The sequence below is a fragment of the Melanerpes formicivorus genome, unplaced genomic scaffold (genome assembly GCF_026170545.1).
Source record: "Melanerpes formicivorus ecotype bairdi unplaced genomic scaffold, bMelFor1.0.p_v2 SCAF_15, whole genome shotgun sequence".
NCBI classification, from domain to species: domain Eukaryota; kingdom Metazoa; phylum Chordata; class Aves; order Piciformes; family Picidae; genus Melanerpes; species Melanerpes formicivorus.
In genome coordinates this window covers 3500486-3644664 of record NW_027142367.1, presented here as the reverse complement: position 1 = coordinate 3644664, position 144179 = coordinate 3500486, and positions in this window count along the sequence as shown.

Genomic DNA, 144179 nt, shown 5'->3' with positions numbered 1-144179 from the left:
CTTCTCCATTTTTTTTTTTTCCTTTCTATATTTTAACACAATTGTCAAACACTGGGAACTTCAATTCTCTTTTTTTCTGTAGGAAGCTCAGGCTTTCATACTTGCACAGACAAACGTCACCCTGATTTCCCACACTTGACAACACATATTAATGCAAGTTCTGTAGCTCTGTAGTTCTGTGGTGTCTGTTGAACTTCAGCCATCTGGCCTCATGTACTAGCTGTAGGCATCCAAAACCTAGCAATATTTAGCACTTCCCATTCCATACAGAAATTCCTTTGGCATCTTCTGCATTGCTGTTTTGAGCAAATGTCTAGCAGAGTTCTAATAGAATTTCAATTCAGAAGATGCTAAATATCAGGAATAGTGTTGGCCAGCAGGAGCAGCGAAGTCATTCTGCCCCTGTACTCAACATTGGTTAGACCCCACCTTGAGTATTGTGTCCAGTTCTGGGCCTCTCAGTTTAAGAAAGATGATGAGTTGCTCAAACATGTCCAGAGAAGAGCAACAAAGCTGATGAGGGGTCTGGAGCACAAGCCCTACGAGGAGAAGCTGAGGGAGCTGGGGTTGCTTATCCTGGAGAAGCGAGGGCTCAGGGGTGACCTTATTGCTGTCTACATCTACCTCAGGGGAGGTTGTAGCCAGGTGGGGATCGGTCTCTTCTCCTGGGCAACCAGCAGTATGTATGGCAGTTTTAATTTTGTCTTCCACAGTTTCCACAGCATCTCCATTTTTGTGTAGCAAATATGCAGATAGGTACTTTCTTGCTCACTTTCTTGCTCTTATTCTTCTCTCAATATTTGTTTTCAGAAGTATTTTCTCAGGAAAACAAACATAATGATACTTCTAGGATTGTTTTTTTATTACAGGTTAAAAAATTCCTACTCAGTATGAGCCTCTAGTTATCACAGGTGTAGTTAACTGGGTTAGGAACTGGCTGGAGGGTCGAGCCCAAAGAGTGGTGGTGAATGTGCCACATCCAGCTGGCAGCCAGTCACTAATGGTGTGCCCCAGGGATCAGAGCTGGGCCTCATGCACTTTAATATCTTTATCGATGATCAGGATGAGGGGATTGAGTCCATCATCAGTAAGACTGCAGATGACACCAAGTTAGGGGCAGGTGTTGATCTGTTAGAGGGTGGAAGAGCTCTGCAGTGGGACTTTGACAGGCTGAACAGATGGGGAGAGTCCAGTGGCATGAGATTTAACACATCTAAGTGCCAGGTTCTACACACTGGCCACAACAACCCCATGCAGTGCTACAGGCTGGAATCAGAGTGGCTGGAGAGCAGCAAGGCAAAAAGGGACCTGGGGGTACTGGTTGATAGTAGGGTGAACATGAGTCTGCAGTGTGCCAAGGTGGCCAAGAAGGCCAATGGCATCCTGGCCTGTATCAGGAACAGTGTGGCCAGCAGGACCAGGGAGGTCATTCTGCCCCTGTACACTGCACTGGTTAGGCCACACCTTGAGTCCTGTGTCCAGTTCTGGGCCCCTCAGTTTAGGAAAGATGTTGACTTGCTGGAACGTGTCCAGAGAAGTGCAGCAAAGCTGGGGAGGGGTTTGGAGTACAAGCCCTATGAGGAGAGGCTGAGGGAGCTGAGCTTGCTTAATCTGGAGAAGAGGAGGCTCAGGGGTGACCTTATTGCTGTCTACAACTCCCTGAAGGGAGGTTGTAGCCAGGTGGGGGTTGGTCTCTTCTCCCAGGCAACCAACACCAGAACAAGAGGACACAGTCTCGAGCTGTGTCAGGGGAGGTTTAGGTTGGATGTTAGGAAGAAATTCTTCACAGAAAGAATGATTGGCCATTGGAATGGGCTGGCCAGGGAGGTGGTGGAGTCATCATCACTGGAGATGTTTAGGAAGAGACTGGGTAGGGTGCTTGGTGCCATGGTTTAGTTGATTAGGTGGTGTTGGATGATAGGTTGGACTCGATGATCTCAAAGGTGTCTTCCAACCTGGTTAATTCTATTCTATTCTATTCTATTCTATTCTATTCTATTCTATTCTATTCTATTCTATTCTATTCTATTCTATTCTGTTCTGTTCTGTTCTGTTCCGTTCCGTTCCGTTCCGTTCCGTTCCGTTCTGTTCTGTTCTAACATAGAACCAAACAGTGTAAGTTCTTGGGTGACCGTTGTTCAAATATATATATTTTTTTTCCTTCTTCTGAACAATGTGACAGCAGTTCAGAATGAGCACATGAAGACATTTTTGTAGCAGCTGCAAAGCAGTATCATTGGAATATAATTTCCAGCCAGGACAATAAATACAATTAAACCGTTTATAAATCTTCATGAGTATGCATTAAATGAATGCAATTGTAGAGAAATTATTTGTACCAGGTTCTACTTTTCCTTCATTCACTGTTCTCTGCTCCACACTTTCCTACAAGGAAGATATGCCTGTTTCTCTGTAGAGATACTTGGACAATGGGGGTTTTTTTTAGCCTAGTTGAACTGATGTTTGTATATGCTTCTCATGACCTCCAGCAATCTTTCCAAGCATAGTAATGTCACTCAGGCAATTCTGGAGATCAGGCAGAGAATCATGGACATCAGTTTTTGAATGTACTGGTTGCAAAATACATACACAGATAGTATTCATAACACTATTCAACTACTTATTCTATGATTTATCATATAAGGTCCTTTTTTCTCACACAGACTAAGACAGAAATTCATGATCTTTCTACCAAATTAAATGCAAGCATGCATTTAACACTACAGGAAAGACATAGTAAATAAAGAGACACTGTCACATACTATTTCAACAGTCTTGATTAGTGTGCATGTATGGGATTTGGGGACATTGCTTTGGGTTTTTTTGAACAGTGTAGCAAAAACATTAACAGTGCACTTAAAATCACAGAATCATAGAATTGTTAGGGTTGGAAGGGACTTCAAGGATTATCTAGTTCCAAGCTCCCTGACATGGGCAGGGACACTTCACACTGCATCACACACTGCTCAGACCCACATCCAGCCTGGCCTTAAAAGCCTCCAGGGATGAGGCTTCTACCACCACCCTGGGCAACCCGTTTCAGTGTCTCACCACCCTCATGGGGAAGAGCTTCTTCCTAACATCCAATCTGAATCTACCCATTTCTAGGTTTTTTCCATTCCCCTTAGTCCTATCATTACCTGACACCCTAAAAAGTCCTTCCTCAGCTTTCTTGTAGGCCCCCTTCACATACTGGAAGGCCACAACAAGGTCTCCTCAGAGTCTTCTCTTCTCCAGAGTGAACAGCCCCAACTCCCTCAGTCTGTCCTCGCAGGAGAGGTGCTCCAGCCCTCTGAACACCCTTGTGGCCCTTCTCTGGACACGTCCAGCACATCCTGTAATAGGGGCTCCAGAACTGGATGCAGTACTCCAGGTGTGGTCTCACCAGAGTGGAGCAGAGGGGGAGAATCACCTCCCTTGACCTGCTGCCTATGCATCTCTTGATACAGCCCAAGATGTGATTTGCTTCCTGGGCTGCAATAGGTGTTCTTCAGAACACCTATGAATGCAACTATTCCTGTTCAAAACAGAACCTACTTTCCTGGAGACATCACATATTTTAGATTGAGATCTATGATAATGCCAGGAGATGGTGTATATCCTTTCCCCAAAGTTTGTATTTCCCTGGTAGGATCATAATAATGTTCAGGTTTTTTGTAGATTATCATGAGCACAGTCTTCCTTGTATGTTAGGAGCTTCTGAACCTTAATAGCTTTACAAATATAGAATCATTGCTAGTTTCCTTAGTCTCTGCTCTAAACCCCAAGCCTTTCTAATTCCAGTCAAATCACAACAATGATAGCAGGTCCAATCAAAGCAACAAGTGCTCCATATTGCACAATGTTGCTTGCAATCATGTCCTATGCCATGTTCCATGAACATTTTAACTTCCAAAGTTGTATGAAACAATCAGCTTCCTTACAACTGTTTCTCAGACCACATCTGTGTCATCAAAACTTAAAGCATTCAGCTAGGGCAAATCCTTTAGACATGGGAAGAAATAAAAATGAACATGGATGAAACAATATTTAACACCTGTAAAGAGTGAGTAGAGAGTACATGCTGGTTTCTGCTCCAAGACCATGTAAAAGCAGCAACACTCATTCCTCAAAAAGCCATGTTGCAAGTTACAAGTTCATCGTTTTCCAACACTGATCCAAGTGCTGTAAGGGATTGTACACGCGCCTTGAAGCTGTAGGAATGATACATACTGATGTAGAAGGCAGAGGGATTTCTTTTTTATCACCAATTTGTCCTGCCCAATGGAAGTGTGCATCAGTTTCTGGTAATTTAAAGGACTACACAGGAAAAAGATTGCACCAGCCCAGCATGGCCCCAGGGGCAGGATACACCACGAAGCTCCACACGCTCGGGAGTGCCCTTTTTAACCTTCACTTCAGAACAAATAAGCAGTGCCCTCTACTGTCCAGCACTAAGGCTACAGCACACATCTCACTTGGGATTCGTTCACACAAGCGATGACCCTGTGCAATGCCCTAAGTCTTCTTTTCCTTTACCCTCTAGTTGTCCTACTTTGTTTCCTGAGGAATCAGATTTTTCTGTACATCAGCATAGGTGATCTTTTAGCAGATTTGACCCCTATTATCATATCATGTCAAAAACTATCACATTTCTTATGTCACAGCCTCATTTGACCCTCATTTAAGGTTTTCCAACTTTTAAGTGATCTCCATGCATCTGGGTTGGGTTTTATTTTGGGGTTTTTGTGGGGTTTTTTTTGGTTGGTTGGTTGTTATTGTTGTTGTTTTTCCTAAAACAAGGTTAATGGCATATAACACCATTCCAAACCTCCAGGCATGAGGCTTCTACCACCTCCCTGGCAACCTGTTCCAGTGTCTCACCATCCTCATGGGAAAGAATTTCTTCCTAACATCCAATCTGATTCTACCCATTTCTAGTTTTGTTCCATTCCCCCTAGTCCTATCATTACCTGACACCCTAAAAAGTCCCTCACCAGCTTTCTTGTAGGCCCTCTTCAGATACTGGAAGGCCACAATAAGGTTTCCTCAGAGCCTTCTCTTCTCCAGACTGAACTGCCCCAACTCCCTCAGTCTGTCCTCACAGGAGAGGTGCTCCAGCCCTTGTGGTGCTTATCTGGGCATGTTCCAGCATGTCCAGATCCTTCCTGTAACAGGGGCTCCAGAACTGGATGCAGTACTCCAGGTGGCGTCTCACCAGAGCAGAGTGTGGCTGGGGGGAGAATCACCTCCCTCAACCTGCTGGCTGTGCTTCTCTTGATGCAGCCCAGGATGTGATTGGCTTTCTGGGCTGCAAGAGCACGCTGCTGGCTCATGTTGAGCTTCTCATCCACCAGCACCCCCAAGTCCATTCCTTAATTTTACAATAGTTTTGTCATAAAAGATACTCATGAACAACTTAATTTTATGTTTATTGCCATAGTATCTCACATATAAGGCTCCTTTATCTTCTTTTAACACTTCTTTATCCATTTCAGTGGGCACTTATTGCATAGCAGAACAAATAGGTGTTGGTTTGGGTAAATAAATAGCACTAATTAGCCACACATTTCTTTATATTGTCTAGTGCTCAGCTGAAACTTCCCAGATGGATAGAAATGTCTTTATCTTAATCTCTCTGCTTATTCTGCTGTAAATTTCCCCATATATGTTGCTGCTGTTAGGTGAAGACACAGATTTAGGCTGAATGTTAGGAAGAAGTTCTTCATAGAAAGAGTGATTAGCCATTGGAATGTGCTGCCCAGGGAGGTTGTGGAGTCACCATCACTGGAGGTGTTTAGGAAAAGACTGAATGGGGCACTTGGTGCCATGGTTTAGTTGATTAGGTAATGTTAGATGATAGGTTGGACTCAATGAATTCAAAGGTCTCTTCCAACCTGGTTAATTCTTCTCTTCTCTTCTCTTCTCTTCTCTTCTCTTCTCTTCTCTTCTCTTCTCTTCTCTTCTCTTCTCTTCTCTTCTCTTCTCTTCTCTTCTCTTCTCTTCTCTTCTCTTCTCTTCTCTTCTCTTCTCTCCTCTTCTCTCCTCTTCTCTCCTCTTCTCTCCTCTTCTCTCCTCTTCTCTCCTCTTCTCTCCTCTTCTCTCCTCTTCTCTCCTCTTCTCTCCTCTTCTCTCCTCTTCTCTCCTCTTCTCTCCTCTTCTCTCCTCTTCTCTCCTCTTCTCTCCTCTTCTCTCCTCTTCTCTCCTCTTCTCTCCTCTTCTCTCCTCTTCTCTCCTCTTCTCTCCTCTTCTCTCCTCTTCTCTCCTCTTCTCTCCTCTTCTCTCCTCTTCTCTCCTCTTCTCTCCTCTTCTCTCCTCTTCTCTCCTCTTCTCTCCTCTTCTCTCCTCTTCTCTCCTCTTCTCTCCTCTTCTCTCCTCTTCTCTCCTCTTCTCTCCTCTTCTCTCCTCTTCTCTCCTCTTCTCTCCTCTTCTCTCCTCTTCTCTCCTCTTCTCTCCTCTTCTCTCCTCTTCTCTTCTCTTCTCTTCTCTTCTCTTCTCTTCTCTTCTCTTCTCTTCTCTTCTCTTCTCTTCTCTCTCTCTCTTCTCTTCTCTTCATTTGCCTACTTTCAGCCTATCCATTCTACTCTTCCCTAAAATGGCCCCAAGCTGCAGACATTTTCCACTGCCCAAGCCTGAAGACCAAGCTATCATTATCTTCTATAACATTCACATTTTCCAGTGAAATTTCTAGGGAACAGGTGAAGATTAGGTGAAGATTAGAAGAATGAAACTGCTTATCATAATACCTTCAAAAGTACTGTTGAAAACTTGCTGACACCTTTCATGTAACAAAATATTTAGTATCAGTTCTGAATGTTTTCTGGTTGGTAGTATAAGCAAATGAGCATTGCCATGTTGTTATTTACATCTTGCTCTTGTCAATGTGTGTAAGGCTTTCATCTCTTTTTTTTCCTGAAGTGTCTCTCATTGTTGCAGAAGACCTTCCCATGGCACTGTCTTCAAGACTCTGGTTCTCAAAGAGTGGATCCACAAGCCATTTTATTTTGATTTGTGATCAGTAAAGACATAACATGCCTAATTTGTCAAATTATCATAAGTAACCTTGTTTTCACAGTAATGAATTGGCTTAATGCTAAAAAGGAGAAAGACCTGCATTAAGCAAGACTTAGAATTTTAGATGCAACATTTTAGAACACAAGTAACTAAACACACACAAACAAATCCCAAACATTTGTGCTGTGCAAGGCTCTTTTATAGATGGCTCAGTGTATCTTACCTAAAATCCATCCCCCATGCCCTACCTTCAAACACTTTGGGCATTCAACATGCACAGAATTCATCCTTCCTGCAATAAAGTATTGATGGTTTCCTCTTTTTATGTGTTATGGTGTCTAGAGCTAGAAATAGATCTGAATGCAATATTTTTAAAAGTGAGATCACTAGACTTGCACTGCAGTTTCCTGTATTTTATCTTCTGTTTCTAATAATCCTTCACATTCTAGGCATTTATTTGTCAGAAAAAAAAAAAAAATGAATGTTAAACTGATGTTTTTAAAGCACTCTCCACAGTAACTCTGAGATCTCTGTTTTTCAGTGCTAATAATTGCAGGTCACTCACTCCTTAGGTACAGCTAGGCTTTCTGTTCCCTTACATACATTTGTTGATCAATCTTTCTTTTGCCATTTTACCACTGTCATTCAGTATCAAGAGATCACATGAAACTTTGTAACCTTTGTTATTCCTTTTTATAGTATTCCAGTTACTCATTCACCCTTTGAGGTCCTTCTAAAGCTTTTTATTTGTCAATTTCTATTCTTCTGACTAAGGCTGGTATATTTTGTGTGAGCTTCTTCTCACCTAATAATCAGGTTTTAGGGATTCATTTGCTCAAAAATGAATGCTGTACTCATCTTTTGCTGACAGGCACTTTGTAAAAAATTCCTTACAGCCAATGGTGCTTCTCTCAGAACCTGAGCATACCTTACTGACACTGGCAATTTTTTCAACTGCAAGAATCTGCTCTGATTTGTGATGTTTAACACAGAACAAGATCAATTCCCTGTCCTTTGTCAGCTGCCATCCAGTTACCATAATTCTTCCTTCTCTGCTATGCCACAATGTCAGAGCAATGTAAAGCTTTCAAGAGATTCACCCTAAATTGGGTGGACTTCTGGTGCTTGGCAAACCATAATTGCTTTATTTCTAATTATCTTTGAGATATTTACACAAAGAGAACCCAATTTCTGAATTGCATCATTGCAAGACTAATCTCCCACATCAAACCAGTTGTACATTCTTCAGTATATCTCACATGCTGCACCTTTTTAAGAATGTCTTTCTGTACCAGCTGCAGATACCAAGGTTCTTGCACTAGGGGCTGCAGAAGTGATTTCTGTGAGGAGATGCCAGGGGATACTGGGCACATCTGGTTCCAGTGAGTTCTAGTAGGCTCCTGCAGACCCACACAGGACACAGCCAAGCCCCTATGCCAAGCTGGTGGCACCTCTCAGATTGTGTATTTAAGAAAGGACAAAATATGTTGGACATGCAGACCAGGGGGAACAAACAAATTGAGAAGCAGCAGAAGGAAAACCAATGTCAGAAAAGGAGGAAGAGAAGGAAGACATGATCCATGGCATTGGACTTTTCATTGCAGGATGTGGAGGACCTGCTCTGCAGCAGACAGATATTTTTGATGGGTGCTGTGGTCTGTGGACAGCACATGTGAAAGCTGAGGAAAGGCATGAAGAAGAAAAATTGAAAGGAAGAAATGTACTGACTATAAGCCTCATCTTCTATCCCACTTACACAGCTTGGTGGAGGGCTGGGGAGGGTGAAGGAGTCAGGACTAAGTCATGAAGTAGAGTCTAAAATTGCAGTGGGAAATAATGTTTTAATGCTTTCATTTTTGTTTACCACTACCAGAAAATATTTAATTGCAAATACATTATTTTTCCCTGAGTCAAGCCTGGTTTGCCTGTGAGAGTAACTGATAAACAATATCCCTGTCTTTACCCTATGAGCTTTCTTACTCCTGTTATTTTCTCTTTGTCCCATCCCACTGGAGCAGGAATAAGAGAGCAGCTAGATGGGAGTTTGGCTATTAGGCAAGGTTTGTGCATCACAATTGCCCTTAAACTCATGTTATTACGTGGCTCAGACAGAAAACTATTTAGTTTGCCTCCTTACTTAACAGGCTGCTACTACTTCCAAACTACAAATGTATTTAAGCAATCCTACTTTCCTTCTCTCTGGTGACTTTTTGCCTTCACACCCAGCCCTTCCCACAAGCATCAATGACAGAGATGATGGTTATGGGCAATTCAGGTCATGCTTAGTTCTGTGTAGTTAGTCAACCTGATTGATTTCAGGTGACTGTAAACAACAGATTTCCATCAGAGTCCATCTGCTACAAGAACAAAGCATAAACAAAGAGATCTAAGTGAGGGAGGCTGAGTTTCACAGTGTAGCATTATTAGTCTGGTAGTACTGATGGAACACAAAATAAGGTATTTGACAAGTAGAATACAAGACAGTGACAGCAGTACTGCATACAGGGAAAAAAAAAAAAAAGTGGTTTAACTGTAAGTTCCTTCAAAAACAGATTGGTTTTTTGGTTTGTTATTTTGCCTTGGCATATAATTTTGCATACTTTATGAGTAATGAAGAGATTGTTTGGTTTGTTATTTTGCCTTGGCATATAATTTTGCATACTTTATGAGTAATGAAGAGATTGTAACTTAATCAGAAGCTACCAATCTAATGAATCTGTCCAAAGCAAAGCAAACTGGAAATCTAGACTTCACTGGGTATTATTTGCATCTGCTAGGTATATTTTTATGCACTCTCAGTCCTGCAGTGAACTTCTTGATATTAAAAAGTCCACAAAAAAGTAATATTTTTTATGACTCGGCATTGTTACAGAGTTCTGACCTTTCCTAGCAATGCATTCAGTGGATGGGCAGAGTGGATGGGAGGAAATGTTTCAAACCTGCTGAGCTATAAATTGCTCATTTGAGAGGTTAGCTATCATATCTCAAAACAATTGTGGCTAGGTAACCACTTCCATCTAGTAGCCAGCTGTGAGAAGTGTCACAATACCTCAGTACAGGGGCCACTCCTGTTTAATATCTTTATCAAAGATCTTGACAAGCAGATTGAGAGCACCCTCAGTAAGTTTGCAGATGACACTGCCCTCCTGCTGGAGGGCAGAAAGGCTCTTCAGAGGCACCTGGAAAGAATGGACCTATGGGTTGAAACCAATCATATGGGCTTTAAGAAGGCCAAGTGCTGACTCCTATACTTGGATCACAACAACCCCGTGCAATGCTACAGGTTTGGGGCAGAGTGGCTGGAAAGCTTCTGGGCAGGAAGAGACCTGGGGGTGTTGATCGACAGCCAGGTGAACATGAGCCAGTGGTGTTCTCAGGTGGCCAGGAAGGCCAACAGCATTGTGGCCTGCATCAGGAACAGTGTGGCCAGCAGGACTAGAAAAGTGATTGTCCCACTCTACTTGGCACTGGGGAGTCTGCACCTTCAGTACTGTGTTCATTTTGGGGCACTGAAGTGTGAGAGACATCAAGGTTTTGGAGCATGTCCAGGGAAGTGCAACAAAGCTGTTGAAGTGTTTTGAAAATAAGTCATAAGAGGAGCAGTTGAGGGAATTGGGATTGTTTATTCTTTGGAAGAGGAGGCTGAAGGGAGACCTTCTCCTTCTCTTCAACTTCCTAAAAGGAGGTTGTAGAGAGGTGGGTGTTCGTCTCTTCTCACAAGTCACAACTGATAGGACAAGATGAAATGGCAGCAAGTTTCATCAGGTTATCAAAGACTGAAGCAGGCTGCTCAGGGGAGTGGTTGAATTGTGATCGCTGAATATATTTAAAAGACATCTAGATGTGGTGCTCAAAGATACAGTGTAGTAGTGGCCCTGGTAGAGTTAGATAATGACTGGATTTCAGATGTCTTTTCCAAACACCGTGATTCTGTGGAATAAATCCAAACAAAAAACAACAATAGCCATAGAACAAAATCACATGTTCATAGAAGTGGTGTTTGTACACCCAACGCTGTGACAGTCATTAAGGAATTGTGGATAAAGGATAGAGAAGCTACTCAGAAATCTAACAAGAAAGGCATTCAAGTAAAAGGGTAGACTGCCTGGAAAGCTGAAGGTTGCTCTTAAGTAGCTGAGTAACAGCAGAAAGCTCCTTCTGGAGGAATCATAGAATCATAAAACCATAGAATCAATAAGGTTGGAAGAGACCTCAAAGATCATCAAGTCCAACCTGTCACCCAAGACCTCATGACTAAAGATCATAAGTTTTAAAAAGATGGTTGACAAGAAGAGACATGGATAATACATTCCAACAATCACAGCTGGATTTCTGAAGGGTGTGTCTTTTTAAGACTTAGAAAAATGAGTAAGACTAAAATAATAAAATTCTGTTAAAGAATTTCTTTCTAATGACCAGATTTGATTTTCAATTAATAATAATCAAACACCAGTTATTAAACTGAAGAAATTCAGGTACCTGGAGATTTACAGACTTGAGTCACACAGTAAATCTATTTTCATTTAAATTAGATAGCCATTGCCACTTCTATTATTCTACAAACAAATAGCCACTGTGGCTTTCTGAAATACAAATATGTATTCCCTTTCACCTTTTATCATTCTGAAATGGAAAAGGTCCCCTACAATGGATGGAGGTCTTCACTTCTATAGCTTCAGCTGAATAGTTCTGTTCTATGTAGCTCTTGGGCATTTTCTTCATCCAGCTAAAGTCTCAAAGCTTTATAACTAAACTAAACCATTGCACCAAGCACTCCATCAAGTCTCCTCCTAAACACCTCCAGTGATGGTGACTCCACCACCTCCCTGGGCAGCCCATTTAAATGGCCATTCACTCTCTGTATGAAGAATTTCATCCTAACATCCAACCTAAACCTCTCCTGGCACAGCTTGAGACTGTGTCCTCTTGTTCTGGTGTTGGTTGCCTGGGAGAAGAGACCAGCCCCCACCTGGCTACAACCTCCCTTCAGGGAGTTGTAGACAGCAATAAGGTCTGCCCTGAGCTTCCTCTTCTCCAGGCTAAGCAACCCCAGCTCCCTCAGCCTCTACTCATAGGGCTTGTGCTCCAAACCCCCCCACCAACTTTGTTGCCCTTCTCTGGACACACTCCAGCAAGTCAACATCTTTCCTAAACTGAGGGGCCCAGAACTGGACACAGGACTCAAGGTGTGTCTAACCAGTGCGGTGTACAGGGGCAAAATGACCTCCCTGCTCCTGCTGGCCACACTGTTCCTGATACAGGCCAGGATGCCATTGGCCTTCTTGGCCATCTGGACACACTGCTGGCTCATGTTCAGCCTACTGTCAACCAGTACTCCCAGGTCCCTCTCTGCCTGGCTGCTCTTCAGCCACTCTGACGTAAATATTAAAGGCTGATGTCTGAAATCTTTGCAGGAAAGCAACATCAAAAGAGCTGGCGTTGTGACCACAACATTGTTAATCTTCATACCCATCTCTTTTCTTGTAGCAATTGTTTTCACATTAACTTTAGTTTCTTTTAAAAAAACCACAGTTGAACAATGTTATTTTGAGCATTTAAGTACAGCTTGAAAAAGGAATTAGGGATATAAGATATCAATGCCCTGTAAATACTTTAATATTATTGGAAAAAAAAACCAAACCAACACCCAACCTTAAATTTTCATAATGTAATAATATTCCTATTAAATAGAATAGAATGGAATAAACCAGGTTGGAAGAGACCTTCAAGATCATTGTGTCCAACCTGTCATCCAACACCACCTAATCAACTAAACTATGCAACCAAGCACCCTATCAAGTCTCCTCCTGAACACCTCCAGTGGTGGTTACTCCACCACCTCCCCGGGCAGCCCATTCCAATGGGCAATCACTCTCTCTGTGTAAAACTTCCTCCTAACCTCCAGCCTAAACCTCCCCTGAGTAATTGTGTTATAAAACCATACTGATGACCAACTAAATTAACATAGATGGTGTATATTTTCATGAGACAAGATTTTTCTCTTTTTTTCCCCATTTGAAGTGATAAATTTTGCCAGCATGATTTCATGAATTTGGAAAGTTGTTCTTTCAGCTGTACATACATGTACTATATATTACAGGAATTGAAAGCAGGCATTTAAAATTGGTTCTTTCCTCTGAACCAACTATAAATGTTTCTGAAGTGTATATTTCAACAAATAAGAATATCAACTCACCAGAATAACGTAAATGTTGCCTACGAGCATAGTCCTACAGAAAGTAGCTAATATAATGGAGCTCCTCATCATAAAAGATGGTTATAACAGTTCTATAAATGTACCCAGATTATTCTGGTGTTTCTTTTTACTGCATTCACATTCTTTTCTGGTTTGCTTCATCTATGTACCTCAATCTTTTGAGCTCTTCACATAAGAAGAGTTTAAAATTATTTAAGATTCCACCCTCAACCATACAGTAAATTTTCACAGGTTCTTATCCTAGAAATGAAATGTTAGCTGTCTCTTGTCACTTAGTCTTTGATGTTTTACACACATACACAGAATAATAAAGATGTATTGATTGTCTTCTGTTGAGGTTAACCTTAAGATTTGTTACACTGAGCAGTGAGCACTGACTTATTGAAGACAATATAGAAGAATCAATCTCTTATTTTCATCAAAATATCAACATATTTCTCAAAAGGCATAGAATTTTGTTATAGATGTATTTGCAACTTAGTTCTGTAATGAATAGAAAACCAAGAGGTGGAAATATAACACATTTTTCTAACAGCTTAAAGAAAGAAGAATGTCTGTGTACCCCCGAATGTCTTGCCAAGAAATAACTCTGTTTCAGGGAAACCAAGCATTTGTGTATGATGATTGTGGGACCCAAAAATATAGTTTTATGGCCTTTCAAAGTGAGGATCATGCAACTTATCACAATAGAGTTTGAATATGCTCCCAAGTTCTCTACTGAGATGTGAGGTTCTGCAGAAATGAACAAAGAGAAAATATCTACATTAAATAAGAGCAGGATTACTCCTTTAATTTTGAAATTCTCATTTAAAAAAAAATAATAAATAATAATGTAGCTGAATAAGAGAAACCACTTTCTTGAAGTCATTTAAGGTCTAATAACTACAAAAAATCAAACTGCAGATTTGGCTTCTCTCCATCTTTTCATTCACTATTTACTTTGGTCAGTTTGTTCAAGGTATAAAGTCAATTTTCTTTGTGAAATTCAGTGGAGTTGGGAGAAATGTAAAAGAAATTCTGCTTATCTTTAGAACTCTTCAAGTTCCTTACTATGCATATGAAAAAGAATAAATAACTTGTAGAGTTCTAACAAAAATAAAAATCATCAGCAAAATCATTTATTAGTAATAATTGTGCCAATACATATCTGTACTTGTTAGACACCTAGGTTAGCTTCCTAGGCTAACATCTCTCAGCTCAGAGCAGGCAGCCAACTACATCTCCCACCCACTTGATGAGCATGCATAGTCACTAAACAAGGGCTTTATCCTTTTTTGTCATATGGATAACTAACTCACTTCACATGATTTCTTTGAATTTAAGTTTCCCAGCTTATAACTGTTTCCAGAAGAGAAGACTGTCTTATGTCATTTTGGAAGAAAAGGCTCACAAGCTGACTGTCACAAAGGATTACCAAGCCATCGGCCCCCTATTAAAGGATCCCTCCCATACACACATGTAAATAGTCAGATGAAGCAACTCAAGTGTTTCATTAGCACATCTGTCCTCAATGTCTTTGCCTACCAGGAGTTGATTCTGTGCATGTGTTTGGATTACCCTGCTGCACTGTGACTGATGCCAAGATGGATTACATTTCAGGTTACATAAAAAAGGAGCGTTTATGAGTTTAGGTCTTCTTATGTCTAATTCTTTTTACCCCTGACTCATCTGAAAACAGAATGTGTATCCCTGTTTGTTGATCAACAGATGGAAGGAAACTTAGGCCTGGCAGCAGCACACTTTTCTGATAGTCACAGTTGCTTGCTCTGCACACACTTTTTGTGAATGGATTTCTCTTACTGTCCTGTTGAATACAGTATGCTGTGAAAAACAAATCAGGAATTGTCAGGGGTATCTAGATCAAAATAGATGGTAACCAGTAACTACAAAAAACAGAGCAAGCACAGGGAAAAATAAATAAATATAAAATTCATTAATTCTAAAAAGGTAATTCTACAATGTCTCAGTTTCCTGAGACAGGAGTAAATGATGGTATAAGGAGAACAAACACATTGTTTGTTGAAACCATGTGCATTTAGAATTGGTAGATTTTAAACTGCAGATATAGTGTGTATGAAGCTACAGCTGTTTGTCCTAAGGACTGCAACTACTACTTTGGTACAGGTGTATGTGTCCTGAAAAAAACATTAGGGAAATGGATAGAGAGATAAGTGAATGGTACATCACCTTCAAATACAAAATTTGCAGTTGAGGAATACAGTGATCCAGAAATACTTAGATCCCTCTGAACACAACTCTTTTCTGAATTATCCTTACATCAGGGAATTTCCCTTGGTTTCACTGTACTAGACACCTATCCCAGCTACCAAGCACCATGTAGCAAGGATCATAGAATCATAGAAGATAGGGGTTGAAAGGGACCTCTTGAGTCCAACACCCCTGCCAAAAGCAAGATTACTTAAGGCAGGTCAAACAGGAATGCATCCAGATGGGTCTTCAAAGTCTCTAGAAAAGGAGCCTCCACAACCTCTCAGGACAGCCTGTTGCAGTGATCTGTCACCCTTAAAGAATTTTTTCTCATGTTGAAGTGGAATTTCCTGTGTTCTAGTATGGACTACAGAGATTGGAGTCAATACAGCTGACCAATAAGACCGAGTATTGTTCCTTTATTGTTCCAGTATTGTAGGACTATAGCGAGAGTATAGCACAGTAAAGTAAAGCAAAGAACAAGGGAAAGGAAAGGCAGAAGTGCGTAGCAAGGGAACTTCTACAACTTATATGAACTCGGAAAGCCTTGTTGGCATAGCTTCATTGGTTCCCTATGAGTGACCACACATCACACTATTATAGATTATTGGTCCAACTACTAACGACACACGAGGTTGTTGATGCAGGCGCATGTCCTGTTGTTCCAAGATAACTTTCTGTGTTCATAGCTAACAGTGTCCTGTTTTAGTTATATGCTGCAGGCACAGCACTGTTTTGCTCCACTGCTAGCTGGCTCTGCACTTATGCTGAGCATGGCCTACCACCATGTCAGGCTCTAGGCCTCCACTGCCAGATTGCTCACACTGCTCATCGCTGGCATTGCCACATTCTAGTTTGTATCCACTGCTGAGAGAATCCTCTCTTGAACATGTATATCACCTGGTGATGTGAGGATTACATTAAGAACTGAGGAGTGTCTCAACAAAGGTAAGATTATCCCAAGTGACATGCCTGAAGTGTCATCTCTGCCCACTGAGACAGCAGTTGCTCAAGGGATGTGGTGGACAATGGACAGCAAGGAGGGGTGGAGGCCACTTGGCACTGACCCCTGCAGACACACATGAGACCTCACTGGAAATCTACTTATGCATTGTTGATGTGAGCCAGGCGGAGCTACAATGAATGAACTAGGAACATAATAAAAGCCTTGGGCAGTGTCAGCTTACTGGAGGAAACATCACCAAGGGCATACCAGGCTGGAAGCAGCAGCCCAGGAATGTCCCCTGGACCATGGGGTGGTAACTCTTTCTCCTGCTCTCTCTTTGTCCATTCTCTTTCTCCCTCTCTCTCCCTTTTCTTTCTTTTTCTGTTTTGTTTGCTGTATTATCTCTTCCTTTAATAAATAGTCTGGTCTTGATGTATGACCTCATTTGTGTCTTAATTTCACTCACAGGAATGTTCAAAAAGCAGCATGTCTCCTTCCCAACTTCTGTACCAAGACAATTGCCCCTTGTCCTATCACAAGACACTACTGAAAATGGACTAGCACCTTCTTCATTACATCCACCCTTCAGATATTTGTAAACATTAATAAAATCTCCTCTCTTTTCCAGATTCAATGACCCCAGGTCTCCCAGCTTTTCCTCATAAGACAGATGTTCCAGTCCTTTAATCATCTTCACAGCTTCCCATTAACACTCTCTAGTATATAAAAGATGCATTTTCGTGTCCTCCCTACCTAGAAAACACTGTAAAATTTGAGTGGTTGGAACTTCTTTCTGTGTGCAAGGCCTCTGTATATTCACCACAACTTGCAGGTCCTTCTTCTGTACCTTCTTCTCATTTTTTAATATATCAGAATTAAGGGAAACATACATCCTTCTGAGACATAAACTTTGGATGTCACTGAGGCTTGACTATTTCTAAACATAGTTGTGCTTCAGCCCTGTAGCAGAGAGACACCAAAGCACATATTGGATTATGAAAATCCTTCTAACAATTTTTGGAGAATGCAGGCAAGTTGTTTTGTTAGCCACAGAGTTAATAATATTTTACATACCTATCTATATATTTTTCCCCTCCATTTCCCACTACTGCTGAAGAACAGTCCAAAAGATTAAGGAGGACAAAATTGTAAACTAAAAACCTGAAGGTCCTTGCTTTTTGCTTTTATTCCCCATTTACTAAAACAAACAAACAAAAAGTAGGGTATTGGAACTTCCCTTCCTTCTTCCCTCCATTACATTGTTAACAGAGGCTCTGCTAGGAATTTCATCTCAGAATGCCCTGGTTTAGTCAAGACTTTGTCAGGAATTTATTACTTCTCCTTTTGGACTACAGTTATGGATTTTCTTTTTTGGGACACTGAGCTGACTTTGTACTTAGGGGGGCAACCAGAATAAAAATTTCTCTATCCTCTGAGAAATTCTGAGATTTAAAAGTTTCATTTTGAATCAATGTGTAAATGTTTAATCATTTCTAATAGTGAAGTAATGCAAATTTCTTAACTGCAGTAATTGTGGGGGGGAAAAAAAACACAAAACCATTTTTTTGCATTTTCATTTTGAACATGAGTATTTTTGATACACTCTAAAATTAATTCTGTTTAAATTAATGCTTGCAAATAAGTGATGACAGTTTTGACAAAGTAACATTTATACATTGGAGGGGAAAATGACAAAATCATTACAAGAAATCCTGTATTATCTCTTGAGCAAAGATGCAGCATTCTAGCATGGTAGAGTGGTGGTCCTTCTGTTGTCAAAGAAAGACTAAATGAGTAGGTGGCGGTGTGCAGACAGATGCATCTGGCTTGACAGTTTACATTGCTACTCAATAGGTATCTGAAGAATATTGACAAGTTTAGATATAGATATAAATTCAGGAGGTTGTTCTGCACTTCCAATTTATTTTTTTTTTTCATTTATCTTACATTCCCATCCTATTTCAGCTTTTCTTCCTCTCCCTGGATCTAGTTTTTTTCCTCCATCTTCTGTTCTCCTATTCCCAGCTCTGTGTTCATTTGTTCATAGATACGCCAGCTTCTAACACAGTCCATTATGAATCTCATTTTCAAGAACAGAAAACGATCTCAGTACCATGGCAGTGAAAATATTTGTGCAAAAGCTACACAGTGTGTAGTTTTAAACTAACAAACAAACAAACAAAACCAACAAAACCAAACCAAAATAAACAACAACGAAAAGAAACAAAACCAAAACAAAACAAGAGGAAAAAAGCAAACCACAAAACAGAAATCAAAGAACATTTCCAAGAGGCGATCCATTTGAAATCTTATTTCTTGAGGGTCTTACTCACACATTTTAAATGCTTTGAAGTGTCAACATTATTTGCTGTAGTACCATAGCTAGTGGGTGTAAGTATCCTGCTGGGTCCAAAGGAGAAAAGGCAAACCCTTTCAACTTGTGCTTTAAACCTGCCTGTGACTTACATTGTCCTACAGCAAAAAGGGAATGGACAAAGTGATTGCTTTGGAATTGCTTCCTAGTGATGCTGTGGGCATAGAGAAATTGCCTCTTATCACTTACTGTGGCAGACCCTAAACTTTGTCTGGCCTTTCAACACCCTGGAAAACATTAGACACACACATTTTTTTATACACACACACACACACACACACACACACACTCTCTAATTATATGTATGTTTTTTTCCATATATACAGACACACACATTCACAAATTAAAGCATACATAAAATCTTTGTTTAGAGGTACTTATGTGTTTTCCTATTGCTGAAATAGGATAAATATCTCAGTATTATAACAAAAGACCCTTTCAATTACATATGTTAGCAGTGGCTAGCTAGTTATAAACAAGTATGTAAATAATGTGTGCAATACCTCTTAAAGACCTGGTATAATGCCAGAATCATATTCATAGAAATAAACATCAGAAAGAAAAATAAACTACTGTGTCTGCACCCACCATAAAGACAAGAATTGTATCATTTTTCATGGATTTTTGTTAGATCTTGTGAGATCCTCCAGAAGCACTCAGTGTAATGTGCAGTTCCTGAATGCCTCTAAGCTTTCTCTGTCTGTAAGTATGCCACTTACCCCTCTTCTACCTTCCTCTTTCTCCACCCCCTTCCCTTATGTCTTAGGAAAAGTGTACTCCAGCATTCACTGGCTACAAACAGAAAATACTGACATATGGTCAGTAATATATTAGGACCTGCAAGTTGTGGTGAATATTCAGCATTTTTATTATGTTGGGGTTTTTTTGGGGATTTTTAGCTTCAAAGAGAGTTGTGTTTCTTTCTCTCCATGGCTATCTTACTATCATTCATGCAAGGCAAGAAAGACAGGGAAGATCCAAACATCCAGGATTTTCTTCTTTTCTTTGACAGGCAGTAACGTTGTTCCTAAGTGCTGCCACTTTTCACACACAGAAAAGAATCTTTTCTGACTTGCATGACTGTCAAAGATGGACACATATGAATGAACCACGTGTAGGCATAGAACTGTAATATCAAAGCACCATTATTTACACACCCTACCTGAAAACACTGGTCCTAGACACCCCTTGCCCTGTCTCCTGCTTAGTTTAACCCCAGGCCACACAACATGGCTCGCTAATTGCAGAATGCTGCTCTGAATACAGGGTTCAAATACCAAATTTAAACTGCAGATTTAATCTTCCCAGAGCTGTTGAGATGTATGTAATTCTCTTCCACAAAAGCTGAACAAAGAGGTGGTATAACATTATGATTGTGTAAATCTTCTTTCAACATCTCCATTGTACAAAGTGTAGTCTCAGTGATTGAACAGTAACAAACAAAAGTCTCTCTTCAATTATACCTCTGTGACTCACAAACACACAGAAAGCTTCATCTAACACATCTGCTATAATTAGATCCCTCCTTTAAGATAAAGTGCTTTTGTTTTAAAACATGTTTGGAATAATCCCTGAAAAAGACATGATAAAGATCAGGTGTCTATTTTGTGCTGATTCATTCCTTTAAAGAAAACTCAGAATTTTTCTTTGGAGCTGTTTAAATCCAGCTATAGAATTATACATTGGGGGAAAAAAAATAGCATGGAGTTCTGCTCCTATCATATGGCTATCCATCACAATTCAGCACCTATAATCAATTGATATGCAGTAGGCAAAATGACAGTCTGTAAGTTATAAATTATTTCAGCAGTGGTAGCTAGGGGGAAACAATCAGTATGTTGCCGCCCTCAAAAATTGAACAAATTTAGGGGAAGCTTAAAATAACTTTCAGATGAGAAGTAGAAAAAGCATAATAAGGACACCTGTAACATATTTGTTGTGCAGCAACATTCAAAGGCAGTGGGACATCAGTATTCATTGTTCAGTATTAAATATAATAAATACAGTTATTCTGCAATAGGAATGTTAGATTTTTGTGTAAAAAAAAAGCCAAACAGATAGCATGAGATTTTAAACCTGAGGCTTTAATATGCCACATTTTTTAGCATGCAGACACACAAGTCCTCTGTGCACAAGCACTGAAGAACTTCTTCAATTTTAAGAGATGCGCTGCTAAAATTGAACAGGTATGCTAGAGGTTTTTAAGGCCAGGCTGGATGTGCCTCTGGGCAACCTGATGTAGTGTGAGGTGTCCCTGCCCATGGCAGGGTGGTTGGAACTGGCTGATCCTTGCAGTCCCTTCCAACCCTAACAATTCTATGATTCTATGAAGTCATGAGGGAGGCAAAGCAATGTGCTCCCTCTAATCCTGTGTTATACTCCTGAGACTTTTTCTCCATCCATTGCTGCAAGCAGCTCCAAGATACTCAACAGAAGACTGAGGATATGGCCCAAGAGATTTGGATTTCTTTTGTTTATACGGCAATGCTGCAAGATTTGCATCCATGAATTAAAAAGACAGAGGACAAGCTGACCTCAGACGTATACAAAAGGGAAACAATCATTGTAGGTATTTTTGTTACACATATGTGTTAGCAAGGTAGATTGGACCTGTGTAACAAAATTAAGCTAAATGTTAAATGATTACCAACATTTGCCTTTATTTACTGAATGATATGTGTATTTTCTTAGGAATAAAATTGGGCAGATAATGTTTTTTATTTCAATTTGGTGCCTGAACTTGAGAACGTAAGAAGAGTGGAGGTCAAGTATCATTTCACATACAGCAGGGGCAACTCTGACCTCCATAAGACTGGTCGAGAATTCCTTTGTCTCCTAGGAAGTTGAGAAAACAATGACTCAAAGCTCCTCCCAACTTATTCCTTTCCAAGATTCAGAGAGGGGTCCAGCAGGGGTGCAGCATATCATAAAGCATAGTATGAAACAACAGCCCTCCTATTACCATTTATAGCAGAAAAGCTGAGAAGAATCAGATGGATAACTCTTCCCATAGTCATGGGCAAGAAAGCCCTCTTTCTTTTCTTGTTTTGTGCTGGTTTTATTCCAGTGTAGGTTCCGAACTATTTTCAGAGGTGATATAAGTGGCCTGCCTTCACCACTACTGGTGCTACTCAGAGCTCTTGTAGCCTTTCCAATCTTCTCTACAATCCAGTGTGGGATCCCCCTATGACAATTTTTGGTGAAGAGAATAAAATACTTTCTCTCCAAGAGTTATACATTTTGTTCTGCATGGAAGGACTACACAATAAAACCAGTCTTACTTTCAAAGGAGACCACAGAGGTGTCCCTCATTCTTTCTTTACTGTTTTGGTCATACAGTCACTGTCACTATAGGTGGTACAAATGTCTTCACTTTTTGCTAGCTGCTTTTGCAACCTGTCTGCTAGTGTATTCTGCAATATTTAAAGGATGCTATCTTTCTAGAAGCTCTTTTAAAGCCATCTTTCACTGATTTATAGGTCATGTTCTGGTGCACACAACTTCAAATTAAATGGAGTTCAACCAGCAGTACATCAAGGTGTGCTAAAGCTACGTAATAATTAATTTATTATTCAGCTACTTATTTTGTCATTTTTAATATGTGCAAGGGTATGGTAGAATAAAAGTCATAGCAATTGTTGCATCAGTATGTTTCAGGCTATTCTGTCCCTATCCCCCGAATCATTACATAATGTTTATTATTCCCATTCTATTGTTGTCAGTAAAGCCTTTGGCAGACTTATCTGTGTATTTAAAATGGATTAAAATTTTTATTTAAAAAAAAAAAAAAAAACAAAACATTTCCCCCTTTAGTCTGCAAAAGAAAAAGGGAAAAAAAAAAATAAGTCAAGGACCTTCACAGCTATACAAATATTAAAAGACTCATTGAGCTAAAATGCTACAGTTTATTCCAACAAAGGAACATATTCTCTAGAAGAAAATAGAATAGCAATTGGTGCTATTTTATTTACAGAGCCCTGAATTCCAACAACATTATTCCTCTTAGTCCTTGAGGAAGTAATATACTCTCACCCTTAAAATGCTGTAAGTAGTCGATAATCCATTATTACAGTAAGCCGTACACTCTCACAGTAATTATCTAATAACCCCTTATAAAAGACCGTAGCTTCCTAATCTGTTTATAATTATCATTTCAATGATCCTGTGCATTAATGTCTGACCTTCAGCAACTCTGACCTGATCTTAATTAGCTGTAATATCAAATCATCACTATATAAGAAACTAGCCATGACCAAATGAATGAACCCCAGGTACAGTTAATTTCTGGAGCAATTATCTTTTCATGTAGGGAGATTTAAATGATTATCTGCACAATTTCACACAGTTTTATGTAATTCTGCGACATTATAAATTCTGTTTTAAATCATATTTCAAAGGCAGGGCTCTGCAGACTGACTTCCTATAGTACACTAAGCTATCAAGATAGTATATCACACTCCCAGTGTATAAGAGTAGATGATTTTTATGTCATTATTTTCAATTACGCAAAGTGTATTTCGCAAAGTGATAAATTGTAGGTGAAATATATAAATATGTGCCAAGGCAGTCCAGGGGTTAGTGACATCCAGTATAAATTGTATGTCATTTTAAAGAAATGTTACATTATATTAGAACAGTGTAAGTAATCGATAATGCCATATGTGTTAAAGCAAGATTAAAAATTTGGAAAACGGTTATTAGCAATATGCATGCAGTATTTACAATGCATTTGAAGCTGAGTATCATTTATCATGTTTAAAAAGGTACTGTATAAAAAATGAGAATACCACAGAAAACGTTGGAAGCTGTTATTTAGCTCACAGTTATGCAGTACTAAGGGCATAAGGAGAATTTAATGTGTTATTAAAATATCCAGGCTTCTGATTTATAGTTTAATCTGACTGGAACATAGCACAAACCTTCATGATGTCCCTGCTCTTTGCTTCATGCTTTTCTACACACACACAAACATGCACATGCTAGTGGGAAAATTCAGTCTTTCAGATAAAACAAGTAATTTAACATTCAGAAGGCATTTCTCCAACCAATATATGGGTGTGCAACGCTAGTGCATTTTTAATGATATATCTCTTGGAAACTCCAGTAAATATTTGTTCAAAGTTTTCAGGGACACATTTTTTTGCTCAGTTCAGGGGAAAAAAAAAAAAGTATTGAGCAGCCTTTTTATTTTAGGAATTGTAAGTCAATTTCAAGAATTATTTCAACAAGCATATTATTTACCATCCTTTCTTAATACAATTTATCGAAGTTAATCATCAAACCTTCTTTCTCAGAGCTCTTTCAAACACCGGATTTCCTACCTATAAGCCAAAACATTTGTCCTACAGCCCTCAGATGAAGATAGCAGCCTGATGAGGGTGATTGATCTGAAAGGTAATTTGAATGGGAGATATTGTGTACATCCTCCTAGTGATGCCACAATGACAGCTCAGACAACCTTTCCATGATATATCACCCAGGGAAACAGGAAAGAGTAAATTTAACAAGTGGCATTGCCTTCTTATCACATTTTTCTTTTCTTCTAATTTAGTATCTTCATTCTACATTGTGTCTAGTTATTTATAAATATGAAAGACAGTCAACAGATATGTTGTCTTACCATTTAATTAAGTCAAACATCCACTAATTGATGTATAAAACCTGACAACTAGTATCCACAAGATAAATAAACTCAAGAAATGATTCTTAGAAATTATCAGAAAACATTACAAAGAAATTGTAGCCAGCTTTCTGATGAAATGGAACCATCTGTTATTCTCTTTACAGGACCATTTCTTCCCTTTTTACTTCCTTTCCATATACACATCTAGTTAATTCCTTCCATATCCTTCAAATCAACCATGTGCTTTATAGGTCCTGGCAATTTTCTCCTTTACATATTCAGCATATTTCTGTCAAGGAAAAAAAATTTGTCTTTGCCTATTTCAAACTCTAAATTAATTAAAACATTAAGTACATTCCAGGCACTTTAAAAATTGAGGGTTTTAATGAGTACAATGAGTTGTTTTCATAGAAAAAGAAATATTCTTTCTTAAAATACTGGAATATATATATATTTCTGGAATATTATCTTTCTCTGAAATAATTTTCTGTTTTAGATCTTCTGTATTTCATTTTCTTATCTTACAGTTGAGATACACATATAGACACTTCAGGAGGCTTAAAATCAAAATCAAATTGCTCTGTTCTTCAAAAGAAAATACCTGTATTTTAATCAAAGACATTTAAGGAGAATATATATTTCCTTTTTCACCTTCAATAATTTTAGTGTGAAATCCTGCCCTCCTTCCCACATCCCCACCCCCCATATATTTTACTTTTAAAAGTAATTTAATAGCAGCATATATGAAAATTATGACATTCACTCATGTTTTTTAGAAAAGAGAGTGAGAGCAGTGCACCATCTAATTGGCAAGAGCTGGAAGCATTAAATTTGTGTAGGAGACAAAGACATCCAAGTTTTTTATTTTTACCAATATGGATTACATTTACTTTGGAAAAGAAGTAGCTACCTGGAAAATATACTTTTTTTCCCATAAACCCACATACATAAAGACAAATATTTAATCTTCTTTGCCTGGAGAATATCAAGCCAGAGACAGTTAGATTCTGGGTCTAAATAGCAATTACATTATTTCTCATGAGTTGGATATGTCTTGCATAAGGCCCAGTGTCACACATGCTATAAATTTTTCTAGCATATTAACAAAGTCTGTAGTCAGAATGTAAGAATATAAAAAAAAGGGACAATAAAGAAGATTTGTTCAAGGTAACAAATAAACAGAAATTATGGCATACATCTTGTGTAAGACCAAACAAACAGCACTGTTTCTATTTTTTTTCTCTGAGAGGCTGTGTGTTCAAAGTGAATCGTAGAATCAAAGATTCATTTCAGTTAGAAATTTCAGTTCATCTCATTCAAGTGTTGACCTAACACCCCATGGCCATGAAAACATGTTGCAGAGTACCACATGTACCTGTGTTTTGAACACCTCCAGAGACAGTGACTCCACCACCTCCCTGACCAGCCTATTCCAATGCCCACTTTTCAGTAAAGAATTATTTTCCTAATATCCAATCTAGACCTCTCCTGGTGCAATTCCAGGCCATTTCCTCTTTAACTATCACTTGTTACTGGGGAGAAGAGAGCAACATTTACCTCACTAAAACCTCCTTCAGCTATTTTTACTGAGCAGTAAGATTTCCTCTCAGCCTCCTCTTCTCCCAGTTCCCTCAGCCACTCCACATAAGAATTATTCTCCAGGCTTTTCACCAGCTTTGTTACCCTCCTCTGAACACACTCCAGCTACTCAATGTCTTTCTAGTCCCTGCCCAAGGCAGGGAGGTTGGAACTAGATGATCCTTGTGGTCCCTTCCAACCCTGACTGATTCTATGATTCTACTAGTGAGGGGCACAAAACTGAGCACAGTACTTGAGATGCAGCCTCACAAGTGCTGAGTACAAAGGAACGATCTCTTCTAAGTGATATACTTCTAAGTACAAATCTTAGAATTACTTGGCTTGGAAGTTGTTCAAAACAAGAATCATGCATTTGTCACCAAGTTGGGGTTGGTCTCTTCTCCCAGGTAACCAGTGGCAGAACAAGAGGTGTTCAAATTGTGTCAGGGATGGTTTAGGCTGGATGTTAGGAAGAAATTCTTCACAGAAAGAGTGATTGGCCATTGGTCCATGGGTTGGACGCGATGATCTTGAAGGTCTCTTCCAATCTGGTTTGGTTTATTCTAAAATAAATGGTTTATTCTAAAATTGGAATAGGATGCCCAGGGAGGTCGTGGAGTCACCATCACTGGAAGTGCTTAAAAAGAGACTTGATGAGGCACTTAGTGCCATGGTTTAGTTGATTAGGTGGTGTTGGGTGTTATACTTGCTGATCTGAAAGGTCTTTTACAACCTGGTTAATTCTGTATTCTATGTTTACTCCATCCCTGGTAGAAAAGAATGCCAGACTGCAATGATGGGTCACAAAATCTACCAAAACATATAAGCAGCCCATTGATATTAAAAATCAAAAATCTGACCTTAGGTTTCAGCAAAGTCCTAAGGACATAGTAATGTGTGGTTATAGCACATAATTTTTGGAGACTCTCTAAAAAATATTCATAAATAGAACTGAACTTACTTAGCTGCAACAAAAATTTCTCTCATGCAGTTGCATTCTCAGGAGCAAAAGATACATAGACAACATTTGCTGTAGCTCATGCATATCAATGGCAAAGGCATCCAGTTCTGGAGCCCCTATTACAAGAAGATCTGGATGTGCTGGAACGTGTCCAGAGAAGGGCCACAAGGATGATTAGAAGGACAGAATGAGGAGAGTTGGGGCTGTTCAGTCTGGAGAAGAGAAGGCTCAGAGGAGGCCTAATTGTGGCATTCCAGTATCTTAAAGGGGCCTACAAGAAAGCTGGGGAGGGACTTTTTAGGGTGTCAGGTAATGATAGGAATAAGGGGAATGGAAAAAATCTAGAAATGGGTAGATTCCTATTGGGTGTTAGGAAGAAGTTCTTCCCCATGAGGGTAGTGACACACTGGAACAGGTTGCCCAGGGAAGTGGTGGAAGCCTCATCCCTGGAGGTTTTTAAGGCCAGGCTGGATGTGGCTCTGAGCAACTTGGTGTAGTGTGAGGCGCCCCTGCCCATGGCAGGGGGGTTGGAACTAGATGATCCTTGACAACCCTAACAATTCTATGATTCTAATTCTTCCTCAATGGAAGTGTTTCCTTAAATCATGATTAGCCAGACTGTACACAGCACACGTATAGGCCTGGTGCTAGCTCTGAATATGAGTGTGCCTCATAAAGGTTTAACTTTAATGCCAGCTAAGCATGCAATTTAAAGTGCTTCTAGAAGGAAGAACTTCTATAGTTTGTGGGCAAAATGACTGAGTTCATTGCATTACTTTTAGTTCTTAGTCTAGAGACAGGGAAGGATATTACCCTTCTTAGAGGAACTGTTCCAAGACTGAGGGAGGTATGCTGAACCTTTTTGTATCTGCTTCAGGCAGTGCCTCAAACAGTGGGATTTGTTTCCTAACAGAACTTTATTTTTTGGAGTGAAACACTGCAGAAGACGTGCATCTGCTTTTAGGCACAGAAAGGAATCCAACATCTTAGACTTTTACTGATTTTGTAATGTTACTTCTGGTTTTGTTTTTAAAATTACTTAACAAGATCTGCCATACCTAAGAAATTTTGACTCAGGTGAACTCACTTCAAGACTGTATAACACATTTTTTGGAACATCTTAACATTGTTTTTAGGTATTTCCCTGAAGGCTGCAGTCTTCCTTTTGAATTGTGGTTTTATTGAGATGAAAAGAAATTCTCCCTTGTTGATCCCCACAGGAAAGGTATTTGTCTTTGAACTCTATTTTTAGAGATGTTTTAACACATATTTACACTTGGGGGGATATGGATAAATGTAGTTTTGTTTAAAATTAACATGGTTTTTGTTTACTTTATAGGCAGGTAGAGTTTAGGATTTGTACATGAAATCAACTAACACAGACACCTCCTGAGAGTCAATGTTTCCTTTGAAGAATTTCTTTCCTACCTGCATGTTCCGCCCTTCTGGGCTTAGTGTGGTGGATAGGGATGAGACTTTTCCATGAGTTATAATAATAACTCAGAACTGTCATTTAGAATAAGGCTCCTGAAATTACTAAGAGCTTTGCTAAATTCAATCTTTCATTCATTATACATCTGTCAACCAACAATTTTGTAGAATGAACCTCTGACTTGTACAATCAAATAGTGTAAAAGGTTTTGATCATTTTTTATGAATTATCTTCATAGTTTTCAGAGTGTGCAAGTTTTCATGCAATTTTCCTGAAAGTTTATTAGTTGCATACTGTGTGTACTGTTTGGATTAGAAAGGCTACACCATATTGTGACTACTGTTCCATAATGAGCTAATAGAGAAGTAATGAAGCTATACAACTTTCAGCTTTACTTGTTGAACACTAGCACTGACATTTCATACCTGAGACTCATCTGTAAAAGGAAGACAATGTTTAGGATGTCAGGTCTTAATGTGCCAGGTATGCCAGCATAATTTCCTCGACTGAGTCCTTTTATTTGTGATAGGAGGTAGCTCTCTTCGCTTTCATGCCTACCATTAGATTCCTCATAACTTCAGGAGGCATCTACAGGGAAAACTTCTTTTGTAATGTACAACAAGTGTACATTTAAGGCATTCTTTCTAGTTAGCAATTTGCCGTGTCAGCAATGTTAACACACTATGAGATAAAAATAGACAAAGTTACCTTGAGGACAATGAAGATCCACATGGAAACCATCTATTATGTGATTCAGCTTCACATACTTTTTACTGAGTTCTCATAGTATACAGATCTTGTACACCAACAGGTACTTGTTTGAGGCCTTTGCTATTAAGATGATGTACGTAAACTCACATAATCCTGCTGCTGTGTGATAAGAGCCAGAATGTTTAAGTGAATTAAATAACAGTATGTAAATTAATCTAGGATAGTAGCTGCAGCAGATACTGGTTTTCACTAGGAATCATGCCTCTAAGAAATGGAAGGAGCCATGAAAGTACTTAGAGGTCATCGAGCATAGTTCTTTTGTACTGGTTACTCTATGCTAACTAAAATACTTCCTCCTATATCCTAATCTTGTTCATGTCCTAATCCTTTTCATGGCCCTGAAGTTCTGTATCCAAAACTGTATTTAAGATTAAGTAATTAATCATTCTATGATCCTGTGATCTTTTTTACAGTTTATACTCTGCTTTTTCATTCTTCTTCTGGTGCACCTATGACACCAGAGCACTTTATATCCTCTTATCCCTTATTTTGCTAAGACAAGTAACCTCATTCCTTTAACTCATCAGTTTTCTTTTCTTTTCTCCTCATTACTGTAGTAGTCCTCTGCATTTTATTGGTTTAATTTGTCTTCAAAATAGATAATTGGAATCATATATTGCATCCAGAAATAACTTCTCTGATAGATCAAATTATATTATTTGCACAGAAGAAAAAAAAAAACCCACAGTAGTGAAAATTTCAATTGTTAATCCATTTCTCCTGTCCCCTCTCCTGCCTTTGAGGTCATCTGATTCTTCTTAGATGATATAATATCACTTTGTATCATCATTTAATTTCATCAGTATCCTTTTTTTGTGTGCTAAGTCGTTAATATCAATATGAAAATATTCTGTCCTAAGCCGGATCTCTGAGTACCTTACAGCTTCTTTCCAATTTCTAATTCTTCTATTTTTTAAATGTCATTAAAATATTTACTACATAATGTGATATCAATATTTCAGAGGGAAGGAACAAAAAGACTAAGCATGCTTTCTAATGCTTGTCAATATAGAAAGCAAGGAAGTCAATGATGAGACTGCTTGAAGTTAATAGAGTGCTAGTATGTCACATTAAGATCAGATATGTCTGACTGTAGTTAGATGCAAAATATATCCAATATCAATGCTAATGCTTACACTGTCTCATTGCAGGAGGAAATTAATGAAACCCTGAATTGTGAGTTTCTTCCCAACTTCCAGGATGGAAAGAGTAAAGCAAAAGTTGTATAGACATGCTTAAGAAAGTGAGCAGTGAAGCATGTGGGAGCAAAAGACTAAGCCAGCCTTTGGGATTTCACTTGAAGGAGGCAGCTGGTAAGACTGAGATGGGCCATGCAAACCAAGAGCCAGGCAGCTTCTTCAAATATTTGTGTGCCCACCTGCTCTTTTCAGGCTTTCTAGGAGTGCAATCTTGTCTGTTGTGTTTGAAAAAAAAATAAAATAAAAAATCTATGAGTCCATTTTTAATTTCATTTCATTTCATTTGTGGAGTCTTCCATAATTTTAAATATGTGTTTGAGAAGCTGTTGCTAGATTATTTTTTTCCCCACCTTTATTTCTTTACTCTGCTCCTTTTAACAACTGGGCTTACAGGTCTTTTTCCTCCTTCCACCTTCTTGAGTTGCTGCTTCTCTTTACCTTGCAGGCAGCAACTCTCCCATTCTGCTGGAGAGTATCAACTGCCAGAGGGTAGGTTGTAGCTGCATTACCAAGCTGCTCACAGCAGTACCAAAGGGTGCAGAAATTAAAGTACTGGTAGCTCAATATGTAGATATTCTTACCATTCACTAACTATAGAAGTAAAGTTTTTGCAGGAACACCAAGAAATTTTGCTGACACAAGGGTATGATTACAGGACATCCCAGATACTGAATGCAGCCCTTGAATATCATCAGTATGCACTAATGAACTAATCAATTGACCATGCTTTTGTGATGATATATCAAGAAGAAATAATGCATTAATCCTAATTGAAATTAATTGGGAAAAAAGCGGAAACCTGGAACCACTTTTACATCAGGAATATATTAAAAATATGTAAGTACTTGGGAAATTATGCTATCCCATACTTTATAGTTACTGAACTAAGGGGTTCCATTTACTGCTGAATAACTAGAAGAAACTAGTCTTTGGCCTGTAAGCAGAGTTATTTCTAGCATGCAACTGGAAAAGGTCTCCATTCTACATACCAACATTCAAACTATCAACAGTTTTACTGTGTTAGATGGCACCTGGAAAGAACAGTTGTAAATGTCATTGGGAAAGGCTTTTTTAATTGCAACAAACATACCTGGAAACAGAGGAAACTGGAAAAAAAAGTAAGACGTCCACATATACTAATGAATAATTATGCCAAATTAGAATAGGACTTTGAAATACAAATTTGCATGTATTTTGATTGAAATTCATCACTGCTGTAATTATATTTATTTGAATAAATGAAGGACTAGGGAATCAATGTATTTTACAGTTGCTTTACACTGTACATAAAGATGTAGAATATTTAAATGCTCACTTTTTGTTTATCCTATATAATGAAAACCTACCAAAGTCTTAGCATGTTAAAGGATAGGAAAAATAACCTTCACCTTTAAGGTGAATGGGCCATTGTAATCCAAACTATTAGCTGTGCATTTGTAGCACATTTCACCATCACTGGAGGTGTTTAGGAAGAGACTGGATGGGGCCCTTGGTGCCATGGTTTAATTGATTAGATCATGTTGGATGATAGGTTGGACTCAATGATTTCAAAGGTCTTTTCCAATCTGGTTTATCCTATCCTATCCTATCCTATCCTATCCTATCCTATCCTATCCTATCCTATCCTATCCTATCCTATCCTATCCTATCCTACCCTATCCTATTCTATTCGATATTCTAGTGAGGGACAAAAGAAGCAAGCAAGGTCCTGTCAACACTTAGTGTTAACCATGATTCAATAACCCAGTCTAACATTAATTAAAAACAAAATAAGACAAAACAAACCTAGGTTCCTGAAATAGAGGGTACAGTGACAGCTATGGAATGTACTCCTATGGTCTTAGCTAGTTGTATGATACCAAAGTTGGAGCCATTTCTATTGACTCCCTAGAGGATTAAGCATGTTCTTCCCAAGGTTTTCTTAAGATCTAGTTATTAGGTTGCAGCTGATTTCTTTTTTTTTTCCCTCTCTTTTTTAAGGGATAGAAAATCAAATATGGATTTAAAGAAATCCATATTCATACAGATGCCAATCAGTTAACTTCTGTCTCCATAAAGCTGCATGCCAGATTTAAAATTACTCTCCAGGGAACTCCTTTTAAGTTAAATTCCATAGTTTCACATATATGTTTTGCAACAGGCCCAGTCACTTCGTCGTTATAACAAAATGAATACAATATCTACTTCGTGTACACTCTGCGCTGTTTACTTTTATTTTAAAGTCAGATTGAATGTAATATATTAAAAACACTTTAATCATTTAGCTGTAAGAAGTCACTCAATAGATTTTTCCCTCTCTTTTTAATAGGACTTTTCGAACAGAGTTCTTTTGATCTCCTTGACTGCTTTCTATATTGTAAGTCTAATCCCATATTTAAACATTTTCCTACATTTCATCAAACAGTCTGATTTAAATTTTCCTTAATCTAGCTAGTCATATTAACCTACTCCTTCACTTCACATTGTAGAGCATGTCATTCCCTTTTAAAAAAAATAAATAAAATTAAAAATGGTTAATGAAAATGACTGCAACAACATATTTGAAAATACTCCACAATTTAGCATCACAAAAAGTGAACATTTAAGGATTCTGCTTCTAAATGCCACCCTAATTAAAGGAACGCTCCTTTTAAATGTGCTTTTTTCACATGCATAAGAGGCCTTATTCAAATGAAGGGGAAGACCTTTCACATACATGAGGCTATAATAGAGAGCTTAGCATAACTTCTACCTGATTTTCAATGCAAATGGCAGAGGAGAAGTTAGTGTGTTGATGCAGATTATGGTTTATCCTTCTCACACACCACAGAATTCTTCACGCTCTGGAAATATTTTGCTTATCAGTGAGAAGCAATGATCAACACCTCACACCCCCAATCCCAGAGAGACTCAGAAAGTGAGATCATCAATATTCAGATATAGTCAGATTCTCACGGTTCCAGACTATTAATTTGCTCCTAAACTGAAGGTTTACTGTACAATTTGCAATATAAACATTTTACTGCACTATCAAATAGAGTGATTAAAAGACAACTTAACAATGTTATGATAGTGAAAAGCAGCAGGTAATTGGTATTTAAATGCCTTATATGCAGGGAGACTGTTCCTTTTACTTATCATTGAAAAAAAATGTTACTACTTTAATTTTCATCTACACACAAAAAAACCCACAACGTAGGAAGAGACTTCTATGCCTGACATGTCAGATATTCTCTATTTAGCCTTAACAAGTGCAGATATTGCTCACAACTGTTTAGTTAGCTTCTGTATTCACTTTCTACAGAAGCTTGAAGTCACTGCTTGTGTCACACAAAGATTCTCCTTTCACTGAAAATAGACACTACTTATTACATAATAGAGGAAAGAGACATGAAGCAAACCCACAGGAAACATCACAGGCCAGAAGAAAATTAATTGATGCTAACATTAATTTGGACTTGCGTCTCTCTTACTGACGAGGAGCAGTGTTACAGTTTAAGAGAAGTATATGATTTGTGTGCTGTTTTCATGAGGTTTCCTGACAGTCTTCCTGGACTTGGATGTGAAAGAGAGAAAAGGAAAAGGAAAAGGAAAAGGAAAAGGAAAAGGAAAAGGAAAAGGAAAAGGAAAAGGAAAAGGAAAAGGAAAAGGAAAAGGAAAAGGAAAAGGAAAAGGAAAAGGAAAAGGAAAAGGAAAAGGAAAAGGAAAAGGGAAAAAGGAAAAGGAAAAGGAAAAGGAAAAGGAAAGGGAAAAGGAAAAGGAAAAGGAAAAGGAAAAAAAATGAAAAAATAAAAATAAAAATAAACTAAAACAAGGGAGGGGAGGGGAAGGGAAAGGGAAGGGAAGGGAAGGGAAGGGAAGGGAAGGGAAGGGAAGGGAAGGGAAGGGAAGGGAAGGGAAGGGAAGGGAAGGGAAGGGAAGGGGAAGGGAAGGGAAGGGAAGGGAAGGGAAGGGGAAGGGAAGGGAAGGAGGGAAGGGAAGGGAAGGGAAGGGAAGGGAAGGGAAGGGGAGGGAAGGGAAGGGAAGGGAAGGGAAGGGAAGGGAAGGGAAGGGAAGGGAAGGGAAGGGAAGGGAAGGGAAGGGAAGGGAAGGGAAGGGAAGGGAAGGGAAGGGAAGGGACCCTCTTTGTTCACTATTCACACCCAAAAAATTGTCAATATCTGTTGGTGTCAGTCTTCTGCAGAACAATGTAGTGGGATTTGAAGTAGACAGTTGCTTAAGACATCCCAGTGATGGCATTGCCATTCTTAGTACTTATTCAGGTATAATTCCCAAAACAGGCAAGTTTTATAAGAAATCAGTAATGGAAATGTTTCTGCAACAGATTCCTGCCATGTTTTATTCTACTTTTGTATCTAGTGATGGGCTGGCAGAAGGGATAATTGTCAAGTATTAATAAACTTGTTACAAGTGGGTATCTTACTCATATAGCCTGCCACCAGGATCTTTCAGATGGATAGCAAATCCTTCTGAGCTATTTTGCCCCTTTGAAGTTGTCCCAGAAGACAAAGCCAGAACTTGGCAATAACTGGAGTAGAAAGGACACCATTTTCCCAGTTCCTACATAATGTAAGAAGTAGACTGCTGCTCTTCAAGTCTGAGATAATATAATCCAAAAGTTTCAGGATAGTTGTAAAAAAAAAAATGGAATTTGAAATTAATAAAAGCAGAACTCTATGTGCTTCAATCATCATAGGTTGTTTAGAGTTAGAAGGGATCTTTGAAGGTCATTTAGTTCAACTCCCTGCAGTGAGCAGCTACATCTTTAACTAGATCAGGTTACTCAGAACTTTGTCCAGCCTCACCTTGAATGTTCCTGAATGCTCAGCTTGAAAAGCAGGTATTTTGTTTAGTCAGTAATTTAAATTAGGAGAAATTTGTTTATTTAATGATTTTCACAGTGGCTATACTTCTATAATCCAGAGATTGGCTCAAAAGGAATCTGCTCCTGAAGAGCTCTCATTCGTAACCTGCCAAATTCAGTAAAGCTCATGGGGCCAGTGTTTTGTATATCAGAGGTGTAAAGAAGTCAGTTAATATTAATTTTTACATCTCAAGTCAATCAAACACATGTTCTAGAGGACCACAAAATGGTGTTTAAGATAATAGCGATCAGGCATGCTGAGTTTTTTTCCTGCATCTGCCTGACCCTTACATTGTGGTGGTTTCTTTCAATTAGAGACCTTGATGCCATGCTTTGTATTTTTGCCACAGTGAGGCTGAGTTGCTTTGCATCCATACAATACCAAATTTTGGAAGATAGAGCTTGCTCCAGTTCACAGCAATGGCCTTGGTAAGAAAATTATTTTACTGAAATCATGTTATTGCATCCCTGAAGTGCTTGGGTGACTCTGGATTTCCAGACACCATCAAAGTGTTGGTTGCTAAATAAATAAATAAATAAATGAGGTGACATTTTTGTAACTCACTTGCTCCAGTTAAACTGTGCTACCTCTGGAGTTATGGAAAGGAAAATTAGCCCAGTGATGAATTCTTCTGAAAATTCTCCTGTAGGTAACTCAAGATGGCTGCGAAGTGTCAGCACTGGTTAGGCCACACCTTGAGTACTGTGTCCAGTTCTGGGCCCCTCAATTTAAGCAGGACATTGAGACTATTGAACATGTCCAGTGAAGGGCAACAAGGCTGGTGCGAGGCCTCGAGCACAAGCCATATGAGGAGAGGTTGAAGGACCTGGGATTGTTTAGCCTGGAGAAGAGGAGGCTCAGGGGAGACCTTACTGCTCTATACAACTACCTAAAGGGTGGTTGTAGCCAGGAGGGATTTGGTCTCTTCTCCTAGGCAACCAGCACCAGAACAAGGGGACACAGTCTCAAACTGCACCAGCAGAGGTTTAGGGCTTGAGGTGAGGAGGAAGTTCTTCACAGAGAGAGTTGTTGGCCATTGGAATGTGCTGTCCAGGGAGGTGGTGGAGTCACCGTCCCTGGAGGTATTCAAAAAGGGATTGGACATGGCACTTGAAGCTATGGTTTAGTAGTCATGAGGTGTTGAGTGACAGGTTGGACTGAATGATCTTTGAGGTCTTTTCCAACCTTATTAATTCTATGATTCTATGATCTTTTACATGAATTTTTGCTTTGCCTTTCTTGATAAATATCCTCACATGTATTTTATACAAGGTTCTGGAAGCACAAGGGTCTCCCTCAGACCTGAAGCATCTCCCAAAGAGGCTGAAAATTACACTTTGCCCACACAGATGAAGAGCGCAGTTTCTGTGGGAAATGTCTTGGTCATACAGGTTATGTGTATATAATGTTCAGCATTTTCTAATGCTAGTTCTTTTTTTTTTTTTTATCATTGCTCTCTCTCACATGCAAAAACATTTCTGAAGTATCAGATCCATCTTCTACTTTACATCTTATCAATGATAAGTTTAGTATGACTTCGTATCAGATCCATCTTCTACTTTACATCTTATCAATGATAAGTTTAGTATGACTTCACAAATTTCCTAGACCACAGTTGAGATAAGATAGAATGAAAGTAAACTAACTGAAAGTCATTCCTGAAAATATTTTTTGCTTGATTTAAATATCCAGAGAAACAGTTCTGGATGTCAGAGAAGAAATCTCTGGATCAGCTAATTGGATTGGGTTTCTTAAAGTGCACTATGTATATCACAACTGACAAAAGCTCTTAGAAAATTATTATTTATGTCACAGAATCACAGAATCACCAAGGTTGAAAGAGACTTCAAAGATCATCAAGTCCAACCTGTCACCATGGAACTCATGACTAAACCATGGCACCAAGTGCCACATCAAATCTCCTCTTGAACACCTCCAGGGATGGTGACTCCACCACCTCCCTGGGCAGCACATTCCAATGATGAACGACTCTCTCCTTGAAGAACTTTCTCCTCACCTCGAGCCTAAACTTCCCCTGGCACAGCTTGAGACTGTGTCCTCTTGTTCTGGTGCTGGTTGCCTGGGAGAAGAGACCAAATCCCTCCTGGCTACAACCTCCCTTCAGGGAGCTGTAGACAGCAATGAGGTCTCCCTTGAGCCTCCTTTTCTCCAGGCTAGACAATCCCAGCTCCCTCAGCCTCTCCTCATAGGGCTTGTGCTCAAGGCCTCTCCCCAGCCTCCTTGCCCTTCTCTGGACATGTTCAAGAGTCAAAATGTCCTTCTTAAATGGAGGGGCCCAGAACTGGACACAGGACTCAAGGAGTGGCATAAGCAGTGTAGAGTACAGGGGCACAATGACTTCCCTGCCCCTGCTGGCCACACTATTCTTGATGCAGGCCAGGATGCCATTTCCCTTCTTGGTCACCTGAGCACACTGCTGGCTCATGTTCAGCCAGCTATCAATCTCCACCCCCAGGTCCCTTTCTGTTTGGCAGCTCTCCAACCACTCCAACCCCAGTCTGTATCTCTGCATGGGGTTATTGTGGCCAAATAAATCCTTAGAAATGTAATGCAAAATACTGATGCTATGTCAAGCTATAGAGTAACATGGTTAAGATCAAAGTTTCAGCAGAGTTCTCCAATGAGAAGGAATATCAGAACATGCCCTTCTAATTTTGCAACATTCTGCATATGCAGTGGACATTTTTTCTCAAATAAATGCTAACACTGCTTTATGTATGACCAAGCAAGCACTTAAGAGTCAGCTAAGATGATTTTCCGTGAACATTAAAAGTATTGCACAAACTCAAGACTCAAGCAACCATCTTCATTTGTCTTACCTGCAAATGCCATCAGTTCCTTACAAGAGTCTTGTGAACTCTTCAATTGGTGTCCTGGTACATGAGCAATAAAGGAAATTATTTTCTAGTATTCTCTTTTAAAACTTAAAAAATTGTAGTATAACATACCTATAAACAAAAAAAAAAAAAAAATTTCCTTAGTTTTCACATGTCAAAAGGAATTATGAGAGTTTTGAATGACACAGGGCAATAGAGCACAGAAGACCTGAAAATTTAAGGTCTAGCCTCTGAGATAATAATCCTAAACCTAGAGTACAGTACTTAAGCTTCCTACTCAGTGAAAGGCAGATACCTGAGAAAAATGATCCTTAAAACCCAGCCAAACCCAAAACTTAATAGTTGTCTCCCCTCACAACTATAATTTTGCAAATCCTTTAACTAGATTTAACTAATTTAGGATTGCAGGCTTCTCTATTTGTGTATGACCAGAGTCCTGAGTCCTGCCCACAGGGTCATATATATCATGACCATCTGTTGAAATATGCAAGGATAATCCTAGGCAGAAATCTGCAAGACCATTTCCATAGACAAAATAAAAGTTCCTATGTGTGATGTCATCACATATTTTCAAGTACTCCAGGAAATTTTTTTTCAGTGAGGTAGGATTTAGAGTACATCAGATCTTACATTCAGTTTCACTGCTTGCTTTCCACTTCCCCAAAAAGTGGGTGTGAAATGTTGCTATGCTTTATATATGCAATATTATTCTAGACTTCTGAGACATGGTGTTTATTGCACCTTACCTAATAGGAAAATCATAGAGTCATAGAATTGTCAGGGTTGGAAGGGACTTCAAGGTTCACCTAGTTCAAACGCCCCCTCCCATGGCCAGGGACACCTCACACTACATCAGGTTGCTCAGAGCCACATCCAGCCTGGCCTTAAAAACCTCCAGGGATGAGGCTTCTACCACCTCCCTGGGAAACCTGTTCCAGCATCTCACCACCCTCACAGTGAAGAACTTTTTCCTAACATCCAATATGAATCTACCCATTTCTAGTTTTTTTTCCATTCTCACTAGACTTATCACTACCTGACACCCTAAAAAGTCCCTCACCAGATTTCTTGTGGACCCCTTTCAGATACTGGAAGGCCACAATAAGGTCTCCTCGAAGCCTTCTCTTCTCCAGAGTGAACAGCCCCAGCTCCCTCAGTCTGTTCTCATAGGAGAGGTACTCCAGCCCTCTGATCATCCTCACATCTCAAACAGGTACCGATACAATATATTTATAGAATGTTACCTCTCCTGTAAGCTCAGGCTGAGGGAGTTTGGTCTGTTCAGTCCAGAGAAGCGAAGGCTCTGGAGACACTTTATAGTTGTCTTACAGCACCTGAATGGGCTTGTGGTGACAGGACAAGGGGCAGTGGTTTTAAAGGAGAGCAGGAGAGATTTAGATTGGACATTAGGAAGAAGTTCTTTACTATGAGGGTGGTTAGAATGATGAATTAACATTGCCATTGCATTTAGGCAGACTTACCACGGGGCACATAAGGTACCAACTATCAAAATGGTGGTCACAATGATCACATTATTAACACTGTATAAAATTTTAGATCTTCACATGACAGCAAGGTCGTATTTGACACACTCTTTTCAAGGCACAGCTAACCTCAAACAAGACAAAGATTGAAAGAAAACTATTTTAGAAGGTGTCATGAGGGAGCTTGTCCTCTGATAAATGTGATAATTCATAACAAAGATTTGAAATAAAGCTACTTAAGAAGAATTGGAAAATAACAGAGAGATTTTGATTAAAAAAAAAAACAACAAAACAAAACACAACAAATATACAAACAAACAAAAGGCCCAAAACCATTATAAACACACAATAAAACAGGAAAAATTATCAAAATTCTTCTACAGTAGATTAAGCTCTCAGTAGACTGAGCTCTCAGTGTGCACTTGCAGCCCGCAAAGCCAATCAGATCCTGGGCTGCATCAGGAGAAGTGTGGCTAGCAGGTCGAGGGAGGTGAGTCTCCCCCTCTACTCAGCCCTGGTGAGACCCCACCTGGAGTACTGTGTCCAGTTCTGGAGCCCCTATTACAAGAGGGATGTGGAGGTGCTGGAACGTGTCCAGAGAAGGGCCACAAGGATGATCAGAGGGCTGCAGCACCTCTCCTATGAGGACAGACTGAAGGAGTTGGGGCTGTTCAGTCTGGAGAAGAGAAGGCTCCGAGGTGACCTAATTGTGGCCTTCCAGTATCTGAAGGGGGCCTACAGGAAGGCTGGGGAGGGACTTCTCGGGATCTCAGGTAGTGATAGGACTAGGGGGAATGGAATGAAGCTGGAGGTGGGGAGATTCAGGCTAGATGTGAGGAGAAAGTTCTTCACCATGACAGTGGTGAAGTCCTGGAATGGGTTGTCCAGGGAGGTGGTCGAGGCCCCGTCCCTGGAGGTGTTTAAGAGCAGGCTGGATGAGGCTCTGGCCAGCCTGATCTAGTGTGGGGTGTCCCTGCCCATGGCAGGGGGGTTGGAACTAGATGATCCTTGTGGTCCCTTCCAACCCTGACAGATACTATGATACTACGATAAGTCTATACTTTTCCTTCTGAAATATTAAAAAATACATGATTTAAGCATATATACTCAGTTTTAAAGTCTTCAGAAAAAGAAATCATTTACACAAAAGACTTTTCTAGTTGTGCAGGGTTATAACTTTGCGTGTTATAACTGGAGCCACTGTTGGAGCCATAAGAGTTGTTCTGGGGAACTGTGGAAGTAACAGCTACCCTTCTGGTATTGCTACCTCGGGTTCTGCCACTTTGCAATTCCCTCAGTCTCCTGAAAAGATTAGAAGTTGGTTGGCCATCCCAGCGGTTCATGTTCTCACCAAACTGATCACGCAGAGTTATCCAAATAGTTCTACGTGATTGCCTTGGTGGTCTGTTGAATGACCTGTTTTGGAATGTCCTGTTTTGGAATGACCTCCTTGGAGGACGTGTATTCCTCACAGATGAAACTTGTACCCACCTGGAGGAAGAATTGAAATTATCCCTTTGTGCCAATTGGGATATGGAGTTTCTAAATTCATCTTTTAACTCTCTCATGCAGTTCTCAATTTTTCCAGACAGAGTTTCAATGGCTGAAACCAAAGAACCACGTGTCATGCTATCCTCCAATTGTCTCATTTGATCACTGAATTGGCCAACCGTAGGAGAAGCTCCACCATAACTTCTTGACACAATTCTGCTTGCCAGAATGTTTGCATAATTGGAAGGAGCAAGTTTAATGATCTTTTTAGCAAGACCAATACCCACAGGAATGTCATCAGGATTCAGAGTTTCATGTTCACCATAGAGTAGCTCTCTAACAGCAAATTCTCTCAAGCGCTTAATTCCCTCATCTATGGTAGTCCAGGGTTTAGGATTCCAGGGAAGATCATCTCGGGAAGGGTATCTCAGGGCAACCGCTATTAAAAGGCGTATCCACAGATTAACCTTACCGAGAGCTTCGCCTAGATGTCTATCTATTCCATTGTCCCTTGAGAGAGTTCCTAACTGAGCTGCTGACTTGTCTCCAACTGTTAGAGCTGAAGCACCTGTATCATAACACCTACTAAGCCAAGCTAGAACTGGCTCCTTATCTGCCCTGGTGAAATCTTTACGGACATTACGCAATTCCTCCCGTGGTGACGAACAGTCCGTAATATCATCTTGATCTTCATCTCCCTGAATTCTTTGCCCATAAAATCCTGCTGTCATTCTCCTAAGGATCTCTTTAAGCTGAGAACCACCTTTGCCAGCTGCCTTCCTAGCTTCATCTCTATCCTGCTTTGATCTCACTAGGTTAGCTAGATCTTTAAAACAAACCTTCTCTTCCTCCTGAGCAGGATCTTTTAGAGTAGAGGGCCCCTCACCAGGATCAGTCTCCTCCTCTTCTTCTCCATCTTTGCCCTTTCCAGCTCTAGTCTTTAAAGGAGCCACCTTAACTGGAGCTGTGTTTGAATTTACAGCCACCTTAATGGAAGCTGACAGGTCCTGAGATAAATCAGCTGCTGGGGCAGTGACTTCCGGTCCCACTGAGGGAGTGGACGGAAGTGACGTTGCTCCGTTAATGGCCGATGGAGAAGAAGAAGAAGGAGAAGGAGTGGGAGAAGGAGTAGGTGCCATGTTGATACCAGCCGATGCCCTTGGCTGCTTGCTAGAATCAGCAAAGTCATTTAGAGCTGCCTTACCAATTAACTTTTTAGCCTTCTTTTTAACTGACACGGGTTCTCCACAGTCCTTGTCACTAGATGACTCTGGGACTGATCGAGAGCCACGGCGTTTTCTTTTTGATCTAGTTTTAATAACAAAACAAGCTCTGGACACCTTTTTCTCCCGACGCCAGGAATACAGAGAAAACACATTAGTTATCACCAGCAGCAGAATTATACACATCACATAAATCATCTTTGGATCCCAGGCATCACCTAAAGTTACTGTCTCCTCAGGCGGAATCTTAAAACCCTTTATCTCAATTGGGAGAGTGGTGGAGGTAACATTCCTGTATCTCACTGGCCATAACAAATTAATACATTTTCCATACCATAATTTAACTCTATACATAACCCACATATAAATTGTCCGCACCAAATATTTACCCAGGTAATCCAAAATCAAACCCAAACAATACCTGTAAACCAGAGCCCCAAAAATTGAAAAGAATAATCGCTCCACAAACCACAATACCTTCATGTTTGCTAATTCAGCTAGAAAACACTAAATCAATCAAATAACAAATTAAACTAATTATCTGCCCCACGTTGGGCGCCAATAAAAAAAATGTCGTGGGATGGAAGGGGTAAGGCCAAGAAGCCTCCTCCCTTCCCCCTTGTAAAGTAAAAGGGGAAAAAAAAATTGAAGGGAAAGGAAAAAAAAAACCTCACAAGCTGAATTAGCAAAGCAGTGGAGCTATATTTACAAAGCAACGTAGGGAATGCAGGGGATTATTTACAAATTTACAATATCTACAATATATACAAAGATATACAACAGAGTAACACAGAAATGAGAGTAACCCCTCTCGGCAGAGAGGGGGCTCCCCACCTCCTCTTTCCCCTCTTTCTCCCCTTTCCCCAGATTAGGCTAGAAGAGAGAGAGAGAGAAAGAAAGAAGTTAAAAGCAGTTTTGTGTTAATTGGAAAAGAGTTAATATACAGGCCTTATCAGTTTTTTTCTCAAGGCCGGAGCCTTGGCAGAAAGCCCAGCACAGGCAAAGCTGCTGCACGAAGCAAAGACGGAAGCAAGACTGACTGAGAAGTGCTGGAAATGTCCACTTCACTCCCACTTCAGAAGGTGCTTCCTCCCACTCGTCCAATGAAATTAGTTTAGACTATTCCTTCCGTTTACCAACTTCCGTCCACCATGTTCCCTTTCTTAAGGGGGCAACGTCAACCGGCCACACTAGTTAGCAGTAGGGGCAATGGGGAACAGAGAATTATGAACAACAATCATACAACTAAACAAAGGAATGAGGTGATCTAATTTTTAAATAAATGTAGGGGATCCTGGATGCAGATGGGAAACACAGGCATTCTTGAAACCCTGTATTGCATGGAAAGGGAGCCCCTATTGCTGAACAAAATACTGAAGGCACAAATGTACATCCACACTTCAAGCATGAAAAATGTCAGGTCAGAGTATGTCATGAGCATAATGCACCAAGGAGCTGATGAGAGATCAGAAGACTACTGAATGGTGTGGTTTCTAGAAATGAATGGAGATTGTGAAGCTTGTTGAGCCCAGCTATTAAATATTCCTATGCTACAGGACACTGCTTGGGCTTGCCTAACAGTACACTTTACCAGAGGCCCAGTTTAGCTTCAAAGAATCTCCTATTCATTCTGCTATATCTTTCTGGAAGATGGTTGTTACAGCAGCAAGCACTGCCAGAATGGCTGAAAGGTTCCTTTAGCTTGATAGACTTTCAAGAGACTGGTCTTTCTTCTACCAGCCCTCTTCAAATACTGCAGCACTAGCACTGTGTTTCTCCCAGTTTTGCTCCTCTTCTTTTACTTCTTTCAGCTCCCCAACTAGAGCAGCAGCTGGATTCCATAGGACAGATGCATCTATTCACATCATCTCCTGCTACTCTCTTCTTTTCCCCACACCAGCTACCCAAACCAACACGTACAGGAACGGACAGAATTCTTGTTGATGGCTGCAGCCAGTGCTGTGAAAAGTCAAATGGTTGCTTCCTTGAAAGGCTGTGCAGGCACCTGTGATGGGGATAGGGTTGAACAGTATGTTTCCAGATACAGCAGCTGCCAAGACTGGATGATCTTAGTCTAATGCACAAACTGTACTAGGAACCATTTCAGATTTCAGAATTCCTTTCTCTGGGTGCCTCAGCACTAACTGGGGGTAGCAACTTCTTATTGCTTCTCCTTGCCTCACTTTCTCAGGCCAGAATATACTACCAAGAGGTTTCTGGTGTGGATAATTTTGTATCCCTGTACATCAGGAAGGAGCTGGTCAGAAGACAATTTGCCCAGGTTTAACCTCGCTTTAGCATCTTTACCGGAGCCCATGCACTGAACAGATGGAAATAACAGGTCTGAGGTACCTGCTCTAGAAAGGAACAGATGTTCAAAGACATCTTTGAAGTTCTGCACACTCACTCAAGTCATCTCCTAGCACAATCTGTAGGATTTCCTTACTGCCCTTTGAAAGCAGTAAAATTCTCCATTGTTTGGATAGGAAATGTATACATCGACAGTAATAGGAAATGTATACATCAATGCCTACAATTTTCCACTGACACATAAGCTGATGTTCCAGACCAGAGGGAATAATCTCCATTCTCTATATTGGTATGCCATTTCTGTTTTAAAGAATATCAGCAGTATATTGTTCTACCACCCCCTGAAAAGTCAGTAAGGAAAATAATGCTGATGAATATGTGTCATAGAATAGCATAATCTCCTGACAGGATATGATAGGAACACATAAGATTCAAGTCCTGCTTTCCCTGCTTTGAAATATAAACTCACATTTCCATCTTCCATTTTCCACATCATGGGCAAGTATAATAACCACTGCTCTACCAAGTCAGTCTTTGCTGGTTTTTTCCCCCAGCTTCTCTTGTTGATGCTGTTCCACTTCACATAAATAATTAAATATTGCTGTTAAATAATAAATATTAAATAAATGGGCCAGAGAGAGAGAGAGAAATACTAGCACTAAGATCTTTCTCATAACATTTTCACATCTTTAGTTGCATTTGGGGGGAGGGGGGATATGTCTCATTTTGTATCTGAATTTCAATTTTTTTCTAAAAATCGTAATTGTAAAAAATAATCTGATGACATTATTTTTCCTGCTGTCCAAATCAGAGTTGACAAAGCTGAACATGAGTACACATAAACATTGTTCAATTTTCAAATCTCGGGCTCCAAATGCCAGAAACTATCCAAATTGATTGCACTACAGACAAGGATTATAGAGATAGGCCTATTCCAATTCGTAGTCTAGCCTTTTTTGCACAGGTGCCACATTTTATGGGAGGGTTTTCTCTTCTGTGAGCATATGAACATGTATTCAGGCAGCTGTCTAAACAGAAGGTGTACTGAAAGCACTGAAACACAAAGTAATGTTAAACTCCTGTAGCAGCCGTTGAAGTGGGAAGTGTTTGCAAGCTCATCTTCCAACTCTAAGCATTCTTGTGTTTCTCAGTATATTTTTCTCCCTTTCCTTAAAAAAGTTAACAAGCAAATAAATAATATGCTCAGCAACACTGCTTGAATGGGTAAATACCAAGCATGAGGCCAGATTTTTGAGCACCCTATAGAAGAAGGACTTGAAAAGTGAAAAAAGTAAACACAGTAAACACCAGATACCAAGTAATTGTTGTTTGGGGGGAAAAAAAAAAAGTAAAATAAAATCCCAGATATGAATTTATTTTCAGAGATCCTTTATTTTTTTTTCCCCCAGAAGAATAAGCAGCAGACTTGCACATTGTCTGTTTGAAGTGATTATAATGAACCATTTTTTATTGTGCAAATTTCAAAATATTCAGAAGACAAAACTTGGAACTGGGTATTTCAAAAAGTAGTTATTAGTCATCTTTAACAGTATACAAAGTTAGCACTTCAATCCTAGCATCCACATGAAACTTCATGTGCGTTATAGTGTACACTTCTTTAGTCTAAATGGTTTCACTGCTCTAATTTGGGGTTTGTCCTTGGGCATCTTTACTGCAATTTTACATTGCAAAATGTGCTGCTCATTGTAAACTGAGAGTAAGGGGGAGACAAAAGTAGCCTGGGCACTTTTTTCTGCCCTTTTTATAAAAATGAGATCACTTTTCCCTAGCATTTAAGACTCAAGAACTATTTTTAGTAACCTGTAACTGGTGAATTTTACCTCATGAGATGAATGTCCAGCAGTGTTATGTTGCTGAAAGACACATTCTATTTTAAAATTATAAAAGTAGATCTTGGTGCAGCTTTATTGCTACATAAAGCCCTGCAGACCCTTCTCCCATAGAACTTGCAAAGCAAACATTTACCTAGATAAAGGCTGATATGGTGGCTGATCTAGCTGAGCGATACTGTGAAACAACATCTGAAGGTTATTCAAGCCCACATTTTGTGTTACTAACATGCAGCAAGATGTTCTGAAGAAGTCTGCCATTTGGGGCTGACAATGTGCTGAGGCTGTTTTTGAACTGCAATGGGCTTGTGCCCTGCAACCAAGAAACAGACCTGTTCTAGTTTGGACTCCAATCCATTATCTGAGATTATATGATAGATTCAGATTCGAATCCATGTCTCTTCCTCAGAATACAAAGGTGTTAAGATAAGAAGCTTTGCTTTCCATATATCCCTCCATAACACTATTCCTCAGAATTAAAACAACAAACTTGCTCCTCAACACAAAGGTTATGACAGCATGTGTTACTGGCTAAAATAAATACATTTTCCCAACAAGACAAATTATGCACCAATATTCCGTATAACTGCAAAGGTCAGCATAGAACTCATCTGGGAGCAGAACCAATAAATTATTTGTGTGATAAAAGCAATGTGCTACCTAGAACAAAATGCACTGTGTTTTTTAAGTCTGACAATTTATTTTCCTCATAAATAAAACATAATCCATGGTAAAACAATGTAGTGTGCAGTGAACAGAGGTAATCTACAATTTTTAGCATGCACTTTAACAATGGTGTTAGTAACAGTGAAACTACTTCGGCAGTAGATGGAGACTAAGAGCTGGCTCTACAGGTAGGAAGGAAGAACTGTGGTTACAGGGCTTCTAAAAATGCTACAATGCAGTCAGCTCTTGTTGCAAGATGCGCAGTCAGGTGAAGTGAGACTTCATAATCACAAGGAAGTCTGTATACTCTTTCTGCCCAAAGTTTCTGGTGTTTTTATTTGGTTTGGTTTGGTTGTTTTTCCTATCAGTATCATATAGTACCTTGCATACATGTTGAATACTCTGCAAATCTAGGATCAAAATCCTCTAAGTTTTCTGAAAAATTCCCTTAGTTTATAGTGCATATTTATTTTACTGTGGAAAATCAGAAGAAGGTCATTTTAAAAGTGTTGTTTAAAAAATAAAATGAAATATCTGCATTGGAAATCTTTGTGTTTTGAACTGACATGAGACAAGACTTGAGGTCATAACATGCAAGTATATGTTAGCACACCTTGCTCTTCTGCCTTAAACAAAGTCACTGTAGAGCCTTCATTGGCTGAAGCCTGATGGTCTCTTCTATAAGAACTCATATGGAACTGGCAAAATAGCAGCTACAGATTTTATTATGTGTAAACTCTGTCCCATGGCATTCCAGTTCAAACACTTCAATATTTATTTAGAATAAAAACCTTTATTTAGAATAAACCAAACCAGGTTGGAAGAGACCTTCAAGATCATCGCGTTCAACCCATCAACCAATCCAACCCACCTAAACAACTAACCCATGGCAACAAGCACCCCATCAAGTCTCCTCCTAAACACCTCCGATGACGGCGACTCCACCACCTCCTTGGGCAGCCCATTCCAATGGGCAATCACTCTTTCTGTATAGAACTTCTTCCTAACATCCAACCTGAACCTCCCCTGGTGCAGCCTGAGACTGTGTCCTCTTGTTCTGGTACTGGTTGCCTGGGAGAAGAGACCATCATCCGCCTGTCTACAACCTCCCTTCAGGTAGTTGTACAGAGTGATAAGGTCACCCCTGAGTCTCCTCTTCTCCAGGCTGAGCAATCCCAGCTCCCTTAGTCTTTCCTCATAGGGCTTGTGTTCCAAACCCCTCACCAACTTCGTTGCCCTTCTCTGGACTCGTTCCAGCAAGTCAACATCTTTCCTAAACTGAGGGGCCCAAAACTGGACACAGGACTCAAGGTGTGGCCTAACCAGTGCAGTGTACAGGGGCAGAATGACCTCCCTGCTCCTGCTGGCCACACTGCTCTTGATGCAGGCCAGGATGCCATTGGCCCTCTTGGCTGCCTGGGCACACTGCAGGCTGATGTTCAGCCTACCATCAACCAGTCCTCCCAGGTCCCTCTCTGCCTGGCTGCTCTCCAGCCACTCTGACCCCAGCCTGTAGCTCTGCATGGGGTTGTTGTGGCCAATGTGCAGAACCCGGCACTTGGATGTGTTAAATCTCATGCCATTGGATTCTGCCCATCTATAGATTCTGCCCATTTATAGATGATAAGAATGAATTGAGGCACCTTTCCATATGCACCTAGTTACTTGTATCTTGGCTTCGATAGATGACCTTAAAAGCCTGTGTCCTGTCCTGATTCGGATTTCACCACAGTCATCTGTTAGCATGAAAGTTTATTTACTTGGTTTTAGTGAAACAGAGACATTTCCTAAACTTATACTGCCTTTTGAAAATAAAATAAATCATTACAGAAGCAAAGAAAATGTAATGACATTGGTGCACAATTTGCTCATACCATGTAGAATTCACCTGAACTCACCTTAGACTCCTACATCACTTCTAGTCATTAGACTACAGTTACATTGAGAGAGGCAATCATCTTAAATAGTAGCTCATAAAAAAAAACAACCCAAAACTTGTCATTTAGAGAGATATAATTATTATTTATAATGTAGGTGTTGGAACACAGAGGAGCTGAATTAAATAGTTGTGGTCCATAGAACTGGGAGAAGAATGAAATCCTAATTCTGTTCAGTTGATTGGTACCACAGCTGTGTTGATGGGAGCAGACCTTCTTGTCCTAACCTTGAGATTAAAATTATTATCATTGTCAAAACAAATTGTGAAACCAGCCCAAAGCAATCCAGTGTAGTGCCTTCAATGTAAAAAAGATTACTTAAAAACTAACAATTTAAGATAGCCATTCTATTTTTGCCCAAACAAAATCCAAGATCCCATTACAAGAATGTTTTGATTCAGGAAACTTGGCATTAATACTTTAATAAAAATTCTGATGTAATTATGTATAATATGTAACTGTACACATGAAGTTATATATTGAAGTCCTGAATCTAAACAAAAGAAGTAGAAATTACTTTTATTCAGTAGTCTTTGATGAGATGAATTAGGATTTTTATTCATGATGTCTCCAAGTTTTGTCATTTCATTCTGAGTTCAGATTTTTTCTTTCTTTCCTTTTTCTTAAGCATCTCTTCTAAATGCACTATTTATATCTCAACCAGGTCAAATTTTCCTTTCAGTTTAAATATAGTTTCACGTTTGCCATAATCAACATAAAGGCGTGATCTTTCGAAGAGAAGTAACAGGAGTATTGCTCCTTTTTCCTCATCGAGTGTTCCTAATGTGTCACAGTATCACAGTGTCACAGTATCACTAAGGTTGGAAGAGACCTCGAGGATCATCGAGTCCAACCTGTCACCACAGACCTCATGACTAGACCATGGCATCAAGTGCCACGTCCAATCCCCTCTTGAACACCTCCAGGGATGGTGACTCCACCACCACCCTGGGCAGCACATTCCAATGACGAATGATTCTCAGTGAAGAACTTTCTCCTCACCTCGAGCCTAAATTTCCCCTGGCACAGCTTGAGACTGTGTCTCCTTGTTCTGGTGCTGGTTGCCTGGGAGAAGAGACCAACCCCTTCCTGGCTACAACCACCTTTCAGGTAGTTGTAGAGGGCAATGAGGTCACCCCTGAGCCTCCTCTTCTCCAGGCTAAACAATCCCAGCTCCCTCAGCCTCTCCTCATAGGGCTTGTGCTCAAGGCCTCTCACCAGCCTTGTTGCCCTTCTCTGGACACATTCAAGTGTCTCAATGTCCTTCTTAAACTGAGGAGCCCAGAACTGGACACAGGACTCAAGGTGTGGCCTAACCAATGCAGAGTACAGGGGCACAATGACTTCCCTACTCCTGCTGGCCACACTATTCCTAATGGAGGCCAGGATGCCATTGGCCCTCTTGGCCCCTTGGGCACACTGCTGGCTCATGTTTAGGTCCTCCCAGACCTCCAGGATGCCAGTAGTTATTGTACTGCAGTACACAATGTGACTCATGTCCCATAAACTACAACATGATGATAAGATATACATAGATTCCAATAGCCACTCAGTCTGGAAACTAGGAGCTTGATGCTTGGTATGATAGTCAAAGAGCAAGTGTTGAAAGGCAACAGAACTGTCAGTTAATAGCTGCCTAACAAAGCAATTTTTATGGAATTGTCCAGAACAAACATAAACAAGATAGAATTGCATTTGTCCAAAGCAGAAACAGAATATTACTCTGAGTGAGGGGCAAAATATAGCTATTTGTACAGGAGTTTGGCATCCGTGGTCGGGCAGAAGACACAGCTGGTACATCAGCCACGGGACAGTCAAGATGTAAGTGTCTCTGTAACAACCTCCTTTCTTATATCATCCATATGATTTGGAAGAGAAAATATGAAGAAACCTGAGATCACTCATAGGTCTTGCTCTGAGCACTTGAAGAGAATGTGTCAATCATCTGTGCAGCTGGGCTCAGTTATGAGGAGAAAAATGCTTTTACAAGAAAATTCAGAGTACCTAATTTGAAAAATAAGATGAAATCATAGAAAATCAGACATTTATTTCTTCTTTTCTCTTTTCCTACTTTGTTCATTCTCTGAAATTTGCAGAAAAGTAGTGAAATTTTTCATGTATATTACAGGTAGGGTTATGAAAACACTGACTGCAATGAAGAACATCAGTGCACAAAAATGTTTTCATCTTGTATTTTACACTAAATCTGACTAAAGAACCTATCAAGAGACTTAGCAAATCATCATGTCTTACTGTAAAGTAATTTACAGCTGCATTTTCAGGCAGGCATCAGCAGGCTCAAAATCCATTACAGCCAAAGATAACAACATTAACTTAATCCTGACAGGCAAAATACTCCAGTCAATACAGTTGCAGGTATGGTGTGTTGAAATATCCAACTGCAAACAATCCTTGGAAAGGTCAGTGCAGCACAAGTGTTTAACAACACACGTGTTCCAGTCTGGTGTTTTAGACAAAAGGTTATCACCAATGCTCAAATCAGAGAAATTCACACTGAATCTTTGCCATTGAAGTTTTTGTAATACTGAGTTTTCATCACAGCCACAAGCAGCTGCATTCATGTATCACAAAGCCTGTACTTAAAAATGCATCCAACTCAACGAGGTGCTCAGAGAGGTAGTCAATCATTTATTTGCATGTTTAAAATTTGTAACCCTTCTGTCTATGGTATCTGGATTACAAGGAAACTTAAGACACTTATCTGAACATTTCCACTACTTCCAAGCTCACATTCCCTATGGCACTAGCAATTCCTACATCATCCGTTGTTTTCATAAGTTCTTTTGATTTATGTTAATAGCCAAGCTAGGAAATCTGTGACTTGCCAGAGTATACAAACTAAGCATTAAAAGCTTAGCTGAATTCTTCTTTCAGGGGGATAAACAGATGGTTTGGAATCAAGAACTAGGAATAAAATTTAGCTATAAAACTAGTCATCAGTTTCTGATAAACAAAGTTTCAAGAAAGGTAGGGAAAAGAACTCCTGTAATATAATAATACTTTGCTTCCACACAACTTTGTTACAGGTAAATTAAGCCCCTTACTGATTTTGATATATGTAGTAAGTCTCTCATGTTAACATGGAAATAAAGCTACCTTTATATTATCTGTTAACCATATAGGGCTCTTCCTCTGCACTTGCTTAATGCCAGGCTGCTGTGGTCCCAGATTCTCTATAAAATTTTCAGACTAGCTTATGTAAAATATTAAGGCTAGTGTTTTGTAAGGTAAAATTAAGCCAGAAAGTTTGTTCCTACTTTTATTTTAGACTCAGATTTTGCAAAGTAAGGGATAAATGCAAGAAATATAAATTTTAGAAGTCCAGGATTGGATGTCTTCAGTATTTTCCAATAAATTAACATTTAGTATAAGCTAGTAGTGGATTAATGCTTCATGTGAAGAGTAACATGTACAGTTAGCTATAGAAGATTATCAAATTACTCTTTGCTGTGGGGGGACAGTTATTATTACAATAATAACTGGCACATTACTGTGTCATGACTCAATTTCTAGGAGAGAGCTGATGCTTCTCAGGGAGGGACAGTCTAGAAGGTTAAAGCAACCATGCTTCATTAAACAAATGCATACCACTAGATCAAGTGCCAATAATGGCATAACTGACATACAACAGAAGAGGTCTGCACTAGTGTTCTCACCTTGTTTCCACCAGCATGTGTCATTGTGGATGTCTGTACTGAGGCCCAGAATGAGGAACGGGAAGAAAACAAATGATGCCTTCATAGGGAGAGATGGGCACAACATATAAATGTAATTTATCAAAACAAAGGAGAGACTAGAGCTGAACATCTGCATACATGCGTGTCTGATATACTTTAATCTCCAAGGTGTTCCAGAGTATAATCTAGGGAAAGAAATAAGGATGCTTTTTAGAGCACTTGTATTGCGGACATGCTGTGGAACGGTAGAAGGAAATATGCCACACAGGGACAATTGTGGTTAACGGCTGATGTAAAATCTCTGACTACTTGCATCTCCATTTTGAATAGAATAGAATAGAACAAATCAGGCTGAAAGAGATCTTCAAGACCATCGTGTCCAACCCATCATCCAACACCATCTAATCAACTAGACCATGGCACCAAGCACCCCACCCAGTCTCTTCCTAAACACCTCCAGTGATGGTGATTCTACCACCTTCTTGGGCAGCCCATTCCAATGGGCAATCACTCTCTCTATGAAGAATTTCTTCCTAACATCCAGCCTAAACTTCCCCTGGCACAGTTTGAGACTGTGTCCTCTTGTTCTGGTGCTGGTTGCCTGGGAGAAGAGACCAGCCCCCACCTGGCTACAACCTCCCTTCAGGGAGTTGTAGACAGCAATAAGGTCTGCTCTGAGCCTCCTCTTCTCCAGGCTAAGCAACCCCAGCTCCCTCACCCTCTCCTCACAGGGCTTGTAGTCTAAACCCCTCACCAGCTTTGTTGCCCTCCTCTGGACACCTTCCAGCAAGTCAACATCTTTCCTAAACTGAGGGGCCCAGAACTGGACACAGTCCTCAAGGTGTGGCCTAACCAGTGCTGTGTACATGGGGCGAATGACCTCCCTGGTCCTGCTGGCCACACTGTTCCTGATACAGGCCAGGATGCCATTGGCCTTCTTGGCCTCCTGGGCACACTGCTGGCTCATGTTCAGACTACTATCAACCAGTACCCCCAGGTCCCTTTCTGCCTGGCCACTCTTTAGCCACGTTAACCCCAGCCATTTATCTTTGAGTAGGTAAGAGTGAACATGTAACTATTAGTGTGTATTCACATAAACTGAAATCCCTATCTGTTTGCATAAATAGTGTATAATAGGGTATAAAGTTCAAGAATTTATACCATCAATTCATTCTTTCACTAGCAGTGAACTCTAGCAGAGGGACAGGATGGACAATAAACTGAAAATTTAAATTTTTTTTTAGGCATTCCAGCTATATACAGAATACAGAATCAACCAGGTTGGAAAAGACTTTTGAGATCATCAAGTCCAGCACATCATCCAACACCATCTAATCAACTAAACCATGTCATTAAGTGCCTCATCCAGTCTCTTTTTAAACACGTCTAGTAATGGTGACTCCACGACCTCCCTGGTGCAGTGCATTCCAATGCCCAATCACTCTTTCTGTGAAGAATTTCATCCTAATATCCAGCCTATACCTCCCCTGGCACAGCTTGAGACTGTCCCCTCTTGTTCTGTCACAGGTTGCCTGGGAGAAGAGACCGACCCCTACCTGTCTACAACCTCCCTTCAGATATATATCACCAGATAAATTTTAATATCAGAAACACAGTAAGATAGTTTTCTCCATCATGCCTCATCAATTGTATTTTTAAAACGTGTTTGTTTAAGTGCTGTTATCCCTTTGCCATTAAAAAAAATCATGGGAAATACCCTGAAAACTGTAAAACCAAAGAATTGTTGAAGGTGGAAGAGTTATAACAAGCATTGTCCTTTATGCTCCACCTAAGGTATATCATCAGGGCTGGGATAAGAAGAGCAAGACTGTGGTGCTTATGAGAATAACTGGACTTTTACTCTGCATGGTAGAGCTCTGATAAATATATTTACCTGTGTATCACATTACTACGCTATTTCAGTGGATTCTGGCTACCACTGAAATACATATTAGGCAGAAAAGATAGTTTGTGACTCTTTTTTAGAAAGGACCCACTGCCACTATTGAAATATGAGATGAATTTTGTAAAAACCTTGAGTTGCCTGTGAAAGCAACAGTTCTGCACATACATGCTTGAGGCACACATGCACATACACACATGTGTTGTTGGACCTTTGATGTAGTCCAAGCTGAGCTCTCTACAACTACCTGAAGGGAGGCTGTAGACAGGTGGAGGCTGGTCTCTTCTCCCAGGCAATCAGCACCAGAACAAGAGGACACAGTCTCAAGCTGCACCTGGGAAGGTTTAGGCTGGATGTTAGGAAGAAGTTCTTCCCAGAAAGAGTGACTGGCCATTGGAATGGGCTGCCTGGGGAGGTGGTGGAGTTGCCATCACTGGAGGTGTTTAGGAGGAGACTTGATGGGGTGCTTGGTGCCATGGTTTAGTTGGTTAGATAGTGTTGGATGATAGGTTGGACACAATGATCTCGAAGTTCCCCTCTCCCTCTCCCTCTCCCTCTCCCTCTCCCTCTCCCTCTCCCTCTCCCTCTCCCTCTCCCTCTCCCTCTCCCTCTCCCTCTCCCTCTCCCTCTCCCTCTCCCTCTCCCTCTCCCTCTCCCTCTCCCTCTCCCTCTCCCTCTCCCTCTCCTCTCTCCAGAAAGTGACTGCCCCAGGAGCAGTCTGCAGACCATACTGACTGCTAGATGAATGTGGTTGTTCACACCCAGGTGTCAATTAGCCTTCCCACCAGCACACCTAGCAATTAAAATCATGAGACTGTCTGGTTCCTGCCTTGAAAACAAAACTTAGCAGTTTCTTGAGCTCTTCCAATAACTTTGGGTCTATTACTACCATATTATTTAAATTTTAACACTTTGTGTGTATAACTGTGCTATTTTCTGTTTAGCTCCTAAGGATTCAAGCCTGCAAAAAGACCTTTAAAGGGACATATCCTAGTTTGAGCTTCCAGAGCAAATACCCACCAGACAGAAAGTGTATTACCCCCGCTCCACTTCCTTTGTCCCCCACAGGGAAAAGATAGACAGGGGAAGGTAAAAGGAGTAAATAAAAGCACTTGCACAGAATCAGAAATTAACAAAAGTAGTATTAACAAAAGTGCAAGGTAATAAGGGAAGGGGAATATATATACAAAACCTGATGTGCTGGATGGAAGTGGATTAGGCTGCACTGCGTAGCAAAGCAGCTCCAAGCCAGCAAGAATCTCCCCACCAGCTAGCAAAATGAAAGCAAGAGCAAGAGAGCTCTCCAGAAGTTCCTGCCTCTTAGAGAGTATGCAGGAAAGGGAATAGCATGATACATGGTGCCACCCATTGGGTGGGGTTTTCTACCCTAGGGTTCAGCAATTAACCCTCAACATATAATTGCTGGTCATATTTGCTATCCTTAGACATTCAGACCATCTATATACAGTCTTCCTTCTTGATTGTGTAACAAGCCAATCATCACACCTTTAGGGTGATAAATTTCACCACCAGCAAGATTATTTTGTAAGAAGAATTGTAGCGTGGAAATGAAAAGGAACTGAGGCTGGGAGTTTGCTTCTTCTGACCATGCTTGAGTTAAAAGAACAGGGGAGACATGGTACAAGTCACCTTTCTCATGTGTTTGTGTGTACAATACACACATACAATGTATGTGAGTGCACTTTGCTGTTCACTGTCTTGAAAAACTTTTAAAAGGATAAACTGCCCAGCTAGTTCTCCATTATAATGACAGAGAATTGAAACACCTCAAAACTTGAGTCTGGGCATAAAAACAAGCAAGAAATCATGAAGGTTGATAAGGCTTGGAATTTTTTTAAAGTAAACTAGACCGTTGTACACTATCCACTGCAGCAGGACATCTGTGGGCCATGAAAGGTTGATCACTAAAACAGTACATAGCCACTGTGGCAAAGCACTTCAGGGACTTCAAATGTGTTAAATGGCTTGCCCCCACCTTAGTCACTCCTTATCTGTGTGCCCATGTAGTTAAGCACCTATTAGAGTAAAAATTAATAGGTCTGAGGTACTTAAGATGATCTAAAGACTTATACTGATGTAATCTGTTTAAGATGATGTAAAGGTTTAGCATAGATTATGATACTTACGTATCTGAAAGCTTTAGCTCGGTTTATCTGCAAAAACAGTTTGGAGGGAATAGAGGTAAAGAGGAGAAAAGGAAAGACCAGGAATGTTGAAGAATAGTTAAGAAGTGAAGATGCATATTTTGCCTCAAGCTATACACTTGAAAGAATATACAAACGCAAGTCTAGAAACTCCTCAGGCTGCCAGCTGGGAGGCAACTACATCAGCACCGGCTAGCTCCGTACTGTGCCGAGATCTTTAGAAGCGGAAAGAGGGCTCCCGGAGACAGGGAAAGCAAGAGCGAGAGAGAAGGGGAGCGGCGACCAGACCCGACTCGACTCGGAGGCTCTCGCGAGGCTGCCTGAGAGGGCGACGCGGCCGGGGGCGTTCCCGGCAGAGGCTCGCGGTGTGCGAGCTGCCAGGCGGTATCCTTCTCGCTAGTTGCAACCTAGTGAGTGGGGTGCGAGAGGTAGGGGCGTGGTCAGACAGCTGGGAGCGCCAGGCCGTTGGTGCAGGCAGTGCAAATAGTGACTGAGTGTACCCCAGGGGTTCCTTTTCAGTTAACTCAGTAATTGGCACGAGCGGGGTTTGTGAGCAGGACGCCAGATGCTTCAGCCTTGCTGAAGGCATAATGGTGGCTACTTGGAGGAGGAAGACTGTACTCTCTGCACCTACCAAAATGGATATTGGCGTCCAGGCCGCAGGTTGTGAGGAATGCCACAGCCTTTTACAGGCAACAAGGGGCAACACCAACTATAGGTGTGTGAGGTGTGAGCAGGTTTTTGACCTGCTTAGAAGGTTGGCACAGCTCCAGGATGAAGTGATGGAGCTCAGGGAAGAGGTGAGCAAGTTAATCATAGAATCAATAAGGATGGAAAAGACCTCAAAGATCATCAAGTCCAACCTGTCACCCAACACCTCATGACTACTAGACCATGTCAACAAGTGCCACGTCCAAACCCCTCTTGAACACCTCCAGGGATGGTGACTCCACCACCTCCCTGGGCAGCACATTCCAATAGCTAACAACTCTCTCAGTGAAGAATTTCCTCCTCACCTCCAGCCTAAACTTCCCTTGGTGCACCTTGAGACTGTGTGACTGTGTCCTCTCATTCTGGTGCTGGTTGCCTGGGAAAAGAGACCAACCCCCACCTGGTTACAACTTCTCTTCAGGTAGTTGTAGACAGCAATAAGGTCTCCCCTGAGCCTCCTCCTCTCCAGGCTAAACAATCCCAGCTCCCTCAACCTCTCCTCATAGGGATTGTGCTTGAGGCCTCACCCCAGCCTCGTTGCCCTTTCTGGACACGTTCAAGTGTCTCGATGTCCTTCATAAACTGAGGGGCCCAGAACTGGACACAGTACTCAAGGTGTGGCCTAAGCAGTGCAGAGTACAGGGGCACAATGACTTCCCTGCTCCTGCTGGCCACACTATTCTTGATGCAGGCCAGGATGCCATTGGCCTTCTTGGCCACCTGGGCACACTGCTGGCTCATGTTCAGCCAGCTGTCAATCAGCACCCTCAAGATCCCTTTCTGTTTGGCAGCTCTCCAGCCACTCCAACCCCAGCCTGTGCTTCATGGGGTTGTTGTGGCCAAAGTGCAACACCCGGCACTTGGACTTGTTAAATGTCATTTTCTCCATGCCCAGGAGCAAAGTATACCCACAAGGAGGAAAGCAGGAAAGAATGCAAAGAGACCTGCCTGGATGAACAAGGAGCTCCTGGACACACTGGCACAGAAAAAGAGACTCTACAAGGAGTGGAAGAAAGGACAGCTGGAATGGAGGAGTATAAGGAAGCTGCCCAAGTAACAAGAGAGCTGGTTAGAAAAACTAGAGCTCTATTAGAATTAAGTCTAGCCAGGGAGATCAAGGGGAGCAATAAAAATTTCTATAGGTATATTAATGGTAAAAAGAAGACTAGGGAACGTATGGGCCCTCTCAGCAAGGAAACAGGTGAGTTAGTGACAAGTGATATGGAGAAGGCTGAGGTTGTCAATGACAACTTTACCTCAGTCTTCACTGGCAAGGGCTCTAGCCACAGTCCCAGAATAATGGAAGATAATGACAGGGACTGGAAGAAGGAATTGGCTGTTGTGAGTGTGTGTACCCCAATGGGATACACCCACAGGTGCTGAGGGAGCTGGGGAGGAGGTTGCTAAACCCTTCTCCATCATGTTCCAGATGTCATGGCAGTCTGGGGAAGTGCCCACTGACTGGAAAAGGGGAAACATAACTCCATTTTCAAGAAGGGAAAGAGGGATGACCCAGGGAACTATTGGCCAGTCAGTCTTACCTCTGTGCCTGGTAAGATCATGGAGCAGATCCTCCTGGAGGCACTGCTGAAGCAGAAGAATAACAAAGAGATGGTTGGGAACAATCAGCATGGCTTCACCAAGGGCAAATCCTCCTGATGAAAGTGGTGGCCTTCTATGACAAGGTCACAACATTAATAGATGAAGGCCAAGCAACTGACATAATTTACCTGGATTTGAACAAAGCCTTCAACACTGTCCCACACCACATCCTGGTCTCCATGATAGTGCAGTATGGGTTTGGTGGATGGACCATTCAGTGGAAACAGAACTGGCTGACAATGGGTCCATGTCCCAGTGGAGGCCAGTGACAAGTGGAGTCCCTCAGGGATCAATACTGGGACCAGGCTTGTTTAACATCTTTGTTGGTGACATGGACAGTGGCATTGAGTGCACCCTCAGCAAGTTTGCTGACAACACCAAGGTGTGTGGTGCAGCAGACATGCTGGAGGGAAGGGATCCATCCAGAGGGACATTGACAGGCTGGAGAGGTGGGCCCGTGACAACCTCATGAGGTTCAACAAGACCAAATGCAAGGTCCTGCATCTGGTCAGGACAACCCTAAGCACAGTTATAGGCTGGACAGAGACTCGCTTGAGAGCAGCCCTGAAGAAAAGAACTTGGGGGTGCTGGTAGATGAGAAGCTCAACATGAGCTACCAGTGTGCACTTGCAGCCCAGAAAGCCAATCACATCCTGGGCTGCATCAAGAGAAGCACATCCAGCGGGTCGAGGGAAGTGATTCTCCCCCTCTGCTCTGCTCTGGTGAGACCCCACCTGGAGTACTGCGTCCAGTTCTGGAGCTCCTACTACAGGAAGGATCTGGACCTGCTGGAGCGTGTCCAAAGGAGGGCCATGAGGATGGTTAGAGGGCTGGAGCACCTCTCCTATGAGGACAGACTGGGGTAGTTAGGGCTGTTCAGTCTGGAGAAGAGAAGGCTCTGAGGAGACCTAATTGTGGCATTCCAGTTTCTTATGGGGACCTACAAGAAAGCTGGGGAGGGACATTTTAGGGTGTCAGGTAGTGATGGGACAAGGGGGAATGGAACAAAACTAGAAATGGGTAGATTCAGATTGGAAGTTAGGAAGTTCTTCACCATGAGGGGGGTGAGACACTGGAACAGGTTGCCCAGGGAGGTGATAGAAGTCTAATCCTTGGAGGTTTTTAAGGCCAGGCTGGATGTGGCTCTGGGCAATCTGCTATAGTGTGAGGTGTCCCTGCCCATGACAGGGGTGTTGAAACTAGATGATCTTTGAGGTCACTTCCAACCCTAACAATTCTATGACTCTATGATTAGCCTGGAGTTCTAAGAAGACACTAGTCAATCTAGTCTATTAAATATTTCCCAAGTGTGTTCATGGGAAATTACTGCTGTTATTATAAAACAGTTACTAGATTTGCTATTTGGGAATGATTAGAGTCACAGTATCATAGTATCACAGTATCACTAAGGTGATACTCACTAAGAGACCTCAAAGATCATTGAGTCCAACCCATCACCACAGGCCTCATGACTAGACAGACCATGGCACCAAGTGCCACGTCCAATCTCATCTTGAACACCTCCAGGGATGGTGACTCCACCACCTCCAAGTGTCCTTTGACTCTTTAAAGAGGTAGAAATGAAATTTTAATTTCTGAGCTAAATATATAAATTGTGATCAAGTTTATTTAAATAAAAGCATATATCAAAAAAAGAACTCTGAGGAGAGTTGACAGAATTTATCACCTTTCAATTTTCACCCACAGCTGCTGTAGAATACATGTCCCTTGTGATGGTTACAGGGAATTGGTATAGTTACCTAATGATAGGCTATACTGTGATGCACATGTACAAGGAGGGGAAACCTAAGTAAAGCACCCAACATGAATTGTCATACTTCCTCATCTTTAGGAGTTTAACTGAAGAACCCTAAACTTGATTTCCCTTATCCATCCATCTTACACCTCTGAAAAAAAAAAAGCAGGACTTTTACTCTCAATTTGTAAACGTACACAACAATGGCTTCGATGCTTTGCATTTTACAAAAGAAGAAACCATTTAAAGATTTGATTCTTCACTTCCTTCTAAAGCCATGTGAACTTTTCAGTCTATGTGCTAAAGATTGAAGTTCCACAAAGATAAAAATGGACAATGTTTCTTTAGCAGACAATTTGTCACATAGCCTTTAAGTTTTACTAGCCCAGAGAGATATCCGACAACTAAATAGTGAAAGGAAAGTGAATGATTAGCTGACAGACCTTCAGGCTACTGAAAGATAGTTTTAGTAGCCTGTCATGAAAATCTGTGGCCTCAGGCTGAGGGGTTACTTTTTATTTCCAAGCCTCTTATTGATTTTGATATGAAGAAAATCATTTGGTATTTTTGCTTAAGGTGTCACTGAGAAAGGAAAAAACAACCAACCAACCAAAACCAAAACCAAGCCCAAACAACCTGAACCAACCACGTTTCATTCCCTAACAGTTCTTGCTTCAAATTTACCTTTTATTGCAACAGAGATTGAGCTGGTAGATGAAGGGCATTTACTACTTAAGGTACTACCATCTTTATGAAACATGGCACACTAATCGAAAACACAAGTAAACTGAAAATTAAATTTAAAAGCCTATAATTTAGTATCTTCCTTGCCAGGAATGATGACTTTCATTTACGGAGGGAATCCAGAGCTGCTCAGGGTCAGTCTGATGTGTGCCATTTTCAGGCCTATTGCAGAAGCTGATGGAGTTGATTAATTTCTCGGAACTCAGCTTTGTCTTCTCCAGCTCACTGAACAACTTCATTTCAGATGATGAGTTCAAACAGGGGTCAGAGCAATCCTCATTTCTGACAATCCCACAAAATGGGAATTAATTTCATGAGTTAGTACTATTGCATTCAAAACTAAGCAGAAAGCAGTCAGCTAACTTAACCTAAGGAGGGAAAGAAATATTCCATTTACAAAGCCTACTAAGATAGACTGAGCTGTTAAAAAAAAAAAAAAAAGAAAGAAAGAAAAATAAAAAAAAAAAGACCAGGAAAATATTTACATTAGACAGAGAGAATCATTAAACATCCCACAGAATTTAATGCCTGAAAACCTGCTTAAGGTTCATGTCAGAACAAACATTAAAATTGTAGCTGTTGCTCTTCATCATATTACATAAAAAAACCCAAACAACCCAATGCATTCATGTGGGTTAAAATGAGTTAGGGAGAACTGAAAGATGCAGGGCAATGAGCAGAGCATACCTGCTTTAGAGGTAAGAACACTGCAAGTTCTAATCTTGTTTCAGAGGATGCTGAGACATAGTAAAGCAATGATGCTCATCTAAGTAGTAATTGCATTCAACATTATAAATATTGATATTCTTTTCAGAAGTGAGTATTTCACAACACAATCTGCAGTCTTTCTTCTCAAGGATGATTAAATACAAGGAGCATTACTAAGTGAATGCCATTTTGGAAAACAATATACAAACAGCACTGCTTGACCTGATTGTATTCGTATCTTTCAGGTACTATAGGGAGGTCATTTAAAGGTTTTTGAACAGAATGATCTGGAACTACTCCTATCTTGACACAAATGCAAAAGCCAAACTTACGCATTAGAAGCTCTTCTCTGGTGTTGCTCTCCTCAGTGCCCTGGTTTGAGAAATCTGCAATGTCTAAAACATCTCCCAGACATGTGGAAGAGGTTTTTCTCTTTCAGTGTGCTGGAGTCTGGTTGAATAGCAGAAATGAGGAACAAAGAAAGCATCATATCCAGCAGCAGTAAATGTGAGTTTTCTGTGACAGACAACTGTGTCTTCTTGATTTGATGTTGTAATGTTAAAACATAGCCTTTAAAAATGGATTTGCATTCAAGTCCTGTGGTTTCCTGTTCACACGTAATCTGAGTAGTGCAACAATAAACTGATGTGACTGCAATGTCTGACTTGTATCTCCACCAGGTCACAAGCAAAAACTATTGTCTTGTTCCTTTCTTTAAGGTAGAGCACAGCTCTGGACAAATGTCATGGTGAAAGTAGACAGGAAAAAATCAAAAGAATCAGATTACACAGGTCATATTATTGTTACTTTGATGTTTTGATGTTTTGATCTTTCCTCCAATTTATAAAAGGATCTATTTATTCATTTCTAAATTAGGCAGTTAAAAAAAAATCCCACAACATCCAAAAAACTCAATTCAACATTGGTTCCCTAGAAGGCTAGACTCAGAAATCCTGTCTTGAATGAATAACCATGATCATGGATTTATCCTGCCAGGAAATTATCCATTTCTATGCATTGTCAACTAACATATACATGAGGACAGTTACTTCAAATGTTGCAATATGATTTTCTTTTTCAGACATGTCTTTTGAACATTTTTGATAAAGTTATTTTTCAAGTTCAAACCACTTGCAAGTCTTAATGGACTGGAGACATGGGCAGGGAACTTAATGAAGTTCAACAAGAGCAAGTGTGGAGTCTTGCATCTGAGAAAGAACAACACCATGTACTTGTATAGGTTGGGGGCTGAGCTGTTGGAGAGCAACTCTGGGGAAAAGGACCTGGGTCTCCTGGTAGGCAACAGGATAGAATAGAATAGAATAGAATAGAATAGAATAGAATAGAATAGAATAGAATAGAATAGAATAGAATAGAATAGAATAGAATAGAATAGAATAGAATAGAATAGAATAGAATAGGTTGAAAGAGACCTTCAAGATCATTGCGTCCAACCTATCATCCAACACCACCCAACCAACTAAACCATGCAACCAAGCACCCTGTCAAGTATCCTTCTGAACACCTCCAGTGATGGTGACTCCACCACATCCTTGGGCAGCCCATTCCAATGGGCAATCACTCTCTCTGTGTAAAACTTCCTCCTAACCTCCAGCCTAAACCTCCCTTGGTGCAGCCTGAGACTGTGTGATGAATGACCATGAGCCAACAGTCTACCCTTATGGCCAAGGCCAGTGCCATTCTGGGGCATATTAGAAGAGGTGTCATTAGTCCTTCAAGAGTCCTTCCCCTCTACTCTGCCCTGGTGAGTCTGCGTCTGGAATACTGTGTCCAGTTCTGGGCCACTCGGTTCAAGAAGGACAGGGAAGTGCTTCAGAGTCCAGTGCGGAGCCACAAAGATGATTAAGGGAGTGGAACATCCTCCTTATGATGAAAAGCTGAGGGAGCTTGGAGAAGAGGAAACTGAGGGGTGACCTCATTAATGATTATAAATACATGAAAGGTGAGTGTCAGGAGGACAGAACCAAGCTTTTCTCAGTGATGTCCAATGGTAGGACAAGGGGCAATGGGTCCAAGCCAGAGCACAGGAGGTTCAACAAAAAAAAAACTAAGGAAAACCTTTTTCACAGCGAGAGTCACAGACCACTGGAACAGACTGCCTAGAGAGGTTGTGGAGTCTCCTTCACTGGAAACATTCAAAACCTGCCTGGATGCATTCCTGTGTGACCTGCTCCAGGTAGTCCTGCTCTATCAGGGTTGTTGGACTAGATGATCTTTCCAGGTCCTTTCCAACCTCTAACATTCTGTGATTCTGTGAAATTAGATCAGTACTGAGAAATATTGTTGCATTTCTTTGTATTTTCTACTTTTTTTTTTGATCTTTTCAGTAAGTGATGTTCAGATATCAGACTAGTTTTAAAATCCCTAACACAAAGCATCCACAACAGTCATTACTAATCCAGACATGGAGGGACATTCAGTAAGAACATTGGTCTCATGAGATTCCTAGCTGACGTCTTCGACTTGAAATTGATCAAGTGCTTTATTCTACAGAAGCCAACACTGATGTAGTTCATGAAGATAAAGAAAATAAAATAAAATAAAATATAATAAAATAAAATAAAATAAAATATATATAAATGTAACATTTGGTCTGTTTTTCTTGTTCCATGCAACCTATTTAAATAAAGTCAGCTTTTCTAGGGTTAAAAAAAAATAAATGCATGGGAAAGAATTAAGAACTTCGTAAGTCAGGTAACTGATGTATTTATTTTGTAGTTTCTTCCTTAGATAATAGATTCAAACTTTCAAACTTCTGTTTTGAACATTGGATGTTTAGGAAGAGACTGGATAAGGTGCTTGGTGCCATGGTCTAGGTGATTAGATGGTGTTGGATGATAGTGTTGGACTCAATGATCTTGAAGGTCTCTTCCAACCTGGTTAATTCTATTCTATTCTATTCTATTCTGTTCTATTCTATTCTATTCTATTCTATTCTATTCTATTCTATTCTATTCTATTCTATTCTATTCTATGTTTTCACAATCCTTTCCTGCACAGGCCCTGAAAAAGGACACTGACTTTCTTTCCCATTACTTGATGACAGTGCTTATGCAGACACTGATTTTTAACTCTACCCCTTTTCTCACCCATTACTTGACTGTAAGACAGGGAAATGAGTTAGAGCTTTTGGGTATCTGTTTGAAGCTCTGGGTTGCCCTCTGAAATAGGGCTGACAAATGAAACTGCAAAACTAGGATTCAAAACATGCATCACTTTGTTGAGAGAAATAAATTAAACTTTTTCCAGGTGAGGCTTTCCAACTTCTACTGCTTTGTTTATTGAATGACATGGCAAATCAGTAGCTCAGAGCTGGAAGACAGGTAACTTCTGCTGTCAGTGGTGAGTGCAGCGATTGTTGAAGCACAAACTCTGTTCTGGTAGAGTACATGGAGTTTAGGAGTTTTCATTCAACTAACTGGTGCAAATCCTGCAAACCTCTTTGGCCAGTGAAACTGAGGTATTTATGGAGATCTCAGATACAAATGATGATACAATGACACAAATGTATCATTCATGGCTGCTTCTGCTGCTGAATGGATTTACATGCAGATATTTATTTCAGAATAAATTATTCCATTGCAATTTACATTGAAACAAAGCAAACTGTGAATAACAGTTCAAAATGTCTGCGACAATGAACCTTAGCTACTTAGAAGTGAATTTTTCTGCAAGTCTTCTTTAAACAGAAATATTTATCATTTGGATAGCGAGACTAAGGGGGCAAAATCTGAGTATGGTTTAGTTCCCCAACTTTTGAAGTGCTACAAATCACAATCCATTCCCTATAAAGCTTATATACTGGGCAATAAAGGCCGTGTGCAACTAAATTTTACTCGGAATTATGCATAGAATCTTCACTGTTAGTGGTATGGTCCCCCTAAGGGGAAACAAATAAAAAAACAAACAAATCCCACAAAACACAAACAAAACAAACCAAAACCCAACAACAACAGAAAAGCAAACCAAACCAAGCCCAAAACAACAACAACAAAACCAAAGAGAATGTGCTCATTCATTTGGAGTAAAGTATTGTTCACTTTTCTTCAAACCTCTCCTATTACTGGGTTTATTTAAAGTCTCTTTCTCTGGAGAGAACACCTGGGTTCATTCCTGCGCAACCTGATCTAGGCGTATCTATGCTAGCAAGGGGATTGTACTAGATGATCTCCAGAGGTCCCTTCCAACCCCTGCCATTCTGTGATTCTATGTAATTAAGTATCCCATTTGTAAGTGCAATTACTAGTTATCAGATCATACACAATAATAGTTAAAAGGTACACAGAACACTGAAAGTAGATGAGGGGAAGTTATCTGATCTAATTCTGCAAGTGGCACCATATTTTGCAAACTGAAGACTGTCTTTTTAGATTAATTCTCCTGGCTGTCTCTCCTTCCAGCATGTGCAAAACTTCACTGCTTCATCCTGCTCACAGGATGATAATCAAGCTTTGCTCACATAGTGCATCTAATTTCCACCTCAGAAAGTCTTGTGGTAATTCAGACTGAATGTCACAGATTAAAACAATCTCCATGTCCAAGCTGTCTTGGAAATAATGCTTACAAGCAGTATATCTTCCATTTTCATTGCCTGATTTACCTCATTTGATTGTATACATCTACCTCAAACTCATGGGCACTGTTTATGCAATCTTCTGAGTAGAACTGCTGACACCTAAAATAATTTATGGAGATATGTTATCTCTGCATAATAATTTCTTAAACTAAAACTGAACACTCAATAAGAATTTACATGAATTAGAGTATAAAGATAATTTGTGAAAGACAAGAGACTAACAATTGTAGAAGTTTTTGGGCTTTGAATTGTTAAGAACTTTGAAGTCCCACCAATGTCAGGAGGCATTCTGTCAGCTGCAGAACTGCTTCTTTTGTTGGCATCATATGGTATGAAATCAAATCAATCTTTCAATAGCACACATTTCAGTCACTATTTTATATCTGGGATAGTGCAAGTATGCTTATATCTGTGTAGGCTGTAAATTGGAGTTGCAGGGTTTTTTCCTGCAGTAAAAATGAGATTATATACTACCAAAACCAGACTATAGGATGAAAAATGAGACTTACTGTGTACTCAGGTTTGACACATACACGTTAACATTTATTTCAGATGTTATTGTTTCTGTTGAAATAAGTATTGAAAGATTCTAGCAGTTTTCTGGCCCAGTATATGAAAGCAGTAAGACTTACTGAAGCTTAAATTAACACCAAACACTTCTGCGTCAGCTTCTTGCTGTTTCTGCATGTAACACAAGCAAATGGACAACACTCATGAACTGTGTCCTATCCATTCAGAGGTCTTCAAATTGCATTCCTTAATTCCCAAGGGATATGGTTCTGAGAAGTGGAGTAACTAGTTTTTCTCATTGCTGAGTTGTTCTCTTTATTAACAGTATGTTACACCAATGAGATGGTAAAACAGTTATGAATTGGGTTTTTGCATTTATTTTATCGTACTCAATCCATCTTGTCACAAACAAGACCTCATATATGCTGTGCTTCACTGTACTCCTCCTCTTTTCTGCCATTTCTGTCCAGGAAAGACAGCTGTTGTGACACTGGTACCCAGCCCTTGCAATTCACTGTTAATCTTGCAATCTTACCTGAAGTTTCATGGGAAATGTCATTTAGTCATTATGCCCACTGAGCTTTAGGTTTATCTCAGCCTCTCAGTAGCTTCACCCCAGGCATTGTCAGTTATACAGTTCTGAATGTTTGATGGTGAATTAACATACAGTCTGTGATGTACCTGACCATGATGCTCTGAAGTCAAATATTGAGACCTGGGACTTGAACTGCTGCTGAAGGTCAAGCAATATCCAACAGAAGATATGAAAATCCTGGGAAAAATGCTTAAATTCTACAGCAAATGGGATTGCATCTACATTGTCCAAAGTCGAGAGGTTGTGAAGATCCCAGGCCATTGGGGACAGAAACTTGACTGATAGAGTTGGAGAGTTGCAGCAGAAAACTGTAAGTTATCAATGGCAAAAAGAGGATGTAGATCTACATGTAAACCAGTGTATCTTAAGGCACTGGGAAATATAACAACTGGTCCTTTTCTTATCAATTTTGTTTGCTGCATCTCTAATGTAATGATCAGCTGTACAATTTATGTTTGTAAAACTCAATAAATGTGTGTTCAGCATAAGAAAAAAAAAATGAAGGGGCGGGGGGGGGGGGGGGGGAAGACTCATCAATTCTTCTAGCACAGGCTTTAGTTAGCTATGTGCCATGACACAGATCTTATTTTTTTCATGAGCTGGATTTTTTTTTTTTAAATCAAAACTACTGGAGGAAGCAAAGTAGTATTCTTTCATTTTCATGTCATTTTTCATTGTTAAATTGAACAAGTAGGAATTGCCAAGCTGAGTGGATGGCTTCAGAGTGCCCAAAGTAGCTTATCTCTTGGACAGAAAGAATGTTAGGGAATGGAAAGTATTAATTAACGATTATTGTTTGTGGGAGTTCTCAGCAGTTGACATTGAAAAGATCATTAGTCTCCTACATAACTTTTTTTTTTTTTTAAGTTATTATAGAGGTAAGATAAATTTGTCAGTCTCCAGTGTAAATCAAGCTGAAGTAGCTGTCATAAAATGATGGACAGTACCATTGGAAGTCTTCTCTATAGTGACACCTAAACAAAATACTGTGGTCTAGGCATATACCACTGTGGAGGTGATCAGAGTTTTGGAAGGTTGTAAGGGGGAAAAGACAACGTCTCTTTCTCTACATCAGCACAATTACTTTGAAGCTGATCTGATTTTCCTGAAGAGACAGCCTCTGATCCTTACAAACCTGCGTTTATCATGGAGGTTACACTGCAAGCCAGAAGTAGAGACATAGGAATTGCATCTTCTCCAGCTGCCCTCTCTTTCAGACACTATTTTCCATGGACTCTTCACAGCAGTTTTTTGTGAACTACAAAGGAAAACAGTGGAAAGTAGTAAAGCTATTTTTATAGAGTATAACATTTTTCCAGTAAAGAAAATGTTTCTAAAATTAAAAAGTCATGGCTGAATATGTAACATACATAAACAAAACTCTATAAAATTTGTCACAACTGTTTCAGATAAGATTTGTAACAGCCACTTATTTTTTCACAGGTGCAATAAAGTCTTCTGACAGGAGAAACATGATTCAGTGAGTTAGTAAAACTCCACAAAGTGACTATTCCATTTAGGTCACAGTGATATTTTCAAGCACATAAAATTTCCTTGCATTCAGGGGACAGCCTTTACAATCAAACTGCTACGGGAATGGAGGGGGGCATGAAACAAAACCTGAAGAAGTTGACTAATGCTCACTTTTATTTTCCCTTGTGCTAGTATCTTTCAAAAACAGTGTACAGAAGGGAAAAGTCAGCAAGTGACTAGCATGGGGAAATAGAGAAGAAATACATACTGACAGTGATTGAATTATGTTGATCATATCAGCAAAACAGCTATTGCTGGCACAGGAAACCTGGGACCATCAGCCTGAGACCATCTGGCAGCGATCACTGACTGACATCAAGCAGGTAATGTTAACTCCACCACTGAAAGAGGGACTATGAACTATGATCAGAGATACAGCCCCATCAACAGACATCTATTTTCCTGCTTTGCCATAAATGTCAGTGTCCATAGACCCCTCAATTATTCAGTGTTCTGCTGAAGGTTAAAGGCTTAGAACTGATTTTATAAGCAAGTCTTGACACGTATTGTTTCCCCTGACCACACGCATGCACACACCACAAACAAAATTCAGGCTGTGAATGCCATGGCAGATAAAGATCAGTTGTAATTCATTTGTGATATTTTGGAGGGGGTGGGTGGGTAGGAACAAAATACTTTTCTCCTTTGGAAAAGATTCTTTGCAAGCAAAAGTCTGAACATATTCAGCTTTTTTTTGTTGTTGTTGTTTCTCCCATTTTTAAAACCAACATTACAATTTTATGATGCACAAAATGGAAAACTCTCCAAAATGTCAGGTCTTGAAAAAGATTACTATGAATAATGTATTTCAATACAGCTTTGTCAAACTGTTCTATACTACATACATTTGTAATTTCGTAACACTGAATTTGCTGGGAAGTGACACTACTGTACTCATGCTGTTCACACTTGTTTACAAATAGAAGCAGTCAGGCTTTGAGCTTCAGATTCAAGTGTCCAGATACTGACGTGACTTGCCTGAAAGCACTGGCAGGAAAAGTGTGCCATGTTAAAAATTCATAAAGAACACTGCTTTTTATTTCAAGAGGAATGGGAGCAAAAGGTTTTTGCAGTGCCCTGGGAAACAGAAAGTTCAAATATTGTGAAGTTGCAGGAGTAGATCAGAGCGTACCATTCACAGTTAAAGCCTACAAGGCAGTTCTTTATAGTGTCTTGGGTGAGACAACTGAAGGAGAACTGAACCTAAGGAGCCAATTTGCAGAGTTTTGTTCAGCCTGTAAATTGAGCAGTTTTTTTATTATAGAATCATGAGCTGTAAGAACCTGCATATTGAACAATGAAGAACTATACCTGAATCTGTGTATTTCTAGGTTATTTAAACTCAGGTTTCTATAACTCCTACAAAATGTCAAACAAATCTATTAAGGGCTGATAGAACAAATTAGATCTTTCAAAATTACGTGTCTTGCCAATTACTGAATCCATAGCTGGCTACTTTTTCAGTCACTCTCATGTGGGAAGTAGTTGTGTTCACTTTCCAGGCTAGAAGGAGACAGAAATTTGTTTCTTTTAAAACTGCTTGTGTACTCAAACTTCCCTTTCAGAAATGTATGCACTCACTTAAAAGTCTACTACCTAAGGTGAAGCATTCCTTCAGCCTCTTGTCCTCTTTGTCCTGGTCTATACTGACTGCTAACAAAACTGCTATGCACCACATATTTTCAAATATCTTTAAATTAATATTAAGGAAAACAGATTTGTATTTTAGACAGTTTCTGAACTAGATCCTTCTAGGAGAGACAAAAAAACTAGAAACACTTGTCAAATATGTTATTTCATACATTTATTTAATATCTATCAAATGTCTGTCAGATGGCTGACTGAATCTTTTCAGGAAAAATTAGTAGAGTAAAACCTGACTGCTTGACAACCTTTTTGTCATTCCCCATCAATAACTTCTGGTGGTTAACTATTTTTTGTTTGTTTGTAAAACCAGAGAGTAGACACAAACCCTATTTAAGGGTCTTGATGCAGGTTTTCTTTGCTACTGAAGATTTTTAAGCATATTTTTCAGATGCATCAGTATAATAAGGTGACTGACTGATTTGTAAACACCAGACCAGCATCAGTTTGCTGCAGTATTCCTTTCTCTCTAATGGCATGATACATGCAAACAGATGGATTGGAAAACAGCATCTGAGCCTGTAAAATGAGGGGTCACAAAATTTTCTCATTATGCAAAATCCTATTTTGGTTAATTTATATATTTTTTTTTTTTGATTGGATGAAGAGGCAGTCCCTTGGTGCCTCTTCTTAACAGACCATAACTCTGTAGGCTCCCATGTAATACAGACTTCTACTTCCAGAAGTAGATATGCAAGCATTTTTCTCATCTTATTCAAGTCCTTTGTTTCTCACTGCCCAGCCTTCTAGTGTCTGCTTTTCACTCTCACCAAAGCAAAAAATCCATTTCCTGAGGCTCTACTACAGCTGCATGCAGCTACAGCAATGACTGTACAAAGTCTTGAAGGTCAAACATCACTTAAGTACAGGTTCAGTGCCTATCAGCTTAGATTTTAATGACATCTTTATTCACCAAGAACATTGAGGAGATTCTCCCTGTTAGACACTAACACTGGGATAGAAAAAGTTCATCTTTTTTAAAATTAGCATATGTACAAGTCAAAAGCTTCATCTCAAAAATGCTGCCACAGTAGAGGAAAACTGTCAAATATCTCCCAGTGGCTGAGCAGGTAGAGAGAGAAAGTTAAAAATAGGATACCTTCCACTTAGTAAGTAAATCAATAGTGTAGAGTTAATTTTTGTTAAAAAAATGAATAGATGTATTATCTTTGAAATGTACTAATTTTACATCTGATCAGTTTTCTTTCTACCAGGATAAGACTTTGTCAGGCAGATGCTAAAATAAACCTGGAAGTGTGATGATCGTGGCCAGAAGACGCAAACCAGTTCGAACAATATATTCTGCTACATGTTTGTATTCTTACGGTTTTATAGAGTACCATTAGAAAATGGAAATCAAGTCATGGTTTACCTAATAAACTTGTATCATTCTGGATCTAGTAAAAAACCAAACAAACAAAAAAAAAATAATTGTACTTCAAAATCCTTTGCTTTGCAAGAAGTTCCTGATGTGTCAATTGATATCTTGATAGGTAGATTCCCAAGGCAGAAGTGAAAGTGATGAAATGGATAACGTTACCTCTAATAGGAACTATGGAAAAAAATGTGTGGAGTTTTTGTTTTCTCCTCTTTCAAAATAATAACCACACCGAAATAATACCAGATCTTCTTATTTGGTAGTTATCAGTAAGTATTCTAGGTATTGACATAAAGTTCTCCTCTTCCTTGGCAACACAGGTTTTCAACTGGAATTTGGATACCCAGACTTCCAAAAGTTTCCATTTGCTTAAATTTCAAGAGGTCATTGCCATATGTTTTCATCTGGCCAAATTTTAGCTTTGAATAAATTACTCAATTTTCTTTTTCTTTTTTTGTTCTTTTTGCTTTCTTTTAATATATTGTTACAGTTTGTCAAACTATTAATCATAGAATCATAGAATTCTTACGGTTGGAAGGGGTACATCACACTAGATCAGGTTGCTCAGAGCCACATCCAGCCTGGCCTTAAAAACCTCCAGGAATGAGGCTTCCACCACCTCCCTGGGCAACCTGTTCCTGTGTCACACCACCCTCATGGGGAAGAACTTCTGCCTAACATCCAATCTTTGTTCCATTCCCCCTAGTCCTATCATTACCTGACACCCTAAAAAGTCCCTCCCCAGCTTTCTTGTAGGCCCTCTTCAGATACTGGAAGGCCACAATAAGATCTCCTCTGAGCCTTCTCTTCTCCAGACTGAACAGCCCTAACTCCCTCAGTCTGTCCTCATAGGAGAGGTGCTCCAGCCCTCTGATCGTCCTCGTGGCCCCTCTCTGACATGCTCCAGCACATCCAGATCCTTCCTGTAATAGAGGCTCCAGAGTCGGATGTCTTTGAACTCATCTTACGCTTGGAAACAAATAAGGCCATTTTCTTTAGATTTGCTGCTACCTTTTATTCCTCTACATGGTTATAACACTTCAAATATTTTCCTTTTATCCTAATGATGGAAGTGAATTTTAATAAAGTGTTTATTTGTGTTTTATTTAAATTTAGGCATGATTCTGGCTTTAATATATACTCTTAACTCTCTAGGAATAAGTCAATCCAGAATCATGTTCTCATCTGGTCTTCTTTCTTTTGTATATAGGAAATTTTAATACCTTTCTAATTTCCCTTTTCTTTGCAGTGTTCCAGACTCTATTTCCTAATTTTCATCATCTTAACTTGCATTGAGCCTGCTCTAAAAAACAATTCTGTTGTTAAATCTTTCTTTGTGTACTTTCATTCTACTGTCCTTTTTCAGAATAATACTGTAAATAAATGAGATTATCTCTTCATTTGCAGTTTCCTTGTAATTTGATGAGTGAGACAACAGATTTACAATTTCACAGTATCACAGTATCACAGTATCACCCAGGTTGGAAAGGACCTCGAGGATCATCGAGTCCAACCTGACACCGCAGACCCCATGACTAGACCATGGCACCAAGTGCCACGTCCAATCTCCCCTTGAACGCCTCCAGGGTCGATGACTCAACCACCTCCCTGGGCAACCCATTCCAATGCCGAATGACTCGCTCGGTGAAGAACTTCCTCCTCACCTCGAGTCTGAACCTCCCCTGGCGCAGCTTGAGACTGTGTCCCCTTGTTCTGGTGCTGGTTGCCTGGGAGAAGAGGCCAACTCCCTCCTGGCTACAACCACCCTTCAGGTAGTTGTAGAGGGCAATAAGGTCACCCCTGAGCCTCCTCTTCTCCAGGCTAAACAATCCCAGCTCCCTCAGCCTCTCCTCATAGGGCTTGTGTTCAAGGCCTCTCACCAGCCTTGTTGCCCTTCTCTGGACACGCTCAAGTGTCTCAATGTCCTTCTTAAACTGAGGGGCCCAGAACTGGACACAGTACTCAAGGTGCGGCCTAACCAGAGCAGAGTACAGGGGCACTATGACCTCCCTGCTCCTGCTGGCCACACTATTCCTAATTTAAGTAATTTCCCATTTCAAATGATTGCCCACTACTGCTTTTAGTGATTACACTGATACCTCACAGTTCTTCCCTCTCTAATAATCTTTTACGCTCATTACAAAAAGTCTGAGGCATAATTTTATGTTTCAGATGTTTCTTCAGCTTGCAGTTCCAGAACACTATCTATTACCTATTATCTAAACAGAACATAGACTTTCTAGAGAGCAGTTCTGGCAATAAAAAAACAGTCAATTGATTGTGTATGCCTCCTTTGTCATCATTCCCATACCTATGCATTCAAACCTTTATCAGACATTTTCACACTTTTCATACAACAGTGCCAAGACATTTCACAAGGCATTCTAATATAAGAAAGAAGTCAAAGAATAATCAAAAATAATCTCATCGCAGGCAGTACTTAAATATATTTAACCCAGAATGTCTACCTCATAGGCTTCACTAAGAATTATTATACTGAAGATCCACATGGAATAACCTTAGTTGTTACAGCAGACTGTACAGTGCATACATGCTTTTCTACAAAGATAGAATTACAGAATCATAGAATCAATAAGGATGGAAAAGATCTCAAAGATCATCAAGTCCAACCTGTCACCCAACACCTCATGACTACTAGACCATGGCAACAACTGCCACGTCCAATCCCCTCTTGAACACCTCCAGGGATGGTGACTCCATCACCTCCCTGGGCAGCCCATTCCAATGGCCAACAACTCTCTCTGTGAAGAACTTTCTCCTCACCTCAAGTCTAAACGTCCCCTGGCACAGCTTGAGACTCTGTCCTCTTGTTCTGGTGCTGGTTGCCTGGGAGAAGAGACCAATCCCCTCCTGGCTACAACCACCCTTGAGGTAGTTGTAGAGAGCATAAAGGTCTCCCCTGAGCCTCCTCTTCTCCAGGCTAAACAATCCCAGCTCCTTCAGCCTCTCCTCATAGGGCTTGTGCTCAAGACCTCTCCCCAGCCTCGTTGCCCTTCTCTGGACACATTCAAGAGTCTCAATGTCCTTCTTAAACTGAGGGGCCCAGAACTGGACACAGTACTCAAGGTGTGGCCTAACCAGTGCAGAGTACAGGGGCACAATGACTACCCTGCTCCTGCTGGCCACACTATTCTTGATGCAGGCCAGGATGCCATTGGCCCTCTTGGTCACCTGGGCACACTGCTGGCTCATGTTCAGCCAGCTGTCAATCAGCACCCCCAGGTCCCTTTCTGTTTGGCAGCTCTCCAGCCACTCTGACCTGAATCTGTAGCTCTGCATGGGGTTGTTGTGGCCAAAGTGCAGCACCCGGCACTTGGACTTGTTAAATGCCATCATGTTGGACTCTGCCCATCTGTCCAGTCAGTCGAGGTCCCTCTGCAGAGCCCTTCTACCCTCTACCCTCAACACATACCCCCAACTTGGTGTCATCAGGAAATTTACTGATGATTGACTCAACCCCCTCATCCTGATCATCAACAAAGATATTAAACAGGATGGGGCCTAGCACTCATCCCTGGGGTACACCACTAGTGACTGGCTGCCAGCTGGATGTGGCACCATTCACCACCACTCTCTGGGCTTGGCTCTCCAGCACAGAGTGCGGCTATTGAATCCACAGGCTGACAGGATACCTGAGTTTAAGATAGCAAGGGAAATTCAGTGTCTATAGAAAAAGTTTCATCAAAAAGTAAATAAGAATAAATATAGCATTGTGGCATAATCCCCCTATGTCATTGAGCCTGGTACTACTTACATCATGATACTAAAAACAGATACTAAAAACACTTCACAAATCAAAGTTCAATCAATAAATGACTCTTGTGAGGACCACAGATATTTATTTCCCTTTTGGCTAAATGTTTCTTTTGTTATCATTGATCACATTTGGCAAACCAATTGAGTTATTACAAATTCTAGCTGATTAATCTTTGAGTAGTCTGCTTCACTCAACCTGTCAGAGGGGGTTTTGTTGTTGTTGTTGTGGTTTTTTGAGGATGCTGCTCAAGGTAGTGTGCAGGGGCAAGCCTGATCAAAATGTTGTGTGCTCCTCAATGTACATTGTTAAGAAATCTTCCTTTGTTCTCAAAAAGTCTGTGGTTTTTTTGACCGCTGTATCTAGAATCACTGTTACAATTCATAGAATTGTTACAGTTGCATCTTCTAGTTCCAACTCCCCTGCCATGGGCCTGCACACCTCACACTACATCAGATTACTCACAGCCACATCCAGCCTGGCCTTAAAGGCCTCCAGGGATGAAGCTTCTAACACCTCCCTAGGCAGCCTGTTCCAGTGTCTCACCACCCTCATGGGGAAGAACTTCTTCCTAACATCCAATATGAATCTACCCATTTCTAGTTTTATTCCATTCCCTCTAGTCCTATCATTACCTGGCACCCTAAAAACCATGTTGGATATAGACTGAAAATATTAAATTGTGGGTTTAGATTAAATAGTTGGAACCATCTGAGTAAAGACTGTACATAATTTTGCTGTTATGTTCTATTATTTGTATATTTTTTGCCAGATTGACTGCCTAAATAATAATAGCAAAGGAATTGCAGAGACTAAGTAAAAGATACGTGCTGCCTTCTATTTAAGAAAGTGGTCATAGCAGGTAACTTCCTGAAAGATGGAGGACTTCCCTTGCTGTTTATGAAGTTAGTGGTTTATTTGTTCAGTAAAACTCCAAATGGGACCGTCTTGTCTTTATGCAAAGTTGACTAAATCTTGGCTTCCAGACCACCTTAAAATGAATCAGTCTTGCTTTGCAGATAGGGGAAAAAAAATCATCTTAAATAGTAGAATACATTCAACACTTCCAGAGACTCTACAGTGGAGCCCTATCTTGTCCTATTTGTCATAATGCTTGAGGACCACAGAACACAGCTACTGAGTGTTCATGTAGTTTACACTGTCAAAGACTATCTAGCATAATGAATACGACACTTGCAGAGGAAGATAAAGCCAATGTTTGTAATTTTTAGTAGAGTACCAAAGAAACTCATAAAAGATTAAACCATGTAGGAAACAATCAATGCATCTCCCCTGTACCCCTCTCCACTTCCACTTCCCCCTCAGAAAAAAAGTGAAGCTACATGGCAATTTTGCCTGCTACTGATAATGAAATTTCCAATGTGTATCTTCCAATTCATCGCACAGGAGTAGAAACACTTACAGCAATACGGGTACGTCATGCTGTTGCAAAACTTCGTAATCTATTTGTGGCAGAGATTGTGTTCCTAAGTATGTTAAAAAGATGATCATATCATCATCTTGTTGATAAATCTTGACATGTTTCTTTCACCTTGTTTCTAACAGAATGTTTTTAAGTTACAGTGGTTGTGCTGAGATGTTTGTTAGAGTGCCACAACTCCACCTGAATTATCAGTATCCTCATCTCATTCAGTGGTTATATGGATTGTGCAAGTCTCTGAATAGGCCTTTTTTGCTGAGATTCAAATATTGCTCTTCTTTCAAAATCAGGAATCTTTCTCATATCTTTCTTTTACCTGCATCTCAGTGCAAGACATTCCTTTCTGTACACTGCATGATAGAATTGTAAAAATGATCGAAATATTTTGCTTTTCCTTTGGCCTTGATTTGCTCTCATTGAGTTTTGTAAATGCATCAGTAAAAATATTTCAGCATAAGAGTTTTGCATGGTTTCATTTTTGTTCTGCCAGTCACTGTATATACCTGTTTCTTCCTCATTAATTGCTCTTGTCAATTTGAGAATACATTTCTTAGAAATGTACAAACTGCAGCAGCAGATCTCAGTAGTGATGCCTCAAACTTTGTTCTCCATCTAACACTGAGGGCTGATATAATCACAAATCACCTCAATGAAAGGATAAAGTGTATTCTCATTAAATTTTCATATATCATAGTTGCACTCTTCTGTCCATATTTAGAGTGACCAATAATTCTACAGCAAGAATTGGAGAGCATTATTAACCGTCTTATTAAGACAAAGTGGAAAATCACAACTTCTCTGAACAAATTAGAAGAAATTTTGTTACGGATTGGGGTCTCACTAATAAAATGAAAAGAGTACTAGACATAATTGTTGATAATAAAGCAATACTGTAGTGATAAGAACTATATAGAATAGAATAGAATAGAATAGAATAGAATAGAATAGAATAGAATAGAATAGAATAGAATAGAATAGAATAGAATAGAATAGAATAGAATAGAATAGAATAGAATAGAATAGAATAGAATAGACCAGGTTGGAAGAGACCTTCAAGATCATCGCATCCAACCTATCATCCAACACCACCCAACCAACTAAACCATGCAACCAAGCACCCTGTCAAGTCTCCTCCTGAACACCTCCAGTGATGGCAACTCCACCACCTCCTCCAGGAGGCAGCAGATGGGGAGTTTTAAGTAAAAAGAAAGAAATATTAATTCAGTTGTACAAGTCTTTACTAAGACTTCATTAGAATGTCAGGCTCACTTCTGATTGGCTACGTTTAGAATAGTAATTTCAATGCAAAACCAACCTACTCAGATGATACAGAGCTTTAAAAAACAAATCTTGAAAGAAGAGACTACTGGAACAAAAGTTGGAGGAGGATGTGATTATTTTCTACCAGCACACCTACTTGATAAACACAACGGAAAAACAAGGATCGTTACAACTAAATATCCTCATACAAGATCACAAGAATATAAAATTAGTCATGGATATATTTTCATAGCAATTGAAAAGAATATTTCTAATCATTACAGATGAAGTTCTGGTGTGTTTTTTTGCATGAGGCAATCGAGATCTGGTACATACACTGGCTAAAGATGGTATATGAAAATATTTGCTAGACTCCATGTGGTCACCAAATTAAAAAGAGACGATGGTAATATCGATGCACACTTAATTTGAGCTGCATACATATATAATACATATTTGTATGTTTATGTACATACATAGATTCATAGAATGGTTTGGGTTGGAAGGGACTTTAAAGATCATCTAGTTCCATACCCCACATCCCCACACCCCACCCCACCATGGGCAGGGACATTTTCCACTAGAGCAGGTTGCTCAAGGCCTCCTCCAAGCTGATGTTATATTCCTGTACAGATACATTCTTGCAAGACTAACATTTGAAGTGTTACACATTCTTTAATTAAAAAAAAAAAAATAATTACATATATTGTTTGGTTTCTGTGGCTGTGACACTGTACTGAACAGTATTCACTGAGCTGCTAAGATCCAGAGATTTTTCTTTAATCATTGTAGTGTGTTCCGTTTAAAAACCCTTTAGGAACAAGATCACCTCAAAGACAGGGGTGCAATGTCTTGTTCATTAATAACATTTCTCCTAGCTTTGCTAGATTTCTGTGGATTTATCCTACGACAAAAATTTTGAGCAATTCAGCAAAGATGTTCAAACCCTTCATCCAGTTCATCAATGAAAATATCTAAGTGCTCATAAAGCCATTTTAGAAAGTCCATTATCTACCTCCTTTTGTATTTTGATGCTTGTTTATCTGTTTTGTTGGAGGTATTTTTCAGCTACTTGATAGAAAATGTGATTTTTATTTTTTTTTCACCTTATACCAACAGGTAATTTTCCAGTTTTCCAGTCGCTCCTAATACGATTCAGGTTAGGTTTGGTTTTCCTATTTTCTTTTAAAGTGAGTCCGCATGGCCTGAAAAAGATTTTATTACGGCAGAGAAGCGTGCATCCATTGAGCTAAGTTCTGACACCAGGATATTATAGCTGAAATGGAAGTTTCTATGCAGACTCGACAAGTCTTCAAGGAAATCTGTGAAAAGCAGCTGAAACAAGGGCCACACCATGAGGCTGGAACAGTCAACCTGATCAGTTTAGGTCATAGATGTCTGCTTGGTGGCCAAAGACAAGCTTTTAACATGCCTATGAGAATCAGAATAAGTATGACAGAGTGTGGACCCACGTGTGAAATTCAGAGTTTTGTCCCTCAAAACAAAAAGTGCCTGAAGAGAACTTCAGCTCTGTATGCACCAGAAGCAGTAAATTAGGCAGGAATCTTTATTTTGAAGAGAAATATCAACATCCATCTCAGGTGCAAGGCCACTACTTGAGCATTAAACTTTGGGTGTTTCAAAGTGAAACATCTTTCTTTAGTCTTCAGTTTAAATAGATTTCCACACACAAAAACATCATTCAAATATTATTTTTTTTAAACTATCTGAATGAGAATCATTTCCCCTGTCAATCAGGTTTATTTTCCTTAGTGTTTGTGAAATGAATTCTGTTAATAATCTCATTGTTTGGAAAACCTCCTCTGGTAATATGCACTGATTTTTCAATTTAAAAAAAAATATGTGGAAAAGATGCACAACTTTTCAGGAAGAATGAGGAGGGGCATTAAAGGTACATTAAAGGTACAAGTAGAGCTGTTTGCATGAATATTAAAATTGCCAGCCCCAGGAAACTTTCCAGTAGTAACACCATTTGAGTAAATATTTTTATGGACTTCCTTCTAACTGGGTAGGTGCTGCATCACTGTACTGATGAAATAAGGAGCAGAAGGGAGACAAACGTTGTCCGTTGACAGAAGATCTCATATGGGAGAAGAGAGGATAAGACACAGACAGTGATATGTATAGCTTAACAAATAACTGGTCACTTGCTGTCTGCCTCAGGAGAGAAGTAACAAAAAGACATAAAGGAGCCTTTTGATATTTTTGGTGTGACATATGAATGTTTTGCTGTTGCTCTGACCAGTAGCAAGGAAGATTATCCATACAGTCTTACTTGTTACATAGTTCCCTGCTGTGCTATGGGAAATGACCACCAAAAAAGTAAGAAGCAAATTGAACGTGCTGTGTTTGGCTTGGCTGAAATGTAACAAATACTAAACTGGGTCCTGAGAGAGCTTTAACATACTCTGAACGCAGCATATTTTGATAATAACCTCTCCATTATAATACTAATTAAGAAAACTTGAAAATACCAGTTCCCAAACTAAACAGAATAACTCTTCTCCATTCCAGACTTCTGTTCAATTAGAGTAATTTATTTTGGGGAAAATCCAGAAAAAGATAGAGGTGGGGGGAAATCTGAAAGAAAGCAGTAACAATTAGATCACTTCTGCCTCTGCTTGCTGGGTGGGTCCTCTGAATGTCAGCCTCATTATTCTGGATGTCAACTCCAGGCAGCAGCTCCTAAATGCCATTCCAAATGGTGGCCTAAATGGCAGTCGCTGTTGCACATTCTTTCTTCAGTAATAGTGGCAGGCTGTTGGGAACATCTTTTAGTTCATAATAAATTTCAGGAGCACTAGCTTGAGAACAATGTTTGAGGCTTACGCCAGCACAGACTGTCAGATAAATGCTTTGAATCCACATTTTCATTATCACTTCTGAAAGTCTGTTGACTGTAAGTCACTGGTAGGGAAGAGTCCAGATATTCTGAGGTGACAAAGACAATTTACATAAAACTTCTACAATCTCAAGGTCTCAAAGGCCCTGCATGTCTCTCTGCACCAGAGAAGCTAAGTCCCTCATAAACATTAAAGCATTGTGGTTGCATAAAGAAAGAATCCTTCTATGAGGTCAGTTGGGATCCAAAACATGGACAAATTAAGTGAACAGACAACAAATCTGTGGCAATGCCAGGAAATCATGTTGTAATTCTCAGTTCATGACCAGAACCACAAGAATAATCTTCTTGTATATTTCTGGTAGCAAAAGAGAGAGGGGAGGGGGAAAGTCCCTCACACGAGCCACTTCCTTCTTGTTTAACATGGATTTTAACATGCATAGAAACAAGTGTTCCATTTTCTCATGTAGACTGCAGCAAGTTGTTGAGCTGAGCTCCCAACAAAATGCTTATACAACATGTGAAGATGAGGTATTTGAAATGAGAGATTCAGGCTTCAGGACAATTCAAAATGCAAAGTCTGTCTCTTCCTAGCAGCTATGCCTCAAGCACTAACAAATCTTCATGCCCTTCTCTTGTTTGTTTGGAGGGACAGTCAGTACTTTCAGCCACAGGAGGTTAATCCTTGGACATAAAAGTAACTTAGTTGGTTAAGAGCAGAGGGCAAACCCTTCCTTAAGATACTTTTTCTATTAGGTTAACTAAAAGGTGTCTAGGCAGCCACAGTGTGTCATAGGCACTTTTTAGCTGCCAGAGCTGCCTCTCTACTGTACAACAGTGCCAATATCCATTCAATTACACTTCAGTCTCATGCATGGCCATTACTGTAGAGTAGCTTGCAACATGAAAGCAGATTATTCAAAATGCACATCTCCTGATCATGATGCTCCTGCTCAGGGCAAGTTTGCCATTGTTTACCTGGGAAAAGGCAAAGCATGTGTCTAGTTTTGCTCTTTGCTCTTTTCTGATCAAGAGCATATTTGCCTTGTGTTTATATTTTTATGAAGCACAAATACCACAGAGAACTGAAAGAGTTTGGGGTAGAAACACAATTTGACCCACATTCTCTGTTTTGCTTTAGTTGCTTCACTTGCCAAGGCAAAGGAAAACCCAAGCCCTAATACAGTCACTCAGTGCTAGACCTGCTGTCTCACTATGGTTGTGGGAAAGAGTAGCTGTCTACTGCCCTACCTGTGTTTTTCCCCTCTTCTCATGTATGGTGTCCTGATACTCCCTGTCGCTATCCTCCGTACAGACAGAGATATACACCAGATTAGCAAATTCTAACCTATGATCAAGCTCTCCCCTCTTTCTGCAGGGGTGACTCTACACTCCCCAAATGTTGGTCATGCTGCAGGGAAGGGTTTCCTTACTTTGGCTCATAAAATGACTTCATTTTTTATGTGCAGCATAACATTTTCCATGGTACAGTTTTGGTATAGGGCTTCTTTTGAGAAGCAGTGTAGAACAGAAAAATTAAATTAGTATTTCAGTATCCAATGGCTCCAGAAACTAGACTCCCAGATATATCCTGTGCCAGAAGAAATTCTTCACAGAAAGAGAGATTGGCCATTGGAATGTGCTGCCCAGGGTGGTGGTGGAGTTGCCATCACTGGAGGTGTTTAAAAAGAGACTGGATGAGGCACTTGGTGCCATGGTTTAGTTGATTAGATGGTGTTGGGTGATAGGTTGGACTTGATGATCTGAAAGGTCTTTTCCAACCTGGTTAATTCTGTATTCTGACTCTGACTAATCTGTGTCTCCCTTCTAGCAATAAGAAGCCTCCTGAAAACAGGAAGCCTTCAGGCTGCTTTGGGCTCCCAGAACAGGCTCCTTGAATGACAGGATGGCACTGTGATTGGATCATCTCCATGTAGTAATGTTCTTCAACAAATGTAATAATACCCTCAAAGCCACAAAGAGCAGGAAATAACTGAGTGGTGAATGTGACTATGGACTTATCTGTCTGGACTAAATCTGGCTGAATCTGACATTTGTGCAAAACAGGAGCCATTAGGTAAGATGTCAGAATGTAGCTGTAGCCCCTGTTTCTAAAAAAGAAGGGGAGGGGAAGAAAAAAAAAGAAGGCATTTTTCTTCTGAGTGGCCACTTTTCTTCCAGTTTAGCATTGGCATTAGCATTGAAAACCGGAAGGTATAGACACAGTCTGGCTCCTGGAGGAAGAAAGTAAGAGGGAAGGCCTGCGTTGTCAGTGACCTTCCAGATAAGGAAGCGTGCCCTTAGCTAAGTCCATGTACAGGTGCATCTTCATGTATACTCCTCCCCTTCTTTCCTCCTTGGGCCATGTGGCATCCTTGCAAATGAGGGGACAATTAGTTTTCATTGGCATTTACTTAGGAATAGTACTTCTCCTTGCAAACAGCCACAAAATCAATGACTCTGTGGGTTTAGAGAATTTAATAATGAAAAAGACAAAAAAAACCCAAAACACTAGCTGTGAATCAAAGCAAATGTAAACACAGAATAATGCTCTGGAATCAGGAATAGTGTATCAGCAGTGTGGCCAGCAGGAACAGTCATTCTGCCCCAGTACTCAACACTGGTTAGGCCACACCTTGAGTACTGTGTCTAGTTCTGGCCTCCTCAGTTTAAGAAAGATGTTGAGTTGCTCAAATATGTCCAGAGAAAGGCAACAAAGCTGGTGAGGGGTCTAGAGCACAAGCCCTATGAGGAGAGGCTGAGGGAGATGGGGGGTTTTTAGCCTGGAGAAGAGGAGGGCAGACCTTATTACCATCTACAGCTCCCTGAATGGAGGTTGTAGCCAGGTGGAGGTCAGTCTCTTCTCCCAGGCAACCAGTGGCAGAACAAGAGGACATAGTCTCAAGCTGCACCAGAGAAGGTTTAGGCTGGATGTTAGGAAGTTCTTCCCAGAAAGAGAGATTGGCCATTGGAATGGGCTGCCCAGGGAGGTGGTGGAGTCACTGTCATTGGAGGTGTTCAAGAAGAGACTGGATGAGACACTTAGTGCTATGGTTTAGTTGATTAGATGGTGTTGTGTGATAGGTTGGACTTGATGATCTCAAAGGTCAGTGTATTCTGTAGTCAGTGTATTCTGTAGTCACACACTGTTATGAAAATTAGAGATTTTTGGGGTGACTGCCTACAACACAATAATCGACAAAAGGAACAAAAAGGGAGGGATAAATGTCTACATTTGTCTCAGTCACTTAAGCAACAAGCTTCCAAAAGAGATAGAAAGCCTTGTTTAGAGCCAAAATTTCAGGGAGTTCCCAAATGAAATTTTCCCTGGAAGGTGTCCCCACACTAAAGTCAGCATGACTTATTATATCTGTTTTGAGTATTGCCCTGTGCAAGCGCCATTTCAAAAGATTCATTGGCTATGTAGGCTTTTACTATCAGCATATTTATTTCACCTCCTAAATGAAATCCAATTTGAAGCTATTAATATTAATGTGCTGAGATAATTCTGATGATGAATTAATAAAACACTTGGCCTCTCAATATGCTGTTTGCTCTTACCATTTAATGATGCTCTTAACTGGAAAAAGGAAGAGATAGAGCAGACTCCTTCAGGAGCCTGAAAATTAGAAACCACTTCATTGTTTTTAGCTTGCCACTTTAATGACAATCGATGGCATTGATCTTGGACTAGAAAAGTATTTACTAAACCTTTACCATGTGCTACAATCCCCATTTAGATTCCCTAAGCATAATCTGTACATAACACCTGTTTAAGTTACTTCTACTACTTGATAAGAATAATTTAAGAAGTATTTTATGCATTTCTGTAATTTGTTGCCATTTGATCCTATTTCCTATGTTTGTCAGGAATATTGGATGGTTTTTTCCAAAGCAATTCTCTTGCTACTGTAACTACAGATGTACCTCAGAAAAATAAGATGGCATCAACAGACCTATTCCTTTACAAGAGGAATTTCAGTTAGCTGAACATTTGAGTTCAGATAAGGCTAATTCACCTACCTTATTATTCTAGAATAGATTTCCATTTGAAGAGCTGAAATCAGTTAATATATGTGAGTTTTACATTAGTCTTCACAGTTAACATGCAGTCTTAATAGAAAAAAAAACCCCAATTCCAAATAATAATACAATATTTCCACAGACAACTAAGATGAAAATGGCTAGGCAGCTATGATATAATATTCATAATTTATGAATTATTATTCGTAATAATTCTTATTAATAATAATAATAGAACTGAATACTTAAAATTTATATTATTAATAGAACTGAATACCAAAAATATGTCATTCTAAGCTCACAAATGCATATGGTTTGTTATGGGTAAAACACAGAACTTCAATGCTAATAATTTTTAGTTTTCATTGGCAACAACTGCAATTTCATCTGAGATTTCAGCCCCGAAAAGCCTAATAAAACAGTGGATAGCTGAATACCTGCAATCTAGTTTTCATGTACTTTAAAAATCATAGCAGGGTGGCAAGCATAAAAGTGAATTCCCAGCCCATTTTTATATTTTATATTCAAGCCAAACTGCCTTTTTCTGAAACAAGTCAAATCTTCAGGTGACATAGACTATTTTACCTTAACCACATTGTAGTAGTGTGCAAACACATCAGGAGGTAAAGCAGTAACAACTGTAGCACATTATTGCTAAGATTATTAATATTGTTATTAATTGTGTTTCTGAAAGAGAGAAGTTAAACAAATTGTTACCTTCAAGCTGTTTCTTCAGAGAGAAAAACGAGAGAAAATAGTTGATGTTGCTTTTTCTCATTAAATTTTGAAACTCCCAATGTGGTAAAAGCACCTAGAAAAAATTGTCTGAAGTGGAAATGTTTATCACTTCTAAAATTATGCTAATTAAGAGTCAGGTTTTAATTTTCATTATTTGTGACAGCATGATAGTAAATTAATTTAGCTGGTGAGAGAGATGGATGATGTCGTAGAGTACAAGTTAGTTGTGCATCAGATCTTTTTGATGCTGCTTCTTTTGAGGAAGCATGGGAGGGAAGCCTATACAGCAAGTCATAATGCAACCTTCAATTCACACAATTTGTCTTACAAAGCCATACCTGAGTACAAACTAGGTAATGAAGATCAAGAGTCAAGGAGTAGCCACATAAAAATCCAATCAGTGTACCCTGAATTTTTACTCTATTTCCATTTCCATTTCCCTCCAAATCTAATTGACAGTTTCTTTCACAGTTTCTAACCTGAAAAGATGAAATGGCAGCCTGAAACAATAAATACAAGTATGAAGGTTTAGAAGTTTCATCTCTGAGCATATTGCAAAGACAATATTCCTTCAGCAGTTATCAAGCTATTTTCTTAGAACTAATATTGGTTATTAGATATATCTTATAATTTGCATGAGGCATGACGTAATGGAAATGCTCTGAGCCTTTTCTTTCTGCAAAATGTATCTTTTCTCCTGTTTAGGAACTCCTAGTTGCCAATGCACTCATTGTTTCTCTCATCAAGCTGGCATAGGAGATCTTCAGTTACAAATTCATGATTCACACTACATGTGAAGAATTGATTTCAAACAGAGTACTACTCATTACTTTCCCTTCCATATACTCTTAGTTGAAAATTACAAGCTTGCAGAAGTTGTATAGTTTTGTATACTTCTTCCCAGTATTTTTCCTTTGGACTGAGAACTATAATTAAAAGAAATTTAAAAAAACTCACATAGCTGCTGCCAACTCCTTCCAAAACAACCAAAATTAGCTACTTTGATAGACACTGTAACCACCAACATGACTCTCATGCTACAGTTGAATTGATAGTGGTAGCCACAACTTTGATATTACATAGGAAATTTTCTTTAAGTACATGATGGAAGGGTAAGGCTTTCAAAATGCATTCAGCACTTTGAAAATTATACTAGCTACGTGTCTTTGGCCACCATCCTGATGATCGTGATCCTAAGAAGACTTTCACATGTGCTTGATTTTATGCAGTTCAAATAGTCCTGTCAAAATCAGAGTGGCTATTCTGACACCTGTAAGTTATTCAGAACTGAAGTCTTAACACATAAATCAGCTGACTTTAGTAAATTATCTGTTACTTCTAAATCCCTATCAAAGCTGTGAATTATATTATTTCTAGGAAAGATACCTACTTTCAGTCACTTTTGGAAAGCTTGCATGCCCATTCTGAAAGTTCTGAGCTCTGAAAGAAAGATGAATTAAGCAAGAAGAATCTGAAGACCTTTAATTTTAATATATTTCTAAGAGACTGATTTAAGAGGCTGCTTTATTCTCTTCTTCCTATCATCAGATATTGTACTTTTAAAAATCAGTTAACTTGGTGAAAGAAGATGATTTTGAAATATAAACATTTGAAAACACCAGGTAGGTTTTTTTAAATGTTGTTCACTGATAATAGGCTAAAGCATTCCTATATCTCAGTTGCAATCTGTTTTCTTATGCAGCTGCAGAAATGTTTCACAATTAGACAATCTAGTTTCCAAGTGCTGAGCACCTTAAACTTCTGATAAAGCAAGAGCAGAGAGTGATACTCCGTGCCTCAAAGGATAGGTCAGTGTTTATATAACAATGTGTAAGAATCAGTTTTTGTCTTGTTTTTCTTAGACATAATTTGATGTTTTACAATAGGGGGAAAAAAAAGTGTAAGCACACCCCAGCATATCACTTCTATCACTGGTGTATATAAAACGCTTCCTTTACGCTTTTAAGGTGATGAAAAGGACAACTAGCTTGTGTCTAAATCAGCAGAGCTTGATATGATGTCAAAGCCTTTGGCTAAACATAGATTGACTTAATTCTTTCAATAATGAACTTTGGTCTAGAGCATTTAACAACCACAGGAGGAGAAACCCAATATAAAAGAGAAAATCTCCTCACTCAGGTTATCTTGACTCTGCTGCAGGCAAAACATAGAAATATTTTTTTTAATCGAGATTCTCTGCAGCAGCCTGTTCCAAATGCCAGTATCCATCACTGATGACTGGATCAATAGCTCTGTTTTGGCCCCAGTCTCCTACGAGAGATGGCATGCCATCAGTGACAGACAAATATCACAGTTAAGCAAAGTATCCAGCCAGACCTAGTAACATTTTTATTGATTTTTGTTGTGCAAATAATGTCTTTTTGGGCTGAATAAATGGCTTTGAGCCAAACAGTCATTGTTTATGATTCCAAAATGCAATAAAGGGACAGGAAATATATTATAGCCTATGTCTCAAGGCACACAACATAATCATCCTTTGGTGGTGAAAAACTATCCAGTTGAAACCATGAGTGCATATTTATCCATGCTTAAAGGTACCTGTAGGACTTGCAAATCTTACACAAAATGTCCTGTTAGGAAACAGATGATATTGCCCTTTAACCTATTGAATAACTACTAGAAAACCAAGGAAAAAATAAGCACTATATTTTTTCAATCAATACAAAGAAAATACTTTATTATTGTGCCTTCAAATGAAATATCAAAGTTGCCAAAATGGCATTAGGCTGCATTGAAAAAGAAAGGACAAAACAGAATGCCAGTTTTTCAAACACTACAGAATTGTACTAATAGTATAGTCCAGAAATATTTGTTGGTATTGTCTTTCTGTTCTTTTATATTTTTTTTCAAGAATTACTAGAAGAAGTTGGTTTGTTTGAGATTTTTTGTTTATTTTGTGTGGGGTTTTGTTGTTGTTTTTTAGTATTAAAGTATGATACTATTTATCTTTCCTAAAAGAAAAGTTTGGGAGTTGTTTCACTAATATAATTATTATTTAATCATTTAAGCCAGCAGTTTCAACAAAAATATAGCCTTATGTTTACATCTGCATGCTAAATCCCTAACCTTTCCTATTGGATCTGTTTCTAACATATCCAGCAGAATTAATGAGAAATCTCTCTTAGGCTCAGCAAGTGTGAAGTGACCAGAGTTTCTAGACAAGCAGGTGTCACAAATAAATATTATCTTTCAATATTTTTAAGTCAGAAGTATAAACCATCAGCCATGAAGGTCTGAGGAAACAGATATTCTTATAACTGTCACACTATCTGCAATGACATATTTTAACAGGTTTTATGTCATTGTTCCTATTACCTAGAACTTAGCTGTGTTAGCTCACATTGTTTCAAGGCTGGTAAAACTATTTTGCCCTCATTGTATAACCTGTGTCTTTATGGAAAATATCAATAATTCAAACACCCCTCAAAAAAAAATCAAGAATATTTATCCTCACTCTAGAAGAGTGAGGAGGTCCAGAGGGACCTTGACAGGCTGGAGAGCTGGGCACAAGCCAACCTCATGAGGTTCAACAGGACCAAGTGCAGGGTCCTGCATCTGGGTCGAGGCAATCCCAGGCACAAATACAGGCTGGGCAATGACTGGCTGGAAAGCAGCCCTGAGGAGAGAGACTTGGGGGTGCTGGTGGCAGAGAAACTCAACATGAGCTCTCAGTGTGCACTTGCAGCCCGGAAAGCCAATCAGATCCTGGGCTGCATCAAGAGAAGTGTGGCCAGCAGGTCAAGGGTGGTGACTCTCCCCCTCTACTCAGCTCTGGTGAGACCCCACCTGGAGTACTGCATCCAGTTCTGGAGTCCCTATTACAAGAGGGATATGGACATGCTGTAACGTGTCCAGAGAAGGGCCACAAGGATGATCAGAGGGCTGGAGCACCTCTCCTATGAGGACAGACTGAAAGAGTTGGGGCTGTTCAGTCTGGAGAAGAGAAGGCTCCAAGGTGACCTAATTGTGGCTTTCCAGTATCTGAAGGGGGCCTACAGGAAGGCTGGGGAGGGACTTCTCAGGATATCAGGTATTGATAGGACTAGGGGGAATGGAATGAAGCTGGAGGTGGGGAGATTCAGGCTAGATGTGACGAGGAAGATCTTCACCATGAGAGTGGTGAAGCCCTGGAATGGGTTGTCCAGGGAGGTGGTTGGGGTGCTGTCCCTGGAGGTGTTTAAGCCCAGGCTGGCTGAGTCTCTGGCCAGCCTGATCTAGTGTGGGGTGTCCCTGCCCATGGCAGGGGGGTTGGAACTAGATGATCCTTGTGGTCCCTTCCAACCCTGACTGATACTATGATACTATGATAAGAGCTGTTTAATCTGTAGGAAAATGCTACAGTAATCAAATGCCAGCTTCAGTCTTCTCCATCTTTAAATTTCAAGCTTTTGTTAACTCTCATGACAGCCCTAAGTAGACTTTTTAGGGCTTTTGGAATGCAAAGGCTGTTCCTAAGAAATGCTATACAAAATCAGGAGGTTTATTCTGTATCAGGAGTAATATTCTGAAAACTAAAGTGCAGGAAATAGGGTAGAATTCAGTGGAAAACTTTAAGAGGAAACATGGCTGTAATAGCTGATATTTAATGGCCTTATTATTTCTACTGTAAAACAAAACTTCTGATCTTCTTCCCAGTAAGCCAGTTGTAAATTTTTTTATATTCTTCAACAGAGGTAGGTATTCCCTTTGAATATATATATAATCTATTTTTAAAATTAAATTTCCCAAAGTCTCAGTTCTGGGAACATGACACCAGAAACCATACATGAGGGCAGCTTCTCTGAGCCAAATATTATTCCCATGTCTAAAGGTTCACGAAGGTAGGATTTGAAAAGGCAGAAGAGAAATAAAGTGAGATTGATGTTTGATATAGCACATATGGTACAGGAAACTTATAGATCTGGCATCACTTTTCTCCTTGCCCACGTCATCTGAGTATCAGAAAACAGGAGTGATTGTCTTCTGAGAAATATTATATTAGATCATGTATTTGGTCTTCTGTCCTTCACTGACTATTGCTAGTTTCTTCTACCTATTACAGCATCATACCATGAGCAATATATATAATATCTCAACATAAAGGGCAATAAATTATCATCATTCCATTTCATAAGGGTCAAGTCTATCCAACAAAAAACTCCTATTCTTTGAACCTTGGCCTTTGGCAACTAGTATACTGAATAGTGCATGAGCCAAGTCTCTGAATTCATTGCTCTAACCATGACAATTGGGTTTGTTTTTTTTCTACCAAGACAGAGAATAAGAAAGCAGTAAGGAACACCTATTCAGTGCAACTCATCTGGCTATTTCCAGATACTTCAGCAGATTAACAGTCTTCTGAAGGTGTTTGTTTCTTTCTACTAACTCAAAGGGGAGCCCATAACTACTTTTAGACACATTAAGTTAACTGAATCCCAACTTTGGTCACTCAGATTGTTTCAGCCTACAGTTCCAGAGTGGATAATGTCTCTGTGTCTTTTATGGCTGTACTGGGCAGGATTTCAGGCACACTGCCTCTTTGCATTTTCAGCTGTCACCCAAAATGAGAAGTCTGTTTACTTATTTGGGAGCCTCGCTTTAATTTTAACTCAGAAAGCTGGTACCTAATATTAGGTATTTTGATTTATGTCTTTAAATGTTCAGCTGTTTTATTGGATTTGGCCTAAAAGATAAGATTTATTTGGGGTGAGATCAAACTAGGAGTCAGGTGAAAGTAATTGGAGCTGTGTTATTACACTGAAAATATATACTTTTCTCTAAGTTTAATTGGTTTCACAGCAGTTCTGGAATGTTAAAATCAGTGTAAATCAGAGACATTAAACCATGGAATATGAAGCCAGTCACACACTTCAGTGCGTAATCAACCAGATTAGTTCCCTGGAGCAGGTATCCTTCAGCAAACTCAGACCATTAGAGGATCATTCCCAAGGTGGAGGAGCAGGCCTGTGTAAAACTCAAGCTGAATGTTAAGAGATCTGTAACTGCTCCTCCTGCAGACCTCAAGAACTTATGTTCACATGCTTGACACAAACTGTCTGTGCCAGTAAAACCAAGGACATTGTCATGCCAAGGAAATTCAACCCTCCCTGGAGAATAAGCCCTGTGTCAGTTGGTCAGGCACGTCTTCTCCTGGGGGAGTTGAATCCCACCAACTGAGTGCATGGTTTAAAGAGGGCAAATAAATATTCCGTAACTGGATAGCATGTGAAATCTTTCTGCAAAGACTAGTCACCTGGGTGTTATGAACTGTGAAGATACTAGAATGAATATTGTTAGAGCATGAAATCACCTTCAATGACGAGGTTAAAAATCATGTAATAAAAAGGGTTCGTTCATAATCCCCTTCTTACGGATCCGGTTTTCTCTTCAGGTAAGAACATCTTCACCCTTTGCTCTCACTTAGAGTACAATTTAAAGTATTTTTGGTTTATAGCAAATGCAACAAGGTAAAACTAGCCATGCTTTACTGGCTGGCTTTTAAAGACAATGACAGCTGTGGCCACTCACTACTCCATCGGCAATACTTTTATTGTAGTTAGACTAATAGTAAAGCAGATGCTCTTATATTTGCATTTCCCTAACTGTTTTCTTTCCAGCTCCTTATTTGCTGATACCTAAATTTTTGGTCTATTTTACAGATGAAATTTTCCACACACAGTCTTTATCCACAGGTAAGCTACTTAAGAGTGCCTTAATCACACTTGGAGGTATGTGAATTAATGCTTCATATTGGACTTCACTTCTTGGGTGGAGAAAAAGGCTGATGGGGAGTAAGTAGGCTTGAGAACATGCCAACACAAGGTCTGCTCAGATGCACTTAATCAACACAGGCCTGGATACAGCAGAGACTTGCATGAGACAGACTTCTTAGAGGAAACAGCATGAGCCAGTGGACAGGCCCTTTAACAAAGCAGTGCAGATGTCTTGTGATGTGTCTCTGGTTTTCTCCCTGCTGCCATGTGATCTTGGGAAAGCTGCTTCTCCTTTGGGACTTAATTTCAGCCTGTAGATGTTCAGAGGGACACCTAATCTACAACATGGTTTCAGACATTTCTGAAATGCTCATTTCCAGCAACTGCAACGCCTACAAAGCATTAATTGACTAATAGTATTAAGTTTAAAAGGGAACAAAGGGTCGTCTATTATGTGCTTGAGAGGCTAACCTCCAGCATGATCGCTTTGCGTGAGCTCTGGTTTTCCCTTACCAGCAATATCTGTTTGTCTACTTCACTGAGTACATTTGGGAGAGGAATTATTCTGGCACTCCCTGTGAGCATCACAGGCACAGATGACAAACCAAAGCAAGAGAAATGAAGTAGCTGCTGCAGCTTTACCAACTAGTGCACAGATTCTGCAAACTCTCTGAAAGTGTCACTGGCTTTCTAGAGTGCAATAAAGTCTACACCATTGCATGTTTTCAGTCACACAACGGATATGCTAGATAAACTTGTTTTGCAGGAGTGAATAATTCCAGTATGAACTACAGGTTCATAGCCTGTTAACTGCATGGTTTCTTCAAGATTTAGGAGATTTCAGAGATTTTTATAGGTTGGTTGAGGAAATCCTGATCTTTATGAGGAAACCATCTCAATGGCTTTGGTTTTCTTCTGATACTCACGCTCAGGGAAGGAGACTTAATTAGAGCAGTAATACACGCACATTCTTGTGTATGAGGGAGAGTTCCATCTCCACACTTCCTAACAATTTAAGCCATGTTGAAGTACTCAGTCATTTGATCTCAGTATCATCTGGGGACCAGCTGTCCTGCCAGCTCTCCCACTCTCCATGTGTTCTCTGCATCCCATATGTTTCCGGCCCTTTTTCCCACATGCCTTGATCTTCCAGTATCTCCCAGATACCCAGATTCCAGCTTCCTTACTTACCTTAAAAGTTATCTGGCCATGGTAGAAATGGTGGTTTCCACCTCCATTTCATCCTTAGCACGAATCTGGCCACACTTAACAACAGTCTGCTGTTGTGTTACAGCAAAAGTAACATTTCTGGAAAGATCCTGTGTTGTTCAGTAAAGAGATCAAAAGAAAAAAAGATGGGAAAAAAATGAAAAATCAGAGGATGGAGAATTTCTGACTATCCTGATAACATACTTATTGCATAGAAAAAAATATAATTCTGCTGACAGCAGAATGTTGGTCACTATACAGAGTAAAGCATTTACCTCTTTCTGACCATTTCTTTGTAAGTGAGTTCTTTGTAGATGTTTCAACTGCTCTCCACTGTTAGAATCCAGCCTATATTACAACTTGTTACAATATATATAATCCAACATAATCTTGCATATCATTCTAACCACGTGACTTTAAATTAACTTCTCTATTTCACTGATCTTTTTTCAAAGACTCTATGATCACTGAAGATTCATCTAGTAATGTAAATTAAATTATGTTACATTATTTCCATACAGTTCTTACATTGTGTTATGTTTTGCATATTGAATTTTTTTACACCCTGTACTCAATCGTGAGAATGCAAATTAAAATGTCTTCACTGTGAGTTATCTTTAGAATGTCACTTTGACTTGATTACCATCCAGGTAGAAACAGGGGTTGCACTACAAAGGGTTACACTACATAGTCCCCACTCAAGCTCTGAAGGGAATGTCTTGAGAGCTAGAAACAATACAGTTTTGCCATAGTAACACACCATTAGCCTCTCAGCAGCATTCATTACCAGAAAAAAACTATTTGAGAGATATATTCAAAAATTCACATGGAATTGTGATTTATCTCTAGATGGTCTTTTGTTTACCTGAAGGTAGGCAGATTGTTCTCCCCTTTCATCAATCTAATGTTTTTACATAACCACATCTTTTGACCTAGAATTTTGCTTTGGGTTGAGAAAGGCATAACAGTCCTGGTAATGCAGCATCTTCACAAGTGAAAGGTGTAAAAGCAAGTAATCACAGTATCTGAAAAATGTTCCTTGCAACATTACCATTCAGGATTAGACCCTGAGATAGCAAAGCATGAAGCAGATGTGTAATTTCAAGCATGAGAGTAGTTCCATTTACTTCAATGAACTGGTGCCCAAAAGTTTTTCAAGATCAGAACTTACATCCTCACATCAGTAACTAAGGCAGTCAGGCTAAAGATCTTGGGATGAAATTCAGGATGGGGAGAAGCAACCTGATCCCAGAGAGTTCTGCAAATTTGATGAGGCCTTCCAGACATGAAGACAATCAAGCATTGCAACAGGTCACCCAAAGAATTTGGTCAGTCTCAGACTATGGAGGATTTCAAGATTGGAGTAGATGAAGCCCTAAGAAACCATGTAGCTTAGCCTGCTTTGACCAAGAGGTTGGACTATAGGCCTCATGAGGACCTTTACAAGCTTACAGCAAAATATCCTGTGGATGTATTTATAAGTCATCTAGATATGGTTCTCAAGGTTATGGTGTAGTAGTTGCCCTGATAGAGTTAGATAATGGTTGGACTTAAACTCCTTAAAGGTCTTTTCCAACCGTTGTGATTATGTGATAAGGAGATAAAAAAAGCAGGATCTTAAATTGTATCAATTTACCTGTGGTCTTACTTATTTCTTATGATCATCTTATAACTCTCAAAAATATATAAAAAGGAAACACTGATGACAAGGTCTTAAAATGTCATCAAAGTTTTGGCCCCACCTTCTGGTGTTTGCTGTCTGGAGGTTCTCTCTCTCTTTTATACCTTATGATTATAGAAGACACTTGTTAATAAACTTGTTCAAAAAAGCAAACTGACTCAAAGAGAGAACCAGTGTTTGTAGACCCTGGTGATGATCTTATCAGTACGGAAAAAGTGACACAACATCCTGAGCCTCATGATCTATGAGACATTTGGGAACAAACAAAAGTTGCCTAAAGGTATTTCAGCATCCTATATCAGGACATGCAGCTGAAAAGGTTTTCTAAATGGTTATCTCTGACCATGCTCCTCTGCTTACATAAATACTGAGAGTTGATGCTTGTTCATATAGCAAAATATTTTTCTAGTTCTTTTGTATCTTGATTGTAGCATAAGTAAAATGACAGAGAGTATCATTTTGCAGAACAGTAAAGGATGTTAGCACTGAGAGGGACTTGAAAAAAATTTAAAAACACTTTACAAAACTATTGCAATGATATTGTCATAGTAACCTATTCCTCCTAGACTGTGATTATAGGAATCAGGGAGTGAGCAAAGCAGTTGTGAGGATTTTTCTGGGTTATCTGGCTTTGAAAGGATCATGTTCAAACCCTGAAAAGATAAAAGAAAGACTATACAGAATGTAAGCTGGACCGTTAAACATTTCCATATGACAAACTCCTCTCCTGAGATCTGACCTGCCTGTAGATTCCCCAGTTTGCAGATCTAAAGGAACCAGGCCCACCCGTGCCTGCTCTAAAGAGAAGAAGCTGAGTCTGACTAGCTTTTGAAAACTACTTTAGAATTCTTGCCTGAAAATAGGTACAAAAAGAAAAAAAAGATGAAGAAGAGGAGAAGATATATCCATAAAACATTCAAAAGAAAATCCAATGAATCAGGATTTTTAGACAGTAACTCATCTAAAAATGATTGTAAAAACAATATCCCATGTAGGCATATCTGAAAGAAATGGCTGCCCTCTGCAGAAGACGTTTCTTTTTCCTACATTCTACTGGTAAATTATGTCCTTAGGCAGCAATCCTGACATTTATGCACATGCATAACTCCAAGCACATGGCTAGTTTCATAACCACAATGGAACTATCTGCATTCTTAAAGTTAAACACATGTATTACCACTTGCAGAATGGAGATCCTTTGTCCTTAATCAAAACTTTATCTGCCAACAGTAATTATGCTAGTGGGGTAGAAAATTGGAGGTACAAATAATCAGATATAGATGTTTCTTATTTAGCCATAATAGTGTTTCTCCACTACTAGCACCTACACAGATGTTAAAACTTGATCTCAACTTCCAATCCCATGGTGAGGCAGAGCCTTAGGCAAGTTACAGGAAAATGTGAGTTTCTGCTGCCTCCCAGGACAGTCCTAGCTGCACACCGACCTACAGCAATGACAGAGCATGCACTCCAGCTCTCATTGGGCCCCTCAGTTTAGGCGAGATGTTGAATTACTGGAATGTGTCCAGAGAAGGGCAACAAAGCTGGGGAGGGGTTTGGAGAGGCTGAGGGAGCTGGGGTTGCTTAGCCTGGAGAGGAGGAGGCTCAGGGGAGACCTAATTGCTCTCTACATCTACCTGAAGGGAGGTTGTAGCCAGGTGGGGGTTGGTCTCTTCTCCCAGGCAACCAGCACCAGAACAAGAGGACAGTTTCAAGCTGTGCCAGGGGAGGTTTAGGCTGGATGTTAGGAAGAAGTTCTTCATAGAAAGAGTTATTTGCCGTTGGAATGGGCTGCCCAGGGAGGGGTTGGAGTCACCATCACTGGAGGTGTTTAGGAAGAGACTTGATGGGGTGCTTGGTGCCTGTGGCCGGTTGACGTTGCCCCCTTAAGAAAGGGAATATGGTGGACGGAAGTTGGTAAACGGAAGGAATAGTCTAAACTAATTTCATTGGATGAGTGGGAGGAAGCACTTCTGAGCTGGGACTATACTGGACATTTCCAGCACTTCTCAGTCAGTCTTGCTTCCGCCTCTTCTTCAGGCAACAGCTTTCTGTCCTGGGCTTTCTGCCAAGGCTTCGGCCTTGAGGCCGATAAGATACCAGGCCTGTATATTAACTCCTTTCCAATTAACACAAAACTGCTTTTAACTTCTTTCTTTCGCTCGCTCTCTCTTCTAACCTAATCTGGGGAAAGGGGGGAGAGAGGGGAAAGAGGAGGTGGGGAACCCCCCTCTCTGCCGAGGGGGGCACTCTCATTTCTGTGTTACTCTGTTGTATATCTTTGTATATATTGTAGATATTGTAAATTTGTAAATAATCCCCTGCAAACCCTACATCGCTTTGTAAATATAGCTCCACTGCTTTGCTAATTCAGCTTGCGAGTTTTTTTTTTCCTTTCCCTTCAATTTTTTTTTCCCTTTTACTTTACAGGGGGGAAGGGAGGAGGCTTCTCGGCCTTGCCCTTCCACCCACCACATTTTTTTTTTTATTGGCGCCCAACGTGGGGCAGATAATTAGTTTAATTTATTACTTGATTGATTTAGTGTTTTCTAGCTGAATTAGCAAACATGAAGGTATTGTGGTTTGTGGAGCGATTATTCTTTTCAATTTTTGGGGCTCTGGTTTACAGGTATTGTTTGGGTTTGATTCTGGATTACCTGGGTAAATATTTGGTGCGGACAATTTATATGTGGGTTATGTATAGAGTTAAATCATGGTATGGAAAATGTATTAATTTATTATGGCCAGTGAGATACAGGAATGTTACCTCCACCACTCTCCCAATTGAGATAAAGGGTTTTAAGATTCCACCTGAGGAGAGAGTAACTTTAGGTGATGCCTGGGATCCAAAAGTGATTTATTTGATGTGTATAAATCTGTTGCTGGTGATGGTAATTGCATATTTACTGTTCTCTTTACGGCGAGAGAGAAAGGTGTCCAGGGCGTGTTTTGTTATTAAAACTAGATCAAAAAGAAAACGCCGTGGCTCTCGATCAGTCCCAGAGTCATCTAGTGACGAGGACTGTGGAGAACCCGTGTCAGTTAAAAAGAAGGCTAAAAAGTTAATTGGTAAAGCAGCTCTAAATGACTTTGCTGATTCTAGCAAGCAGCCAAGGGCATCGGCTGGTATCAACATGGCACCTACTCCTTCTCCTTCTTCTTCTTCTCCATTGGCCAGTAATGGAGCAACGTCACTTCCACCCACTCCCTCAGTGGGACCGGAAGTCACTGCCCCAGCAGCTGATTTATCTCAGGACCTGTCAGCTTCCATTAAGGTGGCTGTAAATGCAAACACAGCTCCAGTCAAGATGGCTCCTTTAAAGACTAGAGCTGGAAAGGGCAAAGATGGAGAAGAAGAGGAGGAGACTGATCCTGGTGAGGGGCCCTCTACTGTAAAAGATCCTGCTCAGGAGGAAGAGAAGGTTTGTTTTAAAGATCTAGCTAACCTAGTGAGATCAAAGCAGGATAGAGATGAAGCTAGGAAAGCAGCTGGCAAAGGTGGTTCTCAGCTTAAAGAGATCCTTAGGAGAATGACAGCAGGATTTTATGGGCAAAGAATCCAGGGAGATGAAGATGAAGATGATATTACGGACTGTTCGTCACCACGGGAAGAATTGAGAAATGTCCGTAAAGATTTCACCAGGGCAGATAAGGAGCCAGTTCTAGCTTGGCTTAGTAGGTGTTATGATACAGGTGCTTCAGCTCTAACAGTTGGAGACAAGTCAGCAGCTCAGTTAGGAACTCTCTCAAGGGACAATGGAATAGATAGACATCTAGGCGAAGCTCTCGGTAAGGTTAATCTGTGGATACGCCTTTTAATAGCGGTTGCCCTGAGATACCCTTCCCGAGATGATCTTCCGTGGAATCCTAAACCCTGGACTACCATAGATGAGGGAATTAAGCGCTTGAGAGAATTTGCTGTTAGAGAGCTACTCTATGGTGAACATGAAACTCTGAATCCTGATGACATTCCTGTGGGGATTGGTCTTGCTAAAAAGATCATCAAACTTGCTCCTTCTAATTATGCAAACATTCTGGCAAGCAGAATTGTGTCAAGAAGTTATGGTGGAGCTTCTCCCACGGTTGGCCAATTCAGTGATCAAATGAGACAATTGGAGGATAGCATGACACGTGGTTCTTTGGTTTCGGCCATTAAAACTATGTCTGGTGATATACAGAATTGCATAAGAGAGTTAAAAGATGAATTTAGAAATTCCATATCCCAATTGGCACAAAGGGATAGTTTCAATTCTTCCTCCAGGTGGGTACAAGTCTCATCTGTGAGGAATACACGTCCTCCAAGGAGGTCATTCCAAAACAGGACATTCCAAAACAGGTCGTTCCAAAACAGACCACCAAGGCAATCACGTAGAACTATTTGGATAACTCTGCGTGATCAGTTTGGTGAGAACATGAACCGCTGGGATGGCCAACCAACTTCTAATCTTTTCAGGAGACTGAGGGAATTGCAAAGTGGCAGAACCCAAGGTAGCAATACCAGAAGGGTAGCTGTTACTTCCACAGTTCCCCAGAACGACTCTTATGGCTCCAACAGTGGCTCCAGTTATAACACGCAAAGTTATAACCCTGCACAATATGTGCAATGCACATGTGCGCATGTTCCCCATAACTAGGGGTGCCCTGCCTCCCGCCAGGGGGAGGAGAGGGATAACAGAGATAACAGAATCTATTGGGATGTGTACATCCAGTGGCCTGGCACTTCACAATTTCAGAAGTACAGGGCCTTGGTTGACACAGGAGCTCAGTGCACCATAATACCATCAAATTATCAGGGATCAGAGTCTATAACTATTCTGGGAGTCACTGGTGGATCTCAAGAGTTAAGTAAGGTAGAGGTTAATATAAGTTTAACTGGTAAACAATGGAGGAAGCATACAGTTGTGACCGGACCTGACGCACCTTGTATTTTGGGAATTGATTTTCTGAGAGAAGGGCGTTTCAAGGACCCTAGAGGTTACAAATGGGCTTTTGGAGTAGCTTCAATAGAAATTGATGGACAAAAATTGAAGCTATCTGCCAGACCTGAGCTTTCTGATGAATCTGCAGTTGTGGGACAACATAAGATACAGGACATTAAATTGCCGGTTGCTTCTCAGACTGTGCATCACAGACAATACAGAACCAACCGTGACTCTTTGTTGCCCATTCAGAATCTGATTCGTCAGTTGGAAAGTCAGAAAGTCATCAGCAAAACTCATTCACCTTTCAACAGTCCAGTGTGGCCTGTGCGGAAGCAGAATGGAGACTGGCGTCTGACAGTAGACTACCGAGCCCTAAATGAAGTGACACCACCTATGAGTGCAGCAGTGCCAGACATGATGGAGCTACAGTATGAGCTGGAATCCAAAGAGGCCAAATGGTATGCTACCATAGACATTGCTAATGCATTTTTCTCTATTCCCATAGCAGAGGAATGCAGGCCTCAGTTTGCTTTCACCTGGAGAGGAATCCAGTACACTTTCAACAGATTGCCAATGGGCTGGATCCACAGCTCAAGCATCTGTCATGCGGTGATCCACGATGCTCTGGAGAAAGGCAGTGCTCCAGAACACATCCAGTTCATCGATGATATCATCGTCTGGGGTAAAACTGCTGAGGAAGTCTTCGAGAAAGGTAACAAAATCATTGACATTCTTCTGAATGCAGGTTTTGCCATCAAGCGAGACAAGGTGAAAGGACCTACCACAGAGATTCAATTTCTGGGAGTGAGGTGGCAGGATGGACGCCGACACATTCCAGTGGATGTGGTAAATAGAGTCTCCACCATGGCAAGTCCCACAAACAAGCAAGAGACCCTACGTTTCTTGGGGATAGTGGGATTTTGGAGACTGCACATTCCTGGATACAGTCAGATTGTGAAACCTCTGTATGATGTAACTCGAAAGAGAAACCATTTCCACTGGGGACCTGAACAACAAGCAGCCTTTGACCAGATAAAGCAAGAGGTGATTCAAGCAATGGGTCTGGGACCTGTCCGAGATGATCCAGACATTAAGAACATTTTGTACACGGCTGCAAGTGACAATGGTCCAACCTGGTGCTTGTGGCAAAAAGCTCCAGGTGAGACACGTGGACGACCTCTTGGTTTCTGGAGTCGAGGTTACAGAGGTTCAGAGGCTAACTATACTCCAACAGAGAAAGAAATTTTAGCTGCCTATGAAGGAATAAAAGCATCTTCTGAAGTGATTGGAACTGAATCACAACTTCTTCTAGCTCCCAGATTACCAGTTTTGAATTGGATGTTCAAAGGCAAAGGATCCACACCACATCATGCCACAGACTCAACCTGGTCTAAGTGGATGGCTCTGATAACACAGAGAGCTCGAATGGGAAATCTTGAAAGACCTGGTCTAGTGGAGGTGATCTCAAGTTGGCCTGAAGGTATCAACTGTGCTAAACCTCCAGAGGAGAAAGTAACTCGTGCTGAGGAAGCTCCTCCTTACAATGACCTTTCTGATGATGAAAAGAAATATGCTTTGTTCACAGACGGTTCCTGTCGTCTTGTTGGAAACAAGCGAAGGTGGAAGTCTGCAGTGTGGAGTCCAACACGCCGAGTTGCAGAGGCGAAAGATGGAGAAGGAGAATCCAGTCAGTTCGCAGAGGTAAAAGCTGTCCAGCTAGCTCTCGACGTAGCTGAACGTGAGAGATGGCCAAAGCTTTATCTCTACACCGACTCATGGATGGTAGCCAATGCTCTATGGGGTTGGCTAAAGAACTGGAAGAAGAGTGGTTGGCAGAGGAAAGGAAAACCCATTTGGGCAGCCGACCTGTGGCAGGACATTGCTGATCGAATCGAGAGAATTCCAGTGAAAGTGAGACACATCGATGCTCACATTCCTAAGAGCAAAGCTACTGAGGAACAGCAACACAACCATCAGGCCGATCTGGCTGCAAGAGTTTCTCAAGTAGACATGGACTCTAATCTTGATCTCGACTGGAAACACCGAGGTGAGATATTCTTAGCTCGGTGGGCTCACGATTCGTCAGGACATCAAGGCAGAGATGCAACATACCAATGGGCTCGTGACAGATCCATAGACATTTCCATGGATGCTATCACACAAGTCATCCATGACTGTGACATTTGTGCTGCTATTAAGCAGGCAAAACGACTTAAGCCCTTGTGGTATGGTGACAGATGGTCCAAGTACAAGTATGGTGAAGCTTGGCAGATTGACTACATCACTATACCACGTTCTCGTTCTGGTAAGCAGTACGTGCTTACTATGGTAGAGGCAAACACTGGATGGTTGGAAACTTATCCAGTTCCACATGCAACTGCACGCAACACCATTCTCGGTCTGGAGAGACAGATCCTGTGGAGACACGGAACTCCGGAGAGGATTGAGTCAGACAACGGAACTCATTTCAAGAACAACCTTGTAAAGAGCTGGGCAAAAGAGCACGGTATTGAGTGGATATTCCACATTCCCTACTATGCACCAGCTTCAGGGAAGATTGAACGCTACAATGGTTTGTTGAAGACCACTCTCAAAGCCATGGGAGGTGGATCTTTGAAAAACTGGGAAAAACATTTAGCACAAGCAACCTGGCTGGTAAATAGTAGAGGTTCAGTGAACCGAGCTGGACCTGCACATTCAGATTTGCTACGGAAAGTAGAAGGTGATAGAGTTCCTGTTGTTAGAGAAAAGAATCTGTTAGGTAAAACTGTTTGGGTATTTTCACCCTCAGGAGAGGCTAAACCTGTCCGAGGGGTGGTTTCAGCTGAAGGTCCGGGTCACACTTATTGGGTAATGCAAGAGAATGGTGAAATTCAGTGTATTCCACAAAGAAATTTAACTTTAGCTGAAAGAGGTTAATTTCAAACTGTTGTATAGCTACATCGCGTCCAAAGGAAGAATCAACGAGGAATCTGCGGTGCACGAACCCTGAGATCCCTGAGAGCCCTGAGTCAACTAAGAGACCCTGAGAATCCCTGTTTCCCTTTTCTTCGCTTCATCAGTGAAGAAATGAACTGTTTTCCATTTTTCTCATTTTCTGATTTTCTTGGACTTTTGAATCATCTACATCTGAGCATAGCCGGAATGGACTATGAACTTTACTCACGAACTGTAAATATCATTTTGGATTGGATGGACAGTATGAACAGCCAATGAAATTGTTTAGAAGGGGTGGATTGTGGCCGGTTGACGTTGCCCCCTTAAGAAAGGGAATATGGTGGACGGAAGTTGGTAAACGGAAGGAATAGTCTAAACTAATTTCATTGGATGAGTGGGAGGAAGCACTTCTGAGCTGGGACTATACTGGACATTTCCAGCACTTCTCAGTCAGTCTTGCTTCCGCCTCTTCTTCAGGCAACAGCTTTCTGTCCTGGGCTTTCTGCCAAGGCTTCGGCCTTGAGGCCGATAAGATACCAGGCCTGTATATTAACTCCTTTCCAATTAACACAAAACTGCTTTTAACTTCTTTCTTTCGCTCGCTCTCTCTTCTAACCTAATCTGGGGAAAGGGGGGAGAGAGGGGAAAGAGGAGGTGGGGAACCCCCCTCTCTGCCGAGGGGGGCACTCTCATTTCTGTGTTACTCTGTTGTATATCTTTGTATATATTGTAGATATTGTAAATTTGTAAATAATCCCCTGCAAACCCTACATCGCTTTGTAAATATAGCTCCACTGCTTTGCTAATTCAGCTTGCGAGTTTTTTTTTTCCTTTCCCTTCAATTTTTTTTTCCCTTTTACTTTACAGGGGGGAAGGGAGGAGGCTTCTCGGCCTTGCCCTTCCACCCACCACATGCCATGGTTTAGTTGATTAGATGGTGTTGGATGATGGGTTGGACTCGATGATCTCGAAGGTCTCTTTGAACCTGGTCTATTCTATTCTATTCTATTCTATTCTATTCTATTCTATTCTATTCTATTCTATCTCTCCATGCAAGTTGTCATGTGGCTGATGTCAGGCAAATAATGTACCTCAAGATCATTCCAAAAAGCTTGTGACATCACGTGACAAGAGCAAATGGGACTTGCAGGCATCCTGAAATCAGTTTGCTCTTTGAACAGGACAGACGCCAAATGCAAAGCTGCAGGCATCTCCTCTACAGGACAAAATATTGGTAGTGCTAGAACACATTGCTAAGCAGCAAATATGGAATGAATCCCTAGAATTCTAGGAACAAAACTATCAAAATTGTAATTTTTATCAATTATCATGGTAAAATCAGGCACCCAGGGTAACATTGTATCAGCAGCCATTGTATAGATACAAATATAAAATCCTTTTTAACATTAATGGGGATCAAGTTGAAATCCACTCATTAACTTCTGACAGACAACATGCATGGGTGCACATGTCATAGGAAAGCTTGCCACTTAACTATTTTAAAACTATTCTTAGCAAATGAAGAACAGCTTCTCTGGCAACTTTCCCACGTGGATTCCCAGTAACTTTTGTAAAGCCTCTCAGAGCACTTATTTCTCATCACAAATTTCCTGTTAGTTTAAAAATAATAATAATACTGTTAATCACCAACATCATCATGCCCAGTGATTTGCAAAAGCTATTCTGACAATTCCGATCAGCTAGTGTTTTGTGAAATGTTAACTGGCAATGATCTATCCAATGTTCAGGAAAGTTGGCACTAGACTGAGAGGTAGCCACAGCCAACAGCCCAGAGGTGTTTCACTTCAGGAATCCTAAATCAGGAATTTTTCACAACTGCAAATATCAAGAGTAGCTGTAATCGTCACATGAAGTGTAGAAGTTAGGAAGCTTCATTCTTGTGACTTTTGTGGGTGAACTGTCTCCATGCCTCCATGCCTCCATAACAGATTTCTATGTGAATCTATTGCTTCTAATATTAGAAATCATAGAATCATAGAATCAATAAGGTTGGAAAAGACCTCAAAGATCATCAAGTCCAACCTGTCACCCAAGACCTCATAACTACAAGACCATGGCACCAAGTGCCACATCCAATCCCCTCTTGAACACCTCCAGGGACAGTGACTCCACCATCTCCCTGGGCAGCAAATTCCAATGGCTAACAACTCTCTCTGTGAAGAACTTTCTCCTCACCTCAAGTCTAAACTTCCCCTGGCACAGCTTGAGACTCTGTCCTCTTGTTCTGGTGCTGGTTGCCTGGGAGAAGAGACCAATCCCCTCCTGGCTACGACCACCCTTCAGGTATTTGTAGAGAGCAGTAAGGTCTCCCCTGAGCCTCCTCTTCTCCAGGCTAAACAATCCCAGGTCCTTCAGGCACATCTTTAATTTCTGCAGGCCCTTCTCCATTCAGCCACCTAAAAGGCTGTGGAAATTTATTCTTCAAAATCTCTATTCTTGTACTAAACTTGCTAGTGATTTCAAAAGACATTAGACAGATGTTTACATCTCTTGACTTTAAAAAATAATTATTTTTTCAGGAAACTGGACTGATAAATCTTCTAGGTATTCATATTACTGAAAATATTACAGTGAATAGTAGGCCTCATCTTCACAGGCTTCATTATTATTGATGTGTACTGAGACAAGCCATTTCATAGTATCATAGTATCAGTCAAGGTTGGAAGGGACCACAAGTATCATCTAGTTCCAATCCTCTGCCATGGGCAGGGACACCCCACACTAGATCAGGCTGGCCAGAGTACAACTTCCTTAGATCTATTTAAGTAATTGACTTTAACAACCATTAGTAAATTGTCAACTTACAATTTGCCTTAGAAGCCACATCAGGCATCAATCAACATATATACATTTTTACATATATAAAGATGAGTTCTTCCTGTTCAGGGTTTCTGAATCATGCAAGAATCTGTAGACAATAATTTCCTAACAGAAGAGTATCAAACACAAGGATCTAATTGTTCATTAAAGAATATTTCTTTTCTTCCTGCCTACAGAGGAAAAAATATTCAAAACTTTTCAGACTCACTGAGAATTTAAGAACTAGAGTATGGAATGTCATTTGCCAGGCAGGGCTCTGAAATTTTGTGGAGGTGGAGATAAGCCTAAGAAATCATGTCTATAAACCGAGGGGACAGCTGCAGAAAACAGTTTCCAGTCATATGTGCTACAGAAAGATTAACTGAAGTAAAACCTTTGTAACAATGATGGGAAGAATGGAGAGCTAATGTACCCATATCTATATATCAATGTATTATAGATCACTTTGCTGCAAGTAATAAATGTGGCCATTATTAAGTGCTAGAACAAAACTTGAAAAAATAATTCTTTCACTAACACACTTTTTGCTAGCAGTTCTTACACCCTTTTGCTGCATATGTAAAACTTGACTTTTATGTCCTTGTCTGTGAGTATACAAATTAGCTGTGAGTGTGCACAATTACAAAGCTATCAGGCCCAAGAGCAGCTGGGGGAGACAATTTAGAAAAGTAATAGACTGGTTTTCTTTCTTGTCTAATATTCCTTGGTTTTCCCTGATTTTTGATGCTGTTTAGCCCCCTCTCAAAAGTTTATCCTCAGCTAGCCTATGTCTTTTTTCTTTGTCTTCCAACTTCTTGTTATGTGGATATCTCTTACCTGCAACTAGATTCATCTTTTACTCCTTTGATGGTCACAGGATTCACGTCCTTATGTAAAATGCTTATGCATTGTGTCTGGATATGCCATCACAATTTTGCACAATATTTGAACACAGTTGTTTAAACAATTTTAATATGGTTATAATTGACAAGTCGTCATTAATTATATATTGATTAACACACAATTTATTAGTGTTGCAAATCTCTACTTTGTCTCCAGAGCCTGTTTTACCAGAGGAAACTGAGACAAACTGAAATAATGTGGTGTAGGGCTACCTGTTGATATGGCCATGAGACTCTGGAACAGCCTTCTGGAGGAGAGAATTGAAGGGGAAAAGTGAAGGAGAGAAAAAACAAACCTGTAATTTTTAGGTGAGGTTGATCAGTTTGTTCTGTTTTTTAAAAGAGTAATATGTTGTAAATTCTGCAGTGACAGACAACTGGGTATGATGACTCAGTTCAAAGCCTATAATCTTGTGTTCCTTCTCCCATATGCTGGAAAATTATTAAGTCACCCAAGGGAGGAGAGAATTAATAGTCCATGCAAATAGCAACTACTACACTGGCCTGCCATTATGCACATCCAGCACAGAATAAGGTTCTTCTGGACCCCTTTGTGACTAAGCCATTCACAACCTGCTACTGCTTTTGTGAGGAGGCAATGAGCATTTAATGGGTAAATTCAGGCTCTGCAGTCTTAAATAGGAACTGTACCATTCCTCTCAGGATTTGGTCCAGGATTTTAATTTCTATTCTATCAGCCCTAGAACAAAGACCACTTTGGAAGTTTTATCTGTTTGGTCAAATTAAGATGACAGTTCAATATTTTGGGGGGGAGAAGTGAGTATTGAACAATCCAACAGGAAAAAATAGAATTCATCTTCTATCTTTCACTTCTTAATATTGCAGTAGGAAACTGAAAAACACAGTACCCACTTTATACCTTACCAGCAGCCACTCAGTCAAAGTAGAATTCATAGCAGATAGAGACAAATCATCTTGTGGTAGAGTTTAAAGGAAACCTGTTACTATGACAACAGATAGGGTTAGATAACAAAATGAACAGACACTTTTGATCTTCAAAAAATTCTTTTCCCTTTGCTCTCTCCTCTGTTATCTGGACCACTCCATCAAACACCTGGCAGATAACAGAGTTGAAAACCCAATCGACCTTCAAGGAAGACCAGACAAGTTGGAAAGTCTGTGGAAAGGTTACTGTTACAGTGAAAATGCTTATGATTGTATTTTTTGGTGTATGTTTGTATGTGTACGTGCATGTGTGTGTATTTTAACAAAGTAACAAAGTACTGTTCAAAAGGCTTTACAAGCCTCCAACATTGCTATGTTGAGGTATGTTTTTTTTAATAATGCCACTCAAGGAAAAGAAATAGAATAGAATGTGAGCTGAAATCATCTGCTACCTAGTCACATTGTACACTTAGCATATTGCAGGCTGAAAAAAATTTATTCTAAGCCCTAAGAAAATGATGATGTCATATTTTATTATTACAGAATGCAGAATTAACCAGGTTAGAAAAGACCTTTGAGATCATCAAGTCCAACCTATCACCCAACACCGTCTAATTAATTAAACCATGGCACTAAATGCCTCATGCAGTCTCTTTTTAAACATCTTCAGTGATGGTGACTCCACCACCTCCCTGGGCAGCACATTCCAATGGCCAATTGTTCTTTCTGGGAAGAACTTTGTCCTCACCTCAAGCCTAAACCTCTCCTGGCACAGCTTGCGACTGTGTCCTGTTGTTCCATCACTGGTTGCCTGAGAGAAGAGACCAACTCCCACCTGCCTGAAACCTCCCTTCAGGTAGTTGTAGAGAGCAATAAGGTCTCCCCCGAGCCTCCTCTTCTCCAGATTAAACAACCCCAGCTCCCTCAGCCACTCCTCATAGAGCTGTGCTTTAAACCCCTCCCCAGCTTTGTTGCCCTTCTCTGGACACCTTCCAACAACTCAACATCTTTCTTGGATCGAGGGGCCCAGAACTGGACACAGTACTCAAGGTGTGGCCTAACCAGTGCTGAGTACAGGGGTAGAATGACTTCCCTGCTCCTGCTGGCCACACTATTCCTTCTACTGGCCAGGATGCCATTGGCCTTCTTGGCATGTTAATAAAAAGCAGTATGTCATGCACTGATGAGTTGGAAAGAAAAACAAAGCACTATATTATCACACAAAGAAGAAAAACAGGCAGCAAAATTACACTAATTGTAGGGAAAATGCTTCCTCACCATCTGAGGCTACTGAAGGTGTAAATTTTCAGGGCACAAGTTAAAAAGTCTGTGTCTCAAATCAGGACCTGGGTTATAGAATTCCACCTGTTTTGGGCCAGAGGTTCTACTCTGACATTTTCCAATCCTCCTCCACAAGTATTGCCATTGAATAGTTAAGTGACATGGTAACTCTTCCAGACATTGTGTTATTTCAAACTAAGTATGAAAGATTTCAGTGCTCCGCAATGTGGGTTAGGAACATCTCCTGGTGACTCTGGCCTGCATTCAGTCATAGTTCTTGTGTAGAATCTTAGATTTACAATGTGTGTTAGACAAAACATTTACTCTGGACAAAAGTAAATTTGAAGGAAAAATTCACAGGGAGTCTTGTCCTTATTTCCCAGAGTTTCACACAAAACTAACTGATTTAATGTTAAAATTACCAATCACTACAAAAAGAATGACAAGGTGTGGTGTTGTTGCAGGAATTGCATTGCTACTTCCAATATTGTCAAAAGAAAGAGACAAACAACCACTGTATCATATTAATGAAACTAGATCTTTTTTCCTCCCTTCTGTTATCAGAAAGAAATATACAATCTCTCCTTAACTAAAATTTATAATTTTTAAAAAATATTTGTTTCATTTGGCAAATATTCCTGTGTCCCTGCTTAACACAATCGCTTCCACAAGTCCCCCCTCACACACAGAGGGGAGGGAAAATCACCCAAAAAAATTTGGGTTGAGATAAGCAGGGGATGCTTTAAGAAGAGGGTGTCCAGCAGGTTAATGGAAGTTGAAGAATCCCCCCTCTACTCTGCCCTATTGAGGCCCCACGTGGAATATTGCATCCAGTTCTGGGCTCTTCAGTTCAGGAGGGACAGGGGTCTACTTAAGAGAGTCCAACAGATGGCTACAAGGATGATGAAGGGACTGGAGTGTTATATAGATGGTAGATTCACCTCAAGCAATGCTTCCAGGACCAGATGTAAGCAGGTGAAGACATTTATTACGTTATACAGCGAAGTTCTATAGTCTCTCAGAAGGCACATGTGACACATCTTAATTGGTTATTTTCTACTGGTATGCATGCAAATAAGGCATACAATTGGTCAAAACAACAATACCATATTTTAACACATCCAACCAAATTCTGTCTAGTTTCTCTCCTTCAGTTACAAGGTGTTTACATTACCCTCAGAGTCAAAGACAAAACATAGCTTTCTCTAATTCAAGCGAAGGCAAATCTTCCCTATAGCCTTCCGAAGTTATCCAAAAACAACCTCTTCCTACACTGGAGCACTGCCTTATGAGGATAGGCTGAGAGACCTGAGGCTTTTTAGTGTGGATAGGAGAAGACTGAGAGGAGATCTAATAGATGTATACAAATATATGAGGGATGGGTGCCAAGAAGAGGACAGCCTCTTCTCACTTGCACCCTGTGATAGGGCAAGGGGTATTGGATACAACCTCAACAAGAGGAAGAACTTCTTTACTGTAAGGGTCACAGAGCACTGGAACAGGCTCCCCAGAGAGGTTGTGGAATCTCCTTCTCCCAAGACTTTCAAGACTCTTCTGGGCATGTTCCTTCTCTGGCAGGGGGGGTTGTACTCGAAGATCCCCAGAGGTTCCTTCCATGCCCTAACATCCTGTGATCCTGAACATATGGTGCACGGAATACAAAAGCAGCCCTAGCAGTAGTTTTGGTGTTTTAGGGGTCTGGGGGGCTTTTTGTTTGTTGGATTTCAGTTTTGTGGATTTTGTTTGGGTTTGGTTTTGTTATAGGTTAAGGGTTAGCTGCTGGACCCTAGGGTGGAAAACCTCACCCAGAGGGGTGGCACAGGGTTATGTGTCATGTCATTCCTCCCTCTTTCCTGCATGCCCTCTGTTTAAGAGGCAGGACTTCCAAGGAGCAGGCTCTTGCTCTTGCTTTTGCTTTGCTGGCTGGTGGGGAGGTTCTTCCTGGCTGGGAGCTATTTCAACATGAAGTGGGGCCTAATCCACTTCCATCCAGCAAATCAGGTTTTGCATATATATTCCATTTCCCTTAATACTTTGTTAATATTACTTTAGTTAATTTCCAATTCTGTGCAAGTCTTTTATTAACTCATTTTACCTTCCCCTTCCTATCTTTTCCCTCTGGGGGAATAAGGAGGGGGATCAGGGGTAATATACATTCCATCTGGTGGGTATTTGACCTGGAAGCCCAAACCAGCACAGTTTTTCTTTAGTTCTTTGGTGGTTTGGTTTTTATGTGTGTTTGTTTAGTTTGTGGGGTCTTTTTATCACCCTCTAAAAAAATTTATTATAGAATAGAATCATAGAATCAACAAGGTTGGAAAAGACCTCACAGATCATCAAGTCCAACCTATTACCTAATACCTAACACCTCATGACTAACTAAACCATGGCTTCAAGTGCCATGTCCAATCCTTTCTTGAACACCTCCAGGGGTGGTGACTCCATCATCTCCCCGGGTAGCACATTCCAATGGCCAATTACTCTTTCTGGGAAGAGCTTTCTCCTCACCTCAAGCCTAAAGCTCTCCTGGCACAGCTTGCAATTGTGTCCTCTCATTCTGTCACTGGTTGCCTGGGAGAAGAGACCAACCCCCACTTGGCTGAAATCTCCCTTCACATAGTTGTAGACAGCAATAAGGTCTCCCCTGAGCCTCCTCTTCTCCAAGCTAAGCAACGCCAGCTTCCTCAGCCTCTCCTCATAGGGCTTGTGCTCAAGACCTCTCCCCAGCCTCACTGCCCTTCTCTGGACACATTCAAGAGTCTCAATGTCCTTCTTAAACTGAGGGGCCCAGAACTGGACACAGTACTCAAGGTGTGGCCTAACCAGTGCTGAGTACAGGGACAGAATTACTTCCCTGATCCTGCTGGCCACATTATTCTTGATGCAGAGCAGGATGCCATTGGCCTTCTTGGCCACCTGGGAACACTGCAGGCTCACATTCAGCTGCTGTCAACCAGTACCCCCAGGTCCCTCTCTGCCTGGCTGCTTTCCAGCCATTCTGCCCCCAGGCTGTAGCGCTCTATGGGATTGTTGTGACCAAAGTGCACCACTCGGCACTTGGACTTGTTAAATGCCATCCTGTTGGACTCCACTCATCTCTCCAGCCTGGCAAGGTCCCTCTACAGAGCCCTCCTATCCTCTAAGAGATCAACACTTGCTGCCAGCTTGGTGTTGTCTGCAAATTTACTGATGATGGACTCAATCCCCTCATCCAGATCATCAATGAAGACATTGAACAGGATCAGGCCCAACACTGATCCCTGTGGGACACCACTAATGACTGGCTGCCAGCTGGATGTGGCACCATTCACCACCTCCAGCCCTCCAACCAGTTCCTAACCCAGCACAGAGAGCTGCTGTCCAGGCCATGGCCTGACAGCTTGGCCAGGAGTCTGCTGTGGAGGATGGTGTCAAATGCCTTGCTGAACTCCATGTAGACTACATCCACAGCCTTCCCCATATCCACCAGGCAGTCACCTGATCATAGAAGATCAGGTTGTTTGGGCAGGACCTGCCCTTCCTAAATCCATGCTGGCTGGGCCTTATCCCTTGGCCATCCTGCAAGTGCACAGTGATTGCCCCCAACATGATCTGCTCCATAATTTTCCCTGTCACTGAGGTCTGTAGTTTCCAGGTTCCTCCATCCAGCATCACACTGGCCAACTTCCAGTCATCTGGGACCTCTCCAGTGAGCCAGGACTGGTGGTAAATGATGGAGAGCAGCTTGGCCAGCTCATCTGCCAGCTCATCTCTCAGCACCCTAGGATGGATCCCATCCAGTCCCATGGACTTGTGAGTATCCAAGTGGCTCAGCAAGTCCCAAACTACTTCCTCATGGATATCAGGAGGACTATACAGTTCTCTGACCCCATCTACCAGTTCAGGAGGCCAATTATCCTGAAGTCCTCCTGCCCTACTGTTGAAAATGGAGGTAAAGAAGGTATTTATTACCTCAGTATTTTCCTCATCTTTATTTACCTTATTCCCCTCCAAATCCCATAAGGAGTGGAGGTTCTTCTTGCCCCTCTTTATAGCATTAGTATATTTATAAAAATACTTTTTATTGTCTTTCACAGAACTGGGCAGTTTAAGTTCTAACTGGGCTTTTGCCTCTCTAATTTTTCTCCTACATGATCTAACAACATCCTTAAACGCACCTCGAGCTGCCTCCCCCCCTTTCCAAAGGTAATATACTCTCTTTTTTTGCCTTAATTCTTTCAAAAGATGCTTGCCCATCCAGGCCAGATGCCTTCCCCACCAGCTCATCTTTCATCACGTGGGCACAGCCTGTTCCTATGCCTTCAAGAGTTCATGTTTGAAGTAGGTCCAACCGTCCTGGATCCTTTTGTTCTTAAGGGCTGCTACCCAGGGTACTCTTCAAATTAGTTGCTTAAATAAGCTGAAGTCTGCCCTCCAGAAGTCCAAAGTAAGGGTTATGTTGTTGCTCCCCCTCTGCAATCCTTTCTTGAGCCCAAAAACTCAAACAGTATGACAGCGCTTGAACTTAACACATACATTAGCAATACAGAATCATTGATTCTCCCACTGAATTATTAGTTTCAGCCTCACTTATGCTCCCTTCCATGCTCCTTTGGGTTAAAACCCCTCTTAGCAGGGTTAGAAATACTTTTATGTGCCTGGGAATCAGGTAGTGACAATGTTCAGTTAAAATTTAGCCTACTGCTGCAATGGAGATAAAACCCAGAGGAGGAAAATAAAATAAAATAGGAAGAAAAATAAAAGGCAGTTTACAGTTATAGCATAGAAAAAAAATTAGCTCTTTTCTGCTTATCTTAGCATGAACTGCTATAGGAAAGTTGAATGGCATTTTATTGATTCTAGCCTTTAGTTTCAAACACAATCATTGATATTGTATTGATACTATAATATGTAGTTTCATATGGTCCTATTTATTAAAAGTGATTATCACAGTAAAGCATTTTTAAAGGAAAAAAAATTAATTTATCTAAGCAAGGAAAGTTAAGCTAAAATCTCTGCAATTTCTCACCTTTTGATCTTCAAGATCTTTAATTTCTAAAATGCTGTTTAGCTTTTGATTCAGCTAAGCTCAAACCTTTGAAAGATGCTATGCATAAATAAAACAAAAAAAAACTGTGGCTGATTTTCACAGCAGTGGAATTTTGTCAATGAACTGGAGCTTAGTGTTATTAAGCAATAATTAAGCACTTGAAGCAGAGTCTTTTTCACTTGCTAATCTTGGGGGCTGTTTACATGCTACTGTTTGTTAAATGGCAAAGTTTATTGATTTGGCAGATTCAGTACCACGTTGCGTATTTTCATTCAGCCTGTGTTCCTACATGAAGCTCAGCATTTTTAAATGTCAACCACAAAGTATTATTGATCTGTAATTAAAAGTGCAGAGGAAAATTAGCATAGTAGAAGTTTGTGGTCATTAGTACAAGTACTCCTAGGCAATTATTTAGCCTGCTTTAACATCTTTGGGGTTTTTTTTCCAGTTATTGACATACAGTACAATATTCACCTGCACATTTTTATTTTGTTAGAAAGGCAAGTTGCATAGTTAGAAAGCAGTGGCCCTTTGCAGGGTTTTTAGTATCAGCACTTTGTGGAATTATCTAAAAGTAATTCCTCTGAGGGGCTTTCTTAAATGGAAGAATATTAAAGAAAAAAAAAAATAACAACTACCTGAAGGGAGGTTGTAGCCAGGTGGGGGTTGGTGTCTTCTTTCAGGCAACCAGCACCAGAACAAGAGGGCACAGTCTCAAGCAGCACCAGGGGAGGTTTTGCCTGGATATTAGGGAGAAGTTCTTCATAGAAAGAGTGATTGCCCATTGGAATGTGCTGCCCAGGGAGGTGGTGGAGTCACCATCATTGGAGGTGTTTAGGAGGAGACTGGATGGGGTGCTTGGTGCCATGGTTTAGTTGATTAGATGGTGTTGGATGATGGGTTGGACATGATGATCTTGAAGGTCTCTTCCAATCTGGTCTATTCTATTCTATTCTATTCTATTCTATTCTATTCTATTCTATTCTATTCTATTCTATTCTATTCTATTCTATTCTATTCTATTCTATAAGTGCTACAGATAAACACACTGTCTGGAAACACTCATCTTCTAAAATCAGAAATCACTTTTCCTGTTTGAATAGAACTGATTAAAAACAGACTGGAGTTTTATTTCTAGCTTGAGAAATAGATGCATTGATGAAGTACATACTATGTAGCATAAATAATTTTTTTTCTTTAATAATATTTCTTTCTTTCTTAGGTACATCCTTTCAAAATCTTCTAACATAGATTGTTTCTGGTTCATCTCAAGATCAGATGAAACATAAACAGAAGTGACTAGCTACACTTCAGTTTCCTGAACAAAAGGCCTCCCACATCTAAGTCCAGTTTCTGGTAATTAGCACAAATTAGTGACCTTGCAGTGATTCTAGAGAGGCTGAATAACTTGAAGAGGTGGCCCACTAGGACAAGGGGAGGAAGAGTGAGCAGCACATGCTGCTGTCATGCTGTCCACTACATGAACAATAAGAGATGGACTCCCAGGCCCTTGCCCCAGCTTCTTCTATGAATATTCATTCACTAGTATGCACTAGCAGGTACAATACTAATTAATTGATGATTTAGAGTTTGTTTGTTTTGTTTTGTTTTGTTTTGCTTCTTTTGTATGTATCTTATAGCTCTCAGCTACTGGCAATAACTCATTTTATATGGATGTCAAATTGAGAAATGACAAATACTGAGCTTCAAATCAGTTTATTGTCAAGCTGCATTTCCTGGAAATGCCAGCTGGTTCCATGCCTCTCCTATGCAGCAGTTTGCCTGGCTGGACCATCTGTCCTACCTTGTCTCTGAGAGCCTTCTATTGCCAGTGTTGAAGGAGCCTACAGAATACCATAGAATACCACAGAAATGTTGTGTCTGTCTTTAGTAGAGACTGCAGGTTCTCTGAGCTTAAGTGACTTTTCTCATGAGGCTGCCAGCACAGGAAATGCAGTCTAGAACTGCTCTGATTTGGATCCTAATATCACTTCAGTTTCACACAACTCTATTATGCAACCACCAAGTAAAGAAATAAATAAGAATTTCCATTTTTGCTGAGAGGACATCATGAGTACTTTAATTTTTTTATTTTCTTGGTTTGGGACATGATTGCAATTCATAGGATATACCTGGTGAAAAATATCCAGCAGTAAAAGCCTTTTAATTCTGCAAGAAGTGCATGAGGAGACTCATGAGAGTCATGGTATAAAAGTCACAATTGAGACTTTGATAAATAATTGTTTGGGTATTGGTTTGGTTTGGGTTTTGCCGTTGTTAATGACTTGAGATGTTTCTGCTGAAATCTTACCTGGACATAAGTAATTACAGAAACACTTAGTTTTCACTTTTAGAGAAAAAATAAACGCCTCACCCTCTTAGCTAGAAGTTTGCAAGGAAATTTGAAGGGATTAGAAAGAAAATTCAAAAAATATGGAGCTTGGAACTCAAGAAAAATAAAAGAACCTGTAGTAGTTTGGGCTGGGTGCCCTCTGCTACGGGGGGTGTTTCCTGTGTCCAGAAGTCCAGACCAGTGGGTGGGCACAGGAAATTAGGTATTTCCTACCATAATTCCTGCACCACTATAAAATCCACGACGGGGTCTGGCACTTCCTCTTTCCTTCCTCTCTGCCATCCGGTAACTGGGAGACTTGTCTCCCGGCCATGGGCCTGGCTAGGCCCAAGGCCATGGAGGGATGGGCAGTCTCAGATCTGGCCAGCTGAGACTCACCTTGTAGTGGGGGGGGGGGAAGGAGGAGCTCTGGGGGTCTTGGGTGCATCCTCAGGTGGGGATGGGATGTTTCTGGGTCTGTTTTGGGGTTTCTCTTGTCACTGTGCTTCTGGCTTTCTGTACACACTCACTGTTTTCTATTTAAACTTTCCATCACTTTTGCAATCCGTTTGTTTGAGTCGTTATTTCTGCCCATGGTGGGGAGGGGATTTGCCCCAACCCATTACGAAAACATAGAACCATATTTTGAACAGTTACTGTGTTAAAGCTGATCTCATGCCTGCTGTAGCCCAATAAATTATCAAGCATGTTAAGAGTGGGAGGAGAGGTATGTATGATGTGTTACTGTTCAAAAATTCAAAGCTGCCTCAATCTGACTTTTGTTATTCACAGTGTGCCTACAGCACATTACTTTCATGTGGTGTAAGGAAGATAGTACTCTCTTTGCTCAATTGCAGAACCTCCTAAATACTGTTTCTTTCCCCCTCCATTAAACTACAGCTGACGGTTTGGTACTTTTGGAAAAGAAGGCAAATTGGTAGGGGTTTTTTGAGACCATTTCACTAAGAACAAAAGACTCTCTTCAGGTCTCTTGACAAGTTCAAAATCAGCTAATTGTAGGGAATTCATTTCTATTCAGGGTTATCTGTAGTTGACTATTTTACAGAAATTACTTATTACTGTATAAAATTTATAGCACAACACTTTCTGTCCTTCTTCTCACCAGAACTGTGACTAGAAGTTACATGAGTTTCAGAGCGTGATCTTTACAACCAGTTAAGATAAATAAATTTACATTTTCTGTTTGACAATTAAAGGCAATAAAACCCAGACAAAACCCGAAAGTTGTTAGTATGGACAAGGAACCACTAAACACTGAATTTAAAATTTCTCACACTTTTAAGCCACCAAATTAGAAATGTTTGGCTATGAATGAAGTCAATATAAATGTATGTAACACCAACAGTAAACTTTCAGTTTTTCTTTTCTGATAACTATTTTTAAAAATTAGGAAAATATTTTGAAAATACATATTTTGAAAGTTTAGTTTTGAAACAAAAGACTGCAGATTACTAAGTGTGAAATTATTTTATTGAAGTTTAAGTTCTTATCCAGCCAGGAATCAGAGTCTTTTCTTAATTGTGGTGTAGAATCAACTAAAATGAAAATATCTTGTCTTGCCTTGACAGAAGGCCATAAGCTGAGTTAAATCTGCTAATCAGTATTCCATACCATGCTGATGTCATGCCAGCTTTAAAATGAAAGTGCTGGATGGGGCAAAATATCATGGGGCTTGGAGTTCAGATTGTAACATGAGAAGCTTCCTGTTTCTGCTTACTGCTTCTGTTTTCACTTTTTAGGCCTGTTGGTCTTTTCTGCTGGTCTAGCTATTGTGTGCTTGGAAGAGGGGTAACCAAGGGCTTCTGCTGCTGTGTCTGTTTTTGGTAAGGTAACTGTAGCATATCACAGGATCACAGGATGTTAGGGGTTGGAAGGGACCTCTGGAGATCTTCTACTCCCACTTCCCTGCCAGAGCAGGACCATATAATCTAGCGTTGGTTCCCAGGAAAGCATCCAGATAGGTCTTGATAGTCTCTAGAGAAAGAGACTCCACAATCCCTGTGGGGAGCCTGTTCCAGTGCTCTGTGACCCTTACAGTAGAGTTCTTCCTCATGTTGAGGTGGAACCTCCTGTGATGCAGATCTTTGAAGAGTATAGTTATCCCTGCAGAAGTCCAGGGTTGTAATCCTACTAATGGCTCTGCTTCTACCTTGCATAATGCTAAACACCATGTCATGGTCACTGTAACCAAGGCTGTTTCCAAACTTAATGCCTCCAACCAGTCCTTCTTTATTAGTTAATACAAGGGCCAGCAGTGTATCTCTCCTTGTTGGCTCCTCCGCTACCTGCAACAAGAACTTATCATTAATACACTGCAAGAATCTTTCGGATTGAATGTTCCTAACTGTGTGGGCTTCCCAGCAAACATCAGGGTGATTGAAGTCACCCATGAGTACCAAGGAGTGCATTCTAGAGGCTACCTCCAGCTGACTCTAGAAGGCCTCATCAACATCTTCTTCTTGGTTTGGTGGTCTATAGCAGACACCCACAAGTCTCATCCCTCTTTTCATGTCCCTTAATTCTTACCCACAAGCTTTCAACCTGTTCCATTTCTCTCCCCCCCCACATAGAGAGCAACACCACTGCCTTGCCTCATTGGTCTGTCTTTTCTAAAGAGTACATAGCCATTCCTGACAAGGTTCTAGTCATGAGAGCTGTCTCACACTATGTTTCAGTGATTGCAATTATATCATAGTCATACAACCTAACTCAGATTTCCAACTCCTCCTGCCATACTCTGTGCATTGGTATATAAGCATTTCAGAGAGAGATTTAAGCCATTAGTTTTCACTCTTGTAATCTGTTTGTTCCTAGTCACTTCTGTGGTTACTAACCTATTAGTAAGCCCTGTGTTTTTGTTCTCGTTTATACCACGATTATCCACCTCAAGTGGGATAGCAGATTGAAGACTGTCCTTAGGCTCTTTTCTAGTGAGCCCGGTTTTATCCCCTTCCCCCTTCAAGCCTAGTTTGAAGCCTTTTTAACAAGACACACCACCTCCTGTGCAAGGATCCTTTTCCACTTTTGAGAAAGGTGTATTCATCTGCTGCCAGCAGGCCAGGTGCCATATAAACTTCCTCATGGTCAAAGAAAAGAACCCAAAATTCCAACAGAGGCACCAGCCTCTGAGACACATGTTCATCAGGTGTGTTGGATATGTAACTGATGCAGCCAATGGAGGATGGTCTGAACAGATAAAAGTTCATGTCTATCAGACGGCAAACCAGATCAGGACTCAATGCATAGTTAACAGCCACAGCAGCTTCTCAATCCATTTCACTTTGTACAGGCACACAAACTCTTGTATGGCAGAGAAGCATACTCAGAAACAGGGAGGAATATGTTGGATCTTAGATGGCCTAAGCTGCTAGTGAAAGTGGTTATGATTTACATACTTAGAGTAATGTGAGTGAATTGAGGCATCTCTATGGCCTGATGCTTCAGGAAAGTGATCAGGATGTTTTTTTCCAATGGCCTCTCTCATTCTCTGTCCTTGTGTGCTCATCACACTACGCCACTGTCATGATGCTCCACTTTGCTCTGTGCTTTGTACTGTGACTAATAGCATATGCTGTTTGACTACTAAATGAAGTATTATACTTCTGGTCACAGATATCAGAATCAGTGAAGTCACTGTATCTCAGCTGAGGCCACTTACAGTGCTAGCATTCAAAACTTCATTTAGAAAAAGCAGTAGATATTTTGAAAAGCTTCTCCAAATACTGCATCAGCAGAAGTAATATGTTATTGCAGTAAACTAGAATTTCTGGGCACATAAAGAGGAACTTCTTTCAAGAGTGTAAAGTCTGGGAAAATATTTTGAGAAATATTTTGAGAAATACTAAGAGAAAGTAAACAGAAGTTTGCTCTATCTTTTGCTGCACTTGCCGGTGAGACTCTGGCTTCAGTTTGCTTGCCAGTAATATCATCAATATTGAACAACAACCACTAAGTTCTGTAAAATATTGTCATTCACTCTGAGCATCAATATTCCTTCACCTCAGAATACATTATAACAAGGCCTGACTGACCATGACAATTTCCAACATGTATTATACAATCATAGAATTGTTAGGGTTGGAAGGGACCTCAAGGATCATCTAGTTCCAACCCCCTGCCATGGGCAGGGACACCTCACACTACATCAGGTTGCTCACAGCCACATCCAGCGTGCCCTTAAAAACCTCCAGAGATGAGGCTTCTACCACCTCCCTGGGCAACCTGTTCCAATGTCTCACCACCCTAATGGGGAAGAGCTTATTCCTAACATCCAATCTGAATCTACCCATTTCTAGTTTTTTTCCCATTCCCCCTAGTCCTGTCATCACCTGACCCCCTAAAAAGTCCCTCCCCAGCTTTCTTGTAGGCTCCTTAAGATACTGGAAGGCCACAATAAGGTCTCCTCAGAGCCTTCTCTTTTCACTGAATAGCCCCAACTCCCTCAGTCCGTCCTCATAGGAGAGGTGCTCCATTCTCTGATAATCTTCATGGCCCTAAAGTGAAGTATTGCCACACTTCATCTCTATCACCCATAAATACAAGGATAATGAAGAACCAAACTTCAGTCACATGTCAGCTTTTCTAGTGTCTCTTCAGCTCTCCTTTTCCAATTCATCTTCACATGATAAAAGGAACCTAGAAAATACAGCTATTAAAAATGCATCCCAATGGCACTTGAAACTTGTCTGTTGTCCAGTAAGTTCTTTAACTTGTAAAAGTTGTACAGATTATTGAAGGTCTCTTCCAACCTGGTCTATTCTATTCTATTCTATTCTATTCTATTCTATTCTATTCTATTCTATTCCAAGTACAGATAAATGCAATTCAAAAAATCTTATTCAAGCAAGCCCAAAAACTGCCTAGTTTTTTCTCTGAACTATTAACAACAGATAAAATGCAGATTCTGAATCTTAAAAAGGTAACCTAGAATACAGATTACTATGAAATACTTTAAGTGTACCAGAATAATTTTAATTGGCTTACTCTTCTTCCTAGTTTAGCACTGACAGCTTATAAAGGGAACTTGGACCTTTTTCAGACATCAGCAAATTTAACTGAATATTTTTAGAAGCTGATGGGACATATTTATCCCAGGTCTTCTGTTCTCATGCAGTGGACATGAAAAAAACTCACACAGTAAAGCAACAAAAGAGGAAAATCTAAAGTAATCTGATGAGTGTACATTTTATAGTGAATTTCCAGCATTTTAGTTGTAGAGTTCTGATGAATAATATTGATACACCTAGGCTCTTGTCCAAAATATCTGTCCTGTGTTTTTTTATCTGCCTGAAGTAATATATTAACAAGCTGATACATCTCTACTGCACCAGATGTGAGAATGGGAATGACAGATTAGTAAACTTATTTAAAATAAGTAAATCAGGTTAAACAAAAAAAGTTACATAACATAGTACTAACCAAGAAATAGTAACTTCTTCAGAGGTCACTTATGCCTCAAAAATGTGCCACTTTTCTTTGATCACAACCACAGAGAAAAGGACAAAAGGAAACTTTATATAAAGTACTTGATAACTGTTACTTCACTCGTCAAAATCTTTTAACCAGTTCTCTGATACCTTGCTGTTAACAAGCAATAAGTTTTAGCATTGTTTATATTACTGGATGAAAATGCTGCTCAAGATTCTTAAGCACATAGTCATGATAATGGTCCTTGCACATGTCAAACCATCACATTTAGAGAGGATTTCATTAATTTACAGATACAAATAGGGAAGAAGAGACACCCACCTTTGACTGGGTTTCTGTGTATGTTCAGCTCAATGATCCCAGCAAACCCTGGGAACTTGGTGCAAATATCAGCAAAGCAGAGTCTGATGTCCCAAAAAAGCAATCCCACTCATGGTATCAGTGTATCTTAGAAGGAAGAAAATGGCATGGCAAAAGGAATTGGAAAAGGTCACCATCACTGGAGGTGTTTAGGAAGAGACTTGATGGGGTGCTTGGTTCATGGTTTAGTTGATTAGATGGTGTTGGACGATGGGTTGGACGCGATGATCTTGAAGATCTCTTCCAACCTAGTTTATTCCATTCTATTCCATCCTATTCAAAACAAGACTTCAAGTAATACAGAAGCCATCACTAGAATCAACAAGTTGTGCTGACAAACACTCCTCACCATTAAAAACATGCATTTTGAATTGATTTCACTTCTCCCTCCAGCCAAAAGTTCCTGTCGTTCCTTTTCAAGATACACAGAGGCCTCTTCCATTAAAAATGTCCTCTTCAGCTACACACACAATCCAGAAATTAGTAACTTTGTCTTAGATAAACAAAATGCATTGAATTCCTCTAATCTGTCCCTTTATATAGCTTTCTAGACTAGGACTTATTGGTGTAGTTCTCTTCTGAACCCTTTGGGGTGAAGGTAGGTGAGTTCTGGAACTGGTGGTTATTTTATCAGGACTACTACATATATTAGTGGTTTTTTTACCTAAAAGTAAAGTATGAAAAAGAACTCTAAAAACATTATTGTAGCAAAGAGGATAATGCCTTTCTTTAGCTATGTTCAGCACTTTCAAAATACCAGAATGATTAATGTGCAAACATGAACATTCTCTAATTTATAAATTACTTCCACATTTAACTGAATGAACAGTGTTTTGTCCCTTTAAAAACATCTTCTTCCTTTGGCTAACTGTATCAAACCTCCAACTATGTTTGTAAATATTTAAACAGTTACTAACTAACTTTTAGATTCCTGGAATCAGAGCTATTTGTTTTAAGGGCTTTGTAAACTATGTAAACTATGTGTGTGTCACTCCTTGAACCAACTTGTTTGGTGTATAGAGCTTCAAAACAATGCTAAGAGTGCTTTTAAAGATAAGTCACTTGCAAAAAGATACTTGCTTCTTAGTCTTATGAACACCTGAGTTAGTAAATTCCTAAACCTGAGAAGTTTACAATTTTTCTTGGACCAGCACTATGGAAGTTGCACGTTTCAATTACCATAAACCCTGTGGCAGAGTTCTGAAAGATGTTTATAAAGTCTATTAAGATGTCATAATATTTCTGAGCTCCACAGAGCTCAAATACCCATTACCAAAATATTATCTAACTAACCATATACAGCAACAGAAAATATTTCTTGTGGAATGCAGGTGCTTGTGATTTACTGCAAAAAAAAACCCCACCCTGTATTGCTAATGCACACTGAATCAAGGTAAATCAGCTTCAGCCAGAAATTAATTTACTCTAATTATCTTGGCAGCCACTTAAGATGTTGCAGATAAACCAAAATGAGTTACAGATGTAAAAGTTGGAGAAAAGACAAGAGGTAGTCACTGTAACAGAGGCTGAAAGCATAGATTATAACAGCAACTTTACAAAACCTAGGAGAAGAAAGTAACATTTCTGTTCACTCACAGCTTCCTGAAAGAATTCTAATTCTTCTCATCTCTGAGCTAGGACTGTCAGATCAAACCTGTCTCTTCAGAAAAGTAGGAGCAGCTTTAAGTTCTAGGAGACATCAGCCCCCATTTTTCAAGTGCCTAACTCCCAGTCACAGCCAAACACTTTAGCTAATATATGATTGTATTTGTGAGGTCCATGCTCAGCCTAGCTAATGTGTTGATCATTATGACAACTGGGGGGAAAAAATAGAATATTTTAAGAACTAACTATCTCCTGGGATGTTGAAGCTGTCAAGCTCTTTCAACCAGGACATTTATATATATTCTGGTTTTGTTATTGGATGTGTTCAAAAAAGGTTTGGATATGGCACTGGAAGCAATGGTTTAGTTAGTTATGAGGTATTAGGTAATAGGTTGGACTTGATGATCTTTGAGGTCTTTTCCAACCTGGTTGATTCTATGATTTCATGATTTCTAACTTTACTGTGGTGAACTTAACTATTCCTCACTTAAGGTATGGTACATTGTGGTGTAACTGATGACCAAATTGCTATTGCATTCCCAATCTGTGCTTCAAGCAAAAGATAAAAACTTTTTATTTAGTCCTGTTATAGCATACAAAAACTTTCAGACTATTTCAAGTTGCTGAGTGTTCTCCAGATGCAGAGGTCCAGCAAAATCAGTCCTAAGACACCCAGTTTTGGCTATAGACAGCAAAGGAAGCAGTTCTTGTTTACAACATAATGGACTGTGGACAACAATCTCAACTAAAATAATAATATAAGGAACTGTAAGATTTTTCTAAATGGCTGTGCTGAAACAGAATTTCACATCTGTATGCAAGCAGTTGGACTTGATGATCTCAAAGGTCCCTTCCAACCTCAGGAGTTCAATGATTCTATGTTTCTCTGAGCAGGTGTAGCGTGACAAGATAAAAAGTGAGTATTTTCCAAGTATGTTTGAGCAAAGAATATTACTCTGATCATATATGGTAAAGTTATAGATTATATATGTTTATGTGTACCAAACAACTGTCATTTAATTTTTTTTCTGCCACCTGAAAACTATTGCTTTAATACCCTGATTTGGTAATATACATATGAAAGGCTGCTCTATTTCTATTAAAGATTAAAATCATTCGATGCACAGAGGAGTTTCAGGTATATAATTCAATTTAAGACCAGTAATTTGTGTAAATAAATGTCTAATATGAAAGAATCACCACAAGTGGAAATTAGGAATGTTAAATTTTTCATGATTCTTATCAACAGAAGAAAAGACTTTGTGCTCATTAAAAAAAAAAAAAAAGTTCTAAAAATAGCAAGGTTCAGTTTCTCCTATGGGTTTGTATGAATTTTTTATTTTCCATTTAAAATTAGGAGTGTGCCATATACATGCTTTTTTGTGCATACATGAATTGAATTTAACCTCTTCTATTAAATTATTAACCATGGGTTTAGTAGGCTCTAAGGTGAGTAAATTAAGAAATCCTGTAAAAGATGCAGGAAGTGACTGTATCGAGGGAACTGGTGATAAAATGGCTTGGAATTATCTAGGAATAGATACTTCAGATTTCATTGCAACAAGAAATGTGATGCCTGATTTTAACTGCAGCTTTTGGGGGCTTTTGATTAGTTCACTGGCTGATTGAGTAATGCTGGTAGATTGTAGCGGGCAATGCTATTCCCCAGGATAGAATTCCGTTGAAACTGAGATGGTTGCATGATAAACAGGAGCCACAAACAAATACATTCTAGATATGTATTTCAACAAATTAGATGTAAGCATGAGGTGAATGGCTAATTTCTCAACAAAATGAAAACACCAGAAAGAAATTACAAGGAATGAACTATTTTTGAGAGCAATAATGTCCAGCTGAGGGCTGGAGCTCAGAATTGTGTTGTTTTGTTTGTTGTTTGGGGGATTGATTGTTTGTTTGCTTGTTTGTTTTATTTTGGGTTGTTTATTTGTCATTAATTTAAATACAATTATGTGGAACAGATAAATCCAGAGGTCTTTCATGACTGCCATGTGTGGTGGGTTTGAAGGTAGACCCTCCCTTGCCTCCCACCGGGGCAGAAAAAATGAGACTCAGACAAACGGACTGAAGAAGTGATGGAAAGTTTAAATGGAAAAGCAGTGAGTGTTTTACAGAGAACCACAAACACAGTGACAAAAGAAGATCCCAAAGCATACCCAGAAACCTCCCAGCATTTCCCTTCTCCCCACCTGAAGGTACACCCAAAACCCTCAGGGCTCTTTCTTCTCCCCCTCCACTGTTAGGCCAATCTCAGCTGGCCAGATGTGAGATTGCCCTTCCCTTCTTCTCTTGGCATTAGGCCTAGCCAGGCCTAAGAGGTCTTGAGATAACTCTCCTCCCATTACCAGAGAGGGAGCATCTCCCATGGGAGCAGCGAGGGAAGAAAGAGGAAGTGTAAGACTTTGTAGATGGATTTATAGGGAGCAGGACATTATGGGCATGGAATACCCAGCTTCCTGTGTCCACTCACTGGGCTGGACACCGGGAGCACCAAAGGTGTATCTTGTGTGGGAGCAGCAGAAGGCACCCACCTAAACTACTCCTGTGTAGCTCACCACCTAACAGTTCCAGACTATACGTTCTTCAGTATAGCAGCTCCATCATTTGAACATGGCAGGAGTTTAAATCTCAGGCTGACAAGAGAACTGCTGATTGCAGATTTGATCAGGTTCATCTACCAAGCCATAAAGGACTTTTGGTAAAATTATGATCTGTAGTGTGCAAGTAACTTAATGCTCAGGACAGTCAGCTTGTAAAAATAAATATTTGTGACTACAGAGATAGTTATTTTCTATAAAATTATCCTTTTTTTCATAGGCTTCTATGTAAGAAGGCATCACAGAGAAAATTACTTCCTTACTGAGCTTTAGCTCAGTCTTTTTATCTATAGAGATAAAAAGCTCATTAAGCTTAGATGTGACAAAGACATTTAGCTGATCTCTAGGCTGAATTTTAGCTCCCCATGGTAAGATTTTGATAGAGTTTTAGACAAAATTTTATGTCTACATTTAAGCTGGCCCTTAAAACCAATGGAAAGAAGTGCTTCATAAAGGCAGCCCAGTTCTCATGGTTTAGATGCTTATCTTAGTATCTCCAAAGACACTTATTTTATTCCACGGCCCACAGAGTGAACACAGAATGACTGCATCAGGACTAGACACTGTATTTATAAATGACAAAGTTACAGCAGAGGCCTCTATCTGCAGTGATGAAAGCAAACTTGTGTTATACTGAGCCTTGAGCCCATTAGAAGCCTTTTTATTCTGGCCACAGAACATTGTTAACTCATTTCCGGTTCCTAGGTGAGTAGAAAGAGATTTATTTCTGGGCATTTGATCATCTACCCATAGCAACTTTTATGCAGGGTTGTATCATAGTTGTATCAGTCAGGGTTGGAAGGGACCACAAGGATCATCTAGTTTCAATTCCCCTGCCATGGGCAGGGACACCCCACACTAGATCAGGCTGGCCAGAGCCTCATCCAGCCTGGGCTTAAACACCTTCAGGGACGGCATGCCAACCGCCTCCCTGGACAACCCATTCCAGGGTTTCACCATTCTCATGGTGAAGAACTTCCTCCTCACATCCAATATCCAATATAATAATAATAATAATAATAATAATAATAATAATAATAATAATAATAATAATAATAATAATAATAATAATAATAATAATATCCAATAATAATATCCAATCTAATAGCATAATGGCACAAGAAGAGTGAAAAGTTCTGTGTAAATAATCTATTTTGTCCTTTGTGTATAGGGTGCTGCATGATATTGTCAGTGTATGAATCTTTTTCCCATCAAGCCCAGATGATTTTATCTTCATTTTCTGAAGTTCAGGTGAAGTCAGTATCTGCACTTCAGTCTGTGTCAATCAAAATGAAAGAAGTGTCAATAGCTTTCAACTATAAAACTAAAGTGGGTTGCAGTGGATTTCTTATTCTTTGCTCAAAAGTTCTTTAATTTGTGCCAAACGCTGAAGCTTCTGTACACAACAACATGAACCTAACAGCAAAAGTAAGGAATGTGGGTTTTTAAGTGAAGTCTGGCTAGTCATTGGTAAGTCACTATATTAAGCCAAGACTTTAGGCAGTCTAAAGTGAACCACTGGAAATATTTTTAACTGAGGATACCAACCATGATCAGGTGAGTTAGTAGTGTTATTAGCAAAGTCAGCATATATAGGAGAGGGCTGGAGCACCTCTCCTATGAGAACAGAGAGATTTGGGGCTATTCAGTCTGGAGAAGAGAAAGCTCAGAGGGGACCTTATTATGGCCTTGCAGTATCTTAAGGGGGCCTATAAGAAAGCTGAGGAGGGACTTTTTAGGGTGTCAGGTAATGATAGGACTGGGGGGAATGGAAAAAAAACTAGAAATGGGTAGATTCAGATTGGATGTTAGGAAGAAGTTCTTCCCCATGAGAGTGGTGAGACACTGGAACCCAGGGAGGTGGTAGAAGTCTCATCCCTGGAGGTTTTCAAGGCCAGGCTGGATGTGGCTCTGAGCAACCTGCTATAGTGTGAGGTGTCCCTGCCTATGGCAGGGGGTGTTGGAACTAGATGATCCTTGAGGTCCTTTCCAACCCGAACAATTCTATGATTCTATGATTCTAATAATAAAAATACTGAATGATATTATTTTAGCAATTGTAATTTAGAAGAAACTTTGTCTAGTCTTTCTGCTTCACCTGTTAAAGTGTTTCATACTGACAATACTTATTGAAATAATTTCTTTTACTTGTCTACCATGAAGTTCAGAGGAATGATAACATCAATAATAACATTATTTGGAGAAAATAAAATAGTCAAAGTAATTAAAGAACTCTACTCAATAAAAGCCTAACTCCCTTGCCTTTAAAATTGACATAATATAATATGGTCTAATGATTACAGTTTTTAGGGGAAAATAATCAGCATGTTTGTCTCACCATCTTTATTATTGAAATTGTCATACATTATATAATTACCTTCAATGTAACCATCTTATCTCATGGATGATCTGCAGGAAGGGAAAATAATTTAAATCTAATGACTTTTCTGGCACAATCACCCCTTCTTTCTCTATCCTTTTATGTGAATGAAAATACTCATGCTGATTTGTGATAGAGGACTCAGGAATTGCCTAAGAAACACTGTTCCAAATCACCTAGTTACTACAAAGTACCATTCCAGTCATCTGATATACAAATCCTATTCCCAGGAACATATCTAGATCTGTGCTAAACATCAAACTCATCCTGACATTCTCTACTCAGGCTCTTTCAGAGGACCACATTTGTTTCCTTTTGCTTTCTTTGGGTGCATCTTCAAGCTTATTCCCTCCTCCCACAGCTTTGTGCATCTCTGTCCCAGAGCCCTTTGTAGGTGCAATTTTGTAGGAAAATGTTACCATGCCACAAGACTCTCTGTGCCCTCCAGCTCAACTACTAACTGAAACTTATTGTGCTACCAAATTTCACTACAAAGTCACTTGTACTGTGAAGCCAATAACAGGATCAGAGGGAAGAAGGAATGTTTGAGAGAAGGAAAGAAGGTAGCATGGGAGTGGGAGAAGTATCTCAAAGGCTGGAAGTGCTCCAAATCTCCTATCTCTGAAATGATACTTGCTTATTTGATAGCCTGCCACAGGCTCCTGCAAATAAGTTAAACCATGGCATACACATCTGAAACTAAAGGACGGGTGACAGTTGCTGCTCCTGCCAGACAGACAATTTTATGGCAAACAGGACCACTGGCATCCGTATGTGATGGTCCTTAGGTTTTAGATTCAGAAGAGTTCACACTTTTAGTTTAAAGCAAAGAATTTACCACAGCCCTACCAAAGCTGCTGTACGAGAACCAGCAGCTCCTCCAGGCCAACTGACACATGATAATTCTGTCCATTCTGTACCTAAGAGAGGAAATAGCGGTTGGGGAGTACTGCCAGAGATAGAGGAAGAGGTCTGTATCTATCCTAGCAGCTTTACCGAGTTAGAATCATAGAAACAATAAGGTTGGAAAAGACCTCAGAGATCATTAAGTCCAACCTATCACCCAACACCTCATGACTAACAAAACCATGGTTTCAAATGCCACATCCAATCCCCTTTTGAACACCTCCAGGGATGGTGACTCCACCACCTTCCTGGGCAGCACATTCCAATGGCCAATCACTCTTTCTGTGAAGAACTTTCTCCTCAGCTCCAGCCTAAGCTTCTCCTGGCACAGCTTGAGACTGTGTCCTCTTGTTCTGTTGCTTGTTCTGTTGCTGGCTGCCGGGGAAAAGAGACCAACCCCCCCCTGGCTACAACCTCCTTTCAGGTAGTTGTAGAGAGTTCTTATGAACAATATCCTACCTTTAGTACCATGCACTCCCCAGATTTTCATTCACAAGCCCTTTCCTCGGGACCCTGACTATTCGCCCATTTATTCTCCCTAAAAGTGTTGCACAGACATGTCTTTTCTAAGGTTTCCTTGAGAGAGGATATTTTGACATATCACCTGATGTTGATGATTTGGTGTAACTGAACTGAAAATATGCAAATCGTCACATTAACTAAAGCCAAATATGGAACTACAAAAAGCTCAACAAATAATTCATCTGCTTCTGACCACAGATTTGGCAAGACTGCAAATTATTACACTCTGGGACTCTATAGGCATAAGAAAGATTACTGTAGTGAAGTCTGAGTCATTCTCCAACACAGAGAAATGAATGTGTATCCACTTTAGGAACATACAGATGACTGCAAATAAGTAATGGATTGATTAAAAAAGCATATGTTTCTGATGAAATTTTAAATATAGTGTCACAAGTTATGCTACAGTCAATGACTAATTGAAGCCCCTTCAATGTGTCATGTGTGAACCAGAAAAGACCTAGATTCCTATGGCTTCAACCCTTGAAATGGAGTTGACATCAAACTGTATCATGGTGTGGTGATTAGCCACACTGTGAGTAATCTTGCAGTAATGTTTCTGTTTGAAGATAGATTCTTGAGTCCATCCAAAAGCCACATGCAGTGATGTCACCCTGGACATTGACAGGAAAAGTTTTTCCTGAGGCTTTTGCATTTGAAGTCTAAGATTGGAAGTCCCACATTCTGGATGCACCCAAGAAACAGAAGATTGTTTAAGTGAAAACAGCAGGGGAGGATAAAAGAGGCTGACTGAACAGAGTAGTTCACATGTCAGTGAAAGGCAGCCAGTGCAGTCTGAACGAGAAGCAGTTTAGGGCCCTCTCCAGCATGACAAACTCAATTCCACATGTTTACAAAAGGATACCTGATAACTCGTTTCTACTGTAGTTAGGAAACAATCCCTTGGCAGAATATAAACATGAAATATGACTGGTGGATGAGAAGCTCAACAGGAGCCACCAGTGTGAACTTGCAGCTCAGAAATCCAATCACATTCTGGGCTGCATCAAGAGAAGCATAGCCAGCAGGTTGAAGGAGGTGATTCTCCCCCACTACTCCACGGTGGTGAGACCTCACCTGGAGTACTACATCCAGTTCTGGAGCCCCTAGTACAGGAAGGATCTGGACATGCTGGAAGGTGTCCAAAGAAGGGTCACAAGGATGATCAGAGGGCCGGAGCACCTCTCCTGTGAGGACAGAGAGAGTTTGGGCTATTCAGTCTGGAGAAGAGAAGGCTCTGAGGAGACCTAATTGTGACCCTCCGGTATCTGAAGGGGGCCTATAAGAAAACTGGGGAGGGACTTTTAGGGTGTCAGGTAATGATAGGATGAGGGGGGAATAGAAAAAAACTAGAAATTAGTAGATTCAGATTGGATGTTAGGAAGAAGTTCTTCCCCATGAGAGTGGTGAGACACTGGAACCCAGGGAGGTGGTAGAAGCCTCATCCGTGGAGGTTTTCAAGGCCAGGCTGGATGTGGCTCTGAGCAACCTGCTGTAGTGTGAGGTGTCCCTGCCCAAGGCAGGGGGTGTTGGAACTAAGTGATCCTTGAGGTCCCTCCCAACCCTAACAACTCTATGTTTCTATGACAGTCTTTATGGCAGTCTTTTTCACTTTGAGACCCTAGTTTGTGCTGAAAGTTGAAGAGAGCTGTTGCCTGTCTGGTGGTGCCTACTACCCTACTAGCATTCAACAAGCAAGCTACACATAAAGGACCAAGATGAACTGGCACATTTGTTTTTCAATACAACCACGATTTAAACAGCTGCTGCAAAATCTGGTTGAGAATCGCCACTATTGTGTACAGGATGTTGTAACTGCGTTCCTTTTTTCAGAACTTCTTGTAAGTACTCTATAACAGCAATAAGACTGTGTGGCAAAGCCTCAAAGGAGAGGTGATTGCTGTGTTTCGTGGCATAAGAACCGCAGGAATGCAAAAAATGACAGTTGGGAGTCTTTCATGTTTATGCTGTTATGGATTCTGTGAAGTTAATGTTATTATTCAGAGTGTCTAAGATTAGTCAAAGCTTCCTTTAGATAGCACATTAATGTAATGGATTGTTTTCCATGTCTGTTTAATTTTAGCAAATTCTTTGCTTGCCTCAATATTGTAAGTTTAAGGAAATCCAGCTGTCAATTCCTATTACACTGGCCTGAGTTTTATATTGTTAATTCAGTTGTCTTTCACACTCTCGCTGCTAAACCTAAAGAACTCTTTACAAAGGCAGATTTATGATGGATGCCATCTGGCCTGATAGAAGGAAACAGATATTGATTTTTAATATTTTCCCCAAACTTGTTTACTCTAGGATAATACAGCAGCTGTGTGGCGGCTTGTCTCAGAGTGGAAAGGATTATTACTAGTGCCTTTTGATGAGATAAATTACCTAGAATGACTTGAATGGCTAAAGGGTATACTTTGATGTTATGTCGCTTCATTTACCCTTATGACTAAATGATTATTGATTTTATATTTTTAAGCTCTTGAAACGTGAAAATAAGTTGGTAGAGAAGCCTAGCTGTGTTAGTTTTATTAATTTATTTCTGCAGGGCATAATTCACTTTGGACCAGGTTGTGAAGGTTTTGGGTTCATGACCGACTCCAGATACAGTTGCAAAGAAATGGCTTATTTATATAGTCATTGCAAGTAGTTCCAAAATCAATACAGTCTGGGATTGGATGATTAAACTTAGTCCCTTTGTGGGATTCATTCCTGTAGCTACCTCTGAAATGATCTTGACTGCAGCAGATTCATGTGATCCAGTCTACAAATAGCAGGTTTGTTCAATTTGAAATATTATTTTTTTTTGCTCATCATTTTTTTATCTACTGCGTTCATTTGGTGACATTTTAACAACCAGAAAAGAGCAGTTGATTGACTACTTCAGTGAAATCGCTAATCTGCATTCAAAGAGTTGCCTCCAAAGACTACTTAGATTTTCCATGGATAGATTTAACTACTGCTTTGATCAGTTAGTCCCAGTATGCAGTGGATTTAGGTCTCTGTACTTATGTAGGCAGCAGGAATCCAAGGTGTACACTAAACCTTTAAATAGTCTTCACAGTTCAAAACAGCTATTTGCCTTTTGTGTACAACAGACACCTACATATTTCTGTGAAGTATTGCCTTTTCTATCATCATTTAACATGTTGGTGCTATTTAATGTTTGTCTGAAATGTGACTGTTGTCAGTCTATTGAAGTATTTGTAGACACTGGGAGTGCAGCAATGTGCCTGGAAAAAAAAAAAATCTCCAGTATCCCACAATGACTATTTATACATGCACTTTCCTTGGTGCCTTTTTATTCCTTAACCAGCAATATTGTTAAGCTTAATTTCTTCTGGAAAGGTTCAGCAAGCAAAATGCTGCATTTTCATATTTAGACTCAAAAGTTGTGATTCAAAACCTTGACATTTCATTTATAGAGACCACGAGCAAATTATAAATAGTATTGCTAATAGTATTTCAGCTGTCTAAAAGGAACTGAAGGCAATAAGCTATTACAAAAGCTGTGGCTCTAGCAAACTTTATTACTTGGAAGAGTTAGCAGTGCATGAACCTGCACAGGACTGTCTAAACTAAAGAATAATATTTCATGATTTAACAGTACATGTCTATCCATCTTCTGTAAAGGCTATTAGCCATATGCTTGTCTCTTGTTCCAGTGTATCTAAACAAAGTTGCAGTTTGGGGTTTTTTTTGTTGGTTTTGTTTCTGGTGGTTGTTTTTTTCCCCTCAATATATGTTTCACCTAAAACTGCCTCTTTCTAAAACATGCAGATCTTTCTAAATGTGAAGTTTAAGCAGATCACATTATTTGCTCTGTACCAGTTAAGTGCATATGCATGTTTGTGTGTCTGTTTTTAACCAGGAATACTATTTCCCCAAAGGATCTGTTATTGTTATAAGCCTTGGCAGCATATTCTGCAGAGTTAAAAAAAAGGTGTAAACCACTTTTCTTTATTTTGGCCACACGGTATGTATAATTAATGTGTAGTAAATTATATGGCCCAGTTTAAGGCTTGTTTAAATGCATGGAATTTGAAGTCTAATGCAGGAATAAAATAACTTTTGGATCAGTGTAATGTAATATGTTGATCCATTTTACAGGGTGGCGGTGATTATTTAATTAATCACCTTTTGACAATTATTCACACTGGTCCAAATCAAGGTCTCCATTAAAACCAAAGAATAGCTTCATTACAAATGACCCATAAAAGTGTCAAGTGCTGGCAGTGAAGACAAGTAATTTCCTTCCCCTTTAAAACCATTAGAACGAATGATGGGGGTGGGGAAGGTGATGAAGTGCATAATAGTGTGATTGCAAAGAAAAGCTTAAACAGTAAATTTGACAGCCATGTTAAGAGTGGGTAGAAGATAAGGGTTAGACACTGTTGGTTCTGTACATCCAAAATCTTTTAATTATATAAGAAGATGGAATTGAGTGAATTATATTTTAGGGAAACTTTTCTTTATCCTCTTTCAGTGTTTACTTACAAACTGAGGTTTGGAACTTGTCTGACTCAAAGCCATGAATATATACAATAAATATTGTATTGCCTTCTGAGTGTTGCCTAAAATAGCAGCTAATTGAGACAAAATTGTTTTACAGATCTGCAACTATTTTCAGAGCCTGCTTATCTTTTTGGTGAGAATAGCAGCAGGACCTTTATGTCAGTGTAATTATGTTGGACACTTTATTTTACATCTGGAAAGCAGCAAGAACTACCAATTGATTTTGTGTAGAGATAAAACTGCACTCGTCTGTGATTAAAAGTAAATGATCTACCTTTTTCTGTCCTCATGTTCTCTCTATGCCAAAACACTTGAAACTGTTTTAATTCTCAATTTCTGATGAAATTTTGCATGTTTCCCTAATGACCACTGCAGTTTCTCCACAAAACATTAATTTTTGCACCTGTAAAATTGAAATGTCATTCTTTCTGTTTGATAATAAATCCTGCCAAATACACACAGGCTGAAATTACACAAGAATGTAGCTTCAGAAAGCATAACAAGAGTAATACAGCCCCTGCTTTCAGAGGGGCTTTCAATTCTTTTGAACTGAAGAAAGCATTGTTTACAAACTACGTGCTGATTTTGAGCACACATCTAACAATGGTTGTAGACTTTGTTGTCATTGTGTTCAGTTGCGCTGTTTAAGATTGGGGAAGAAACCTTCGCTAAAGAATTCCAAGTAGTGACCTCACCTCTTATGTAGGCACACATACCTCTGTTTGTGTGAGCTAACAGGTGGTGATTATTAGCTCAGCTATCACTACAAAAAAGAAATTAAAATAATACTTTGGCTTGAAGGTTCTGGATTACCTTGCTAGCACAGATTCCACTCACAACAGAAGACGAATATATATTTACTAGTTTTTCAAAAGCAGAGCAAATATTGAGCGGCCTCATAGGCCTATTTGTTAAATCTACTTGTCATTCTTTCTTTGATCGTCATTTGTTTTAAAACCTTGCACCTAAGATTGGGCTAGTTACTGTAAAGAAAAAAAAAATCCCAAAAGTTCAAGTGCTGCTTCTGAAAACTAATGGCTCTTGACTTTCATTAGGATTTCTGTGATGTTATCTAACCCTGTAAAGACATTTGCGGTATGCAGTTTACATTGTATCTAGTGATTGTATAATCATTATTGATTTTCCTTGTGTGTAGTACCTATGTCAAACAATCTAATATATTTAAATGGTGATTATTTCAGCAATATATCTTTTATTAGATAAGATCAAAGATGGCTAAATATGTAGAAGATAGCGTGATAAGATGATATCATGTGTATTTGTGCCAGTACCTGTGCCCTTTCTTGCATAAAAAGTGCAATTCATAGTCTTCAATGATTAACTCTCTGAAGCACATTGTGATTTCTATCCTGTAGTAAAATAAAGTACAGCAGATGGATTAAAGGAAGCCCACATTTAAGCAAAAGGCCTAGGAGTTATGTAAATGTAATACAATTAGAGGTATTGCTTTTCAAAGACCGTGGGAAATCACTCTGTGTATTCCATTCACTTCTTGTTTTCCTACCAGTACTTCTGAAGAAAACTAGAAATATATTTAGAAAGCTTCATGATTGCCCAAAGGATATAATTGCTGTCAATCCCATGAGCATGGATTAACAGAATAACAGCTCAAAACAGCAAGTGTTTTTTCAGGCTAATCTCATGAGCAGAAAGGTTATTGTATTTTATTAGTGATCAAACAGTAGTCCACCTGACTGTAGTAGAAAAGCATTCAAGCTAATACATTCATTTAATATCAAAGAATGCTATGCATGTGGAGCTTCTCTGATTTTAATCATATCATTTTATTTAAAAGAAAAAACAAACAGTGTTTCTGGTCAATAAATAATAATTGTGCTACACATTTAACAAATGTGAAATACAAACCCAAATCTTTAAATATGCCTGTAGTGTTGAGGTGAAAGTACAAAGGCAGGCTTTTCAGTCTCTTGTTACTGCTCAGATTTTATCACTTCCTACATTCTCCAAAAGCAGACACCACATTTGAAAATATAATACCTGTGCATACAAGATGCTTGCTTGAATGTGTAAATGTACTCTCTTAGGAAAACAAATAGCTTTATTATAATTTTTAACTAGCTCTGAAAGGCAGAGTTGTGTGCGTTTTCCGGGGCTCCATTTGCAGTGGTGACAGGTTGGACTTGATGATCTTTGAGGTCTCTTCCAACCTTGATGATTAGGTGATTCTGTGAAATAGTTGCTGTGCAAATACTAAGCCTCAAATTAACTTCTCATCATCCACTATACTTTGTACGTGTACCACTTCTGTTAATGTTCACAGAACCACTGTGGCCGGACAAGATCTTTTAAGACCATCAAGTCTAGTCATCATCTACCAGGACTACTACTACACTATATCCTTGAGCACCACATCTAGGCAGCTTTCAAATACATTCAAGGATGGGCTAGTTTGATATCTTCTCTGCCATTCTCCATCATGCTGTTTGGAGACGCATGCCTTGGCCATTCTTTTGTTGCTACTCATATCATCAAAATTACTCTTTGATTTCACTTAATGTCTTTTGCATCCAGTTGTGAAAAGGGAAACCATTACCATCTCTATATCTTCCACCAGGAAGTTACCAGCATTGACAGTCAGATGGTGAAGAAAATCATGTGGATATTCCCCAATTAATCTTAAGGAAAATAATCTATATCATTTTTAAAATTCATATGATTTTGTACTATAACCTGTCTGGATATTCTTTAAGAAGCTGAGGTATATCTTAGAAACTGCTTTTCCAGTAACTCATCACTGAAGGTGGTTGTTCTCATGACTAAGTATTGAAGGGGTGACTCCAGCAGAGAGTAGTGATGAGCAGTCAGAGCGCTTATCCATTTATTGATACAATTGGATTAAGAATGGAATTCTAGTTCCCCGTGGTCTGCTCTGTTTTAGTTGGTCCACAAGGATTAAGCCATCTGTATCGTAATGCCACATCCTGGCTCCAGCCCAGAAGGGTACGCTAATGCAAGGTATTCACACAGAGTGTTGTAGTTTGCCACTGCGGTTCATTTTCAAATTCCCAGGATACATCAAGCTGTCCTCCAAATGTGACAGTCTTCATGATAGGAGCTGTTTTCAGTTGAGAAAGCTGGTTTTCTGATTGATGATGAAACTCCTTGGCTGATTCCCAGATGTGGAAACTTTGTCTTTTTCTTTGGAAAATTTCTACATGTGACTGAATGGTGAAGCTGTGCAATAATTTATTATAATCATTTTCTCTACATCCGGATTGTGCAAGTCTCATCAAAGCAACATCAGGAAGTTGAATAATTCATCGGAGGCTGGTAGAATAGCAAGTGTTACTATAAAGCTACTTAGCATATAGGAATGCTAAGGACAAATTTTAGACTGCAAAGATGGTTTCTTCATGTTCCAGATAAACTAAAGATACCTTATCCCACACAAAGAGTTGTAGCCCTGAAATAATTACTGGCCTGACAATACCAATTGACATAGCTGTTCCTGTGCGAGCCATCTAGAGAGGCTCAGTTGCAGGACTGGAACCTATGTAATTATTTTCGTTGCACACAGAAATGCACCAGCTGAACCTTTTGCAGTCCCATAATGTGTCAAGAAGGTAAACAGAAGTAGGAACTGGCGTTTCAGAAATGAGGAGACTTCTAAATAAAGCTGGCTTCACAGAGTTTGTCCCACCAGCATGTTCATCCATAATACCCAGCATTCAGTTCCATCTTAATAGTATTCAGAGTTGAGAGACAGCCTCATGCAAGAATAGGTGGGAAAGCACAAGTGACTAGTTCTGAGAGATTTGTTTCTCTGCAGAAAGTCTAATAGTTATCTATTCCTTTGCATTTAAAATCTTAACTGTGTAGGAGTTTTCTCTTTGTCGTCAGATGTATTGCACTTGAGTAGAAATGTAGTTAGTCATGCAAGACTATGGTTCAGCCAGGCAACCAGTACCAGAACAAGAGGACACAGTCTCAGGCTGCACCAGGGGAGGTTTAGGCTGGAGGTTAGGAGGAAGTTTTACACAGGGAGAGTGACTGCCCATTGGAATGGGCTGCCCGAGGAGGTGGTGGAGTCGCAGTCACTGGAGGTGTTCAGGAGGAGACTTGATAGGGTGCTTGGTTGCGTGGTTTAGTTGATTAGGTGGTGTTGGATGATAGGTTGGACACGATGATCTTGAAGGTCTCTTCCAACCTGGTCTAGTTCTATTCTATTCTATTCTATTCTATTCTATTCTATTCTATTCTATTCTATTCTATTCTATTCTATTCTATTGCAGTCACTAGAGAAAAAAAAAGGAAGACAAAAGGGTCTATGATAGTTATATCTGGAGTTTACAATCCTTCCACTAGAGGCATGGTATGGGAGAAAACAGAGTAAGCAGCCATGAGCGATGTTTTCAGCAAGCTTGAAGGGGGTAACCTAGACATAAAGTTATTCTCCTACATTTCTGAGTGTGATCATTTAACTAACATACTCATTTGTTTATTTTAATGTGCAGGAAACAAAGCATGCAGACAGGAACAAACTTGCTCTTTATGTAAATACATATTTTTAATACTGTTTGTAATGTATTTCTTGTCAGTTGATACAGTTCCCTTTTAAACATCGTGGACATAATCAATCTAAATGAGTCTGTATTTATTGCCTGAAGCTTAAAGAAAAGTCTGTTAAGCAAGTTCAAGTAACCCTCCACCCCAAAACCTTAAATCTTTTTATGCCAAATCCCATGGTATAAGGATCTAGAGGCCAAGAGGGTGCCATGGGGCAAATTGCAGACAGGCTCTAATTCCATGTGTCTTTGAACACTATTGCACAATTTCTGTCTCTTTCCAAAAGGGTGCAGAGAGGAAGCTGAGAGGAACACGCTGAGAATATGACTATTATTATGTCTCTGCATCATGTAGAGCCGCTATGCTGAGGAGCTCTGTAGTGGTTGGATACAGCAGCACAGCTTCTGCACATCATAGCTTTGGGCTGTAGAGAAACAATTTCCCCCTCCACCCTCCCTTTTAACTTCACATTGTTTTTCTCCCTTGCTAAGTCAATTCAGTCAGACTTTGACCAGAATACAGGGGAGCTAGCAAGAAATTCCACTTATCCATTACCATACTGCTTAAGGGCTTGTGCCTGGGAGAGATGCAACCTCTAAGGTGTCTTTCGGACCAAGACAACCTTAAAGCAGGTTCCTCTAGGGTAGGATGACCGTGTATGCCATCTTTGATATTTCATTTTGTTTTACCTTTTGAATGGTGATAAGCAGTTTTCCCTCTCTCCTTCACTTGGACCATCGCCCATTCCCAGCTGCGTGACAAAGCCTGGGAGACACACATCATGCCCCTTGAGCTAATTTGTGTAATCCCTTGGAAAAAGTTGCCTCCAGTTACATGATCCAATCCAGAGAAATGTACTTCCTTCCTTCAGTCTTCTGCCATTGATTATACATGGCATTTACCCCATACACCAATCTCTTTTTTGAGGTTCTCTGGGATTTATATCTGTGTGTGTCTGTGCTCTGGGTTTTGGGTTTGTTGGGGGTTTTCGGTTTGGGGTTTTGCTAGTTTTAGATTTTTTGGTAACACACTGTCCTGGCTTTTAAATATATATATATATATATATATATATATATATATATATATATATATCTCCTTGCTTCTCCCAGACTCACCTTCACCACACAGGTGCTGGGCACATCTGAAAATTTTGGAGGGGAAGAAAAATCTCCACCCCAAGAAAAAAACAAAAAAAAAAGCCTGCTTTTACTGTTTTCTCCTATTTGACTTTGGGACAAAATGAAGCCTTTTAAAATATTCCTCCACAAAGAAGAAAAGAAGAGCCATAGTTGTAGAAGGGTCCCTTCTGAGAAGAGCAAAGTCCTGTATTTTATGAGAAGAGCAAAGTCCTGTATTTTAGCAGACTCTTCTCACAGTGAAGACTGTTGCCTCCCAGAAGCCCAAGTTAGAGATATCATTAGGAAACTCCCCAGCCTGATGAGGCCCTCAGACTACTAATCACTCCTGGTCTTCCATGTGGGTGGTGAAGAAGTTGTAGTACATAGCCTAAGGGAAGGTAATAGATATTTTAGGGCCTTAGGACAGTTAGTGAGGGAATCTGGGGCACAAATTATCTTTTTCTCCCTCATTCCAGCCATGGGCAGAGATGCTAGAAGGAACAGGCAAATCCAATACATTAATACATGGCTCCATGGCTGGTGTCAGTGTCACAATTTTGGGTTCTTTCACAATGAGTTAGCCTACACATCACCAGTTTGCTGGCATCAGATGGGAGTCACCTTTCTCAAGAGGGAAGGAGGGTCTTTGCCCAAGAACTTTCAGGATTCATCGGTAGGGCTTTAAACTAGATGTGAAGGGGGGAGAAAGAAATCAGGCTTGCCTGTGATAAACAGAGGGTCAACTCAAAATGTCTGAATGGAATTAGCACTAGCATGAGTCCTGTTGCCCAGACATGTGCTGGGGACACTGCAGCATAGTTAAAATCAAGCAGAGGTGAGGTGTGGACTCTTGAGGCAGTATAAGCCAGCAAGGAACCTCCCATGAATCAAGGGAATCAAGGGAATCAAGGGATGATCTACTAAGAAACTGATGCATCCAACCACCCAGGTGAAGTGGCTCTACATGAATACATGCAGCCTGGGCAATAAGCAGGAGGAGTTGGAAGCTACTGTGCTGCTAGGAAACTGTGACCTGATTGCCATCACTGAAACTTGGTGGGATGAATCCTATAACTGGAGTATGGCTATAGATGGCTACAAGCTATTCAGAAGGGATAGGCAAGGAAGGAGGGGAGGAAGCATTGCCCTCTGTCAGGAAATGGATAGAGTGTGAAAAGTTAGCCCTCTATCTATCCAGAGGGATTTAGACAGGCTAGAGAAGTGGCCTAAGGAGAAACTCATGGGGTTCAATAAGGTGAAGTTCAAGGTCCTGCACCTAGGATGGGACAATCATCAAAATCAATACAGGCTGGAGAATGGTGAGATTGAGAGCAGCCCTGCGGAAAAGGAGTTGGGGGTACTGCTAGATGAATACAGAATACAGAATTAACCAGGTTGGAAAGGACCTTCAAGATCATCAAGTCCAACCTATCACCCAACACCATCTAATCAACTAAACCATGGCACTAAGTGCCTCATCCAGTTTCTCTTTAAACACCTCCAGTGATGATGAGTCCACCACCTCCCTGGGCAGCCCATTCCAATGGCCAATCTCTCTTTCTGGAAAGAATTTCTTCCTAACATCCAGCCTAAACCTCCCCTGGCACTGCTTGAGACTGTGTCCTCTTGTTCTGCCACCAATTGCCTGGGAGAAGAGACCAACCCCCATCTGTCTACAGCCTCCCTTCAGGTAGTTGTAGACAGCAATAAGGTCTCCTGTGATCCTGCTCTTCTCCAGGCTAAACAAACCCAGCTCCCTTAGCCTCTCCTCATAGGGCTTGTGCTCCAAACCCCTCATCAGCTTTGTTGCCCTTCTCTGGATACATTTGAGCAACTCCACATCTTTCCTAAACTGAGGGGCCCAGAACTGGACACAGGACTCAAGGTGTGGCCTAACCAGTGCTGAATACAGGGGCAGAATGACTTCCCTGCTCCTGCTGGCCACACTATTCCTGATACAGGCCAGGATGCCACTGGCCTTCTTGGCTGCCTGGGCACATGCTATCTCACATTCAGCTGCTGTCAACCACTACCCCCAGGTCCCTTTCTGCCTGGCTGCTCTCCAGCCACTCTGACCCCAGCCTGTAGCACTGCATGGGGTTGTTGTGGCCAATGTGTAGAACCCGGCACTTGGATGTGTTACATCTCATGCCATTGGACTCTGCCCATCTGTCCAGCCTGTCAAGGTCCCTCTGCAGAGCTCTTCCACCCTCTAACAGATCAACACGTGCCCCCAACTTGGTGTCATCTGCAAATTTACTGATGATGGATTCAATCCCCTCAACCAGATCATCAATAAAGATATTAAAGAGCATGGAGCCCAGCACTGATCCCTGGGGTACATCACTAGTGACTGGCAGCCAGCTGGATGTGGCACCTTTCACCACTACTCTCTGGGCTCCACTTTCCAGCCAGTTCCTAACCCAGCAGAGAGCTGCTGTCCAAGCCACGGGCTGACAGCTTGGCCAGGAGTTTGCTATGGGGGATGGTGTCAAAGGCCTTGCTGAAGTCCAGGTAGACTACATCCACAGCCTTCCCCACATCCACCAGTGGGGTCACCTTATCATAGAAAGAGATCAGGTTGGTTGGGTAGGACCTGCTCCTCCTAAATCCATGCTGGCTGGGCCTGATCCCTTGGCCATCCTATAAGTGCTGTGTGATTGCACTCAAGATGACCTGAAACGAGAAGACGGATATGAGCCAACAACAAGCACTTGCAGCCCAGAAGGCCAATTGCATCCCAGGCTGCATCAAAAGAAGTGTGGCCAGCAAGTCAAGAGATGATTCTGCCACTCTGCTCTAGTGAGACCTCACATTACTG